This window comes from Tachysurus fulvidraco, chromosome 16, assembly GCF_022655615.1.
Source record: "Tachysurus fulvidraco isolate hzauxx_2018 chromosome 16, HZAU_PFXX_2.0, whole genome shotgun sequence".
NCBI classification, from domain to species: Eukaryota; Metazoa; Chordata; class Actinopteri; order Siluriformes; family Bagridae; genus Tachysurus; species Tachysurus fulvidraco.
In genome coordinates this window covers 15,169,518-15,313,696 of record NC_062533.1, presented here as the reverse complement: position 1 = coordinate 15,313,696, position 144,179 = coordinate 15,169,518, and the positions used below count along the sequence as shown (strand labels likewise).

Genomic DNA, 144,179 nt, shown 5'->3' with positions numbered 1-144,179 from the left:
CAGTCAGATATAGTAAGCCATACATTGGCTCATCATCTGTATTGATTATAAGGTTGTTGTTCTCAAAGACCACATGAGGTTGACAGCTTCTCTTTGGCTGACCAAAATCCTCATGAAGCGGAATCCAACCGGAGCTGGTACATGTCTAGATGCCTCAGGATCCTCACGTGGGTCCTCCTATGAGGTCCGAAGAATGGAATATAGAATTGAAATCAACCTATGATACATTTTCAATCAACGTAAACAATTGAATTATCTTATCTCCACAAATATGATCTAAAATGCATCGGGCCTTTCAGTGTGAGACCTGTGTTTTTCCCTCTGTTGATCAAGTTAAGTCAAGTCAAGAAGCTTTTATTGTCATTTCAACCATATATAGCTGTTGCAGTACACAGTGAAATGAGACAATGTTTCTCCGTTTCTCTAAGGGCTTAGTAAGTAAGTCCTAGCCACATACAGTAAAGTGCAACTGTGCAACCTGGTGCAAACAGTGCAGGACAAGACAAACAAGACAGACAAGACAGTGCAGGACAAAAGACAGTGCAGACAAAAAATCGCAAGACAATACAAAAAAGAAGTAAATACTGTATGTTCAACAATATTGTGTGTGCAGAAATACTAGAATGAACAGTTTCATAGCAGCAGGTCCCTTAGATACTGTAAAGGATTGTGCAAAACAAAACAAAAAAAAAAACACTGAAATGTTAGACAGTATGTGCAAAGAGCAAAAAAGCGTTCAAAAACAGCATGTAAACAGGTTGATGAGTCGGCAGAGTGAACATCAGTGGACTGAGCATGCAGCCCTGAGGGGCTCCAGTGTTCAGTGTGGTGGTGCTGGAGATGATGTTCTCGATCCGAACTGACTGATGTCTCCCAGTCAGGAAGTCCAGGATCCAGTTGCAAAGAGGGGTGTTTAGTCCCAGTAGGCTCAGTTTCCCAATCAGGTGCTGAGGGATGATTGTATTGAATGCTGAACTAAAGTCTATGAACAGCATTCGTACATAAGTGTCTTTATTGTCCAGGTGGGTGAAGGCTATATGAAGGGCTGTGTCAATGGCATCGTCCGTGGAGCGGTTTGGACAATACCCGAACTGTAGGAGGTCCTGTGATGGTGGTAACTGGGTCTTGATGTGACTCATGACAAGCTTCTCGAAGCAATTCATAACGATGGGTGTGAGAATGAGGCAGGACAATGTAGACTTCTTTGGGACGGGGACAATGGTGGTTGTCTTGAGGCACGTAGGAACAACGGCGCTGCTCAGGGAAATGTTGACGATGTCAGTGAAGATATCAACATCTGTGTTGATAACCTTACACAGAATTTTAGTGGTTGAAGATAAACACCTTTAAATTTGAGATGCTTTCAACAAGGGTTTGAGATCAACATTTACTTTGAAGATAGAATCCTTTGTGTGAATCAGAATTCCGAAACTGAATCGTAACTGACTCAAATGATTCGATCAAGTGCGTCACATATTCCAATATTCTACCAGATAAACAGAAAACATTTAATCAACGTGAATGTTTTTTATGTCACATGGCCGGAAATTAAAATGCAACGTTTCCCAATATTTAACTAATCTACTATTTAGGCATATTGCAGACTTTTAAATACGATTTCACAAAACATTGCTACAATCTCTACTTCTGCTTAGGTTCGTGATATAAAGCAAGTCAGACGTGAGTGTGTGTGAGTGCTGAAAGGAGAATGTGAGGCTTCGTGAGCATGTTAGAAATGAAGCTGTGTCTCCTCTGTGCTAATGAGGCTGAGAGCTGAGCCTTAGGAACACGTGGGGCCTTTGCCACATTGTCTTCTTCGTCTTCTTCTTTTTCTTCTTTCTCCTTCTTGTGGCTGTTGTAATCACTCTCGCCTTCCTCACTTGGCACTTTCACGTGGCAGTTATTTCGCTGCCTCCACCGCTTCCTTGTTAGAACAAATTATAATAAGGACTCTTCAGTCAAACCCTAGCAGGCGACTCGACCTCACAGCTTTTCCATTTTACTCCGTTTTACTGTGTCGAACAAGCCAGCAGCAGCAGGCGGGGCACGCAGTTTAATTTCGTGCTTCGACCATCAGGAAGCTGTGAATAAATCAGTGTGCAGTGCTCAAATAATTTCAGTAATTACAGCCATGAGAAAACACATTTCCAAACTCATTTTATATAGGAGCACACCGGGAGTTGGCATCATGCTGGGTTTATTTTTTTGTTTGTTTTATTTGTTTTTTTACGTATGATTTGCTAAAAACTTTGGCCTACATTTCCTAACGTCGGTTCTGCTGCTTCTGTTCTCGCAGGTGGCAAAAAGGAAGATGACGGCTTTCCCTGCTTGGCTTTTGAAATGTTCTTTTCCGTTTTCCTGCCTAGAACAATCCTGCATTAATTTTTTGATGCTTAATGGGTAAAAAAAATTGAAATTTAAGCTCTTACATATCCTATTCAGAATTTTTAATGAATGTGTAAAGAATGTAATATGATAACTGAGGCCATGATGGACATAGTGTCTTGTAATTTTGATGGACATAGTATTACAAAAAAAAAAAAAAAAGAAAAAAGAATATTATCCAAAACAAACCGGAAAGTGTCAATTAAATTTAACACAAATTTTACATAACCCGCATTAAGATAATCAAAATGCACATTTATCAACAAAGCATAAAACAAACAGAGACATACATGTATTTACCGACATCTTCTTCTTCTACTTTCGGCTTTTCCCGTTAGGGTCGTCACAGTGAATCATCAGTTTCCACCTAATCCTCAGCATCCTCTACTCTCGCACTGAATAACTTCATGTCCTTTTTTAACACATACAGAAACTCTTACCTGCAGCTCCATCTCCAACATCCTTCCACCAACATAACCATCTCCTTCCTCTGTAAATGTCCAAACCATGAGCTAGCCTCTCTGACCTTGTCCCCAAAACAGCCAACCTGAGCTGTCTCTCTGATGTGCTCCTTCCAAATCCTGTCCATCCTCGTCACTCCTAAATAGAACCTCATCCTCATCTCAGCTACCTCCATCTCTGCCTCATGTCTTTTCCTCACTGCTACAGTCTCTAACCCATACAGCATAGCTGCTAGCACTACTGTCTTCTACACCTTTCCTTTGAATATTTAACATTGTGACATACCTACTGTATAACAAAATAGTGACCGTATGTAGCAACCATGGCTAAAGAGGCTAAATTTCTGTCAACAAAATTAACTTTTTCTCATTAAAGTTTACTACTCATAAGCACACTAGTGATACAATGGTTAAGTTTATTTTTGACACAATTAATCTCAATTTACATAACCTTATTTTAACCTAAGAATAGAGAGCATTAAAACACATCTTACCAGCACGGTACCAAGCAGTGTTTAAACTTTTTAAATCCCCCTCCTACAGATTATATGAAACTATAATACAAAACAAACTTGACACATTCCAAAATAAATTTGACAATAGACAAAACAAATATTTCCAAAAATTAAAGCCAAAGATTTGAGAATATTCACTAAAACAAACAATAAAACTTGGCTTCGCACCACTTTTAAAAGTTTTTTTCTTCTACATTTTAAAAGAAGGCTATGGATTCAAATTTAAATTTGAAATAAATTCCCCACCACATAAATAAATGTAATGTAAATGCAGCAGACGAAGACGAAACACATCCGAAGACTTGCTGAATTTAAACGTGATGTAATTTTCACTCAGCTTGTGCATCCAATTGATTTTGCCTCACATTAAAATTACCCAAATGATGGATATGAAATAAAGTAATGTTCTGGTTTACTGACAGAGCAAGTTTCTTCCACTGCAGTTCAGTTCAGTGTAAAATCAATCAGAGATGAAGTTAAATTCAAATACACTTCAAAATGAATAATTTGTTATCCGTAGTTACTGCTTTGTGTATTAAAGTTATGACAAACTTTGACTAAAGGTTAAAAGCAATAATGTTAGTAGGCATTACTATAGGTATTATTATGTGAAAATATCAAAGCCCATATACAAAAATGCCTCAGATACTTATACAAGGAAATCTCATCTAAATAAATAAATAAATAAATAAATGTCATACATTCACATTTTTTATATACATTTTAGCTCCAAAACTTTTTTCTGTGAATTATATAAAATGTGTAGCTGCCATCAGCCAACAACTGAAAGATAAAGATATAATACTGTATGTCTATAATAAACAAGCAATGGTCACTGAATTACACATTATTAAACTGATTGACAGATGTGAAAGCTTTCACATTTAATAATAAGTATAAACCTTTTCTGGGAGCTTTTTATTTGCAGTGTGTTTAGTCCAAATCACACACATCTAATAATAATAGATTATACGGTCAAATGTTTGTGGACATCCAGTTCCTTGACTATTACACTAACCTCCACTCTTCTGTGAAGACTTTGTCCCACATATTGTGTTATGGTCAGGTGTAGAGCCCTGCACGGGAATGTTTTTATAAACCCGCACCCGCCCGCTCCCGCTGAATTTCTGACCAGGTCCGCCCGCGCCCGCAAGCTGCGTGTTCCCCTCCCTCCCGCACCCGCAATGTTTGTGTCCACTCCCACCCACTCCTGCAGATTTTTTCTTGAGAGCGTGTGAACATTTTGATTGTATACAAATGATCAGACCAATTATTAGTTTAGGCTAATGTCCAGAATAACAGAATTAAACATGATTGCATTTAAATAAGATAAATGAATCCTAATGCTAATACTAATCTTCTTCTCAACGTCATGTGTTGACTCCATTATTATTATTAGGCTACACGCCAAATCCCACCGGGTCCCGTGGATCTCCCGCTAAATTTTCTGACCTCCCACTCCCGCCCGGGGCAAAGATAAAACCGCCCGCTCCCGCGAGATTTGCGTTGGGTCCCATGGGTCCCGCGGGAGCCCAATCCCAGTGCAGCCCTCTAGTCAAGTGTCTACAAACCTTTCACCAAAAAGTGATCCACATTTATTGCACCAGTGTACTGTATGTGTGTAACGTACAAGGGCGGATCGAGGCCGGCATCCGTCCTGTATAGGTAATTAGACCCAAGTGCAGGGATTCCAGTGTAAGCACCTTTTAATTAAACAAAGCCTGAAACTACAGTACAACCTTACAATGAACATGAGACATAGACATAACTTGGCAATCTATAACTTGACATAACTTTGCACTATAACTTGGCAATCTAACTGTAATAACATGAATGACATGAAACATAGCTATCATGAAAGTGCCAATATAACAACATCTATAACAATGATAACAACAGCTACAAACACAAAGTCAATGAAATGAACATATATAAGGCATCTAAATAAAGTCCACAAGGATCAGATGCAATGGCGGGAAACATGAGACAGGTAGCACCGCCCACATACGGAAACACCTGCCAGACGCCCTCTGGTGGTCTGGTTTAGTGCTAACCAAGCTCCTTACAATGTGCCTATAACGGAGCAGTATTTAGTTTAATACTATGTAGTTTTAGAGAGATCCTCTGTGTATTGGGTTTATAAATAATAATAATCTGTCTAAATCCTATCCGAATCTAAACCCTTTAGGCCAGCACACTGGCGGACAAAATGAAAATCGACTTATGGGACATATTCAATCAGAATAAACAAATGAATTATTTTATCTATGCAAGTTTGACATGAAAAAGTAAGGACTCTTTTGGCTTTTAGTATGAGATGTGATATTTTTCCCAACACAGAATTTTAGTATTTAAAAATGAGGCCTACGTATTTTAGATTCTTATGAACAAGCACTTGGAACAGAGAAGAAATTAGCTTAATATCACCGTGTGTTTTTATCTATTCCATTAACCACCACTGTGGAGTGTGACCTGACAAAGACATTCAATGCTGAACAATGACACAACAAAACAGAATTTCCAGAAATTCAATTTTTTGGCCATTGGGAAAAAATAAATAATTAATGTGAATGATTGAAAAAAAAACAAACAAACATGTAGAAACTAAAAGAAATCAGAATAACTTCTTTTTTACTTCCAAAATTTACCAAAATACTTTGTGTATGAGCAATAACTGGGAATTTAGAGCTTTATGCTAAACATTTAAATGAGTTAAAACGTTGCTCCACAGCTGAATGATCAAATTCCTTTTCGATTTGCACGAATAAAATCCGATGTCATCAACAGGCCCTGGTTGTGCAATGTGAGAGCGGAGAATGTTCCTCCCACTGCTTCTCTGATATCCACACAGATCTGGAATGGACATGAGCAATGGAGGAGGAGGATTAATGGAGGTGGCTTATGCTCAGAGGGCTCCTCAATCCTCCCAGAACTAATGAGAGAAGCAAGGCCACTGATTAAGTGTGCCATCAGAGGTGGAGAATAAGACTGGTCATGGTATTGTTGATTGCATTAATCCTCTTTCTCCCACAGGGCTAGAATCTACTTGAAGTTGTTGCGAGAGAGTTCAACAAGTTCTCCAATGTTCTGAATGTCACCCTCTCATGTATGTTATTGGATTAATTTCAGTGAAAGGTTGAAATGTCCCACTATATTTACTAGATATCTCTAACAAATTTCCCAAATGAAGAAGCTTGACATGACGGTTGCAAGGAAAAACTCCCTGAGATGTTATGAGGAAGAAAACTTGAGAGGAATCAGACTCAGAGGTGAACCAAATAATGTAAATGTTAATAATGTCTTTTCTACGACAGTTTGGAGTTGAGTGGAATTAAACAACCAAGACCTCCTGGGGAACTATTGGGTCAGTGCCAATTTCCAGTTCATCACAGTCCCAACATTAATTCCTTCCTGCTGAAGTCTTCAAATGATCGAAGATCGAAGTGCAAAGCTGACTGACGCAACAGTAATTTAAAGACAACGTGACAGTCTCTGAGCGGCCCCGTCCACAGCAATCCCCAGCAGAGTGAACACCAGGAGATGAGACTCCAACCAGGGTCACATGTTAACATTTTAGTCGGTTGTTGTTAAAGAAGTATGGTTTAACTACAATGAATAACGTTTAATTCTGACATTCGTGATTCTGGCAGCTTCCCTGCACCAGACCTGTTGCATTATGGGTTACATGTGGGTCAGATACATCACTGGCAATAAATTCTTCTAGGCAAGTGCTACATGCAGGTGATTTTAATAATCTGAAGCAGTCACACAGAAATTCCTGCATAACCCAATTCTGAGTATGATGAAATTTTCATGAGTAAATATTACTGTAACTTTTGGACTTGCTGCCAACTCTAAAATACACAACAATTTATAAAGAGTTTCACCTTTAAAATTTAAAATGAGGTTCCCCTTAAGCTGTCTTCCTCGTATACTCCTAGGAAGTTTCTTCCTTGCCATCCTGGACATTCTGCATTAAAAGGTTAAGTGCAAATAAAGTTCATATTGACATTAAAAATAGCAATGTATAACAATAAATACCAGTATAACCAATGGAATTCGAATCATTGTTCTTCCTGTTTTTATTGTTTATACTCTCTGTCCATCTGTCACTGAAAGTCAAGAGTAAATGTTTATCTGGCCATACAGTTTATCTACACGTACATCCCTGTGCTTTATAAATCAGTATTGAAGTGATGAGTCTAACACCTGGGTGATGTCTCCTCTCTGAGACAGCCGCCTCTTTTTGTGCAGCTACACCATCGGAATAACAACACACATCCTTTCTACCTTCTTTTGCTGGCGGCCATGTACTAATGAATAGGTACACTACAGAAAAGTCTCAGATGAGATGAGTGTCACAAATAGAACCAGTGGAGTGTGACTCTAAACTCTTCTTCTTTATAGATGAATATCTGAGGCACAGAGTCACAAGGGGAAGCTGATAATTGTATGAAAATGAGGGGCGCATAGGTGTGGGTCTATCATAGCTAGAAATTGTCGTAGTAAAGTGGGACCCGATGATAAATTTTATGCAAGCATTGTCTGTAATGTCTGCAAATTTCAGCTGTTTGCTGAAGACTAAAGCAGAGGAAGGATAGATCGGTTCAAATGCTAACATTCTAGCAGCATACATGCAAAAGTTGCAAAGGGGAAAAAAAAATCAATCAAGCTCGGAGACATGGATCCAAAAGTGTAGTAATGGAAATTATTGTGCATTATTATATGGCTGCCTCTCTCGTTAAGCCTCTCCCATATTAAAATCCACAGAGTTCAGTGCATCCATCTATGTCAAAAAGCAAAGGGTTTAGTGCACGGCGACGTGCAGCATCCACCGCTGCACACGGTAACACAGAGAGCTAATAGAAACCGCTCAGTAATTAAATAAATTGGAGATTAGAACAAGTCTAGTGTGGAAGTGATATTACTGCAGCAATCCAGCCATGGAGGCAACATCATTGCTCCCTTAACACCATAACTGAATTATTCCTTTATAATGCAAATGACTTTTTGCATTATAAATGAATAATAACGCAACAACCCGGCTGAATGAATGCAGAACCATAAACAAGACTGAGAATAGAATTCCCAAAGCTTCTCTCAGGACGGAGATTGAGACAAAATCCAGTAAATTTCTGAGACGGGATTTTAAGAAGCTTTGAGATTTTGTTGCTCAAATGGAAGATTACAAGTCCCAGTAAAATGGATCAATTCATGTAGGATCACGAAACAATTTCATATCTAAATGCATCCTCACAGTGTGTAAAATGCTGTCTAATGAATGACTTCATTTGTGTAGTGTTGCAGTTGTTAGATTTTGGAAAAGAGATTGTTAAATCTGACTCAGGATTTTTGTACCTCTGGCTCGTTTGGATCGTTTCTCTCGGAGCCTGGCGTGTTTTCTCCCATGGGTTTGGTTTGTTTAGACATGGGCACGGCAGTTATGCTCGGCTCCTGACCAAAAACACCTCATTCCGGTGGTCTCGGGCCAATCCCAAATGAAATCTGGAGCGGTTCGCTTGTGGTGAGAAGGCAATCTGACTCAGTTGACCAATGAACCAACCTGTGTAGCAATACATGATGGAAATGACATTGCATAGAGTGCTACAGTATGTGGTGTGTTTGGTCAGCTAGTATCCCAGAACATGAATCACAGGTTATCGTGCCTTTTTGGTGATGAAGAATTCTGTGGATGAGTATGTCATAGCAATTCAAAGACAACGCATACCTCTTCATTTTAAACTGATGCATAACTGCCTTTTACCTGAAACATGAATTGAACCGTTGTCCTGATGAAACCTTGATTCCCGTACAAACGTATAAATTATAACATCTACAGCTGAAAAGAAAGCCACAGTAGACTCACAGATTCTGACTATCAATCTTGATGCATATGAAGTGCTCCATCCAATGAGAGGACGGTTTACTCACATGTGACTTATACAAAAACATTTTGGTACGAATGGAAATTTCTCTGTGTAAAAGGGAACGGAGAAAAAGAGAAAATGCCACAGATCTACAGGTCTGAGGTATTCCATGTGTAAATACCATGTGAGGAAAGAAGCCATCTAAACTAACGCAGTGAATGTTTTAAATCTAGTTAGCTAGGTTTGATTTCCTCACACAATCAATGTTATACTCAGGTCTTTGGTTAATTACAATATTGCGAATATAATACAAAATATATTCAGTTTAGTTTGTAATCAGAAAATGTCAAAAGTTTGCTTTTGGTTCTTTTTTCTTGATAAATCCATCTGTTTATGGTTTAAAAAGTTTGATCTATGAAAGAGAGTTATGAATATATTCTGTTTTTGTGTCTTATGCAAGTTGTCTTCACTTCAAAAACAAATTTAATGAACATTGCAGATACATTACAGATCATTCAGATTTATATCAAACACCGTTTATTTTAACACCTGCACACAAAAATCCCTCATTAACTGCTTCACAGAAACACTAACACTGCAGGTGTGCTGTCAGTTACGGTTATATCTGTAGCCGATAACGATTTCAGAGCGTTAGTGCAGATTCCGAGTGGGGAGTTTATTTGCTATACAAGTTTTAAAAGGCAGCCAAAAGAGTCAAAACAGTCAAATGGACAAACAATTAGTAGACAAAACAAGAGGAAGAGATAAAGGGCATCAGTCAGGAAACATAATTCAGAAAAAAAAACATAACTAAGTAAACGTCTCTTCACAGAAAACCTCATTTCAATTAGTGAAAAAACTCTCACCTGTCACTCCATCTCCAACAATGACGTATTTTTTTCTGTTTATGTGGTCAGACAAAGCCAGCATCAGCAGCACAGTGTCCAGCCATCACTATGCTCCTCCTTTCCCATGCTGTAAACATATAACATGAATAAATGATAAATGATAAACTATATATGACATTTTATTCAAGTTATGTAGCAACATTACACCATGGTCTGTTATTCATTGCATATTAGCTCAGATTAAGATTATATCAGACTAAGATTACAATAAATTAAACTAATATTAAACTGTATCAGACTAGTTTCTGGATTTCTATACTAATATGATATCTGTCATAAATTCACTCAATATACTCATTTAACTGACAGAATCTGGTCTAATCTTAGTCTAATCTAATCCAATGCAGTGAAATGCATTATAATTTATGGTCATTTTTTGTATGACTCTCTATTGTATATGGATTTAACTTACAGCATGCCTTGCATTTGTCCTTTGGATACTAGTAAATAATTGCTTTGGGTTTCATTAAATAGATTATAATTTTGACTTTCAGAAAAACATAACCTCACTTATATGCAAGTCAACTTCCATTTTATTAAATTAATTTAACTTTGCACTTTATCGTTAATAAGATTTTGGACAAATGTGTAGAAATGCACACCTTTCTTTAGGGGTTTATATACTGTATCTATCTGATCTATCTAATTCAATCCAAGCACAGCTTGTGCAGATCTATGAAGCCTGTGAGTTGGTTGCAATTTCATAGCTGGGTAAGTTTGTGATTGGGATGCTTGCTGTCAGCTCAGCTTGAGAGGCATGTTTCTTGAAGACTGCAGAGGATTGAGCAAGACTTGCTTGTCCCTTCATCATCTACCTCTTCATGTAAAGCCAGAAGGAAATAATTAACAACATCATACTGTACAGTGGTATGCGAAGGTTTGGGCAACCCGATAAAAAAAAAAAGTAAGTGGAAAATGAAAACATCTCCAAAAGGCAGTCTTTCAGTTCTTGTTTGAGGGATTTTTGCCTATACTTCTTCACAAAAGTCTTCCAGTTCTGTGAGATTCCTGGGCCGTCATGCACGCACTGCCCTTTTGAAGGTCTACTGAGGTAGTCCATTGTAGATTTTGAGGTGTATTTAGGATCATTGTCCATTTTTAGAAACCATTCTCTTTTAAACTTCAGCTTTTTTACAGATGGTGTTATGTTTGCTTATGTTTATGTTCCCTATGCCATTGGCTGCAATACAACTCCAAAACACGATCGCTCCACCTCCCATGCTTAGCAGTTAAATTTATATTCTTTGGTGTTTTGTTCATTGCAGCCAAAAAGTTCTATTTGTAACCTCAGTGGTCCACAGGACCTTTTTCCAAAATGCATCAGGTTTGTGTAAACATTCTTTTGCAAAATCCAGATGCTAAATTTTGTGGTAAGGACGCATAGAGGTATTCTTCTGATGACTCTTCCATGAAGGCCATATTTGTGCAGGTGTCACTGAACAGTTGAACAGTGTACTACAACTCCAGAGTCTGCCAAATCTTACTGGAGGTCTTTTGCAGTCAAATAGATGTTCTGACTTGCTTTTCTAGCAATCCTACGAGCAGTTCTCTCATACAATAGATATTTTTCTTGGTCTTCCAGACCTTATCTTGCCCTCCACTGTTCCTGTTAACTACCATTTCTTAATTAAATTCCAAACTGAGGGAATTGGTACCTGAAAACACTTTGCTATCTTCATATAGTCGTCTCCTGCTTTGTGGGCATCAATCATTTTCATTTTGAGAGTGTTAGTCAACTGCTTAGAGGAACCCATGGCTGCTGATTGTTGGGACAAGGTTAAAGGAGTCTGGGTATTTATAAAACTTTGAAATTTGCAATCACGTGGCCTTTCCTAATAATTACTGTGAACAAGCCATGACCCTAACAGGCTAATTAAGGTCTGATACCTTGGTCAAAGTTATCTGAAACTCTAAAATCATACAAAACAAACAATACACTGATATTGCTTAAAATATTGTAAAAGTATGTTTCATGTTTAACTTTATGCCTTTTGGAGATCATTTCATCTTTCACTTGATTAACTAGTCAAATAAACAAGAATTTGACCAGAGCTGTCCAAACTGTACAGTATATTTGAGAAGCCATGACCTGCTGGTGTATCACTCAGTACCACTAAAACTTATCACTACTGTTATCATGAGTGATTGTGATGTCTAGTTTAAGTGTTAAACAGTGAAAACATTATTTCCCTGCAGAACCCTAGAGCCTGGTGCTAAAGATAACTAACCTAGCCTTTACATCCCACAAGGCTCCCATAGTTCTGTTTGTATTGAGGCTCTTCATTATGGCCAGGCATGAATGTTTCTTCCCACAAGAGCACCTCTGAGACTGTAATGAAGCTGGATGCTGCATATTTATTACATTTAGCCTGCAACTTTCAATGACTCATATGTACAGAAATCATCCCTTAAGGGAATCACCAAAAGCAATGATTTTATTTCATTTTTAACGCTGTAAGTGTATTACCCACCGGTCGCACCTTATATCTCTGAAACTGGGAAGTGTGAGAAAAAAAAACTTAGTGAGTACATATAAAAAAAATACTATGACAACCACAAAAAAAAAAAAATCTTTAGTAGTTTGTTGTTCTTCAACTTTTTCTAGTTTTTGTTTCGATGGCAACCAGCTGAGAAGGTCAGTTCAGACTTCTCAAACCCTAACCAGAGATTCCAGCTTCTCTTAGGAAATCCCCCGGACTTTCCCAAGCCAAATGTGAGATATACAGGCTCCAGCAGGTCATGGACCAACCCTGGTCTCCAACCGAAAGTACATACCTGATACAGCTCTAGTGGAAATTTACTAGGGTATATCTTTGTTAAGTGTCTGTGTCAGGGATAAAAACAGACCCAATTCAGGATAGCTAAAATAAAAGGGTTTATTAACTAAAAAATAGGGACAAAGACACGACAACCAAAGACGTGACCAGACTTGACACAAGACAATGATTCTGCACCGCCATAGGCAATGCGGCACGGTTAAATATACAAGACAATTAACACATGAGGAACAGGTTTGCAGAGGTGGAGAATAGTAAACAAGGGTGGGGCAGACATGTGAACATAGAACATAAACAAAAGCACGTGGCCAAAGTCCGGGCTGGATCCTGACAGTCTGAACTACTTCAAGGAGCAGCAGCTGTAATTTTTCCAGGATTGTTAAGTCTCTCTTAACAATCCTGTCAAGCTCGTGTCAAGCTCCTCACCTTGTTTCAGAATAAGCCAGACTATATTTTAACCCTGAAGAGGATAAAGAATAGATATAGACTGACTGTTAATCACAGATCTTTGTCCAGAAATTGAGCTTCTGTTTGACCACTAAAGACCAATCATTAATCATAACCTGACCTGTTTGTCTATCTGACACTTTCCTTTTCCATCACTTACAGTGTGAATAAGGTCCCAAAATACTTAACTTTCTCAGCTGAGGGAAAGGATTCTCCCTTGACATAAAAGGCCAGGCAGGAAGGCAGTCTAAGTAATTTTTAAGCGGAGGATGGAAGAAAGGAGGTGCAGTACCATATTATCAACATAGCATCTGCTGGAGAAGCTAGGCCATCTGATCAATAAGTCCACTGATTTAGTGTATAGGAAGAATCGACCAAAGACCAAACCCGGGGTCTCTCTCATCATAATGGGTGAATGGGTTCATTGAATTTCAAAAACAGATTTTCTTTTGTATCTGGGGATAGAGTAGAGTTAGCCCAATGCTCGGCAAAGATGCAAGGCTTATCTCCCAGCCACCCATCAAAACATATCTGTAGGTGGATTGGTGATTCAAAATTGCACCACGGTGTGCATATGTGTTTGTGTGTGTGTGTGGGTGCTTGGTGCCCTGTGATGGACTAACACTCCATTCAGGGGTTAAACCCACCCAGTGTTCCTTGGATAATACACCTGATCCAATAACCTTGGTAGAATAAAGTGGTTACTGATTAAGATTCAATGCTATACAGGTACATTTACTGCTTTACACATCCCCCTAAATGCAAACTCATTACAAATCCTATGAGATGTGAGTGTGTGTTTATTAAAGGTTGTGGGTTAAGGATATGGAGAAAAGTGAAATTAGTTTTTTCCCCCAATAGCTCATATAGAACTATGCCTCTATAAAATGGAATGAAATGAAATGAAATGTACTCTTGCTCATTTTAACTGCTATGCATTTACCAGCCTATTTACCTAGTGGTTCTTTCTTGGCTTGGAAGAGCTAAGTGAACTTTTGAATAGACAGCTAAGAAGAGCAGATTTAAAAGCTCCAGTCCAAAGTGCTGACTAAAAGATACCCAGCCATTATTGATTACTGTCTGAAAAGGTCTGAAATCTCTATGTATTTATGGTATTCCCAAAAAGCTTTTTTCATGAAGCGTCGCTTATGATGCATTTCGATGTCAGTAACTGTGAATCTCAGATATCATTCTCCGCACAAGTCGCAGCAAAAGCTCAGGGTTATAAAAACGTTAAGAAATGTACTGCTAAGGTTAACTACCTAATGAAAAGATCACAAGCATCAAACATCCAAGGTTTTACAGTTATTTGTCTTTTCACTATAAAGTCTTCGGTGAAGTCTTTAAGGCTAAGAACTGGACTTGCCAAACTCTATAATCCACCAGAATGTGAGACTTGTGTGTAAACATGCAAGAACTATTTATGCTTTTGAAAATGTATGCCCTGTGTGATTCTCCTGAGCTGATGGGTTGTATCCAGTTTTTAGTGGGACTGGAGCTAGGCTAAATTAATATTTCATTTTATAGAATATGCTTCAAAGTGGGCAACCAGATCTGAGCGTTCTTCAGAGAGTTTCATTAAAGCAACTGGCTTCCCCAGTTCAGACTCATTAAACATTGGTTAGGAGGGGGAAAAAATATAAAAACAGCATATGCACTCTAATATATTGAGTTTAAACTTAAAGGGACATCATACAGTTTTATTTTCTATTTTTTTCCGAACACAAGATATTATTTTAAGCACATTATCTTTTACCCTACAAAATACTGGTTTCATGATTGGTTCATCAGAAATTGTGTGATGCCCTGGAAAAAATTATAGCTAAAGTTCCCTTCCTGTAATATAATAAGGTTGGAGATGTGGCCCACTCCTCCATGCAGAACTAAAGATGATCACATCAGGTTCCAATCCCATGAGTCAAGAACAGGAATCAGAGGCTACAGTAAACACAGGATTATGGACAATTATAAGTCATGTAAATTGATAAACATCAAATGTTTTTTGTTCTAATCTCAACCTGTACAGTTTCCTAGATGCTTTTCTGCTCACCATGGAAACAAAGAGCTGTTATTTCTGTTACCATGTAAGCCTGTAAGCTAGAGCCATTCTCATTTGACCTCTCTCATTTACATGGCATTACTGCCCAAAAAACTGACACTCACTGGATGATTGTTGGATTGATTAATTGATTGATTGATTGTCTCTGGTGTTCTTTATAAGTGACATGACATACGGCTAAGTACGGTGACCCATACGCAGAATTCGTTCTCTGCATTTAACCCATCCAAAGTGCACACACGGCAGTGAACACACACCGTGAACACACACGCGGAGAAGTGGGCAGCCATTTATGGTGCGGCGCCCGGGGAGCAGTTGGGGGGTTTTGGTGCCTTGCTCAAGGGCACCTCAGTCGTGGCCGGCCCGAGACTCGAACCCACAACCTTTGGGTTACGAATCAGACTCTCTAACCATTAGGCTACGACTGCCCCAGGAGATCATTTATTCACCTAAGTATTGTCTGTACCTCTTATCCGAGGTTTTGGGGAACCTCAGGCATATCTTAGAGGACTCAGGGTACAAGCCATTGCAGGTTGAAATCGTACAAAGATGCCATGCAGCCTATAAAGGATGTCTTTGTACTAGAAGAGGAAACCAGAGAACCATGCACTGCCACGATAGATAGATAGATAGATAGATAGATAGATAGATAGATAGATAGATAGATAGATAGATAGATAGATAGATAGATAGATACTTTATTGATCCCAAGGAAATTAAACAGGAAGAACTCTATAATTACAGCATTATTGTAGACAGACAGACAAACAGACAGACAGATAGATAGAGATAACTTCTCCTCACAAGGCAGCTTTTAAGTTAATCCAGCCTCTTCACTTTCCAGACTTTAAATCCATCCCTAGAGAATAAGTTTGTTAATCAGACATATGATAGCAGTGTGAGAGCTTCAGAGCTGCTTAATGGGAAACTCGGAGACCACAGCCAGCCCTGTAACTAATAGGGATTTACAGAAGGGTGCTCAAGGGCTCAGTATTTTTTTTATTTTTATTTTTTATTTTTTTGTGAATAACAGGATTATTGAAATGGAAACCACTTTATTCCTAGAACAGTTTTAGCTACCTCAATGTAACCAGTGGAAAAAACAAAACTAGTTTAGTTCCCATAAAACTATATTTTCTATAGCTGAGTCTGAAGAAAGTACAGAGGGAAATGCCTGTTTTAGTCAAGCATTATTAAAACATAACAGCTCTCACCATAATAGCCCCTTACTGTGCACTGCGTGAATTCCTACTTCAGTTGTGATGTTTGAGCAAATCAGCTTTATTCTGCTTAGGTGTGAAGGGATTTTGGACATTTCTCAGGATGATAAAAGCTTAACACAATATGATGAATTTCAATACCTGAAAGTATCTATATGCAATTTTAGTATAATCTCATTTTAAATTGAATTTACATTGTATAATTCTTTTGAGATTTTTGTTCCAAGATGGGGGTATGAGGGGAGTGGTCACTCAGGGGTTAGGACCTAGGATCAGAAGGTTGTGTGTTCAAATAGACCCATGAAAAAGGCCCTTAACCCCTTGATTGCTTAGTTGTATAAAGAAAATATATTGGTCTGGCGGTTGAAGGTTTGATTCTTGCCTCTCACCTCTGCCCCACAGTTTCCTCTGGGTGCTCAGGTTTCCAAGACATGTGCGGTAGGCTGATTGGCATCTCTAAATTATCAGTTGTGAATGTGTGTGTCTGTGTGTGATTTTGCCTCTCATTGGACTGGCACTCAGTCCAGGGTTGCCCTGTGCTACTAGTCCCCTGGGATAGACTTCAGGGGTTCCCCTTGACCCTGTGTAGGATAAGCAGTGCAGATAATGGATGTCTTGATGAATGGCGAGTTGAGTCTAACATGACTTATTACTATCTAATATGACTTACATCAGGGGGGCACGGTGGCTTAGTGGTTAGCACGTTTGCCTCACACTTCCAGGGTTGGGGGTTCGATTACTGCCTCCGCCTTGTGTGATTGGAGTTTGCATGTTCTCCCCATGCATCGTGGGTTTCCTCCTGGTACTCCGGTTTCCTCCCCAGTCCAAAGACATGCATGGTAGGTTGATTGGCATCTCTGGAAAATTGTCCGTAGTGTGTGTGTATGAGTGAATGAGAGTGTGTGTGTGTGCCCAGCGATGGGTTGGCACTCCGTCCAGGGTGTATCCTGCCTTGATGCCCGATGACGCCTGAGATAGCCACAGGCTCCCCGTGAAGTTCGGATAAGCGTTTGAAAATGAATGAATGAATGACTTACATCATTTTAATCCTCATAATACTCATCCTCATTGAGTGAGCCATTGTTCCTCATGGTCTAAATCATAACGAAAGAGATCACACCCATCATACCACAGTAGTGATTTGCTGTCTCTCTAACATTACAAGTGATGTGAATCCATGTCATTGAAAGTGCTAACCAGGCACCATCATGTTTATCTTCATGCATTCTCAAAAAAAAAAAAAAAAAATAGCCAATGAGACATAAGGCTGTGCTCTGAATAATGCATTTTCTGTTAAATTTAAACAGAGGAACAAAATCTCACCCACAACAAAATACACAATTTATATATGAAATGGATGGACATCTCATTCGCAAAACTTATAGCTTAATGATTTATGATTTTTGGGAAAGTTAGCCTCCAGCAAAACCCTGATCAATCTTCTCAGTTTGCCAATTAAATTTTAAAACCAACAAGAAGCTGGTGAAGAGGGTTTTTTTTTAACTGTATTAGAAGTAGCATAAGAAGAAAGAGTAGGGGTGCAATTATGAAGCATTTCAGGGATCGTAGATATATAATTAAGATTGGGACTAAGATTAACTTTAGAAAATGATAAATTGGCATTAAGGGGTTATATCAACTCCATACAAGAGAAGCTAATAAGAAAGTCGGGTTCTCGTATTTGCAGTTTTTCTGTGATCTATTATGCATAAAAAAGAAGCTTTATCTGTATTCCCATTACACGTCTTCACATGGTCTGGATAGGGAGTTTGGACTTTGATTTTATGCCTATAATCCCTCTTAGCACAATTTCTTTCTTTTGAGGAGTCTATCGAGGGTGTATAATCTCTCAGAATGTATGTCTGCATTCACTTCAGTTGAGTTTTTCAAATCGTACTGCCATAGAGAAGCATTTTAGTAAGTCAAGGCTTAGGCATCTCAAATTTAGAATGTCACAAGAAATTTTGTTAGCATTGTCCCAATGTGTAGCAAGCCAGAGTCATTACAAGAGCCCCAACTTGTGTACACAATAAACTGACTCACCACCTAGGAAGCTAAAGAGCTACTGTAATTGAAATGCACCCAAATTTTTCTAAACCTGAAACACTTCTCTTGTAGGCCATTTGTAAACTACTTACTGTAACTGAATGTCACAGGGCTAGAGAGCTTGAACGTTTTTTTTCTATTGTGTTTTATTTATTGCTTCAAATTCAAGACCTATGTGGCAAATTTAAAGTGTAGAGTAGTACTGCAAAACAAATCATAACAAAACCATGTACAGTCATCTCTGAAATAATCACTACTGGTTAAACATGAAAACGCAATTGTTGCTGCATTTGAAGCACAGTATGTATTCTATGGATCTGGACATTTAACATAGAAACGGTTTACTTCATTAAACTAAGCCCTAGAAACTTTGCTGATGCTGAGAATATATATCTGCTACCAAACATGTGTACTTTCTAGGCGAGCAAAGACGTATCCATAATGACGACTAAATGTTTTCTACCCAGTGTCATACGCAAGCCGTCATTGAAAAAGGAATGAAATTTATCTGGACTCTTTAATGAAAATATATTGACTTACAATGATTCGCTTATAAAGATGATGAACAGGATGGAACTCAATGCTGTTGTTAGTCTGGGGACTGAATAATAATAAAAAAAAAAACGTAAAGATCGATCATTTAAATGCATAAAACAATAAGATTACCCACAATTTCAGTCCGCAATAATCACCTACAGCTGAGGAACTGATCGCATTGGGCTGAAGCGGACCTGATGGTAATTTGCTGGAGGGGATTTTGAAGTCTCACTTGGCAAAAGCTGCGTAGCTCAGGTGCATACTTAGGCTCATTTAATTCTGCATTAGTGTCAACAAGATAAATGCAAGTCAATGAGAGATTTCTTCCACCCTAAGGCCACAAAAAGCATCAACAAACAAGCAGGTCTTTATATCCCCGAAGACTGAGAGACAAAATATCTGACATCCATACAAACCACATAACATATCTTAGATCATAAAGTAATTTCCAAGGCCTCAAGTTAAAGGCTCTATAAGTTTAAATAAGATAACTCTATCAGAGGCAAAACACACAAACAGTAAAAGAAACCGTCTGTAAGCTCTTAAATTCTTTAAACACTTTGGCCAAGCTTTTCCTGGCATCGTCTCATACAGATAAATCTCTGAGACATTAGTTTTTCAGTGTAAAGCATAGGGAAAACTAAAATGCCTTATCTTACCGTTGGTGTAGAATGAATTCAAACAAGTTTTAGTGATAAAAATCAGCTTGCCGCAATGACACGGAGTCGTTGAATCAGACACTCAAAATGAAAAAACATGCTTACAAGCTCCAAAAACACACAGGAGTGTGTGAGTGGTGGAGTATATTGAGAGTCCCATTAGTACAACGAGGAGCAGCTGATGTTGTTATGAGCTTGGAGATTGAGTGGGATAATATACAGACAGGAGTAGATCCAGATATGTGAGTCCTGTCTGTGGTTGATAAAGCTCTGAGTGTGACCTAGTTTGTAAACTTTTGGAAACAAGTTTTTTTATCACATGCACATTAAAGCACTTATGTTACTGTGCATTTTTGCTTATTTTTTTATACAACATAATATGATATGTTAGGTTTAGGGTTGGTTTTAAGATTTTGATGCTTACCTACAAGGCCTTACACGGGTTGCCTCCTTAATATCTGACTGAGCTTTTAATTCCTTATATTCCATCTCGCGACCTTCGTTCTTCTGAAACTGGTCTTTTAACTGTTTCTTTAACTCGTTTATGACCGATGGGAGATCGGGCTTTCTCTTCACTGGCTCCAAAACTTTGCAATTCTTTACCAACTGAGATAAAGCAAGCAAAATCTCTTGGCATTTTTAAATCTCAGCTCAAAACTCATTTTTTAGGGGAGCATTTAATTGACTAATTGTAATTTTACATAGTGCTTATTTTATAGTCTATTTTTGTTGCTTTAATTTTAATCTTTATATTATGTGGTGTATTTTTATTGTTTTATTTTGCTTTTGTAAAGCACCTTGAGATATACTTTTAAAGGTGCTATAGAAAATAAAGGTTATTATTATTATTATTATTATTATTATTATTATTATTATTATTATTATTATTATAAGCCCAGTATAGCTTGTTGAACACTCGATGTAGCTCAATGAACATTCGTAAGATTGTCATGTGATCACCACAATTCCAAGATGCTCCATCTATATTATTTTAACTTAATTTATGGCTATTTTGTACAGAAGTGCTGGGTGTAAAAAAAAACAACAACAACAAAACAACAAACCTATTTTTACAGCTAGCTACACTGCACACAGCAAACAGAAAAAGCAAGAAAAAAATAGGGTAAAAGGTCATGGGTCAGATGTATTGTGTACATGTCTTGGTGTTCTACATTATTCCTGTGTTTCGTTGTGAAAGGGAAACTAGAAAATTGTTTTTATTTTTGTGTTTGCTACAGTACGATTAGAGAACAATTAAATATCAGCATAAATCAAGGCTTTTACATACAAAATGCAATTATGCTGCACATATGAATTGGAAATCTCTCAATTGCCTGTAGATTGTATTGTAGTCTACATAAAACAGGAAAGGTTTTTGATTTTATTTGTTGTTTGCCATCTTCAAAGAAATAAAGCAGGCTTAATGGCAGCCGTGTTACGCAGTGTATGTAATTGGTGCTTTAGTGACTCAGGATGAGCACAATGTTTATCCACTTATATAAGTGAAATCTTGGCACCAACACACAGGTGCCTTTTGATTCCAGGTGCACTGTCATTATCGCCAAGTGGTTCGAGTGGCATCGTGTCCCAGATGGGCGTCCCTCGGTGGTGTATGCTGGCTCCCCCTATAGGCTTCTAAACTCCATACATCCAACCGACGTTTAGGACGACACATGCAGTACAACTAATCACTGGATTTTGTGGTTTTCAAATAGGACTTCAGATAGGTTAATTGAGTTTGTATCCTCACATTAAACTGTATTACAATTCAAAATTCTGAATAAATGTTTTTAAAAAAATCGATATAGTTGCAGATATAAAATGATGCATGTTTTACAATTATTTATTTTGCAGGATCTGGCAGATGCAGTTATTTAGATCAACTTGCATTTATCTCATTTACACAACTGGGCAGCTGACAGTTAATGGCTTTGCTCAAGGGCCCAGTAGAGGCAGCTTGATCGGGCTGGGATTTGAACTCATGACCTTCTGATCAGCCCAATGCCTTAAACACTGAGCTACCACTTCCCACAAGCTTATACAGAATCATTTTCTAGAAAAGCTGAATTAATAATAAATGGTGTACAAAGCTTCAACTGAATAAAAAATATGTTTTAAATAAGAATATCCATATCCTGTGGATATCACATTAAATTTCTGTTTTCAGTTACTGTTACCACTCCGTAGTTGATTATTATAATAACTACATATTTGAAAGTATTTTATTCCTTTATTTCAGCACAACAATTTAGTATTAAAAAAACACCTTATATATTTTAGACATTCATTCATTCACTCATTTTCTACCGCTTATCCGAACTTCTCGGGTCACGGGGAGCCTGTGCCTATCTCAGGCGTCATCAGGCATCAAGGCAGGATACACCCTGGACGGAGTGCCAACCCATCGCAGGGAACACACACTCATTCACTCACACACTCACACACTATGAACAATTTTCCAGAGATTATTTTAGACATTTATACTTATATATAAAGTGGACCATTTTTCCTGTGTCTGAAATCTTCACAAACTTCAAACACATGGGATGTTGTAGCCTAATGGTTAAGGTGTTGGACTACTGATTGGATGGAGTTCAAATCCCAGGCCCAACAAGTTACCACTGCTGGGCTCCTGAGAAAGGTCTTTAACCCTCAACTGCAACATCTATTGGAAATTTATAGCATTTGAAATAAAGTAAATTTGAGAAAAATCTGGTAACCATAAAGCAAACATCAGTCGACTTCACCAGGCCAGACCGTTATCTCTCCACAGGCTGAATTGATTGTGATATAAATCACACCAGCGTTGTTGTAAACAATGTATATAAAGCTCTACGCTTCATCGCCAATGACCTCCAGCACACACAAAAAAAAAAACGGTTCAAACATGCTGTCTACAGTACTGCCTTTAATCTGATGTCCATCATGAGCGATGAGTAAATCAACTGAAAGATATCCATCAAATGATGTGCAGCTTTTTGCACTTTCGTTCGCCGTCGCGGTTGCGATTTTGAGAAATAATATCTTTAAAACATTCTGATGTGCGAGTGTAAACATGATGTAAACAAATGTTCAGGCTAAACAGATACAACAAGGATCTGTGTGAGCTTTATTTTTATGGATTTTTTTTTATTTACACTCACCGTCCACTTTAATAGAAACGCCTGTACACCTGTTTAGTAATGCAGGTCCTTTTCCAGTATTCTGTACTTATTCTGTGCCCATGATTGCCTCAGATTCCTGAGCTTGGCTGACAGGAGTAAAACCTGATGTGGTGTTGTGCTCTTGTAGCTCATCCACCTCAAGGTTTTTAGGTTTTTCTTGTTCTGAGACATGTTTCTGCTCATCACGGTTGTAAAGAATGCTTGTACGAGTTACTATATCCTTTCTGTCAGCACGGTCTGTTTATTCTTCTCTGATCTCTTACTTCAACAAGGTGTTTCAGCCTGCCGACAGGATTGTCTTTTTCACACTAGTCTACTGTATATAAACCCAAACCATGCCATGATTAAAGTCAGACTTGCTCCCAATGTTTTTATCCATTCTAATGTTATAATGATGTAAACATTAACTGAAGCACTTGATCTGTATCTGCATGATTTTACACACTGTGCTGCTGCCATATGATTGGCTGATTGGATATCAACATAAATACTGTATGCAAGTGTATAAGTTTGGTGTGTGTATTCTTATTAATGTATTTTTTATTAGATTGAGTCTAGAGGTATACACAGGTACTGGGATCTAACAGTGAGGTTTTAACACATGTTGAATAACGTGAACATGCACACGAGTCGGTGAAGATGATCAGGATTCATTGATAAAGTTTATAAGTTCATCCTTTGTAACATCCCGGTCAGAATTGCAGTGATTTAAATAAGGCTACTGTTTTGTTTAGATTTTTAGAGACAGAACTAAAGGAATATCATTAGAAAGTATGTCAAACTGGCAGAGGTGGCTCAAGTGGTGAAGGCTTTACTGTAGGTTAATGATCGGGGGCTCCAGCACTGCCAAGCTGCCACTGTTGGGCCCTTGACCCTCTCTGTTCCAGGGGCCCTGTATTATGGCTGAATCTGTGCTCTGATCCCAACTTCCAAAGTTGGGATAAGCAAAGAAAGAATTTCACTGTGCCAAAATAAAGGCTTCTATTCTCACTCACTCACTCATTTTCTACCGCTTTATCCGAACTACCTCGGGTCACGGGGAGCCTGTGCCTATCTCAGGCGTCATCGGGCATCGAGGCAGGATACACCCTGGACGGAGTGCCAACCCATCACAGGGCACACACACACTCTCATTCACTCACGCATTCACACACTACGGACAATTTTCCAGAGATGCCAATCAACCTACCATGCATGTCTTTGGACTGGGGGAGGAAACCGGAGTACCCGGAGGAAACCCCCGAGGCACGGGGAGAACATGCAAACTCCACACACACAAGGCGGAGGCGGGAATCGAACCCCAACCCTGGAGGTGTGAGGCGAACGTGCTACCCACTAAGCCACCGTGCCTGCTTCTATTCTATCTATTAAAAAAAAAAAAAGAATTACGAACCAGAATGTTGATGCTGAGCTTGATGAACATTCAGAGACACAATTTACAGAACAGTGTTGATATCAATGCTGCATTTCTATCTCGGTTTAGTGTGTTTATTTGTTTCCAAAGACATAGTGGTTCATTATATATAAGGACTTTCAAGGTTTATATCCAAACAAGGAAAGATATTTGAAGATCCAGGTGCTAGCATTACAGACAGGCTTATTAAGGCTTGTATTGCAATCACGCAGCACAGACACTGCATCACTCTGTGATTATGACTTTCATCAGCAGTACTTGTAAACCAACTTAAAATAATTAACTGCCATTGAATATCCCCTACATCATGTTTGAATTCTATAGATTTGTCATATAATTAAGAAACATTGATACCTAAACCCTGTCTGAGCAAACAATCCAGAAAAATGACAGAGTTTACGGCGTGTATGTATGTGAGGTGAGCTTGTACTTCTATATTTACTTCCCACACTGAATACCCGCTCAGGATAAAGTGAGATTGGCCTGGAATTTTACCACCGATCGAGAGCGTGTCAATCACCGAGAAAGGCTGAAATTATAATCTACTCACTTGAGCTGCTCTGTAATTACTTATATTGTGTAAATGCAAATTTGCGCATTGAATGTCTTATTTAAATCAGCTAAATTGCAAAGCTCTTATCTGCACCCGCTTGCATAACCAGATATTCATTCTACACTCTTTTTTTTTGTGTGTGTAACGTTGTTTTAAATTAAAAGCATGCGGTCCGGCAATCAATACTGGCTCGGTGAGAAAATTGCTTTTCAGTACATCACTTGATTGCGATTATCACCTTCAAGAATCAGTGATCTATGATACGATGTCTACAGCACAGGAAAAAGAAAAAAAAAAGGTGGGATGTGCTCTCAAGGAATATGTGGAATTAGTATTCATTCATGTTCCTGTATTTTTTTTTAGTTTCAATAAAAAGCATTTGATATATAACAATTTTTTATTATTATTATTTTTTTTTTACAAGTTGCAGCCACACTGTAGCTTTACAGAGAAAGGATTATGGGAGTATGTCCATGATCAAGAAAAAAGTCTGTGTACAAACAGTGGAAAAACCGTGGACAATAAGAATAAATAAATAAATAAATAAATAAATAAATAAATAAATAAATAAATAAATAAATAAACAAACAAACAAACAAACAAATAAATAAATAAATAAATAAATAAAAAGTCCGTTTTATTTCAATTAAAAAATATATAATAAAAAAAAATATATTGGTTCATTTCCCTGGAGAAAGTATGTGGTAATCTGGGAAAACAAAAATTCTGTCAAATGGAAAAAAAAAGAAAAAAAAATACCGTAGATACTGTTTGGGTCAAATTCAACCCATTTGGACAGCAGTAACAATACACTACATCTCATTTTTGCCTGAAATGTAACGACGTTTCCTAAAGTGATTAAAAATATACATAATTGAATATATTTTAAAATGTTTTACTTTTGTACAGATGCTACAAATCTTTGGACATCTTCAGAGTTATTTGTCTGTAAAGATCATACATTAATGTCATTTTCTTTTTTCTAGATAACTCCAGACACTTGTTATAATACGTGTAATACATGCAATGAACGTGTATTACAGTGAAACCTATTTGCAATAAATGAGAAATAATTAAAATAAATGAAGGTTTTCTTTTGAATCAACCTTGTACATAAACGCGAGAGAAGGAAGAAAAATCGCAAGCAGCAAACAAAGTGGGAAATATATTTACATGAAAAATGAATGCAAAGGCAACAAAAATGCCATTTTTTAGTCTTTCAGTTAAAGAGAATTTATGTCAATTTAAATGCACACAAATGTTTGATTTGTGGAATGAAATGAATAACAGAATACAGAACATGGTAATGAATGAGAAAAAATCATCGGGTGTTATATACTAATATGCGCTGTTTTAATTATGTAATCATTTTAACCCTGAGCAAGCAGCAGCAGTGAGCAGGGGTGGTCTCAGCCCACCCAAATTTTTCTCTTGCCCACCCAATCAAAAAAGTTTTTATTTTATTTAATTTTATTTTAGCTAAAGGAAAAAATAACACAGAAAATGCCAGCATGAATTCTAAATTCTGATTGTGTGGAAAGCCTACAGCCAATGGGTAATGATCTCTCTGCAGAAAGCCCCACCCCGCAGCACAGACTAGTTTTTCACTGCTCGTCTCATGCTACTGTCAGTTCGACAAGCTTTAAGGCTCTAGCACCTTTCTCACTTTGTATTTGCTTTTATTTAACTATGATGTGTATCGTGTTTAAGCCTAAAGTAATACTAGTGCTATCACATAAGAGAATACAGCTAATTCCCGTTCACCCTCCACAAGCACTGCTCGTCCCCACGCCTCAAAAAGTTCCCTAAAGCAAACCCATATCTCAGCTGTTTAGGCCCCAGTTCAGGAAGGTTAGAGATTTGAATAACGACTTTGTAAATACTGGTTATGGGGTAGACTGGATTAAGGTGTTGGGGTCAACTACCACTGATTGCCCACTTATTATTTGTACCAGTCAACCCTTATGTGACTGGCTTGAACCGGCCCTGTTTTAAACACTCATTAAATCAAATCAAATCAAATCAAATTTTATTTGTCACATACACATACATACAGCATACGATATGCAGTGAAATGCTTTATGCAACTGTCTGGTATTAGAATAAAAAATATAAAAAAAAGTATAAAAAAGCAAAGAAATAAAATATGAATAAAATAATAAGAAAGTATAAACTGTATAAGAAAACTATATAAAAACTATATAAAAATATGAAATATATGGAGAATATGAAGAAATAATGTATATAAATATACATAACTGTGTATGGTTTTTAAAGATTGTCCTTAAAGTGTCCAGGTGCAGTGTATAAAGTGGCACTGTTCTATGCAAGTCCAGAGTTAAAGTGTCCGTAGAATGTCCAGGTGAAGTATGGTGTGTAAATAGTGTATGGAGTGTATAATGTGTATTCAGTGGCCCTGTGCTAAATCAATTGTTGAACACTTTTAAATATCCGTATTTTGTCGTAAAGCTTTATAAAGTCCGATTTTGTCGTATACGAGTTAACAGATGACGTGTCCTGTGAAGGCTCGCAATTTATTGATGGATTGTCACTCGAGATAAAATATACTTAATTACAAACTGCGGGCTTTGAACAGGAGGCGATGGTTTTCCGTGCCGTTTCCAGGCAGCCGGAAGGTTCGAGTGTGTGGTGGATTAAAGATTTTTGCATTTACTAATCCTTAGGATTGTTTAAGATTTGGTTGTAGATTCGTTCTGTAGACACTGAAGCATTGGGTCATGACACTGGAGTGGTTTTTTTCCCCCCAATTACAAAACCCAAGCCTGTGAATTTTAATACGTCTCCTTGATCGACTAAAAGTTTAATTTTTCAATTACACATGCTATCTTGACAACAAAGACATTTAAACTCGATACTAAATACATTTGGTAATATGTTGTACAAATGCCAAAGCACATTTTATGAATATTTATTTAAAATGACAATAGCGGGTGTGTAAACTGATTAATTTAACACCTGCTGTGTGATTTCTAGTGTGGTTTCAAGAACAGCAAATGTTTGCACCAATTAATTCCAGTTTGGAAGTTTAAAGAAATCAAATCATTATCTTATTAGTTTTACGAGATTGTTTTAGACATAATGACATAATGAAACCTTCTCAAATTAATGACTGGAAATTAAAATCAGTTAATGTGTGTGACCTGGCATTAAACCAACATAAGCCTGTTTACAATTTTACAGCATTTGGCAAACACCGGTATCTAGCGACTTACATTAATCAAGGGCCCGACAACTTACATTTGCTCAAGGGCCCGACAGTGATAGTTTGGTGGTTGTGATTTCAGAACCTTCTGATCGGTAGTCCAACACCTCACCCACTGTGCCAGCACGTCTTTATCGATTTGAATGCTTGAGAAAGTTAAAATGATTAGGAAGGATAACATTGCACAAAATTTCATGTTCTTATTGGAAGTTTACAAATGTTTATAACCCTCTTACTGTTTACTAATCTCTGTTTGCACCATGCCAATACTATCTGTACTCAGTGCTATATTTTGTGTCTGTCCTGTAGCGTATAGTATCGGTTGCAGTGACTTGCACAAGGCTCCATACTAAGCACTTTACTTTTTAGTCCTTAGTTCTGTGTGGTTTTATGTAGCACCATAGTCCTGGAGAGACGTTGCATTTCACTGTGTACTGTTTCAGCTACAGTATATAAGGTTCGAAATGGCAATAAAGGCTTCTTGACTTGACTTGACTTGACTTGATTTGACTTGACTTGACTTGACATGACTTGATGTTTAATTAAAATCTCAGTGTCAGGTTCTTGGTCATTAAAAACAGCTCATACGGCCTAGAAATTAATTAATAATTGCTTGAGTGGATTGTGATGATCACTTACAGGATAAAAAAAAGCCTGCAGTGCATTCTGGGAGTCAGAGAGCATTGATACACATGTAATGAAGTGAGCTGAAAATTGGGTCTGAACCAAAAGGCTACTCCGTCCTTCCAAGTCATCATTTATCCCTGACGTTTTATCAGATGGTGAAAACAGAGGGTATCCCAGCAACATAATGGGGTGTGTGTGTGTGTGTGTGTGTGTGTGTGTGTGTGTGTGTGTGTGTGTGTGTGTGTGTGTGTGTGTGTGTGTGTGTGTGTGTGTGTGTAGCTTTGAGAGCTTGTACTGCACTGATATAATAACTCATTGAAACTCTGATCACTCCGATGCTCTGGGCACATCATTAATTAACAGTAGTGACCTCCTGCCATGACACTAATCTTAATTCCCTGCATACTCATGTTTTCTGTTTTTAAATCACATGAACAGACTATTTAAATTTAGAATGCAATTAAGACCATGAAAAGAGCCATTACTTGCCAAACTGACCTCTCGGTGATTCCACCACTCTCCGTTTCTCTCTTTATTTTCTTTCTCAGTGCCGCTAAACTCGTAGCTCGTCTCTAGATCGCTGCCTCCACCCATTAACAAAAATCTACATGAGAATGAAAAATAAAACGGTGAAACCTGTGAAAGGATTGTTTGCATTTTTATTGGCACAATCATTATGTTCCATACTAGATTTGTACACCTCCATATAATTTCAGCAGGGTCTTACGACAAGGTGAGATTGCACGGTGGGCGGATTTTATTCAGGTTCATATGAATAAAGTTGTTAAAGAAGAACCGATTCTGTATTATGAATTTTTTAGATGAAAAGTTCATAAAGGGTTCATCAGGACAAAAAGCCCTGGATACGTAACTTATTCTTTCCACATCCTTGGTTCATGCTTAACATTTCATTGTGATGTATTTTATTGTCAACATTAAGACCAATGAGGAATACAGAATGATTATCAACCTGAAATGAGAACAGTAAAATATTAACAGACATTAGAACCAAAGTGTAAGAAGTAAGAAGAGCTTAGTCATAGGTCAGGGAATCAAGGACTTAATGCAACTTGATTAAATCCCTGTAAATATTCTAAATGTGCAGGGAGGAAATCAAGCAGCTAAAGAAAGTGAAAAAAAAAATGCTGGAAAAGTGTTGCTTCACAACCATTTAACTTATTGTGACTTATCTTCTTTAACATGACCTTATGAAATGAGAAATGAATTGGTGTGTGTGTGTGTGTGTGTGTGTGTGTGTGTCTGGGTGGTGAGATCTGTCCTTCACGAGAACCAACTATATGCAAATTACAGTTTCTTCCAGTAACTTTTCATTCATTCATTTTCTACCGCTTATCCGAACTTCTCGGGTCACGGGGAGCCTGTGCCTATCTCAGGTGTCATCGGGCATCAAGACAGGATACACACTGGACGGAGTGCCAACCCATCGCAGGGCACACACTCACTACGGACAATTTTCCAGAGATGCCAATCAACCTACCATGCATGTCTTTGGACCGAGGGAGGAAACCGGAGTACCCGGAGGAAACCCCCGAGGCCCTGGGAGAACATGCAAACTCCACACACACAAGGCAGGGGCGGGAATCGAACCCCCAACCCTGGAGGTGTGAGGCGAACCTGCTAACCACTAGGCCACTAGGCCACCGTGCCCTCCTTCATTAACTTTTCTTTCATCAATAATCATTTTTAAATTAAAACCAGACAAACTGTTTTAAATCTGTAGTGAAATCTGGCATTGAAACACATTGAGGAATATCACGATCATTTGTCATGGTGATGTAAAAAAAAAAAAAAAAAAAAAAAAAAAAATGCTGCAACACACCTGTAAGTGATGGTGGAGTTAAAGTAGCAGCATTGGGACATGAATGAAGTTGATCAATGATTTTTAGTCTTAAGGATGAAGATCATATCTTTGAGAATCATCACTGGTAAAAGGGTAAAAGATGCCCATGTTTATCACAAAGATCCGGAAAAAGGGAAAGTTACAGCAAGTCACCAAGCCATTGACCCAAACACTGAATTTATTAAAGGTTTAAACCTGAAGAGCTGAAACCTGTTAGTTTAGGGAATATTCTTCTTCTTCTTCTTCTTCTTCTTCTTCTTCTTCTTCTTCTTATTATTATTATTATTATTATTATTACTACTACTACTACCACTACTCAGGTCAAGCCTGAAATGTTGAAGTATGGTAGTTCTATGTATGGTGCAGTCTGATGGTGCACACTTTTGCAAACTTCTCCTAGTCCGTTAAAAAAATTCAGAAAAAAAGCAGAAGAAATTCAATACGTTTTTGATACACCAAAACTGTTCCTGTAAAGCACAGCAAGAAACATGATGATGAGCACAACGAAATAAATGGCAAAACCAGACTCAAAAAGGAAGCCATTCTCTTTTGGGTGAAACTGGAGGGTGTGTAAAGTTTCCGTATTTTAGAAACAATGTAAGCTTGTTGTCTTGTATCTCTAATTAAAAAGCTTCAACACTTGCTAAATAATATATGATTTCTTTCATACATGAAACACAGATAAATGCTGCTCGCATCTATCTATATTTTTAAATGAAAGTTGTTTAGAATTAACATTACATATGTTGAAATTTCCAGTATAAAGTACAGTTAAAGAAAATGAAAACACTCTTCTCCTCACTGTTCTCCTCACTGTTCTCCTCACTGTTCTCCTCACTGTTCTTCTCACTGTTCTCCTCACTGTTCTTCTCACTGTTCTCCTCACTGTTCTCCTCTCTGTTCTCCTCACTGTTCTCCTCACTGTTCTCCTCTCTGTTCTCCTCTCTGTTCTCCTCTCTGTTCTCCTCTCTGTTCTCCTCACTGTTCTCCTCTCTGTTCTCCTCTCTGTTCTCCTCTCTGTTCTCCTCACTGTTCTCCTCACTGTTCTCCTCTCTGTTCTCCTCTCTGTTCTCCTCACTGTTCTCCTCACTGTTCTCCTCTCTGTTCTCCTCTCTGTTCTCCTCTCTGTTCTCCTCACTGTTCTCCTCTCTGTTCTCCTCTCTGTTCTCCTCTCTGTTCTCCTCACTGTTCTCCTCACTGTTCTTCTCACTGTTCTCCTCTCTGTTCTCCTCGCTGTTCTTCTCGCTGTTCTCCTCTCTGTTCTTCACACTGTTCTCCTCACTGTTCTCCTCGCTGTTCTCCTCGCTGTTCTTCTCGCTGTTCTCCTCGCTGTTCTCCACAATGTTCTTCTCACTGTTCTCCTCACTGTTCTCCACAATGTTCTCCACACTGTTCTCCTCAATGTTCTCCTCTCTGTTCTCCTCGCTGTTCTCAATGCTGTTCTCCATGCTGTTCTCCACATTGTTCTCCTCACTGTTCTTCTCACTGTTCTCCACACTGTTCTCCTCGCTGTTCTTCTCGCTGTTCTCCTCACTGTTCTCCACACTGTTCTCCTCACTGTTCTCCTCACTGTTCTCCTCTCTGTTCTCCACACTGTTCTTCTCACTGTTCTCCTCACTGTTCTCCTCTCTGTTCTCCACACTGTTCTTCTCACTGTTCTCCTCACTGTTCTCCTCACTGTTCTCCTCTCTGTTCTCCTCACTGTTCTCCTCTCTGTTCTCCTCACTGTTCTCCTCTCTGTTCTCCTCTCTGTTCTCCTCACTGTTCTCCTCTCTGTTCTCCTCTCTGTTCTCCTCTCTGTTCTCCTCACTGTTCTCCTCACTGTTCTCCTCTCTGTTCTCCACACTGTTCTCCTCTCTGTTCTCCTCACTGTTCTCCTCACTGTTCTCCTCTCTGTTCTCCTCTCTGTTCTCCTCACTGTTCTCCTCACTGTTCTCCTCTCTGTTCTCCTCTCTGTTCTCCTCACTGTTCTCCTCACTGTTCTTCTCACTGTTCTCCTCTCTGTTCTTCACACTGTTCTCCTCTCTGTTCTCCTCGCTGTTCTTCTCGCTGTTCTCCTCTCTGTTCTTCACACTGTTCTCCTCACTGTTCTCCTCACTGTTCTCCTCGCTATTCTCCTCGCTGTTCTTCTCGCTGTTCTCCTCGCTGTTCTCCACAATGTTCTTCTCACTGTTCTCCTCACTGTTCTCCACAATGTTCTCCACACTGTTCTCCTCAATGTTCTCCTCTCTGTTCTCCTCGCTGTTCTCAATGCTGTTCTCCATGCTGTTCTCCACATTGTTCTCCTCACTGTTCTTCTCACTGTTCTCCACACTGTTCTCCTCGCTGTTCTTCTCGCTGTTCTCCTCACTGTTCTCCACACTGTTCTCCTCACTGTTCTCCTCACTGTTCTCCACACTGTTTTCCTTACTGTTCTTCTCACTGTTCTCCACACCGTTTTCCTTACTGTTCTTCTCACTGTTCTTCTCATTGTTATTCTCATTGTTATTCTCATGTTCTTCTCACTGTTCTCCACACTGTTTTCCTTACTGTTCTTCTCACTGTTCTCCACACTGTTTTCCTTACTGTTCTTCTCACTGTTCTTCTCATTGTTATTCTCATTGTTCTTCTCACTGTTCTCCTCATGTTCTTCTTACAGATCTCCACACTCTTCTCCTCATGTTCTCCACACTGTTCTCCTCACTGTTCTCCTCACTGCTTTTCCCACTTCTCACTGTTCTTCTCACCCCAAAATAAATGAAAATGAGTATAAATGTTATCATTTCTAATGTTGTATCTAAAAGCATTGCTTTAAATATACACAGTAAAATGCAAATGTTTCACTAAATCAATGCTGTTAACAGTTTTCTCAGACCAGTGTCAGCTTTATTAGAGTGCAGTCCAATAATGTGAGCAGGTGATTGCAGCCAGCAGGAAGTGTAGAACGTTTAGGAAGAGTAGGGACATTTTTTAATGATGAAGGCAAAGCAAACTATATCACAATACAAGTTGGTGCAACAGTATAAACAAGGCAAAGTCCTTGTCATGCATAGTCATGTTATGTCCATGTCAATTTTCAATGATGCAACATCGGGTACATTTTTAGTCCAGTGCATGTGGTAGAAGAATATATCTTGCCATATCAGTGCCTACGGTTTACTGTATAAACAACAGAAAGTGTCAACTATGTCAGCTCCAGTGACTGGAAATAAATGTGTTAATTGCATAATGCAGTTTTAGCCTAACACCAATTATTAAAAATTATATGAGGCATACATTATCATATGTAAATGCACTTAGATAGATAGATAGATAGATAGATAGATAGATAGATAGATAGATAGATAGATAGATAGATAGATAGATAGATAGATAGATAGATAGATAGATAGATAGATAGATACTTTATTGATCCCAAAGAAATTAAAAATGGAAGGACTCATTATAATCACAGCATTATTGTAAACAGACAGACAGACAGACAGCCTGAAAGACAGACAGACAGACAGACAGACAGATAGATAGATAGATAGATAGATAGATAGATAGATAGATAGATAGATAGATAGATAGATAGATAGATAGATAGATAGATAGATAGATAGATAGATAGATACTTTATTGATCCCAAAGAAATTAAAGAGCAAGGACTCATTATAATCACAGCATTATTGTAAACAGACGGACGGACGGACGGACGGACGGACGGACGGACGGACGGACGGACGGACGGACGGACGGACGGACGGACGGACGGACGGACGGACGGACGGACGGACGGACGGACGGACGGACGGACGGACGGACGGACGGACGGACGGACGGACGGACGGACGGACGGACGGACGGACGGACGGACGGACGGACGGACGGACGGACGGATAGATAGATAGATAGATAGATAGATAGATAGATAGATAGATTGATTAATCAGCTCTAATTTGTGAGCTAAAAATATGCACTTGTGGAAAGATCTCTCTCATTTCCAACACGAGTATAATGTGATTCAGGAATAAGGGAAATATTTCATCCCCATCATATTCTCTAGAAACGACACAAACACATCCTGTTTGTTTTTGTTCGCCTCACTTCTGTTCCCTCTCGGTCATTACTCACACCTGTTCCTTTTAATTAGTCTCATTAGGTCTTATTAGTGTGAAGACACACTGCTCTATTTGTCACTAGTGTGACTATAAATAATTACTTTTCTATAAATGTGCACTGTATGCTCCAAAAGTCCAATTGTGCAACCAGGAAATTTAATGTCTTGTTGAAAATATCATCTCTTCACCGATGGATACTTTAGAGCAAAACTGTTCATGGCAATTGCAGTCCAAAGCAATCTCTATGGTTTCTAAGTAATACTGTACCATACACAGCAATCCCATGTATCTCCAATTTGTTCATGTTAATCCATCCTCAGCAGAGGGGAAAAGACTCTAAGTGGAGTTGCTATGGATTGAGACAGTTGAATAACTGGAAAGAAGGACCTGTAGCACATCGACTACGACAGCTTAACAAAGAGCTTATTTGCTTGGCAGAAATTTCAGTGCCCTTCAATTCTTTTGTACTCTGATGGCAAACAGTTCCTTAATTTTGGTGAGTTTACAGCCATTGATCTTCTGTTCTTGTAGATGGAACCAGAATCTGAGGGAGGCAGAAAGCATAATTTCTATGATGGCTGAGTAAAATCAGAGATACATCGAGCTTCCTGAGTTGCCAACGAATATGCTTTGCTTGCTTGAGCACGGCGGTTATGCTGTTGGTCCAATTCAGTGTGTTGGTGAGAATCTGAAAGACTCTCCTAGACCCAATCTTTCCTACTCCAGCCTCCCTTTTGAATAAATTCTCTTATACTGAATATTTTCAAATGGTGGAAAACATACTGGATGCTACAAACCTCTAAAATTTCATACTCCACCCATAAATATCTACTCGTTTAAGAATGACATCATCAATGCATCAAAACTTATCATGCTGTGCCGCTCGTAGCAGGAAGAATGGCATTCTGGGTAATGTAGGAAACCAACACGGAATATTTATACATGATTATGCAATTAGTTTATTATTAGTTTTATGTAATATAGAGAGTTTGCCATAGTGCTAAATTTAAAAATTATTTAAAAAAAAAACCATTTACTATAAACCTATAATTTGCCTTAGAGCCAGGACTACTATCAGAGCTAAAGCCACGTCTAAAAAGCATATTTTGGTGTGTTTTAGTATTATCGAAAGCAGTCAGCGAAAGGAAGTTGTACATGTGAAGTATTTCACAGCAGAGGGACTTGTACAAGCACAGCTGACAGATATATAGCTGCATTATTAATGCACTCAGCTCTGTAAAGCAGGCTGGGAATGTTTCAGGTCATAAGTCCACTTCCAGCTGCCCTCCAGAATCTTCTACAGGAGTCATGTAGTAGTAGTGCTCGGTATACCACGCTTGGCTGGAGGTAGAATGAAACGGTCTCACCTCTGGGTGATGGTTTAAAACCCTGCTGTGATTGCTTTGCTTTAACACTGACCTCAGACCTTTGGGTCAGCAGAACAGGCGTGAAGCTAAATTGGCTGTCTGTGTGTATGCGGTACGTGTGATTGACGCTTCCAAGGAAGTCTGTTTATCATTGTTGTCATCATTCTCTATTAATACAGTGACTTCTCACAGTTATTATGAGCTCTGGGAAATGTGTTCGTTTTGAACCGACTGGGCTGCGTTCATGACAACGATAATGAGGATTAGGAGATTTTCCTGATGAAGCAGGCGCATCAGGCGCCTCCCCACTGCTTTCCATTAACGGTTAGACAAAAAGACTATAGATTAGTCTCTTAACAGAGTGAAACGAAGCGCCAAACCCTTGAGGTGTCGATTGAAGGATTCGCACGAGGATGTGTTGCGTGTTGGGTTTTAAACGGGAGCAGGATAATCACATGGTTTCAAATCATAGTTCTAGAAATAGAGAACATCATACGCACAAAACATATTAGGCCCAAGGAACAAGGTCTAAAGAAAACCTTTCTATGTTGGAAAGCTGAGAGTTACAAAGCACTGACACTGGAGACTCGTTTCAGAAACAATTATATGTTAGTTTTATGTTCCACGATTTTTAATTTCTAAATAAAATCTCTGCAGAGCTGTCCTGGAAAATGAACAGACCTTTTGACCAATCAGAATCAAGAATTCGGAAACTGCGACGAGAAAATCCAGAGTTGCCTGTCACTGAACATGTTTAACATCACATCCCAACAAAGGGCCTTTTTACACCCGGTCACTTCGTGTGTTGTCTCTGATCTGATAGCTCTCTGATTTGTTAAAACTGTTCCATTTACATTAGGCCACATAAATGCGTCTCTGCGAATCGGATATCGATCCGATCTTTCTACTCCCGCCCAAAATGCAAATATATTTTACCTCATTTCCGGGGTAGTTGAAATGAAACACGCTTTGGTGTATGCAGTTTTCAGAACGCGATCAAAAAGAAGACGAAAAAACTCGTTACGACGGTTATGCTACAAAAAACAGCATTTAATGTTTGCTGCATTTAAAGACCCAATGAGACACCTGGGTGAAAGATCACCTGCGAGTGACGTACTTCCGTTTGGGAGGAGTATAGCGCTGACGTATGTGGCTTGAACAACCACATGCATTTACACCTGTCCAGTTTCATCTGAAATGCATCCCAGACCTCCTCCTGAAGGGGTTTGAATGATCAGATTTATATCCATCTCAACGTTTCAGAGGGCATTTAGACCTGATCTTTTTACCATCGGATAGCTATTGGAAAAAGCCCCAAAAGGAGATTCACATCAAACATTTTCCATGCACGTAGCAGGTAGTAAATTCTTTAAAGTGCAAGTTCATAGAATGCACTTGGAGTCAGAGTATGTGCCAGTTCCTGCCCTCCTTCACAAATCCCAACTGCTTAATCACAGTGGAGGTGGGTGGCCAGTTTGAATGTTTTGAACTAGTTCAAACCCACATATGGTGGCACAAGGGACCCACTTGAGCCACCATATGTGAGTGATGAACATCTCCTGTGAGCATATGGCCTCACTCATTAGGAATTTATAAGACTCTGTAATGAGCTGAAGCCACTTTAGAAGAAAGAAGCAGGAGGTGTCGTGTTAGGCTTGCTCACACTCAAGTTCTTCATGCATTAAGATTCTTTGTGAGTGGCAGCGTCTAAAGTCTAATTGGCCTGTCTCGACCTGTGCCGTGCATGGTGATAATGCCGTGCATGTGCTCTGTAGGATAGCAATAAAACTCACCAATAAACTGCAGACATCTGCTGTGGACATCAGAGGTTCAGTGTGCAGAGGAATGGGTGACTTTCTGAGTCGTGGTGTCATATAACCGTCATGAAGCCTTAGACGGAGAAATACACATATGTCTGAGAAGGAAGGAGTAGCACTTACTAAAGAGTCACTGGGATAAATGTACTAAAACTACTACAACTACTAAAATTCTGTGTAAGGTTATCAACGGTAGGAAAACACGTCTAACACTGAAAGCAGCTAAATGTTTATTATACTGAGATTAATATTATACAAAAGTATAATTCAAGATTAATATTAGACTTCTATTTAAATGTGTTTGTATTTATCCCTCATGAACAAGCCTGAGGTGACTGAGGTGACTGTGGTGAGGAAAAACTCCCTTAGATGGAAGAAGAAGAAACCTTGAGAGGAACCAGACTCAAAAGTCAACCTCATCCACATTTGGATGACACTGGAGGGTGTGATTATAAACTGTTATAAACACCAGAGAGTGTAATTTGGAATAATGTCCTTTCTACAATCAGTCTGACAATTGTGTATTGATGTTGGTGATTGGCTGTTGTCCTTAACCCTTGTATGGTGTTCGTATTTTTGTTACTCAGCCAGTATTCGTAGGTCTGGTCGACCCGCTGCACTTTTGCACAATTCGACACAATCAAAAATTAGTTCGAACATGTAGTTAGTATCTTCTCTTTAAATGTCTGAAATATTCATGAAGCAGATGGAGCTGGTATAATCTCTAGATGCCTCAGGATCCTCATAGGGTTGACTTCTTCTCACTGAAGGTCTGAAATCTTCATGACACAGAAGACAACTGGAGCTGGTACAATCTCTAGATGCCTCGGGATGGGTAGAATAAGAGAAGCAAGTGGACAGGAATTAGCATAGCTGCTGTTCCTAATATTAACTAGATCATTTAAAATGATTTATAAATCACTCTCTATGCTATCACCCAGATGACGATGAGGTTCCATCTCTGAAGGTTTCCTTGACATTGCCGCTTGCTTGATCGTTAGAGATAAATATAAATGATTTTTTTTTTCACTTTGTGGCATTGTTAAAAGCACTATACAACTAAAATTGAATTGAAATAAATGGAAACATCTTACTTTAGAGTTGCTGCATTAGATAAAACAACAACAATAACCAACAATGTGGATAGACTAACTAATAGTTCATGATAAAAGCATGTGCTCTGTCGCTTCTGCACTTCAGAGTCTGTGCAGTTTGTACATCACTGGTAATGGATGCATCATAAGGTAGAACGAGAATTCAGCAGTTTTTTAAAGTACTACATTTTGGCATGCCGGCAACATTTTCTACAACCTCCCTTTACCTTTATAAAAGCGCTACGTCTTTTCCTATGCTTTACGAGATTGAATAAAAGAGAGAGAGAAATCTGAGAGATTTCTCAATATAGAACTGCTTTGTCTACAAGAGACATTAGAGCTGCACTTACCTCACATAATCCACTATCCAGTGTGTGCTTGATACCTTGGCAGGAAAACAGAACAGCAATCTCCTATTTCTTTGAATACGACAAGGCTATTCTTGGTGAATGACTGGAAGTTCAGCTTTGAGTGTCTCTGGTGTACAAAAGTGCTCCAGAACACTAGCTGTAGTACTATAGATGATATTTGACCTGCAAAATATTGGCAAGAAAAAATATGCTGGTATTCAGTTCCATTGTAATTGTTTAGAGACTTTATTTTAGTGCAGTTTGAAGAGTCATGCAAAAGACAGTCTTTATGATTACAGTAGCAAGTTTACGCTATATGGTTTATGAACAACTGACCATCACAAAGTCTGGATCATCCAGGATAAATACGGAACTACTCCTCTACAAGCTGTCTCGATAAAATACTTGTTAGAAAATTTTCGGCATTGAGTAGTCATTTACGGTTGAGCAGCTTTTCTGGTTGACCTGATGCTCCAAAGCTATGGCTAGGCTTATAATAATACAGCTACCTGTCTTTTTTTGCTTAAAGGTGGGGTGCACAATGTTTGAGAAATGCTTCAGAAAACTGAGTCGAGTCGAGCCGACTAACAAAACAAACGTGTAGCCAATGAGCAGAAAGGGGCGTGTCTTGTCAATATGTGGCAGAGAAAGTGTTCAGTGCACATGTCTGACATTAGGCGAAAGTGATTGAAACATTGACATGGCGGATACCTGCCGTTACCTCTGCCTCAGGTTCTAGGTGTTGAACGCCGTCTCCCGCGTGAAACGGAGATCAACCTTTCACGGTACAAGACACAGTACTACAAAAACACATTTGTATTACTCATTAATTATTATTCATTTACTGATAAAAATATCTCCTCAGCCAGCTGCCCCAGCAGGTTCCACCATAATAGTTGCCTGGGTTGTTTATGTATGTGTGGGGCGGAGCTATCAAAACAGGGGTGACACCCATTTAGGTTAGGCGCGTGTTTGTTTTGGTGATTTCAAATATCAACATTGGCTTTCAAACATCGTGCACCTCACCTTTAAAGTGCCTGCATTTGCCCTTCACTTCATCGTCTTGCAGCAGCCACCATTTGCTTGTGTGTTAACGCTGACATAAAGCCATTTAGCATTTTTCATGGACTCGAGTCAGCAGTGCATTCTTCATCCATATTTCATAGATCAATTTAATTTAATTTATTTGAATTGCGCTTTTAACAATTCGCATTGCCTCAAAGCAGCTTTACAGAAGTATAGAAATGGAATAAAAATTTTAATGTTTAAAATTAAGTTACTATTTATCTCTTACATGTATCCCTAACGATCAAGCCTGAGGTGATGGTGGTGAGGAAAAACTCCCTGAAATGATATGAGGAAGAAACCTTGAAAGGAACCAGACTCAGAAGGGAAAATGGATCCTTATTTGGGGGATAATGGACAGTAAATTATATAAATATAAGTAATGTTCTTTCTACAACGGTTTGTAGCTGTGTAGAATTAAGCAACCAAGAGCTCCTGAAGAAATAGCTCAATTTCTCACCCCATCCACAGCAATCCCATGAGTCATGGGCTGTCTATGCAGAGTGCACACCAGGCGACGAGGCTAGAACCAGGGGTAGGGCGTCAGGATTGGTGAAGTAGGTCCGAAAGATGAAGCAGTCTTCATCAGTGAGGATTCTTTGGAGGCCTTTCCAGTACTGATCATCTATTTCCTTACATTTGGGTGCAAACCACAGATGGGATGTTTGCATATTGGAATATCATTGTCATGTTTGTCAAAACAGCTGGTGTGCCACATGGCACCCTTCCTTTAAGTTCAGGCCCCTGGCACAATGTTATGCCACAGCTATGTTAGGATGCGCTCTGATTCTATTGCATTAGGGATGTTAACCAGTTGGGAGAAGGTTTGGAGTTATTTTGCCTACCACAACATTACATCTTACAATATATTATACATCTGGAAATGTTTTTATAATCTGTGCCCCTGAAAGTATTTACCCTCCAATAATTATTTTGCTCTATGTTTGTGTTGCACCATCAAATTTAAGAGGGGGATTTTGTTCTACTCCTTCTCTAGTGACTCTACAGAAATAAAATGTTCTTTCAGTAGAAGTGACTTTCTTGTATCTAGCCTTCCACTGAAGCCAGTTGAGTGAAGAGCTGATGATATTGTTCTCTTATTTCAGCCAGTGAGCTGAGTACTGTAACACCGTCAGTGTTACGTAGCAGGCTCTTAAACAATTCTCTGACAATCGTCCTTCTGGCTAGAAGACTCGGCTCCATGGCTCGATCGAAGAAGGTTCAAAGCTCTGCTGATGGTTTAATAACTAACTATCCATCTTTTTAAATTTCATCTCAAAGCTTCATGGGTGGTTCCTTGATTCTTATGACAGCAGGATTGATCTGAATAAGTATATTTATTTATTAAAACTAGACACTGGTGTACACTGCTTAAGATATTAGCATGAGTGATTTAGCTACTTTTTGCTGAAAGAATAATGTCATTTTTAGACCTTAGATGTATGGATATTTTTAGAATTATGCAGAGATTTGAATATTTTATTTCAATTTCAAAGCGAGCAGAAAAAAAATCCCATTGTAATCTAGTTAAATTTGACATGAAGAATAATCGCTGTGGGGGTGAATACTTTCTGGAAGAACTTGATCTTCCTGCAAAGATCATGCTGGGTAAGGAGTCAGTCGAACACAAAACCAACCTGTCTAAAGATATCAGAAACCTTGCTAGATAAGTGTGATTTCTTCACGTAGTGACATCATGTCACACTTTGATCAAGTTCCCGGATAGCTACGTGCCATAGCGAAACAGTCGAAAGCCTAACGAATTCAGTTTGTAATCACATAGCACCTGTCAAAATGTCTTTTTTTCCTGCTTTCACTTTTAAATCCAGAATTTAAAGAGACACGTATTTCTGTTCAGGAAAGCCTACAGTTTCCAGAACTATATATAGTACAAAAAATGTCAAAATTTCAGCATGTGAAAGATTTTCCTAGGAAACATACGTGTCATGGTTAATGAGTTGGGGAGAAAAGCCGGGTGCTTTTCCTCTGAATAATGTTCTCTGCCTCTAAATTCAGTCTCTGCACATGTCCCAGCATCCTCGGTTCCAGAAAGAATGAAGTTCTCCCCTCTTATTAAAAGATCTTTCATCCTTGATCTGGTTTCAAAGCATGACCTTCACTTCTTTGAGTTATTTCTTTTTCTAGGACATTATTCTTATAATTTCTTTAAAATTCTGTACCATTCTTACTCAAATCTTCCATAACATTAAACATACCTTAATACCACAAATCGTTGTGGTACAGTATATGAGGAATAAATCACATTGCCATGGCAACAGGAACTCCTCTTTAGATCAGGCTGCTTCACAGCACTTCCTTATTGATTAAATGTAAAGACATACCTCAAAAGTATTATTCGTTTCTTATCACATAGAAAGAGTACGGAATTGGATCGGTGATGTGGAATAAATCACACATCGTTCTCATGAATGGCTGAAAGTAGCAGATGGAAAAGCAAGGTTAGCAAGGTAGTTGTGACTGGATCTCAGAGAGCTGGGATTCTTGTGATAGACTGTCAACTTTTTTTTTTTTTTTTGTGTGTGTGTGTGTGTGTGTGTGTTAATCTTTACAAGTTGCCTTGTATGAATAGTTCCTAGAGGCTGTCATAAGGTATACAAGCAACGCGTGGTGATACCTTCACGGTTCTATAAAAAAAAAGAAAACAAGGCTTTTGATCCATCCAGAGTCTCGATCGAATGGAGACACACAAACAGAGAGAGATCAGAATTAGCGGGTAATCATCGTCATTAGCACTAATTAGCCGCCGTAATTATCTTTTGCCATTGAGGTCTGTTAGACGGCCCATCAAGCGATTAAAGGAAAAAACTTGGAACTCGGTGCCAATTTTCTGAACACAAAAACAAACAATTCTCCAGGATGATGTTAGTCCTTAATCAGAAGTAAACAGCATTAGAGTGAACAGATACGAATCAATAGACCGGTTTTGACTGGACCGTACCCAGACCGTACCCAGATTTACGCTATATCATTAAACAACACCACTTTAACTTCCAAGTGTACGAACTAGTTCATGGCTCAGGAGTGGCTGTTACTCCGACATAAACTCTGAAGCAGATTCATTAAAGATAAAAGAGGGTTCATGGATGTGCTTGGCTCCATATTCAAATAGTGATGGAAGTGTGGAGCTTATTTCCTGAGATGTTGAGAGCACTTATCAAGTGGATTGTCTTCGGAAACGAAGGATAACAATCTGCCGTTGTCCCTTTTCGCGTGCGCTCGGCCGCATGCTGATGCTGGGATTAGAACGGCTCGAATGGCAGTTCTCATCATTTCCGTTTTAGAGGAAGTGTGTGCTAAATATGCAAAGTGGTTAGAGGCAGTAAGGAAGGTCAAACATTGGGAGTACAAGTTTTTTCTAATAATGAAGGACATTAAAATGAAATGAAAACATTTACAGAACGTTCAGAACAGGAAATTCGCGACTGAATAATCATTTTGTTTGTACAATGCCTATTTTTGTTACCTGAGATTAATAAGAAATGTGAAAGCAAACGTCAAATGTCTCAATGCTATAAAAGGCATTTCGTTTTCTTCTTCATTACAGGAGAATTTTTTTTTTTTATAATTTTGCGCTTGACAGTTTATTAGGTACACCTAACAGTACTGTGATCAAATTATAAATCTTACCGAGAAGTGCAGCATAGTGTATGACATGATTAGACTATAATTGAGTAAGATGTAGTGAAGTCCTATTTAAAAAAAAATTAAATTAGGAACGAATCACTCACTGCTGTAAGTTTTTGAACCCTTGGATTGTGAGACCGGCAAGACGAGTGTCCTGTATGAACACATTTGTATTGATGATGGTTATTACTTTGTTGCTGCTAACTGTACAGAACAGAGTAGCTTTACATTTATGGCATTAAGTCAGTTTTAGTAAGTGTTAGTATAAGTATTTCAGGAAGAGGACCTTCTTTAGACCTCGTTTGAAGACAGACTGACTCGGTTGTTCAGACATCTGGGGAAAGATCATTCCAGTACCTAGATGCCAGAGAAGAGTCATGCTTCATGCCTTCCTTGTACACAGTGAGACGGTGGGCCCAGTCGAGCAGTGTTCTAGGATTGGAGGAAGTGTTGTGTAGATTAAGGGATGATAAGTGTGTTGAGGTAAATGGGTGCTGGTCTGTTTTTGGGCTTTGTAGGCAAGCATCAGTATTTTTAATCTGATGCAGTTTGATACCCTTGATTTCCTCAAAAAGAGACAGGAAGAAATCGAACAACAAGAAAAATAACACAGCAGGACACGAAGGAGGAAAAACCACAGAGGCATAAACAGCTCACATGGAGACAAGAAATGAAAAGTGAACAAAACACACAGCCAGGAAATATTTCAATGCTAGTTTTTTTTTTTAAAGATAAAGTTCACAACCTGTATGGGCCATGTTACAAAACTCCAAACTGCAAACAAAACCAAACACACATCCAAAGAGACAATAAATAAATAATAAAAAAAAAGCCATTAAATTGAACCTAATCCAGTTTCCCACCCAAAGTCACCGCCAGTTCTGCTTATTCCACTAATTGCCCGAATATGGAGTGCAACATTTATTCCTCCTGTCAGACAAACACAGTTGGTTTAACACTATGTGCTCTTTAACAAGCTGTTCCTCATGTCTATGAGCACCATGGACCTGTATCTGCGTTCTAGGCTCTCCATGTACTCCAGGTAATCCCCCACTCTGAAGCCTTCGATGGGATCTTCCTGCACAGGGAACAGAAGCAAACCTGTTGTCAGGATGTGTGGATTAGAACAGCACTGAGAGCTTTACACCTAGCACAGAGGAGGCTTTAAATAAGCTTTACTATGGTAGCATGAAAGTAAACAATAAGAATATTTTTTTTAATAAATGAATCCTGCATATACAGTATGTCACAATTTTCTGTGCACACGCTAATACAATTCGAGCAACCGAAAAGCTTTGGATTAAACACGAAACTTTGGAGATTATGATGTTTTCCCTGAAATGGTAACAATTTCCATGTTTAAGTAATACTAAACTAAAGCTTAAAGCACAGTAGTATCTTCATGCACATTCTGCTGTGTATAAGCTAATTTGTTGAAATGCGGGAATTAAATGACACAAAAGAAATGAAATGAAAACCTTTAAATTACAAAACACTACAAAGTATACGAATGAAAGAAAGGATAAATAACCCCTTACGGCTTTGGCATGTTGAATAAAATAGCTGTGAGTTAAGCAATTTTTTTGGCCACAGTTGTAGACTGTGGTTTGTTTGGCAATGACACACAAATTAGACTAATTACAGCAGGACTCAGCAAAATGTGAGCGAGTAATGAGGCTCGACTGGCTCAGAGCGAGTGATAAAGATTTTGTAGACGATGCCTAAAATGAAATAGCTTACATTATAATAAAACGGTTGATTTCATTTTAAACATAGCAAGCAAACAATGCTTCAGCAGATACACACAAGCTCGATTAAAGCACATTTTATTTCTGATATACCTACTGTATTTATATACTTTAAATCTTTTTGAATGTGGTAACAGTGCTACATACACTAAATATATTTCGATCACAGCGCTTTAAATTCTGAACGCTTAAAGGTGAGGTGCACGATGTTTGAAAGCCAAAGTAATTGTATGTATTTAACTCTGTAGTCAGGACAGGGAAAGTCTCCAGGACAGACAATGACAAGCTGTGTTATTTATGCATTTAATTAATTATATAATAACCTCAAAAGAGATTGGTCAAGGGTCAACAATTTCTAGCGATAACATAAGCAATAACAGGAACAAAACTGCTTGTGATGTTTGCCTATAGCGCATTAACTCACTGCATTCAGAAACAGTGCTAACGTTCCATGTCTTGCAGTTTATTTATCAAATCATTTGGACAGTTAGTTATGACCCCACAGTAACTAGAAAATATTGCAAATCGAACCATGATTTGAATACCCAGGAGTCTTAAAGAATGGTGACCGGTATGAGATAGTAGTGTCATTTGTTAATAATTTAAATTATTAATTTATTATTTAATTTCTTTATTACAGTACATTTGGCTAATGCAATCTAATAGAATGTTTGTTCAGTAAATAATCCTATCTGCTATAAAAACGTTAACAATGTTGGTAATGCGACAACAAAATGACATCGCTAAAGCTACGTATCATACACAAATTAAAGTATCGTATCGTAACGTAACGTATTGTACTCACCGAAATTCTGTCCAAATTTCTGTCCTAATGTACTTGAACTGCATTAGGTTTTTGATGGTTACGAAGTTTGGTTTTGACGACAAAGGAGCAGAAAACAGAATAACTGTTTGCTCTAACAACTGTCTCTGTCGTCTGCTAGTGAGAGTGATGCTAGGCATTTCACAAGGCGGCATGGTGGAAGCCCAACATATCCAAACACATACGCTGCTTTCCGTACACATACTGCTATCGTCCATCGTGAGATCGAAAATTTATAAGTCAAACTATGGTAACTCAGAGCTGCTGTACCTTTACTGCTATTGCACAGTTTACACTTATACATTTAATTTCACTCCGTGGCACATCTCCGATTTTCTCATCTACTATTCTACCACCGAACTGTGTAGTTCTAACACCGAACACATGTGTAGTAAATTCTGCTTTTTATTTTAATTCTATATGTACTAATAAGTAATTCTATCTTTATCTTATACAAAATACATTGTGTAGCCTTGTGCGTGTGACAAAACTTGGTTTCATCTTTCACTTTGGACTTTGCTAAAATCCTGTGATGTTATAAAGCCTAACACACACACACACACACACACACACACACACACACACACACACACACACACACACACACACACACACACACATGCTGTAATAAAGACATTGAGATACTAACATACTAAAATACTAACACATAAAATCATTTCAATAATAAATTATACATACATGTCCTGAAGTGTTTTGTTCCCCTTATACCCACACCTACAATTTAGATAATATTTTTTCTCCATTTATAGTTACTTTGAATATTTTAATCACAGCCTTTTCCCCCTTTATTTAAACACAAATAAAAGCTATTACAAATCCTTGTGCATGTATTTACTATAGAAACAATAATGTATTTGAATAAGTGCGATAATTATTGAAGATTATTCAAACCTATCAAACCTGGCTGAGGTATACTGACTAAACTAATGAAAGTGATGCCACCACAGACACTAAGAGTATTAAAAGGAAAGGTTAATAGTGCTGCGAGTAAGTTTTTTTTTTGATGAATAAACAGAGAAAATGGCTTGGGGAGCTCACAGAAAGAGCTTGCATTGGATTTAATTTGAATTTCAACATTTCAGGCCTAATCGCCAAGCGAAGACATTAAAGCCGTTATTAATAATAAAAAAGCCACAAGTAAAAAAAAAGTCTTAAAGTATTAGACCAGTACAGAGCTCTGAACTTCTTACAAATGCTATGCTAGGGTTTTCAAAATGCTGAACGCATCACACAGGGATGGGGATTTATTTTAGGGACTTTACTGAATTTACAAAGAATGGGCTTTATTTGCGTTTCATCTGAGTTTCCCCGAATAATTTTGTGTCCTTCTAATGCGTTCGGGCTCAGAGATGAGACATTTGTAAACATTTCTACATTTCCATGTACACACGTCCTGAATTTCTGAATGTGTCCTTTTGTGACTTTTTTTTTGTTTCTGGGTAAATGCTGAGATTTTTGAAGCATGATTTTGGTAAATCATCATGGTTTTAATGATGATTTCTTCATCGTGGGGTCTGTGGATAAGAGAATCTTTATCAGGAGAATGTTGAACGACTTACTTCTTTGTAGGAAAAAGGGTCAGTGACTGTTATTAAAGTTCAAACACTACTGATTATGTGAATACTCAAGCAGGGAATGTTCTTTTTATTCTGAGTTGGTTTATGCGTGTACATTTGTTTATCTCATTTAAACAGCAGAGCAATTAAGGGCTACACTCAGGGGCCCAGGTGTAGCAGCTTGGTGGACAGGGGATTCAAGCTCCCGACCTTTTACTCAGTAGGCAACACATTAACCACTGCACTACCACTTCCCATGTACATGTATACATGTATATAAGTGGATTTTCTTGGCTTCACACTCAGATGAATAAACTCACCTTTGTGTCATTCATTCATGCAAAATCCTGACTAATCCTTTGCCATGTCAGTTTGCATTTCACCATCTGCTGTTGATTATTTTCCAAGAACGACATGCTCCACTATTGTGTATAAAGTGCTCATGCTCTTAAAAACATGATTTTAAAATGTTTAATTCTGCTTTAATGGCAGATTCTGCTATTTTCACTTGAAACTTTCTCAGTAAAATCAGAACCTGTTAGTATAAAAAGTGCTGAAGATTGACCTTGAGGAAGAGCTGCAGGTCCTGGGTCTGGGTATGCTGCAGGATTTCCTGTTGGAGGTGCTTCAGCACGGCGATGCACGTGTACACTTGGTAATCGACACCCATGATGATGCACGTGGCAACGTAATGGCAGATTTCGGGCCAGTCCAAGTAGTTCCAGAAACACTGAGTCAGCCACTGCATACACATCTTCATAAATGAGAGAGAAAGAGAAATAGTGTTTGCATGTGTTTCTCAGAAAAAGAGAGTTAGAAACAGAGAGAGAGAGACAGAGAGAGAGACAGGTCAATACAGCGCACAATGACGGCATGAATTTTTAATACTGAATCAATACCGAATGTCTACCGGAGGCAGGTTCAAAGAGAGTTCTAAACTTTAGCATAGAGCCTGATGGCATTGCTGTAATTAGGAGCAAAACAATTCACCACACTTGGGATATAGAACATTAGACCACAACACTGCTGAATGCTTGGGTTTCTATGGTAACAACTTACACAGTGACTTTTACAGTGAATGTTCCACATAAACAAAATAAAGAAAATAGCATTTTTCTGAATAGACATCCCTGATTATCAATTTCGGACATCAGAACGTTTTTTAAGAGAGCTTTTGTGTGACAAGATACACCTCTTTCTCTCTCGTACTCTCTTTCTTTCTCTCTCTCATTTTGTTTCATTTTGGTCCTGCTATTAAAGAGCGTTCGGCAACTTTAGGTCGGTAACGATACAGACAATCCACTTTGTCTCTCGGTCATAGACCATATATTATTTCCTTATTCTGCAGTATTTCAAAAAGCAAGGTCAAGTCAAGTCAATATGAATAATTCCCATCCCATCCATTTACACAGTAAATACTGCAACTATAAATTTCAGCATAAGTCCCGAGTACACCGAAAAGAATAACTAGACTGCAATAATGCAGTCTGAAATCAAAATCTAATCTGCCTCTTGGACTGATGTTATGTATCAGACTGGTTATTTAAGCTTCTCCAGCTGGCTGAATCTCCTGACTGTGTGTACATCCCTCTTTGGCTGTTTACCGGCTTTGAGGAATCTGGAATCTCAAGCAGCGTGAGCGAGCACAGCTGCCCTCCACTGATAGAGGTGATACTCAATTTCAAGTCACTTTCTTTCCTGATATTCGCTTTTATTTTGGCTCAGAGCTGGCTCGCTTGCTGCTCGAAAGCTTGTCACTCAGCCCAGGGCGTTTTAATATGTATATTCGGTCGTCCGTACATTAAAATGCACTTCATGCTTGGTACATCATATGTAACTTCATCGTTTTTAATTCGGCATGTAATCTGCAGCGGTAGCAGAAGTGCGGTGTGTAAAAACAACGTGGACGTGTCCTGACTGAAGCACGTGCAGACTCAGACTCAGACAGACTGCAGAGGCATAAAGCACACGATTTCCTCTCTGATGGCAGAAATCAAGTCAGCCTTTAAAAGACACCTGAGATGAATAGGAGAAAAATCAATGGCAAACTTTTTTTTTTTTTTTTTACGATTTAAAATCTTCATGCTCTGGAATAAAGTCTAGAGGGATTGTAAAAGTTTTCAATGTGAGACAAGGTTCAAGGTTGATCAATAAACATGAAAAAAAAAAAAACAGATGATGCTGTCAGAGCTGGTTCTCCCCTAATGTCTTCGATAACATCATGGATTGCATGGTTAATTATTATTTAGCTGATCGTGTTCCGGGCTTCACTGTGATGGACATGAGCGCTTCAGGAACTGATATTGTTAATAAAGTCAAAATTAAGCTAATAAAGAAGTGAGCACTACTGACAGCAAGTGTTGTGGGTAAAGTAAGTGGGAAAGTGAGAACAAGACAGTTAGTGAGATCAGGCACTGATATTAAGGTGAGGGGGTCTGGGGTGCAGTCGGTGTTCCAGTTCATCCCAAAGAGTCAGGACATTGGAGATCTTCCACTCCAACCTTGACCAACTTTGTATTCATGCAGATGCATTGTGCAGAAGGCATTATCATGCTGGAACAGTGAATGGGCCTCTTAGTTCCAGTAAAGGGAAATTGTTATTCTTATAGATGTGATGGTCAGGTGTCCAAAAACCTTTCATCTTATACTGTAGAATAAATGGAATTGATGTCACTGAAGATGAAGTTAAATAGTTTTATTGTGGCAGTTTATTTCTTTATTGTGCAAGTGTGTAAACATTTATAATATTTGCTGAAGTTATTTCTTACATTCTGCCAGTAACAGGTCTGCTCGGACTCCAACCAATCAGAAAGTTTGTTCTGAACGACTTCTGCCAAATTGCACAGATTGCAATTTTAATCTTATTAGATTCCCTTATTTATGATTTCCCAATAATGTCAAACCATGTTAGATGTTGGATTATTAGATGTTCAGTTAACATGAAGATGGAACCTACATAAGAGACCGCCTGGGTATACCAGGTGCTATAAGCTTTTTCTGGGGGCAGAGGTGGCTCAAGCAGTTAAGGCTCTGGGTTTTTGAACAGGGTTCAAGCCCCAGCAGTGCCAAACTGCCACTGTTTGGCCCTTGAGCACGGCCCCTTGCCCTCACTGCTCCAGCTACAGCATCATGACTGACCCTGTACTCCAACTTCTAACATTGGGATATGCGAAGAACGAATATCACTGTGCTGTAATGTATATGTGACAAATTCAATTCAATTTTATTTTTACAGTGATTTTAACCATGAACATTGTTTTAAAGTAGCTTAACAGAACCTAAGAAATATAGTACAAAAAGTTTGTATTTATCCCCAATGATCAAGCCTGATTTGACTGTGGTGAGGAAAAACTACCTTAGATGGTGGTATGTGGTTTCCTAGTGGTTAAGGTGTTGGGCTACCAATCGGAAGGATGTGAGCTCAATCCAAGGTCCACCAAGCTGCCACTGTTTGGCCCCTGAGCAAGGCCCTTAACCCTCAATTGCTCAGTTCTATAAAAATGAGATAATGTAACTCACTCTGGATAAGGGTGTCTGCTAAATGCTGTAAATGTAGCTGGAAGAGGAAGGAACCTTGAGAGGAACCTCCTCCTCAATTGGGTACTTCATTCTATTTAATAAATAACTGAAATAAATGTGTCTAATTCTGGCATAAGGATGTTGGGATGAAAAAGATCCATACTGTTGGTAAAATAATTGTATGTTTTCATGAAAGCAGACATGTCAATGTATGGTATAGCAAAAAATAAATAAAAAAGGAGCCCGAACTAGATTTTTGGTATCGCAGAAAATTTCTAGATTTTAGAAAATTTTAAAATGAAGTTCTCATGCTCTTGACAAATTCTACCATTGGCTGGTAGTCTGTGCTCTCTATGGATACCAAACATGATAATGCTGCAATGTGCAAATTGGCATTGAGAAATCCTACACAGCAGAAAACAAGCTCTGTTTCAACGTCATATTTAGATGGTTGCTAAGGTACTGTGGAATCTGTTCAGATTGTGGTGTATTTCGAAGGTTCCTTCACGGATTTTCAAAGTGAAATATGTCAACACTGAATACTGAATTAGATCCCGGTTCTCGAGGCATATCATGGGCTAAATCGGATTCTCCAACAGTTATAGAACACAGAAAGCATAGATGAGTAATTAAGTGAAGTGTGCTGGTAATGTGACTTAACCCCGAGGGCCACTGGATGGTGCTACAGAGGTCAGAGTGAGAGGTGGGGTAGGTTCTCTCTACCTGTGAAGGGGTGAAGCCGGACATCCTGAATGCAGAGAAGACCAGAGGCACTTCGGCTTTTAGCAGCATCTCCACGTAATGAGCGGTGCAGGAGTAGAGAGGGGGAACGCCCGACTGGGCCATCTCTGTCGGCATGTGCACCTGAGGAAATGTGCTGGTTAATCAGAGGGTTTGAATATTACATCTGTGTCAGTATCAGTGTGGATAAGGATGTGCAGCACCATATAAATTCAGCTCGCTGTGTACATCCAAGTATATCATCAAGAACTGTTTATTCTGCATCTCTATCTGTCAGTCTATCTGTCAGGATAATTGGGTGTTACTGTAGCTTGTCTGTCTGTCAGTCGCTCTGTGTGTCTTAGTGTCTGGTTGGCTGGCTGGGTATCTGTCTGTCTGTCTCTGACTGTCAGTCTGAGTGTCTGTCTGTCTGGGCATGTGTGTCTGTCAGTCGGGCTGTCTGTCTGAGTCAATATGTTTGTTGGAGTGTTTCTCGGTCTGGATGTCTGTCTGTCTCTCTGTCTATCAGTCTGTCCTGTTTAGTTATTTCTGGGTGTATGTCTGTCAGTCTGTCTGTGTGTCTGAGTATCTGTTTGTCTGTCTGTCTCTGGCTGTAAGTCCGAGTGTCTGTCCGTCTGGGTGTCTTTGTCTCTTTCACTGTCTGACTGGGTGTCTGTCTGTCTGTATGTTTGTCTCAGTGTCTCTCTGTTAGGGTGTCGGTCTTTCTCAATGTCTGTCAGTCAGTCTAATTGTCTGTCTGTCTGCCTTTCAGTCTTTTTTCTGGGTGTCTGTCTGTATGTCTGGCTGGGTATCTTGTCTGTCTGTCTCACTGTCTGTCTCACTGTCTAAGTGTCTGTCTGTCTGTCAGTATGTTTGTCTGAGTGTCTCTCTGTCAGGGTGTCGGTCTTTCTCAATGTCTGTCAGTCAGTCTAATTGTCTGTCTGTCTGTCTGCCTTTCAGTCTTTTTTCTGGGTGTCTGTCTGTATGTCTGGCTGGGTATCTTGTCTGTCTATCTCTCTGTCTGTCTCTCTCTCTCAAAGACAAACTGGCAGTCAGTTTGTCTGTCTGTTTGGGTGTCTGTCTGGCAGTCAGTTTGTCTGTCCGTTTGAGTGTCTGTGTATAATTAGAGTGATTTCAGCTAAAGAACTGAATGTGAAAATGAGTTACTGATGCTTGTATACGAGTTAATAAGCAGAGCGTTACTCCTGTGGCTGTGCAGGAGTGAGGTATGAGCAGAACCATTTTTCATGCAGCGTTTTGAGGGAAGCCTACGCATTTCATTATCATTGCCTCGCGCTGCTGTCAGTGAAGTCTGGGTGGGGGGTGTGGGGGGAGACACTGTGTGGAGGATTGTGTTCCTGTTTAGAGATTCGCATCGTGGCCTGAACTCTGTGCATTTTCTCTTCATTCCTTCTGTCAGTGGTTTGCACACGTGCTGATTTGCATGCACTCTCATGCCGGTGGCACAGCAGTCTATGGTTACAATCAGGTATACAGACTCCACTTGGTGGAGCTTTGCTGATCAACACACACGCTGAGATGCTATTCGCTGAGTCGAGCACAGAGAGAAAAAGAACTTTCTTGTGTGTGTGTGCGTGTGTGTGTGAGAGAGAGAGACAGACAGACAGAGAGAGAGAGAGTGAGAGAGAGAGAGAGAGAGAGAGAGAGAGAGAGAGAGAGAGAGAGAGAGAGAGAGAGAAAGAGAGAATGTGAAAATCAGAAATATGACAAACTATGACCACAGGACTGGCTCTAGAATTGTCAAATCTTATTGATTTACATTAATGCTTGTTTTCTAATGTTTTAGAATCTGTATGGTTAAAAAAATGTATGCCGGTACTGTATAACAAATCTAAAAAAAAATAAACAAAATCTAACAAAAACAACCAAAAACAACCAAAATGAACAACACAAAGCACAGCTGTCTGTCCATCTGTCTGTCTGTCTCTCTCTCTGACTGTAAGACTGTCTGGGTCAGACTGTCTGGTTTTGTGAGTGTCTTTCAATATGTGTATTTTTGTGTCTGTTTGTCTGTCTGCGTATAATTAATCTGATAATGCTCAAAAAAAAAAAAAAAAACCATGAGTAATTATTGATATTGTGAATTTTTCTACAGTGAGTCTTTATTTAATTTTTTTCTGAAGGAGTCAGCGGTATACCAGTCAGAGGTAAAGCTGTTACTTTGTACGTGGGGAAAATGTGGCTGGAAAATGAATGACCATATGCATAGCCAATAGACCACCATTTTTAGTCACTAAAATGTGACAACAGTAAAGAACTTGTACTAAGAGTGTTCCCCAACTTATAAATAATAACTATACACATATACGGTTTGACGTCATACTTTAATACATGAAGAAATTAAGAATTGTTGGCAAATAGCAATGCAATAAGATGAATAAACCACTTCAGGATGTGCTGTTATTGGAAAACAAGCATTTCGGCATAGTAGCAGCAATTCTGCTGTATGTCTGGTTGCGTCCTTGATTCTTTTTCTAGAACAGCACACCCCTGAGTGGGTTATACCTTACGAATCACACCACAAGAGGGACACAGCAGATCACAACTGAAAAAGTTCATTCGGGGTTGAACTTTTCATAATTACTCCATTTCAGATTTCCCCAAGCAGATGGAAAAAGAACAAAACACAAGGATTGAGAAAAAGCGTAGCTACTCCGAGAGGAAGAGGATATGAAACACGAAAAGAGCATGACTGATGGGGAAGTGAAAGGAGACAGACAGATTAACGCTGTCGCTCATGTTAGCCGTGTTAGCATGGAGGTGCCGGTCACAGTGGACTCACAGATCTGTAGATTCGAGGTGGCCAGAGAAAGGCTGAAGTCAGCAACCGGGAGAACCGCAGTAGCAGGTTGAGAGAGCGGCCCACATCTCCAGCCATCAGTAGAAAAATGGTGGAGGAGAGCCAGTCATGTCCAGGGTAACTACCTTGCAGATAACCTTAAGCAGCAAGGGTCAAGGAAGTGACATCACTACTCCTTATTCCTGCATAAAGACTTATTCCTTCTCCAAATTTTTGAAACATGCAAAAGACCAGATCTACTGGTCATAAATTTATGATGTTTCTTATTACAATAAACAATTAACTGAAGTTTTTTTTGTTTTGTTTAGTTTTTTTAAAGGTTGCTTCTCTAACAATTTCCCATGAGGCAACAGCTCCACCCTCGATATCTATGGTGTCCTGTAGATCTTACCAAGTGTCCTTATCAAGTGTCTTGATGCCACCTGTTGATGTTGGCTTTCAACAGGCCTCTGATTAGTTGGAATAAAAACCTGCATTTAGATAAGACTGGATATCTCTGAGCTGTAAGATGGGACAGTAGGTACATCCAAACACAAACAAACATATTGGACATATTGGAATATGTTTTCCTTATGAACTTAATACAATTTTGTTAAGACCAAATTTGTTTCTTTTTTCTTATCTTTTTTGTTTCCAATCTCAGAGAAAATAGGAGGTTTGCATCAAGAAGGTCATTTGGCGTAAAAAAAATACTAAGCCAAATAAAATACGAGGACCATGTGATCCGCAGTTGCGAGCCATCGTACTAGGCCCTGATCCTTATTCTTTTTCTGTAAAAAAAAAAATAAAAAAATCTATACCATCAATTATGAACATACTGCAAAAAGCAATTTAGGGGTCCAAGCACTGCATGATAGACTGTGAAAGGTCAAAGTTATGAAGCCATGTTTGTCAGCTCTCACCTTCGGAACCAGCGACTGATTACTTCTTCACTTGTATCTCACTTTCTGCAGCTTTCAAACTTCCTACATGACACCCTAAAAGTTTATGCCAGTTGTTTAGCCTCACTTCTACTATACTGTACATTTTTACCCAAGCTGCTGTACTCACAAAGACTGTCCTGTGCTCATCCCACAACAATCCTCTCAAACTTCACATCCAGTAAACACACTTAGTTGTGTTTAGTAGTGTTCATAATCCCTTTGTCGCCCAGAAGAGGATGTGTTTACTTTCTCATGCCTTCTCAGGGAGTTTGTCACTCGTGGTTTGCTCAATAGCGGACCGATTTCCTCATCCTGCAAACCTGCTTTGTGACCATGTCTGGTCTTAAAACTGCTAAACACACTGAATTGAATATTTCCGTTTGGTTATTTTCAATCTGACAAACCATTGCTGAGATACAGAGACACATCTCGCCTGCTATCAGCTTTAAAAATCCAACCGTAACACCGTCGGATTCGAGTGTGATCGTGATTGGACTTCATTTGTCAGAGCAACTGTGCAAAAAAATCTTGATTTTGTGTTACATGGTTTACAATGTTTCCCTATTTCAAATGTGCTGATGCCTTGACCAAATGTGCATGAAGAAAAACTCGAACAACTTACAAATCCATATCCGATGGCATCTTGCATCAATCTATAGTTTATAGTTTTAGATGCTCGTGCTGTACTCAACATCTGGTTAAGTTTAACATCTGGACTCAAGATCAAGGAAGACTGAAAAAACAAAAACAAACAAACAAACAGGAGGCTGGAGTCCTACACCTCTACTGCATGATAAACACATCCATAAACTCTAGCATTTATATTACATAGACTGCATGGCATAAATGATTCCCAGAATGCCTTTTCAAAGACAAATGGTAGGCATATAAAAGCTTGCCATATTGCAACATATCGCTGTAGGCGACAAAACTCAGCGCTGCAGGCGTCTCTTCAGCTTCTATATGGAAGGTCAGAAATCACCCACTCAGCATAGCATTTCAGTCGGCAGGCAAAAAGCATCTCTTATCTGGTTACCATAGTGACAGCGGAGTTCAGCATACTGTAGCTATACCGCTTATCCGCCGTGAACTGCGTAGTTATTTTAAACATGTAGGCTACACGTATAACAGTATATAATAAATATTTCACCATAAATGAATATGAGTTATTTGAAGGAATAAATGAGCCTGAAGAACAAGATATGGCTTCATTATGGCAAGACTGCTGAAATTTAACATGAAATGATGGAGAAACAAGTTTTATTATGGACTACGGTTTTACCCACAAGAGTACACTGGCAAGAAATGGCAAGAAAATTCATTTTTTGACAAATAGAATGGACTGGTACCACAGAAAATATTGGATGTACGAATGGAATTAATATTTTGTCGCTTCGATATGTTACAAAATTCTTTGGGCGTGAGCTAAGATTAACAGGCTTAGAACAAATAATAATACCTTGTGCCTGCTGATGGATAATTTAGTGCTACTATAAGTCCTGGGTTAAAAGTATCCAACATAGTGCCCAAATTGTTGACTTTGTGTAGCTAGTGAGCAGTGTTGTGCTAGTTACTAAGAAATAGTAACTAGTTACAGTTACTAGTTACTTCATTCAAAAAGTAACTCAATTACTTTGTTGATAACTTACACATTACTTACTAAACGCATTACTGTTAAAAGTAACTTATTAGTTACTTTTTAAAGAAATAATGAGCATATTTCCACTGTGAGAAACTCGTCTTGCTCTCGCCTTGACTCGCCATTACTGCCGCACATACCTGATTAAACGGAAACACGCCCACAGTGAGGCGTCTTCGTGTTTACAGGTTGGCATGCACCGATCCTACAATGCGTTGCTGCTGTAAACAGGTTACACTTTAGGCTACACTTCAGCTAAAATTAATTCATTTAAAAAAGTAACAGACAAACGCACCATATGGTAACGGTAATGGACTTACTTTATTTAAAAAGTAATGCGTTAGAGTATTAGTTACTGTCAAATGTACCTGCTTTACAGTAACGCGTTACAGCCCAACACTGCCAGCGGAGGTTATCCCTCCCTGGACCATTAGTGGACTCACACTATTGGACAGTTTTTTCCGGATTTGTCACCTTATTTTATTTTGCTGTCCTTGTTTCCTGGATCACTGTGTTTATGTTTGCATCTGTGGGGAGATTTTGGTTATTGTTTGCCTATAGTTTGTGTTCTCCTAGCCTTGCCTAGCTATAGTGCTGTTCCCTAACCCTTAGTTTGTTTGGTTTTCCCTGTGTGTTTCCATAATGTTTGTTTGATAGGAAGACAAAAAGCCTGAAGCAAAGAATGAGGACAGAAAAAAATCCCCATTTATTCCCCATAGCATATTTTTCTGACCAATCCTGGATAGCAAAACATGCATTGTAAGATATTTATATTTAGCTGACTGAAAACTTGAATGGACGTGACTTAAAAGCAAGCAGACAAGAGGACTAGAGAAAGGACTTCCTGTTTGTTATGTAAATATCTGGTACGGCTCGGAGAGGATCTTCACACCTAATCTGTGGTGGTATTTCTGCTCTCCACAATCACTGCAACACCCACACAGACAAGATGATATGCTTTAAAAAAGCTCGCCATTCGATAAATCCTTCACATGGATTCGACTAGGCAGTTAAACTTAGACTAGGGAGTTTTTTCTCAAATTCTTTCACTGTACCAAATTATCAGTTCCATACACATAACTCTGTCAGTGAAATAATATAATAAACTCTTTATAGCAGGGTTTGTCCTTTCAAGCATCTGCTCTAAACTTTTTACAGTAGCATAGTCTGTTTTTTTTTTTAAATAATATTCAGAACACACTGAGGTTTAGGAAGGTTATAAAACAGATATAACAGAAAGCGGGACTAAAGCCTGACCAGAAAGGATACGGAGATCAGACTGGATTGGGATGCGCTGCTGAGACAGAAACTCTTGACAGTGTTTGATGAGAAGACAGAGATCCTGCTCTGAATCCTCTCTCACTACCTTCAGCAGTAAGCCATACCTACAGAGACACACACATGAAAGTTGTGTGACAAAAAGGTTTGCAGATTTGCAGTGATACTAATATATGGTTAATCGTGCTGTCATAACAGAAGTACAAAGGTGACATGAAGAGTCATGTTTCTGGAAAAAACAAACATATTTTCAAAAATTTTCAATTCAACGAAGGACATGGGATGAAACGGAGATACAGTAACCACCCTAAAGTTCATGTTTTTTACCTTGTATTCAATAGCAATTTGCTCAAAATTCATTTTTATTGTATTTATTTATTTTTAGCATATTATAATTTTCTTATCCATTTATTTTTACATTAAATGTAGTGGAATGTCTTGTGATCATAGTAGATATAAACTGGAAAATAATAATAATAATAAAAAAAAATATATATATTTTTTTAAATAATTTGACTAATTAAGTTTAATTACGCTGCCAGATCTCTACAGAAAGGCAGCGGATTCCAGCAGAAGTCTGCTATAATGAATGTGTGATTATCTCATTGCTCATTGTTGAAGCTCACAGGAAGAAAACAGGAAGATTTTCCCCTTGCGGCTGAAACACCAACCTGAGAGCCGAGCTGATGCCCAGCTGTTCCACGGGCGTCAGATTGCGAGCCTTTATGTCGTGATCCACAACTATAAAAGACAAAGTAAAGACAAATTACTGCACGTTTACGGTGCTATCGACGCCAGCCATGCAGGCTGCTTACAATAGCAGAGGCGGTAACAATGCTCGTCTGACAGGACGGTCCTCATCGCTTTGTGCGGCGAAGAATCGTACAGTCGTCTGGGCGCCGTCCATTCATCAGGGCTAAGCATGCGCTTAATTGGTTAAATGCCCTTGGTGCGAGGGAAATGAGCCCCCCGATGTGATTATGAAACCACTCCTCTGTCCTCATTAATATTAGAACAATGGCAGGAGTGTAATGATGACATAACACAGATGGATGTGTCTATCTTGGTGCAGTCAGTCTTAAACAGGCAGTGGCCCAGATAACAGCAGAGCATGACTTAAAGTGCCACTAAGTGAATTTTCACAGTTATGGCTTAATGCGTACTACCGATAAGAAAAGCTAATACAAATTAACAGCAGAGTTAAAAAGGCGTGCATGAAAATACAACATAATATTATAGACAGCCTGTACTCTGAAAGCGTCAGCTATATATGGTTGAAATGACAATAACAGCTTCTTGACTTGACTTGTATAAAGTCCTATGAATACACCCATAAGGTTATAAAGCATTACACACAGTGCTATAATTAAACATGAAAAGCTATTACAGCTCATTAATCATTAATAAAAAAAATGTTTATAACTCTGTTGATGAAATTTTAACAGAGGTTGCTTTGCTTAGTCGTACCTAATAATCTTACCGATATAATTCAGTTATTAGTTATTTCGATATAAAAATCATTTTTTCATATGCTAACAAATTCTACAATTGCTTATTAATGTATCATAGCATTTTGGAGAAAGTGACTCAATAGCTGCTTAATAGAAAGAGGAAGTCTTTGTAAGACTTTCCTATGAATTAGTCATACAGTATTTGTCACATTTTGAGCCAAAGCAAACCACCTTGTCATCTTTATTGAATCGTTTTCACTGATACGTTTTTAATTGATATAGTATGTAAGGAATAAAGAACGACTGAAGCACTACAGTCCATTTATACACTACTAAGAAAATCTATGGTGGAGCACTAACGTAAAGTGGAGCCTGTAACTGACTGGTGATTTCATTTCAGTACTGACCTTTGTATTCTGCAGGTGGGAAGAAGCAGTGAGGTGGAGAGGAGGAGAGGTGCAGCACTGCCCTCTCCAGAAGGTCGGCTAACACTGTGGGAAACAACCATATTCAAAACACGATTATACGTCTATAAAAATCTAATAATGCTTCAGAAAGCTTGTATAATGTGCTTATGGATTATAAATAGGCTTGATAGAAAGTGTGACCATAAGAATAATTAAAGAATAAATTTATTAAAGAAGAAGAAGAAGAAGAAGAAGAAGAAGAAGAAGAAGAAGAAGAAGAAGAAAATGAAACCATTTTACTTTTATCCCCCAAACAGTCAAGACAATTGAACTATTTCACAATACAGGAGCTAGAGCAAATATAGATCTAAACATCATCTGAAATCTCAGGCTGTAATGGTGAATCATGTCCCAATGGGCTGCATGTTATTTAGAAACAAGACAGGACCGAGGAGACATCCCTGTAGAACACCTTGCAAATAGAATTTGTTGTTTTTGTGCTGTCTCTTTTAAGCCAGATTCTGACTGTGCTATTTAAGCTGTGTTTTTAAGATTATTACTTGTCACTCTGTATGAGATGATTCCAGTAAAATATCCGGCATGTTCTAGAACAGCCTGTGAAATAATGTGTGTCAGGTTATATGATGAAGATCTTTGATCAATAATGAAAATTCTGCCTACTTCCACAATCGACGTGATCTGGGCTTAAAAGTAAGCCTGGGGTAATAAGTATGTTTTATTTGCATTTAGCTATTACCATTATATCATATTGTAAGTAGGCAAACAGTGTCATATGCAGAAAAGCTAACAGTTACAAAACAAGGCTAGAATGAGTTACGGACAATTCTTTGTGCCTTGGCGTTGTGAGCATGCAGTTTATATGTCTACGACTCCGGAAGTGATCGGTGCGAAACGGAAGTGCTCAATACTCGGGTGAACGCTCCCTCTGGTGGCTCGGATGGGGTGCAGTGATGGAAGTTGTAACACTCTTACACTGAGACTTCTATTAGGAACTTTATGGCCACAGCTATCTTTGTTATTCTCTAATGTTATACTTTCTCCCCTCTGTCAATCACAGAGACACTAGCAAATTAAGCTAATGTATGAGTATGTGGAAGTGCTTTCCTTCAAGTGGAAGTGCTTTTCCTTCAGCTTTAGTGTCTTGGAGGAAGCACGTGTTAGCATGTGTTAGCTGTCATGTGAAAGGGAAGCAATGGCTGGCAGATGATTCAATTCAGTTCATTCAAATTTATTTTAACAATGGACATTGTCTCAAAGCAGCTTTATAGAACATAAGAAACATAGCAAAAAAAGTTTAATATTATATTAAGATTACAAACGTTTGAATAAATAGTTCAAGATAAAAAGTGGCAAGACCAAATAAAGGAAACCATTTCTGTTGGCATGGCACATTATGCATTCTAAGACCACAGATCCCAACTTTTCATATTGTGTGATTTTTGTCTCAGATTTTTGTCCAAAACCGGGCTGTAAATCGCAGACAGTATTAAGTTACTGCTGTCAACAAATGTGACTGACCTGTACACCTGCAGCATGCTTAAACATCTATCTTCAGCGTGTAAATGTCAGTGCTTACCACTTCCTGTCAGAACACTAGATTTGGTGGTAATGGCTTTGCACAGATGTCTCCTGCAGTTGTCCATCCAGTTTTCATCTCTCTCACCATCTTTGGAGGAAGTCAGGAAAGCGCTCACCTCAGAGTCTGGATTTGATACACAGATTTTTTTCACGAATTTATGGATTTCGTATTATTTCACGGCTTTTAAAATCAGTCCTTAGGCTTACGAAGGAGGCTACACTCAATCAACTGAACGTGACCTTTGATAAGACAAGAAATGCCATGCTCTTTGACTTACAAATATTTTGCCTGACAAAACTGAATAAATCGGGGTCATTACACTCAGGAGCTGACCTGCTTCATGAGTCTTTGCCTGTGTAATGTTGAGACAGTTTTAAATTGGAAATACAGATGCGTTGACATGACAGCAGATAAGAGATAAAGCTAGACATGGCAATTTTTTAGTAGTCATATTACAGAGATGCTTCACTGATCCACGTTCGGAAATGATTTTAAGATAGATGTTCCTGTGTCATGTTTTCCTTTTCAAAAAGAACAGTGTCATTAATAAATGAATGCGACTCCATACATGGAGTTAACCTGGTGTAGAGCCAACAACCTTTCTCTGAATGTGGACAAAACTAAAGAGATGGTTGATGGTTGTAGAGCACAGACCGAACACTCTCCGCTGAACATCGACGGATCACCTGTAGAGATCATCAAGAGCACCAAATTTCTTGGTGTTCATCTAGCGGAGAACCTCACCTGGTCACTCAACACCAGTGCCATCACCAAGAAAGCCCAGCAGCGTCTCTACTTCCTCCGAAGGCTGAGAAAGGCACATCTCCCTCCCCCCATCCTGACCATGTTCTACAGAGGGACCATTGAGAGCAACCTGAGCAGCTGCATCACTGTCTGGTTTGGAAACTGTACGATCTCGGCAGCGGATAGTGAGGACAGCGGAGAAGATCATTGGGGTCTCTCTTCCCTCTATCATGGACACTTACACCACACGCTGCATCCGCAAAGCCAACAGCATCGTCAATGACCCCACACACCCCTCACACACACTCTTCACCCTCCTGCCGTCTGGAAAAAGGTACCGAAGCATTCGGGCCCTCACGACCAGACTGCGTAACAGTTTCTTCCCACAAGCCATCAGACTTCTCAATAACTGAACTGTACTATACTGGGAACAACATACACACACAACATCTGTATGGACTGCATAGACCCTCACATAACACACACACTGTTTTGCACACTTTTCTGCTGTTTTTGTACATACTGTCCAACATTTCAGGTGTTTTTGCACATATTGTACAATATCTCAGCCATTACGCACATACTATACAATATTTCAGTCATTTGCTGTTTTTTGCACAACTCTATATATTATCCAAAGGACCTGCTGCTAAGAAACTGTGTTCATTCTAATGTTACTGCACAAAATATTGTTTGAACATTCAGTATTTACATACAGTATTTACACTGGTCGGTCGGCGCTGTTTCTGTTTACTGTTTATGGTCTTTTGTGTATTGCATTTTTTGTACTTTTTGTATTGTCTTGTAACTTTATGTCTGTACTGTTTTTTGTCCTGCACTGTCTTGTTTGTCTTGTCCTGCATTGTTTGCACCAGGTTGCACAGTTGCACTTTATGTGGCTAAGACTACTTACATGTCCTTAGCCCTGTCTTTGTTTTATGTAGCACCTTGATCTTGGAGAAACGTTGTCTAATTTCACTGTGTACTGCAACAGCTATATATGGTTGAAATGACAATAAAAGCTTCTTGACTTGACATCGGTAGCAACCACACGGCTGGTGTTATCCCTGTAAATGCAATTAAATAAAGCCCTGTGTAGAATTAAAAGCGGCAACTCAGCAATTATGTCTGAGCTAGTGATTAGGTTGAGGCCCCATTTGAATCCCAGGACTGAGAATTAAGTCCTCGGGTGCTTGTGAGGTGAATTGTAATCGCAATAAATACTCTGACAAGCCTTGTCCTTCCTAACTGACTCTGCCACCTTTGCTGAACTTTGCATGCTGTTTACTATGTGGTGGAGCTGAGCAGCATTGCTCTGGCGGGGGGAGGAGCTACAAGTAAAACAAATATCAGATTAAACAAATGAATGTTGGAGTAAACTAATCCAAGTGACTAGACAATGACAGAAAAATAAAATGAGATGGAAATTAAAGGCAGGGTCTCCGAATTTTGGAAGCCAATGTTGACATATAAAATCACCACAACAAACACGCCCCTAACCCAAACGGATCCCACCCCTGTATCGATAGCTCCACCCACACATACATACGTAACCCAGGCAAATAATGGAAAGAAATGTGTCTTTATCATAGCTGAAGGGAAGAACAATACGATTGTAGATAAACAAACAAGCAAAAATGACACACAAGCATAATGATGTAAAGGACAAAGGCATATATTAGTTCTGTGTAACAAAGCAAAACCAACGTTACTCACCTATCGAGAAGGAAAAAAGCGCCTTGGCGTCTTAAGTAAAGTTGGCCACATATTCACAGATCGGAGTTTCCCGAGTCAATAACTCCTGAGCTAAACACTGTTACTACACAAAACGCGGTTGTAGCTGCCTCTCTACATTACTACGATAGAAAACAGGTGTTATTTGTGTAGTAACAGCGTTTAGCTCAGGAGTTATTGACTCGGGAAACTCCGACCTGTGAATATGTGACCAACTTCCTGCTCCTTCAGTTCTCTCCAGCGCTGGAAAGCTGATCCTATATTAACACGTCCTACTTCTTGCCTTATCGTAAGCCTTTCTTCACTTTCTTTCTTTGTTTTTATCCTCCATGTTAATGTTAAAACCATTTTCTGCTAATGTCACACATGCGCACTGTACACTCTCTCTGCCGCATACTGACAAGCCCCGCCACTTTCTGCTCATTGGCTACACGTTTGTTTTGATTTTTGTTTTGATTTTTGTTCATTATTCGGCCCGACTCAGTTTTCTGAAGCATTTCTAAAAAAAATCGGAGACCATGCCTTTAAGTTGAGTTCCTTTGATACCATTTAAGAAACTAGTAGCTTCTTACCTTGTTTAGTCCATGAGGTCTTTGGTATTTCGAGGGTGTAACATGTGGGCACAGGGAAAGATGAAAATATTGGCCATGGGTATGGATCATTCCCCTAAAAGGAAGATGAACAATATTAATTAATGAATTGCTTTTATCATCACTGTAAATGAACTAGAAGCAAAAGTATTGGAACGATCATAGACAAAATTAGGAAACAAAGCGAATAAATAAGAAACCATTTATAGGAAATAAAGCAAAGATTAAAGGTGACAATCTTCAACCGTATGTTTTAATTTCCAAATGAGGAAAAAGGAGCACTCTAACCTTCTGCAGTGCTCTGGGAGGAAGTCTCCTTTCAGACGGGCCACCTATTATATTCATTCGAACCAGGAGATGGTTTCTCTCCACAGACAGGCCATCGATGATAAACTCACTAAGTAAAAAAAAAAAAAAACACCAACCAAACATTGTCTTTAAAAATGGTTTAACACAGTAATAATTTTGGGCTCTGGTTGGTAGCAGATGGTAAGTAACTGTAAGTGAATAGGAAATAATGCCTTCAATTGGACATAATCCATTAACAGGTGTAAAGAAGCCTATCATGGAATTTATAGGAAACTTCTAGTTCAAATTCTTCCACTTCCAAAAACCCTCAAAACACAGGAATTCTGCTGTGACAGTGACATGTATCACTGTGAGAAACTTTTGTCCATTTTTATACAACATATAAGCTAGCCAGTTTCCTGTTAGAACTCGTTTCGTGTGATAAATCAGTCATGGGATTTGCATTACACTATAGCGTCCCTTATTCATTAGCTACAATGACCCCATAGCTAAATAAGCAACAATCAAATATTCAAATGCCTTCAAGTGTGTCTCTGCTGATGGACTACTGCAATGAAAAAAGAATATTGTGTAAATTACATTTTTGACTAAATTACTTAGTTGTTTAAAAATAGCTTAGTTGTTATAAAGTACATAGCTGTTTATACACTTATTTCTAAATCAAACAAAGGTATACACACTATGTAAAAAAAAAAAATCCTTGGAAACCTGCTGCTACAGGACAATAATCAACAATGGGGTGGTGTGACTTGGTTCAACACGAAGCACCGTTACTGTTACCACACAAAAGTTTGTTATTAATTCCTAATAACAACGTGTCATATTTATTCCTTTTATACCACATTATTTGCCACTGATTAAAAGAATGATATCATTTTTTATCTGTTACATTTAATGGTTTAAAGCAAGTTAGTTCCAGTAATCACTGTAAGCCAGTTAAGGTTATAGCTGCTATAAATATTGCGGTTATAAACTCGCTTTTATTAGTGCCCTTGAATCTAAAGGACAAATTCCTCTGTCATGAAGCCTCTTCTGTGTAGGAAAAGAAACTTTAATTTGACATTATTATTATTATTATTATTATTATTATTATTATTATTATTATTATTATTATTAGTAGTAGTAGTAGTAGTAGTAGTATTAATAGTGGCATTATCATCATCATTATTATTATTATTATTATTATTATTATTATTATTATTATTATTATTATTAACTTCACAAATATTTAAAAAAAAAGAGTGGTGAGCAAATGAAGGTGTACATCTGTGATAAGAAGTAATAACAGGAATGAACTTATCAGACAAACATTCCTCATCATTAAATACAGTGTAGCTATAAACTGGTAAATATTGTCTTGTTCATGAAGAATGAACAGATTGTAGTAGTTGGCAAAATTCTTTGGTATAAAGAAAACTAATCAATACTAATCAACTTCAGCATGGTAACAGTAAATTCACGTTATATCAGACTGCGTCGTCCCACCCTGTCTTTGATTGTTTTCATATAATATACTGTTTACTAGTGAGTCAGATAGTGAGGAGGACTTAAATGTGTAAGGCATGTTGCACATACTTTTCCCCAGTCGGGGACTCGAAGACGTTGTCCTTCTGACTCTGAAGCAGAACATCTGAGAGTTTAAACTGAGACTCCAGGAGCAAAAGGGAGTCCAGGTTACAGCACATAGCACTTAGGAGTCTAAAGGAGGTAAAGATGGAGTGTTTGATTAGATGAAATCAAATGGGGGGGGGAGAAAAAACAAAAACATATTTGTCTCTAGGGTCATACTGCTGCAAAAGTTGCATAGAAACAAAACTACTGTTGTGGTTTAGAGACAAAGTACTACTTACGACCGTGTTTTGTTCATCAAACTGAAATACATAAATAAATCAGTGAAATGATAAAAGCCTGGACTTCTGGCATTGAGAATGTTTTATGTGAGTGGAGAGTATTAGAGCAGATCTGAATAAGTGTGTGTAGGTGGGTGCAGGGTGCGGGGGTGAGCTGGTGTAGTTGTGATGAGACTCTGATTTTTCTCTCTAATGGATACTAACGATGGCACTGAAGCTTGTGTCGAGATGCGTCTCCAGAGTACACTAACCTTTTCACAGAAAGTAAGGCTAAATCAGCATCCTGGCTTTTGCACCAGATGTTGGAAAGATTTTGCAAGCTATAGCATAACACTTGAATCGATCAGCCATAACATTATAACCACTGACAGGAAATGTGAATAATTGGGCAGTGAATAACATGAATATATAAGGCTGCAAGTGAAGAGTGAGTTCTTGAAGTTGATGAGTTGGCAGCAGAAACATTGGGCAAGAGTACAGATCTGATAGGTGTAAGGATTGTGATGGCTAGATAGGTGATAGGTGTAAGGATTGTGATGGCTAGATAGGTGATAGGTGTAAGGATTGTGATGGCTAGATAGGTGATAGGTGTAAGGATTGTAATGGCTAGATAGGTGATAGGTGTAAGGATTGTGATGGCTACTGGGTCAAAGCATCCCCAAAACAGCATTTCTTAGAGTGTTAGCAGTACACTGTGGTTAGTACCTACTAAAGTGGTACAAGGAGGAACAACCGGTGAACCAGGCAACACATTACCACATAATGCACATTGCCAAGCTTGGAGAATAAAGCCTAGTCTGTCTGGTCTGATTTCCACAGAAGAGCCATTGTAGCACCCCTTGGGTCCTGGCACTAGATGGTGGATTGACATTTACCACCTACCTAAAAAATGTTGCCTAATATATCCCACCTCTTGACAGATCAATGTTATTCACTTCCTCTCTCAGTGGTTTTAATGGATTAGCTGAAACACACACAAATCATGTACATATACATAATGCATATGTATATGTCTGTGTGTTTGAAACATATTCAAACCTTCAAAAAAATACAAGCTGATTTACTAATGTAGCTCACAGAGGATTGCTCTTCTCTTTAATATTAATATGAGTAAATCTGCATGTGTTCATGGTTTTATTTTGAGTATTTGCCTCGTTGAATATGCATTGTACCTAAAAGAGCAAAATAAAAAGTGCAAATAGATTGTTTTATTACCCGCTATGTGAATTACTGCAGCTTACTGAAGTCCCTAAAGGTACAATAATCTAATAAGCCTGAAAAAGATGTACTGTATTCAATTTGCAGAAGAACATTCTTGCAACATGAAAAACTTTTTAATTAATAATAACTGAATATAAGTGTGTTAAAGTGGCTTTATATTCGATACGATCCACAATTTCACACTTATAATGACAACATCCTTTAAACAGATTGTGAGCCTAGCTTAACAGAACATACACATTTATTTACATGTATTATTTACGCGTTTACATTACGACTATATTTTGTAGTTATTGACCTGTAGACTTACAGGCAAATTATCTATCAAGAACATATACACACTCAAAAACTCTGCATGTGATGCAATTATTCTTTGTAAAGCATCCGGATCTCTTTTATATGCAAATGACTGTGTGTTATTTGGGTTCTTAGTAAATCAGGACATTATAAAGGAGTCAGATTTCATTTTTCTTTAGCTTGACACACCTGTGAAAAACCCTTCGGTCAATTCGACTGAACACTGCCTAAATGTAATTTCATGCTAAATTGAAAGCTATTTGCAGGTGTACATTTTGAAGGCAATCGTATAAACTGCATAATCACATACGTTATCTGGTTTATTTCATAGCCCTTGTCATCAATATACTAAAAATCCTCTGGGTCTTACTGGAGCTGAAGATAAGAAACTCAGCAGACAACCTTTTTTTACATTCACTCCTTTCAGAGGAATGTTATGTTGATGTGTGGGAAGGAAAGTATATCGGTGTGAGATGATGAATATCTGAGAGGCGGATTTAGACCTGACACCTCCAGTGTAACGACACATGCAGTCACTGAGTCAGACGTGACGGGTGGGATCCAACCCTGTGAGCCCTTTACCAGCCTACAGCTTCCTTACTGTATGCTACTTTATTCATTCTACATATTCTAATCATTTGGATTATTTTAAAGATAAGTGAGGGCATTCAGGCATTATTTCAGCTGGATCATAATACGACAAGACAAAGCAATGATACCGTGCAGCTCTGCACACAAAAGTAGGGAATAGAAATAGAGAGACTAGGACACATTCTGTCATGGTCAACACTTATTCTCAGGTGTCAAGCACATCTCCCACATGAGCTGAACACTTCTATAAAGGAAGCTCGACACTCCTTCCAGGTTGCCTACCCCGATATTTGGGTCCTAAACATTCCTTCCAGTGATGCTAGTTCCTTTCATCTGGGGTACCTCGTGCACTTAAAGCTATATTCCCCTTCTGAATTTGTTAATCCTGCAGAATCTGAGATACCATTCACTGCTCCTGCTGCACACTCCTTCTTAGATGGGTAACAAAATGTATTCTCAAGAAGCAAAACACTTTCTTCAGGTAAACACTGGTCATTCTGTGATGTGAACACTCCTTCTCAAGGGGTTTACCTTCATTCTGGGTAAGACAAACCTTCCTTTAGAGGAAGCATAGAAATTCTTTCTGTGGCGGCTTAACCCCCAAATTATTCAGGGGAAACTAAACCCTCCTCTTTGGGAGGCTTAACCCTGCCGTCTGGGTTAGCCAAAAATCATTATCGAGAAGATAAACCCTCCTTCTAGAGAAGTTTATCCCACCATCTGGGTTACCCAACAATCATTCAGGGGAAGCTAAAACCCCTCCTTGAGTACCCAACAGTCTTTCTGAGAAAACTTACCCCCCTTCTGTAACACTCATTTACTGAGGAAAGTTCTTGGGTGCCTAACAGTTCTTGGTGGGGTTACACACCCACCAGCACAACACCTTTGGGATGGCAAATACTACTATTCCAATTGAACACTCCTTTTATGAAGAACTAAGTAATCCTTCTGGGAGGCTAAACAATTGTACTGGGGTAGTTAAATTCATCTTTAGGTTTGGCTAACACTCCTTTCAGGGAAGGCTAGTAACTTCTATTTGGCTAAGAATTCCAATCAGTCAGCAAAAAAAAAATCTGTTGAAGCTCAATACCCAGTTTAGGATTGTTAACAGCCCTTCTTGAATGGCTAAGTACTCTTCTGTGGAGGCTGACCACTTTCTCGGGTGGTTGAACACTTCCTCTGGGATGTACAAACACTCCTTCTTAGGTGGTTAAACATTTAACCTGTGCTGGCAAACTCACCTTTTTAGATGGCTAAAACTCTTGGGATTTATTTGGGAGGCTAACTCAAAAGTACCTAAACCCTACTTCTGGGGGACTCACAATTATTTCTGGGGAGGTTTAACATTCCACGTATGGAGGATTAATTCTCCAACTGGGGAGAACTCACAGAGTACTACTTCAGGGAGGCTAAGCACGTCTTCTGGAGAGATTTACCACCCCCTTACAAGAATAATAACAGTCCTTCTGGGGGAGAAAACACCTCATGAGAGTGCTATCCTGTGCCATGATTAGTTGTGCAAAATCCCGCAGTTGGAAATCACACGGTCCTTGTATGAATTTAATACGAACAACAGGACTTGAAAGGTTTAGCAAATGAGGAAGGCCAGATTGCACGTGAAGCAATAATGTTTTAAAAAGCACAAAAGAAAACAATAGCACATCACATCGCATGCATGCCCACACCATTCATTAAACATCTCAGCCAGCGAAGGAACCTCGATCTCAGAACATAACACCCTTGCTGTCAAATTAACACTCTGCAGAAGTGCCATGTGCCTCCCTGTAGGAGGCAGTTAGGGAGAAGAGTGTGCATGAATAAGGGCCATGAGGATTCCACCTGCTGAGATGGAGTTGGTTGAGAACCCTGTGCCCAGCAGCTGAGTTTAATAGGGGTATATCACTTTCAGGAAATGTCTAGGGGTAGGCAACATGCAGTACCTCAAAATTGTTTGAGTCTGTAGACACCCATGGGCACAGTTTAAGAAACAAATGACAATGGTGGTATATCCACCTCCTGGTAAAAAAAAACATTAATACACTCTTTATTGATATAAATAAGTTCTGCTCCGGCTATTATTACATCTGTAGTCAAAGATGAATGAGTTTTACTTACAGCACATACTCGAAGGGAATAGGATTTCCAACTTTCCTTGGTCAGTTTTACATCCTTTCCAATACTAATCTTCCTAATGTGAAATCCCGTTATCTGACATAATCATAGCATGGCAAACACAGAGAGCCAAATCAGGCCTCATCGATCTAAAGAGCAAGAGAATAAATGGAGCGAAAAGGGCTAATCAGATAATGTTGCACTAAATGGTGCTGCCTTTCCCTTGTACTCTCTCATTCCATTCAGAAGGAGAAAGAGAGAGAAAGAGAGGGATAGAGTCAGAGAGGAGAAGCTGAGAGAGAACTATTGATCGTACCTAAGGCCAAATGTGTGTGACTGCTCGTAGTTGAACAGGGAGTGGATTTTGGCATCGGAGTTAATAACGACGAGGCGGTCCATCACGTCCTGAGGGAGAGAGAAGAGAAAGGCAGTTGAGGATAATGATGCTGGAATTCAGGGATGCATAACTCATCTCTGGGCAAAGCCTGCCCTCTTATGGCAAGATGTCAAGCTGCAGGAGTGTACAGTATTTCGATTCTCCTAATGCTAATTAGCTGGCAATTAGCGTAAGCACAAATACTGGTTTACGATAAGCCTTTGTCTATTATATGTAATTGTGACACACTGTAATTAAATGTAAACATGCAATCGAAAATAACCTAAAATCTGTGAATATCAAAGAAACCCATCATCTACAGAATGCAGTGGTGTTATGTATTCTGCCATTTCTGTTTTAATTGCTGGTGATTAATTTCACAATCACAGTGGCTGCTTCACTTTTGATGTTGTTTCAGATCTGCTCATTTCACTGTCACGATTTAACCTCAATGGGAAGGTTATACTTCCTGCCTGATCAGGAGCAATAATTTTGCGTTTAAACTCAATTTAGAGTTTAGAGACCTTGGGCTTATTTTGCCATTTGGCTTCTGAAATTAATGTTTAGTACACCATGAAATAAAGTTGCAGTTGAATTATTAGTGCAATATACTGTATGTGTAAATACAGTGGCGTGAAAAAGTGTTGGCCCCCTTCCTGCAAGGTATTGAAAAAGCTTGATTGCAGTTCTTGCTGCTAAGGGTGGCTTAACCTAGTTATTTGGTTTAGGGGCAGACACTTTTTCACACAGGTCCATGTGGGTTTGGATTTAGTTTTCCCTTAACAATAAAAACCTTCATTTAAAAACTGCAGGTTGTGTTTACTTATGTTATCTTCGACTAATATTTAAATTTGACTGATGATCTGAAACATTAAAGTGTGACAAACGTGCAAAAAAATAAAATAAATAAAAAAAGCAGAAAGGGGGCCAATACTTTTTCACACCACTGTATCTATACATGACCACAGCAAGACTAGTGTGTGAGCAAATCAGTGAATAAAATATCTGCTGGTTATAACATTATTCTGTTGTGAAAAAGGTGTTAATTCCTATTCTATTTTCTGACTTTTATGACACATTGCTGATTTGCACACCACATGTCAATACCTCATCCAACTGCTGCTGTTACACAAGTGTATATTTTTGCACAATGTACTGTATAATATACAGACTGTATACTGCTCTGCGTTATATTGTGTATTTGTCCTGTAGTGTAGTCTTTTGTCTCGCACTGTTTGCGCTGCGTTACACACGATGCACTTTATATAGCTAGGACAACTTACTTTAAGTTGTTAACTCTGTGTTGTTTTATGTAGCACCATGGTCCTGGAGAAACGTTGTTTGCATCATCTATAAATGCTTATGGTTGGAAAGACAATAAAAGCTTCTTGACTCTCTTGATTTAACATTTATGTAAGGAGTCTGTAGTGTCAGTATTTGGTGGTCCTTTAAGTTTTATTGTCAGGGTGGAGCCCTAAAGCCCCAAAGAAGGCCTGAGTGTCAGAATGAGAGCAGTCTATCTTGTGCACTAATCACTAATTGTTGCTGTGTGTGCGTGTATGTGTGTGTGTGTGTGTGTGTGTGTGTGTGTGTGTGTGTGTGCACGAGAGAGAGAGAGAGAGAGAGAGAGAGAGAGAGACACTGAGACACTCACAATGATGGAGGTGGGCATTTCTCTCAGGCTGTACTCTGTCTTGTTGGCCAGTACCTCATGTCCCAGCAGTTCCAACACAGCATGAGGAGAAGACAGCAGGTTCACCAATGTTAGGAAGGACTACAAAACATACACACACACACAAACACACTTCTGAAAAGAACAGCTGGATTTTCCAAAGACCCATTTAACTTGTGCTGCTTACATCCTGATGCGCTGCTGGGACGAGTCATTAATATTTAAACAAATAAGAACGGTAAGAATCTTTGAACCATGCATGTTTAAAATATAGACTCTCTCTCTTCTCTCTCTCTCTCTCTCTCTCTCTCTCTCTCTCTCTCTCTCTCTCTCTCTCTCTCTCTCTCTCTCTCTCTCTCACACACACACACAGGTCTCTTCCTACACATTCAGTTCATCAAGATACTTCGGTTGTTTCGTAGCTTGCATGGAGAAAAGTCTGCATCCAAATCAGCACATCGCTATCCCATCACAATCGGTACACCTGATTAAGACTCTGTTACCGAGCAGTTCAGACATGGACCAGGCATAAAAACTGCCATCACTCATATAGCTGATTTAATAAACAACTGCTTTAATTCACAGAGTTCAAATAAAAAATACACACCCGACCATTACTTCCATATATGGTTCTTCCCTAAATTGTCGGCACAAAGTGTGATCGTATTGAATGTCTTCGTATTGTGTAGCATTATAGTTTCCCTACACTGGAAGAAAGAAGAGTGGAGCTTATAATAAGAGCAAATGGGAATGAAATTTCGAAAGGGATGTCCAAACAGTGTATCTAGATTAACACAGAGAAAAAACAGAGAGAAAGATAGACAGACAGGTCTTACTTTGAGGCAGCTCCTGTCAATAGGCTCCATTGCGATAGATTTGGGATGGACGACTCTCACGTCCTCTCTGCCACACTCGAGTGCTGACCACAGCTCCACCACTATGGCCTGGATAAAACCTGTGACGTCCAGGTACAGATTAGCAACTACGCTAGCTAGGAGACTGCATGGAAACTAGTAACACACTCATCTGGTACTATAAATTGGTATCACACCCAACAATGCCCTCCAACTCTCACTAGTCTCTCTTTTTTCCACTCTCTTCTTAATAAAAACACACAGCTTGTCATGTTTCAGAGAAACTCCTTTGCCCTGAAGGCAGAAAACGCAGTCACTGGAGACTCCTGGAGACTCACACTTTTTTATTAGTCATAACTAGGTTTGGATTTTGTACAGCATCCACATACTAGTCTCAGTAAATAAACTGTTACTATAGAAACGATACCGTATTCAAACCTTATGGTAGCCTATTAAAAATATTTGCTGACGTAAAGTCAAATAAACACAATTTTGTTTTGTTTATTCTAACAAATAAAAAAAATTGTATTGTTTTTTTAACCGTAATCCAAATATTCCATCGCTTAATGAGAGTCCAGATTCCTCTATAATTTATTTATTTTTATTCGATTCTTATTTCTGTCGGGTTCCTCTGATTCACGCTCATATGTTCTAGAAGTTCTAGCATATAGAAAGTACAAAAAAATAAATAAATAAAAAAAGAGACTGCTTTATCATATGATTAACTTTTTCACCCTTAATGCAAATACTTAATAAAATAAAAAAATTCTGAGGGAAAAAAATAATTTGTTCATTCATTTCTTTAGAGAATACGTCGAACAGGTCGAGGGTGTGAATGAACCTAGAAATCTTTGTAGACTTTGAGCAACTCACCAGAGCAGCGTAGAGCAACAATGCCCGGGGCGGTAGCTGCGACCTGGGTCACCATCACCCCATAGCCAAACTTCTCACACCTACTCACCTGATGGAGAAAAAGAACGAGAGATAATATAAGAACTGAAAGAGATAAAGGCTGTTTTGGCTTTAGGCTATTGCTTTGCCTAATGTGAACGCTGAGTAAAGGAACGTGGGAGAAAATATTTACTGAGCATAAATAAAACTTTCATACAATTGAAAAGTTGGTCTCGGGGTAACTTATCATATTTCACATGACTTCTCACTTTGTTGTGAAACAATATGCTGGTAAAAAGGAGTAATATCTGTTCTGCATGATTTCCAGACAGTGGGGCATTATGGAGTCTGGAAATAAAAAGGCTTGCAGGAGATGTAACTGTGATAAAAGCTGGAACTCTGTGTGTGATACTGATATATGATGATATCTGTTGTGTTATTCTGCATAGCTATAACAATGTAAAGTGTGAAGCCTAAAAAAAATTATACTTCTACTAAAATCCACTAAAATATGAAATATATGCAAGATATTCAAACCAGGTTGAATTAAAGATAAAGGAAACAAAGCATAAAATGAATACAAATAAAGCATCTAAATGACATTTATTCATCTCCATTGTCCTTTTTTTATCCTGGTGAGCAACTGAGGAACACTGAGTTCATCATGTTTTGGGACAATGGGAAGAAATTGGAGAACCTGGAGTTAAGTCATGTGAACAAAAGGGTTTAAACAGTCAGTGACCTGAGCTCAGGGTCAGACCCAGGACTGGAGGACCCAGAAGAACCCAGAGGAAACCCCCAAAACAGTAAGAAAATATTTAAACTTCACACACAGAGCAGAGAATGGAATCAAACCCCCAACTCTAGAGGTGTGAGGGTAACGAGTAAATGATTAGAGTATAAAGAGAGTATAAAGCTAGAAAGCTCTGTAAAATTTCTAAATGCAAAATCAATCAGACTCTGAAATTTGTAAGATATTTTCTGCAGATTTGCTGTGCCCTCTTTCATGAGTACGGTTATCGTACATATATAAATATAAATATAAAAGTAAATATATGTGTGTCTTTACTCTCACTCACTCATTTTCTACAGCTTATCCGAACTACTTTGGGTCACGGGGAGCCTGTGCCTCTCAGGCGTCATCGGGCATCGAGGCAGGATACACCCTGGACAGTGTGCCAACCCATCGCAGGGCACACACTCTCATTCACTCACACACTACAGACAATTTTTCCAGAGATGCCAATCAACCTACCATGCATGTCTTTGGCCCGGGGAGGAAACCGGAGGAAACCCCTGAGGCACGGGGAGTACATGCAAACTCCACACAAACAAGGTGGAGGTGGGAATCGAGCCCCGACCCTGAAGGTGTGAGGCGAACGTGCTAACCACTAAGCCACCGTGCCCCCCCCCCCCCCCCCGTGTGTCTTTAATTTCTTCAATTATTCAGTATGACAACTGAAGTAAAATAAATTAAAAAAAAAAAAGTAAATCCTTTGTTATCATAGTATATGATTCCGTACTGTACCTGGAGCTTTTTGGTGAACCTGGTGAACATGTAGGCAACACACTCATGAGTGGCTCCAGTTTGTTGAAGAAGCATCAGGCCTTTTGGTGTGGCTGCAAAGTTCAGCAGGTTGTCCAAGAGCATCTCCTCCCAAGCCATTCTGCAGTTTCATGATAGATATTAAACCATAGGTACAGAATATCTATTGTGAGCTAATTTTATGTGTGTTTATTTTAATCATTAGAAAACCTGAATAAAAATCCTACAAATACAATGAAAAAATGAATACACTGAGAAAAAATGTGGAGAATATGCCACCCTGGAGGTAGATTGTTTTTCTATAACAGCAAATCCAATAGTGTTTTATTCCACTTATACTACAGAAATCTGCCAATAGTCAGGCATCAAGTCATTAAAGATTTGGATGTTTGCAAAAAAATTATGAAGTAAATAATGAAGTAGCCATGCTGAATTCAGTTGCTCATCTTGGATTTATGTGTCATTGTTGTTTTAAGACAAAAAAAAGCTTGTAATATTAGAGAGATTAAAGACACCCCCCCCCTTCCATGGTCAGAAAATGTCAAGCTACTGTAGCTTTTTACCTCTGTTTATGCAGAGCATTCAGACAAGTACTATACTATAAAAACAATACCATTTCAGAGGTATATTATAACAAAAACTGTAATTTGCTGTTATAGTAAATTAAGCAACGCATCCTGACCAATCAGAATCCAGCATTCAACATTAAGCTCAAACTGATTCATATTTTTCTTTTCCCACGTTACAGAGATCTGAGTACAAATTTAAAAACTGTTGGATCAGAAAGACAGGAAGATGAAAAGACAAAATCTCACATGATGGGGATTTCCTGGGAAGCTGATGGTGCTAGAGCTCCTGGAACAGGAGTGGGAATTCGTTCTGACTTTAAACTCGCCTGTAGGGAAAAGGCTTCAGAATGAGACTGAACCCCCAAAAGACACCTTGATCTCACACGGAAAATACGAGTAATTCTTCATGCTATTCCAAATGCCTCAAAAGATCTTCCTGAGAACGGAGTGAATTTCACACAGGAGGATATTTCAGTCCCTGCGGCCATAAGCATAAAGACAGCTCTATACATTCCGTCTATTTTACTAGACACTGAAGCGAAAAACATTTCCGTGTCATTTTTCCGTCATTGTTTCCCTAAAGTAAATATGCCAAAGAATTTTATTGACTGCAAACAAATATTTTATTTTATGTTTTCCCAGACTATCATACGTTTTATTTACCTTATCCTTTATCTATGTACATAAAAGACACGCTGAATTAGCTTTGCTGTATGTATTATGTTATACAAATAAACTTGTCTTGAAAGGTAAAGAACAAAAGTAAATAAATCAGTTCACATGATAAGACCCTAAGACACTGGAGGTGTGAGCACTTATGACGTTACCTTTCTCCATGCCTGGGCTATGCATTCATGTAGGCTGTAGGGTCTGAGCACCTGTAGCCCTTCGCACGTGTTGTACATCTGACGGCACACGAAAATAAAGGCCCCCTTCACGGCGGCCGAGTTCTGCAGCTCCTCGCACGCTCGTAGCTCTTTAGCTAGCAGTGCCTGAGTGAACTGCACAATCACGTGCGCTGCTGAAATACTGATACCAAACAGAAAAAGTGACAAATACTCAAAACAACATCCCTATACAGCTCTTCACTTAAATCTTGGTTGACACTGATTATTTGTTTACACAGAGTTGGGGATTTAGGAGAAAAAAAAATTCTATTTTATTGATGCTGTCTCTGAGTGGCTTGAGTGTGGACGTGACAACGGACATCGTAAACTAAATTATGTTTCCTTACCCTTCACCCTCAGCAGAGACAATCTTCCTCTCATACAGGAAAAGCGCTAAGCCGCGTTCGGTGGTGGCGATTCTTGCGAGCGTGTCTGCTATATGGGTCAGGCTGCTTTCTGGAGAGTTTAATTTGGCCTGTGAAGGGAAAAATACATTGGAAAAAAGGCTTTTGGCAAATTGTGAAATGCATGCAGAATGACAGTTTGAGGCTAGAAGCAAATCTTTTGTGTGTGTTGTGCTGCGTCTCTGATTTAATATTCAGAATAGTTCTACTGTTGAGTCCGGCAGGAATAACTGAAGCTACAAAGCTGAGATCATATCTAGTAGTTATCAATCATGGATGAGATGCTACTGTGAAACAGAGAAAAGTTACTGTGTGAGACTATAGCTTAATTTGACACTATCTGTGGGCTGACTGGGATCTATTACTGTGGAACTGTAAGTTAATATAAGACTGTTAGTTACTCTCAGTCTATAAGTTACTGTAAGAATGGAGGTTACTGTGAGGTCGTGGGTTACTGTGAGGTTGTAGGTTACTGTGAGGTTTTAAGTTACTATGAGGCTTCTAGGTTACTGTGAGGTTGTAGGTTACTATGAGGCTTCTAGGTTACTGTGAGGCTGTAGGTTACTGTGAGGCTGTATTTTACTGTGAGGCTGTAGGTTACTGTGAGGCTGTAGGTTACTGTGAGGCTGTAGGTTACTGTGAGGTTGTAGGTTACTGTGAGGCTGTAGGTTACTGTGAGGCTGTAGGTTACTGTGAGGTTGTAGGTTACTGTGAGGTTGTAGGTTACTGTGAGTTTGTAGGTTACTGTGAGGCTGTAGGTTACTGTAAGGTTGTAGGTTACTGTGAGGTTGTAGGTTACTGTGAGGCTGTAGGTTACTGTGAGGTTGTAGTTTACTGTGAGGCTGTAGGTTACTGTGAGGCTGTAGGTTACTGTGAGGTTGTAGTTTACTGTGAGGCTGTAGGTTACTGTGAGGTTGTAGGTTACTGTGACGCTGTAGGTTACTGTGAGGTTGTAGGTTACTGTGAGGCTGTAGGTTACTGTGAGACTGTAGGTTACTGTGAGGTTGTAGGTTACTGTGAGGTTGTAGGTTACTGTGAGGTTGTAGGTTACTGTGAGGCTGTAGGTTACTGTGAGACTGTAGGTTACTGTGAGGTTGTAGGTTAATGTGAGGTTGTAAGTTACTGTGAGGCTTCTAGGTTACTGTGAGGTTGTAGTTGTAGGTTACTGTGAAGCTTATGGGTTGCTATGAGGCTGTAAGTTAATATATGGCTCTAAGTTACAGTTAATGTTGCACAGTATTACTATCAAAACTAGAAATAAAAATAAATAAAAAAGAAGCATGTTCAAAAAAATGCCTAACCCGCAGTCTACCATTACTATAATATTTATTTGTTAATATTTATTTGTTAAAAATATTAGGGCTATTTTCCCATTTTAACCCACAAAACTCAAAAGTGAATATCATCAGCTAACGTACTGTATGCCAGTTGATGTTGTATGACATCAATTATAATGTCTACTTCATGCTAACCTGTTTTCCTTTAAGCAGAGCGAGGATTGGGACCAGCAGGGTCTCGACGACGGGGATCTGGTAGATACACTCCACAGCGCATTCAGTGCGTTCACACAAGGTCCTCAGGACCTCCATCACCAGAGTAGTGGGGGAGAGCGAGTCTGCACGGCATTGCACAACACATCACGTACGTCAGTGTGTTTACAGCTGTGCAGACTAAGCACTGGGAAGTGTGCAGTAACATAATGAAGTAGTCATGCTGAATTCAGTTACTCTTTTCCCTTCTAGCTACCGTCTGAGCCAATATATGGATGGAGCTATAAATGTTCCATTGACTGATCAAACACAGTCATCACAGCATTTAATCAGAACCTCTGGCTGAAACTTTTTTCTACATGAGCGCTTGGTATAGAAAAAGTCGATCCCAAGTTCTTCAAGTAAAGTAGAAATAGCCTAAGGTAATCTTTTATGTATTTAGCCACAAAATGCTGTCTATCACTGTTACGTCAATTAAACACACACACACACACACACACACACACACACACACACACACACACACACACACACACACACACACACACACACACACACACACACAAAATGCTTTCTTCAAAATAGGCCAATGGCTCCTTAGTCACTGTATATGCTAACATAATAATTCTACACACTCTAACTAGCACACTTTTCTCTTCTCTCTATCGTGCATTCATGAAGTATTAAAGTATTCGCACCCCGGCTCAGTTGGGGTCACTCTCAGCCACAGACTTGGGGCGCTTAATCAGGACAAAGATAATCCTGGATTCAGGTTAGTTTCCAAACTGGGCCATGCTACAGTGTCCAGCGAAAAAGTGCTAAGAGAGGCTAAGGCCCCCTTGGAGACTAAAAATCAATGCAGCTTTAATCAAGCTAGCAAAGGTGTTATTGATTCAGCTCATTAAAGATTAGCACCAGGTAGGGTCAATGAATCATTGCTTAACGACAAGCACTGATTAATTCAGAAGAGGTCGGTAAGTAATACCGATGAATTTGAACAGACATAAAATGGCCATAAAAACCACTGAGTCAAATTGAGGAAGGTGCGTGTCAAACAAGGAAGGAGACTTAAAGAGTCATTTTATTACTTACAATGGACTATAAAAATATTTCTTCACATGGATAATAATTTCTGGGGCTAATAATAAACTGATATACTTATCTCCACACACAGACACACACACGCCCAAGAGTTAATTTAAAACTGTTTAAGACGTGAGACAGTTAGACACACCTGCGTGATTCAAATCGGAGCGATGTGTGTTTGGGTGCTGATACATGATGTTAATCAGTATCACCACCAAGTCACTCAGAGTCACCGGATCTGCAACAGATAAAAAGATAATCATCGTTTCTGACTAAACCTTATTACAGCATGCACAGATTTCTATCCTGCAGGGATATCGCATAAGACAAATATAATACGATAGACAATCTATAGATAAAAGGTATGAGGAAATTTTGGTCCTGAATGCCATAATGTCTACATACAGATTTAGTCATCCGTCTGAGATCTGGGATTTGATCTTCTGACACTATTCTTATGCACATGTTACCTGACAGCTTTATTTATTGTTGTACATATATTTACATATTTATCTGCACTTCGCACATCTTTCTACTATTTGCACTTCTGGTAGATGCTAAACAGCATTTCGTTGTTATGCACCTGTACTATGCATTGACAATAAAGTGGCCTCTTCGTGCTTCGCCGTACCATACTGACCTCTTCTCTTTCTCACTTTAACGGGAAAAAGGCTTCTCCCATTGGTGTACATCAGAAGCCTTCCGAGCACACAGAGCGAGTGAACAAAGTGAGTGTACTCCAGCTCCTTAGCGGTGTAACAGCTCCTCTGAGCAGAGCCTGAAGACACAGGACACAGAACAGCATGGCTCATTAAATTCACTTCTGACTTTTCATTAATCTCCTCTCCTACAGCAGCACAGCTGTGTCAGTAGTTCCAACTGCAAGATAAGTCACAAACATCAGTGCACTCTTTCAAGGACAAGGTGGTGTGAATCAGAGGTACTGTCCTGGTTTGTGCCTTTTATAACACTGCAATTTGCTAAACCAAACAAGATAATATTTATTAACAATGAGACAGACAGTTTTTTTTTGTTGTTGTTTTTTTTTACTGATTTATGCTATATTTACGCAGGTGGCTCGAATCCATGCGATTGTATGCGATATGTATCAGATACGTGGTAATGAAACATCTGTCTGAACAGGCAGATCGGGATTCATGTTACTTTTACATCAATCAAGCTCGACGTCCGTCATAATTTTGCTCTACCGTTAAGGAAATATGGATATTAACAGTGACGGAGGATTTTAGAGGAGGCATATAGAGCAAATGACATCAAATATTTGGGGTGAAAAAAATCTCCAAAAAAATGGCTGAAGAGAAGCTGGCTGTCAAAAATAATGTTAAATAAACATCTCACAAATAATTTACTGTATCGACAATTACACAACGTCTGCCTTATAATGTCCTGAGAAAGTTACTACAAAAGTATAATGTGGTCAAAGGTACATGGACACCTGACCAAACACACCCACAACTTACATTGTTGTGGCTTAACACTCATAGTTTTCTAATGGAAAACCTTCCCTGATGAAGGCAGAGATTATTTAACCGCAAAGAGGGAGTAAATACGTCATGTGTCAACATACTTTTGGCCAACCTGTAAAGTGTATTAGAACAAGAACAATAATATAACCCTGTGACTTGACACGTGATTCATATAGAAAATGAATCATATGATTCTATGGATCTATATGATTAATAAAGCAAATGAATTAAGACCTTGAATCAAATGAATGAATCAAAACTATAAACCATTGTAACATGTTTAGCTTTCAGTGGCACTTTAAATGGGCTTTTTAAATAGACCTTGTGACTGTGTGGCTGAAACGCACTTTCTGGGTCATGCAGTTCTAAACCAAGGCCAAGTTTTCATCATGCAGCAGCTGCAGAGTCAGTGTAAGCAGTGTTTCTGCAATCAACACAACTCTCACAGCTTAGAGATATCAAATAAGTAGATACGTCTCTCTCACACAAAAAGGATAGCGAAACGGCTTTCTGAAGGAATCTATCATTTGCGTTCACACTTGTGTGTGTTTACAAGAAAAAGAATTTAAAGTAGAAGTTAAAAAAATAATAATAATAATTTGTGGAAAAATACAAACTACAGTCTGTGGAGCAGTCATCTGAACTCACATGGCCTCTGTGTTATCTATGGTACATGATAGAGTGGCGCTGAGTCATGGAGGAACACGCCAGAACTACACGTACAAGCCAGACTGCTTGCTCAGCACAAGGCAGAAGGCAGATAAAGATGGTGATGTACGAGGTGAAGATAAGAAAACGTTCGCTATAAACATTCTATTACTATAGTGTGAAACTAGCTAGGAAGAGCCTGGTGCTAATTAGCGCTCCAAAATCATGATGCTAATGACACATGGGTTTTGGGAGGCAGAAAGAAATTGCACTAAAAATGACTAAAACTGCAAAATTTACTGTCACATTGAATAATTGTCAGTGACAATTTTCTATTTCTTCAATTTCTACACTTGTTTTATGTACTACTCCAGCCTTCAGAGAGTATGTTTGTGCTTAAATAGCACATTTAGACATGTACAGTACTTCAGTTTTCTACACACCCCACATCACAGAGAATGTGTCTAATTACACAGGAAAGAGTGAACAAACAATTTAGTATTCATACCCATTGAACATTTCCACATTTTGTTCAATTCAATTCAAGTTTATTTGTATAGCGCTTTTTACAATTGACATTGTCTTAAAGCAGCTTTACAAGAACATAAACATTTTATGTTTATGTTCTTGTAAAGCTGCTTTAAGACAATGTCAATTTTCAAGTTTTGTCATTTTACAACCACAAAAAAAGTATATATATATATATATATATATATATATAAGTGGAATGAAAATGATAAATGGTGTCCAAAATATTTTACAAATAAATATCTGAAAAGTGTTGTGCATTTTTGTTGAGTCAAAACGTTGTAGAACCACCTTCTGCTGCAGTCTGCTAGTTTTTGGTGTATGTCTCTACCAGCGGTGCACATCTAGAAAATGAAATTTTTGCCCACTCTTCTTTGCAAATTAGCTCAAGCTCAGTCCGATTGGATGGAGAGTGTCTGTGAACAGCAAATTTCAAGTCTCGCCACAGATTCCCAATTGGATTTGGGTCTGATCCATTCTAACAAATGAATGTGCTTTGATCTATACCATTCCTTTGTAGCTCTGGCTGTATATTTATGGTCACTGTCCTGCTGGAAGATGAACCTCCAGCCCAGTCTCAAGTCTTTTGTGGACTCTATCAGGTTTTCATCTAAGATTGCCCTGTATTTGACTCCATCAATCTTCCCATCGATTCTGACCAGCTTCCCTGTCCCTGATGAAAAGCATCCCCACAACACGATGCTGCCACCACCAAGTTTAATGGTTACCTTTACTCTGTTAGTACTAGAGGCTGTTGAACCTAGATAAATTGGTTCACGCTCAATGTCTTTTTTTTCTGGCGCTTCATTTTCTCTCAACTTCAAAACCAAAAATATTGTGTTCACTTCTAAGTTACACAGACCACCAAAAGTGCATTATGTACGCTATATTCAAGTATTTATAAAGAAAACACATTAATAAGGTTCAAAGTCTGAACTAGCAGCTATCACATTCGTACATTTTTAGCTACGGATGATTACTCTTTCGGTTCTTCCAGAAACCTTTCTAGAATCCATGCACATACCAATTCGTTGATGCTCCATGGCATGTGTGATATCCAATGTTCCCTCTTTGATGGCATCGCAGGACTCCAAGTAATAAATGCACTGCTGAAGAGCTGTAACGATCTGAAAAGAAAAATAGAAGTAAGTTCCCTTTCCCAGCAAAATACTCTGAATCGGTTTGGGCTTCTAAGGCACTTGAAAAGTCTGTGATAATAGAAAAAAATTTGTTTTATTCATTCAGTTTAGTTATTTCACATTTGAGCTAGCATGATGTCATAGTAAGTAGCTACATACTGGTGTAAATCAAACAGAAACATGAAACGGATACTGCTGTACTAAATGCGCTTGGTGAACATCATCTCATGGTTGTGGGGATTTGTGTTCATTCAGCTATAAGAGCATTTTTGAGATCAGACACTGCATTGTGGTGTAAGGAGGTCCGGGGTTGAGTATGCGTTCTGGTTCATCCCAAAGTTGGGATGGTTGGGTTAAGTCAGAGTCAGGGTTCAGGACGCTTTAGTACTTCCACCTCAACCTTGGTCAAACTGTGTCTAAATTGAGCTTGCTTTGTGCACAGGAGCATCGTCATGCTGGAACACTGTTTGGGCTTCGTAGTTTCAGTGAAGAGAAACTATAATGCTACAGCGTATGAAGACATACTATACAAGTGTGGGATTTCAGTTTGGGGAAAGAACCGCATATGGATGTGATGACTACAGTATATAGTGTATCTGTCTACATATTCTGTGCGAGTTGAACTCATTTGAACGAACATACTTGAATGCACTAGGGAGTGCTAATGTTTTGCAGAGACTTATATAAAGGATCCCTCATACGTTGTATGGATATATTGAGACTTTCAATGGGGAGATGTTTGAAGAGCATTTACAGAAGGAGCCTCTCGTGTGTCGGTGCTTTGTAACACTCCGAGGTAAAGATATAACGTTAAGTTTTCCAACACAGGAAAGTCTTCAGAAAAGAAAGTCTACATTTTCTCATCATAAGCAATATCAAGTCACATCACAGGCTGGTGAGGGAACGAATTCCTTACATTAACTATTAATCAAATAATAATCACAATAATTTAATAATGCTGTGCTATATAAGGAATAAATTACTTCAAGACATGCTGCTAGAGAGGAATATGCTTTGTTTTGAACCGCATCACTGCTTCTTTGTTGATTTTTGTCATATATAAGCACATATAATTTTCATACATCACACATTTTCATACATTTCACACGTAATATTTCATTCCACATTTAAAACATTAAGCAACGTTAAAAAAAAGGGGGAAAAAAACCAGAAAAATCCAACAAAAAAAAAATCACAAAAATATTTTTTTAATGTGAAATAAAAATAAAATAGAAGCAATCATAAATAAAGTATATATGCAAATATATGTCTGATACAAATACTAACTGCATGAATAAATGTTAATATAAATCACTACAAAGTATTTATTAGCTCTTATTAGACACTCTCATACTCACCACTGATTTGTATTTCCGCTCAAGAAGCTTCAAGACCACCGTCCTGCTGTAGTAGCCATGCTGGAATGAAAGGTAATCAGTTACAGCACGAGTTCAGGTCTCTCAACTGAACAAAATGTTTAACGCTTATGCTCTGTTCTTTACTTAGTAATGGACATTTGATTGACTTTGGTGATATTTTCAGATTTAGATTTTACAGTAGATTTGCGGTAGCCTAGTGGTTATGGTGTTGGGCTACCAATTCGGAAGGTTGTGAGTTCGATTCCTACGTCCACCAAGCTGCCACTTCTGGGCCCCTGAGCAAGGCCCTTAACCCTCAATTGCTCAGTTGTATAAGATGAAATGTAAATCGCTCTGGATAAGGGTGTCTGCTAAATGATGTAAATGTAATACAGTAATAATAAATGTCATGGTAAGACTACAGGTAGCATTGCTGCTCGGAGCTCCAGGGTTCCTGATTCTGTCCTGAGCTCAGGTTGCTGCCTAGGGTTAGTAGTTTTCTTTTTACATTCCTCCCACAGAGGTTTACAAGTTAAAATTATTTGTGTGTATGTGCGTAAGATGCCCTGTGATGAGCTGTGGGTCCATCTGTGGTGTATGACCATATCGCACCTTGATGGGTGACCAAGAAAAAGTGAATATGAATAAACGAACAAACGAACGAGTAAAATTCATAATGGCTAATATATTAAAATTAAGGGCAGCATTAAGAGTGATAGCTTAGTGGTTAAGGCGTTGGATTACTGATCGGAAGGTCACGATTTTGAATCCCAGGTCCACCATGCTGCCAATGCTGGGCTCCTGAGCAAGGCCCTTAACCCTCAATGGCTCAGCTGTATACATTTAAATAAAAATGTAAGTCACTCTGGATAAGGATGTCCTGTTAAATGCCATGAATGTAAATGGGAATATAAAAAGGGCACCAGGAGCAGTGGTGGCCCAAGTGGTTAAGGCTTGGTTATATATATCAAGCCCCAGTACTACCAAGCTTCCACTGTTGGGCCCTCAAGCAAGGCCCTTAACCCTCACTGCTCCAGAGGTGCTGAATCATGGCTGACCCTGTGCTCAAAAGTTTGGATATGTGAAGAAAGAATTTCACTATGCTGTTTTTGGACCTTATTCCTCTCAAGGTTTCTTCCTTTACCAATTTAAGGGAGTTTTTCCTTGCCACTTCTGCCTGAGTCACCTCAGACTTGCTCATAGGGGAATAAATACATACACATTGTGAACTATATACAACTAATAATAATCTAGAATTTTTTATTCTGTTAATTCTTTTTCTTTTATTATTCGTTATTTCTTTTATTAATCCTATGTTTACCCTCTGCTCTGTGTTTATGTTCTGTAAAGCTGCTTTAAGACAATGTCTATTGTAAAAAGCGCTATACAAATAAACTTGAATTGAATTGAATAAAGTAGATGTGACAAAATAAAGGCTTCTTCTTCATTTTAAAAGCAGAACTACTAAAATGCACATGTTTGAAACTCCTGCTGATGTCATTTGAATTATATCACGTACACGGAAACAATATATTGTTTCATGAGAATGATTCATTTTTAAGGTTACACTTCTAGTTAAAGTGAAAAAAGGGTCATTTTAACCTAAGATTAAACACGAGCGTTATATTTGACGGGTGCTCAATTCTCACCATCCACCTCTTGAACCAATTGGCTTTGATATCCAGCAGAGACAGGAAGTGGACGGGTTCTAGGATTTTCTCCGAGCTGTGAGTGGACATGCCGTGTTCAGGATGAAGAGACAGAAGAGCGAATGTGCTCTCTATTATTTCTTCCATGTACCTACAGGGGAAAAAAAAAATTATATATATATATATATATATATATATATATATATATATATATATATATATATATATATATATATATATATTTGAGAAATTCCCAGCAGCTGTGTTAGTGTGTCAGGTGCAACAGCTCACTTTTCAGGATGCCGGATCCAAAACGTGGTCACTTCTTTCTGAAAGTCGTTCATTAAACGCATCTGGGTAAAGAAGAGGATAAAAAAGGGGAATTAAATGCCACAGTCAAGTTGTGAAATAAACTAGAATCTGGTCTTTATCTAGTTCTAAATCTATATACAAATAGGACAGAAGGAGCCACACACTTGCTTAAAGAGCCGAGTGATATCCGGCCTGTTCACATCCACGTGTGCTGACTCAGAGGGGAAACTCAGCTTGTGATACAGGAAGTCGGTTTCCAGACTTTTCACTACGATATTAAGCAGATATCAGGACAGGAACCACACGTGTGCAGATGTTCATTAAAAGAACGAATGCTAAAAAAAAATCTACGCAGAATTCACACATCCGTTACCCAAGCTGGTATAGATTTCCCTCGTCACGTTCAGAGGAGACGTAGAAAACGTTTTCGCGAAGAAGCGTAACACTTTATCCTGCGCAAAAACACCACAATAAGTATGTTAATAAAAGCTGAATAAGAAGGAATAAGACGGAATCGTACTATGTGGGTCAGAACTGTAAAAAAGTGTGAATAGTTTTTTTTTAGGAAGGCGATAAAACAAAAGTCAAACGAAAGGCGAAAGGATCCACAGACAGGTGATTTCACCAAATATGAGTATGGGAAAAAACACATAAAAAACTTGCTGAGGATGCAAAATGAGCTAACATTAACGTTCAGCTTTACTAGGGCTGTAGCTCATTGTGGAAACTGCCCCTGAGGTGGCAAAATGAATTAGGGGAAAAAAATAAAATAAAAAATCGGAATGTTCATTGCATGAGTGCGTATTGCAGTTTAAAAGCTGCTGTGAAATGGTGGAGGCAATAAATCGTAGAGCCGTGAAAGAACTCAGCACTGAAACAAAATACAACATACGATATAGACGTATACGCTATACCACGGTTCGGACTGAATATATATTTCTAATCATCCTAAAGAAATTTTGTAAAGAGTTATAGGTGAAATTTGTTAAGGTTGAGTGTGATTTTTTTTTTCTTTCTTTTCCCTTAAAACAGGTCATTTCTGCTTGAAATTTTAGAAATAATCTTTGATTCATCTCTGGTCACTGTAATAAATCCACATGTGTAATCTCATAGCATTTATATCTTTATTCTTCTTCTAAAATTTACATTAATTTATTTAATCTTCATTCACACAGCTGAGCTTGCTCAGAGGCCCAGCAGTGGAAGACTGGTGGACCTGGGACTCAATCTCACAACCTTCTGGTCAATAGTCCACTACCCTGACCACTAAGCTACCACATTCTGCCATTATTATGAAAATAATAATAATAATTTAAGAAAATGTCTCATGTCGACAAATAAACCACACATTAATATGGTGGAGTTAATGGCATTCATTTCTTGAAGAAGAATTCAAATTTGTAAATAAACTTCTTTCCTGTAATATGTAGAAATTCACACTGGTTTATTTCTATTGTGTAGATCATAACCATGTTTCTTCAGGATTAGTTCACAGGTAGACTATCTATGCTACCAAACCAGCAGGCACGTCGTTAAAGTGTATACAGGCTCAGGAAAGTCATGAAAAACACCTGGTGAAGGTGGGACACTAAATCATTGTCTGTGGTTGTTGCTGTGTTTATGGTTGTTATTTAGTTTTATTGTGGAATGTGAGTGAAAGAAAAAAGAAGGATTCTCACACTGAGGTCGGGATCTGGATCGGCAAGGGCAGCTGAGAGGTTTCGCCGTAGACCCGTCCAGCTCTCGCAGCTCAGTACGTCAGAAGGAGGAGCACAACAGAGCAGCTGCAAGGCTTCCCAGCGTACCTACACACACACACACACACACACACACACACACACACACACACACACACACACACACACAAAGAACTACAGAACCTACTACAGAACTGCATTACAATCAAAGATTTGAACAGAAAATAAAAAAAAAACTTATGAAAGATGTACATAGAAGGAAGTTTATATACCTCTCTTGGTCTGCTTGGGTCGAGCTTGTCAGAAATGACCTGGAGCTGCTCCTGCTTGATGAAGCCATAGCTCTGTGCAACACATAAAACACATCCATTATAGATTGCTTTAACTGAGCAAAGATTGAGAACAAGTTGATTATCTTCCTATAACAGTATTTCCCATCACAGGTACGGTGGCAGCTCGTTGGTTAAGATGTTAGACCACTTATCAGAAGCATGTCAGTTCAAATCCCTGTAGTGCTGTGCTGCAACTCCTGGGCCCCTGAGCAAGGCCCTTAACATGAGATACATGTAAGTTGTGTCTGCTGAATGCTTTTAATGTATATTCCAAATCTTTTACCCAACAGCTAACTAACAGTCAATTGGTTATTACTATAGAACATTTTTTGTATTACTGTTGCTTTAAATAGGATCGATGTTATGGAAATGAATCAACTGACCAATCAGTTTAAAGAATTCAACAGATTACAAAGTTTATTTTTGTATATTTGTATTTTCTCTTTAATCTTTTCAAGAAAAATGTAATATTTGATATAATGATTAAAATGCCAAATTAGGAGGGCAGATTTTAATTGGAAAAAAAATTGGAATTTTGTCACCAGGAACCACGGAGGAAAAACTGCTCTACTAGTTACCTGATTAAACGAGGAGTCGCTGTCGGAGCAGTTGTCTGTGTAGTGGCTGCTCGACTGTTCTCGCTGGGTTGTGCCGTGGGTCTCCTCCTTCTTCAGCTGATCCTCTTCGAATTTGTTCAGCAGCGACTCCACGATCACCGTCATGGTCTGCTTTAAGGTCTGCGTCATCTGCTTATATCTATCACACATCATCATGGTGTCGTCCATCTAAAACCATTGACAGAAAGCAGCTCGAAGTAGAGACAGAAGTACAGGAGATACATACTGTTCAGATTCTCTGGTTCTCCTAGTCACGGCGTGGACCAGTGTGTCCTGCCCGGCCCCGACGCCATGCCCGTCCCCCTTGGAGCAGTTCTCGGTTTCCTCCTCGATAACGGCCCCCAAGCTGCTCTCCACATACTGACGCAGATACTTAACGAACTCATAACTAAAACGTAAAGATGGAAACATGATTCAACTTGCTGTTTGCGCCTTCAAAGGTTCATCCAAAAAAAAATTAAAAAATAGCACCTTACTTGTGGAAGTTCTTGTCAGTCTCCTCCAGGTGAAGCAGGATCTCCTCGGCGCATTCCACAGACGGTGCGTTGGCGATTCGTTCTCGAACGCTCTTCAAAAGCTGTCTGAGCAGCGACTCGAGCTCGGCCTCGTCCTCCGAGGAAAAAAACTGTGACATCGCTCTGCAGGAGGTGTGATGCACTGCTCTTTCAGGGGTTCCTGTGCAAAAATAGATGTATGATCTTTCCATCACACAAAAATTTAGACCTTTGAAATCACAACACATTGTTGCTGTGGGAATTAACTACTACTACTACTACTACCAAAACAAATAAAATACTAAACAGTTACCATGATGGTGCAATAATAACCACACGCCCGAGTATTACAGCCATGGTTACCTTTGTATCCCTTAACAAAAGAAGCAGTATTATAGTTAATTACACAACAAGCCCTTTCCAGCTGCTCAGTTTATGAACCTGGTATCTGTATTGTATAATCTACTGATAATAATGTGTGTGTTTGTGATTACTTGGATCGAAATCAGATCAAAACCAGCAATATCTGGAGAAAGCATGAAACTGTAATCAAAGAATTATGTGGACACCCTAAGGGGCTGTCGCAGTATCCCTGGAGGCGTGGGTTAGAATGCCACTTCTGACAGAGCTGCCTTGTCTTGTATTTGTGACTTGCATCTCCTAATATAATATGACAAAAGAATTATGAGGTTTTAGGGCAGTGGTGGCTCAAGCAGTTCAGCTGCCACTGTTGAGCCCTTGATCAAGGCCCTTAACCCTCTCTGCTCCAGTGGTGCTATATCATGTCTCAACCTGTGCTCTGACACCAACCTCCAAGGTTAGGATATGTGAAGAAAGACTCTCACTGTGCAGTAATGTAGATGTGACAAAATAAAGACGACTTTTTCTAAAAGTAGAAATACTAAAATAGACATGTGATGGAAGGTGTGTGAACAAGACCAAATGATTTTTTTTAAAATAAGTCTGTAATTCTATCCTATTCAAACACTCATCTCCAAACTGTTGTTACAAAGATTGTCCTTGTTTGCTGTAGCTTTACAATTTCCCTTCAGCAATGCGACAATGCACCTGTGTACAAAGCATCACCATGCAAACACGGGGTGTTCAGGTAGGAATGGTAGAACATTGAGTTAGAACATTGAGTAGAACATTGAGCATCCAGCATAGAGCCTTTTGGATGAACTGGAACACTGACTGTGTCAAGTCTTCTTATTAAACTTTAATACACAACGTGATTGGGCAAATCCCCACAGTCATGCTTCAAAATGTCTATGAAGAAAAGTAAGGGTTATTATAACAGCAAAGTGGAAACTAACCCCATGTCCCATAGTTTTGGAATGGGCACATATGGGTGTGATTGCCAGGTGATTTCATACTGATTCATAGGACATACAGTAGATGCACATACACATGGTCTCTATAATTACCCACATTCAGCTGCTTGCTTTGTAAGCAATACGTCTGGGATACAAGGCAATGTCTAAATGTCAGGTGTGTGTTAAAGTTATGAGTTATGAGTGTTGATACTGTTACCAGCCTGAAGTTTATTATTTTCCTGTTAGAGCACATCCTGTAGTGTTTTATTCCTCTTAGACCTCAGCAATGTGGCAATTATTTGGGATGTGGTAGCTCGGTGGAATACTGATTGAAAGGTCATAGGATCAAGTCACTGCTGGGCCCCTGAGCAAGGCCCTTAATGCTCAGTTGTATAAAAATGTAAGTCGCTCTGGATAAAGTAGTCTGCTAAATGCATTTAATAGTAATCTGGTATTATGTGAAGTGTCCACTATACAAAACCATGTGTATGAGCTGTTACTATAGTAACAGTAACAGTAGCGCAGTAACATTGACCTGTCTGTCATGTTTATAGCCGGAACTACTTTCCGAGCCGTGCTTTTGTATGCAAAACTAACGCACACTTTCTGACCAATCAGATTCAAGGGCTCAACCGTAAGCGTGCTGATTTATGACATAAGAATAACGCGCATTAATATAAACACTGTGATTTAACCGGAACTATTTTCAGAGCTGCAGCTCTACACATTCTGTCCAGTTATAACTGCTTATTCATCCGCGTCGTGATATATACTGTATTGTGGGACTTAATTTATGAATTATATATTAAATGGTCCAAACAAATACATTTGCATATAATATAACAACAAGACATTAATAATTGTAGCTGTATTTTTAGCTCACTCAGCTGGCTAGCCAAGATAAATTAGCATAACCCTTGCTAGCTATCTAACAGCACATAGTAGTTACCTGTTTAAAAATAAAAATAAAAACTCATCCCATTTTCGAGAAGGTTCCTTTAGTCGCCATTGTAGAAGAAAAAAATTACACCCGGCTCAAATGGTGAACAAGTCACAAGCTTCAATAGGATTCACGGCGAAATCCCAAATGGCAACCTAAAGTACATTAGGCGCACTACATAGTGCGTATAAAACACTATGCTTGCACCTGAACGTAGGTCACATATCTAGGGAGTAGTGAGCGATTTGTAACACAACCCGAAAACCTGCGTTTCTATGGAGACAGCAAGCTAAAAGCGCTAGCTAACGTATGAACGCCGGAAGCAGACTTTACTAAGAAATAAATAGCGTGTATAGTTATTTTTTTATCTATAATAGACACAAATATAAAGCTGTGTGGTTGTGTTTGGAATAAATAACAAGGCCAAACAGTGGATGTAGTTAAAACGTTTGATAAAATAAGCGAACTATCTCTTTAAGACTGTCACGTGCTTCGGTAAGAGGATTCTTCTTCCGGGTTTTATGTTTTTGTTAGGCATCAGTGAGGGATTTAATCATGGCTGCAGTGGACACTTTTCCATTGCTATATCGAGAAGTCTCAAGATCGTGCAGTTGTTACGTAGAAACGCTTGCATTGGTGGGTGCACTCTATACAGCAAGTAAAGCTGTTACACTGATGAAGGACTGCTGTAGTCTGATAAAGCTTCACTTCATCCCACGTCTTGTTTACCCTGGAGATCTCGTGCACAGATATGGAAAATGGGCCATTATCAGTGGTAAGTTGGTGAACCTCCTGATCCAGTGTCAGGAACCTGTATGTACCTCCTGATCCAGTGTCAGGAACCTGTATGTACCTCCTGATCCAGTGTCAGGAACCTGTATGTACCTCCTGATCCAGTGTCAGGAACCTGTATGTACCTCCTGATCCAGTGTCAGGAACCTGTATGTACCTCCTGATCCAGTGTCAGGAACCTGTATGTACCTCCTGATCCAGTGTCAGGAACCTGTATGTACCTCCTGATCCAGTGTCAGGAACCTGTATGTACCTCCTGATCCAGTGTCAGGAACCTGTATGTACCTCCTGATCCAGTGTCAGGAACCTGTATGTACCTCCTGATCCAGTGTCAGGAACCTGTATGTACCTCCTGATCCAGTGTCAGGAACCTGTATGTACCTCCTGATCCAGTGTCAGGAACCTGTATGTACCTCCTGATCCAGTGTCAGGAACCTGTATGTACCTCCTGATCCAGTGTCAGGAACCTGTATGTACCTCCTGATCCAGTGTCAGGAACCTGTATGTACCTCCTGATCCAGTGTCAGGAACCTGTATGTACCTCCTGATCCAGTGTCAGGAACCTGTATGTACCTCCTGATCCAGTGTCAGGAACCTGTATGTACCTCCTGATCCAGTGTCAGGAACCTGTATGTACCTCCTGATCCAGTGTCAGGAACCTGTATGTACCTCCTGATCCAGTGTCAGGAACCTGTATGTACCTCCTGATCCAGTGTCAGGAACCTGTATGTACCTCCTGATCCAGTGTCAGGAACCTGTATGTACCTCCTGATCCAGTGTCAGGAACCTGTATGTACCTCCTGATCCAGTGTCAGGAACCTGTATGTACCTCCTGATCCAGTGTCAGGAACCTGTACGGTACCTCCTGATCCAGTGTCAGGAACCTGTATGTACCTCCTGATCCAGTGTCAGGAACCTGTACGGTACCTCCTGATCCAGTGTCAGGAACCTGTACGGTACCTCCTGATCCAGTGTCAGGAACCTGTACTGTACCTCCTGATCCAGTGTCAGGAACCTGTATGTACCTCCTGATCCAGTGTCAGGAACCTGTATGTACCTCCTGATCCAGTGTCAGGAACCTGTATGTACCTCCTGATCCAGTGTCAGGAACCTGTATGTACCTCCTGATCCAGTGTCAGGAACCTGTATGTACCTCCTGATCCAGTGTCAGGAACCTGTATGTACCTCCTGATCCAGTGTCAGGAACCTGTATGTACCTCCTGATCCAGTGTCAGGAACCTGTATGGTACCTCCTGATCCAGTGTCAGGAACCTGTATGGTACCTCCTGATCCAGTGTCAGGAACCTGTATGGTACCTCTTGATCCAGTGTCAGGAACCTGTATGGTACCTCCTGATCCAGTGTCAGGAACCTGTATGGTACCTCCTGATCCAGTGTCAGGAACCTGTATGGTACCTCCTGATCCAGTGTCAGGAACCTGTATGGTACCTCCTGATCCAGTGTCAGGAACCTGTACTGTACCTCCTGATCCAGGGTCAGGAACCTGTACTGTACCTCCTGATCCAGGGTCAGGAACCTGTACTGTACCTCCTGATCCAGGGTCAGGAACCTGTACTGTACCTCACCTAAATTCTTTCCATCCCTTTCATACAGGTGCATCAGAGGTGATACCTAAAGCGTATGCTGAGGAGCTGGCCAGACATGGTGTATGCATCATCTTCATTACCACAGACAGCACCGGTCTAAATGACACCGCCAGGACCATCTCTGATACGCATGGAGTAGAGGCTGTCCTAGTGGAGGCAGATTTCAGCCACGGTGCCTTGACTTGCAAGCTCATTAAAGACGTAATCAAGGACAAAGAAATCGGGTTTGTCATAAACTGCCTGAATTCGTCGCTGGAAACCTCCAGAGACTTCCATGACATATCTGAGAGCGAGTTGTGGCAGTTTGTAAACAACAGCATATCTTCTGCATCGCTGATCACCCGCCTGGCTCTACCCGGCATGGCCGAGAGGCACAGAGGTGTAGTTGTTAACATTTCATCAGGAATGTGTTTCAGACCCTGTGCACGGAAGGCTGCTTTCTCTGCAACGACAGTCAGTGATCATTAATTAACACGCACATTTTAATGTTTATAAGTGGAACAGTACTCATAGCATTAGCATGTAGCTCATTTCCCTAACCCTAGAGTCTCAAATTTTCCCTCAGGCTTTCTTTGACCACTTCAGTCGTGCTCTGCATTATGAATACGGCCATCGTGGAGTGTTTGTGCAGAGTTTGCGTCCAGGCTCTGTGGCCTCCGGAGGAGGCGGAAGTATCATCACTGGTTGGTTGTTTCCGCAGCCACATGTTTACGCCAGACATGCTTTGTCCACTCTGGGCATCTCACACAGAACCACAGGATACTGGCCTCACACACTACAGGTACGATACACATGCTCTGATTTGAAATGTCCAATGTATTCCCAATGATCACAAACGATGATGACTTGTGTTTTTGTTGTGTTCCTTAAAGCTTGGACTTTTACGGTGTGTGCCAGAGTGGATGTGGGTCCTGAGAGAGAGAGTGATGTGTTGGACCACCTAAAAGCTCAGACTATAAATGTATCGCGTTGCAATGTTTAACAGCATATAAATACAGGACGTGACTAGCTTTCAGTACATTGTCTATAAGTGCGATACACTTATATTGTGCAACGTTTTGTGAAGACCTTTTCCATGATCACTGTTGTGTTATAAACAACAGGAAGAGTAACTAATATTCTATATACATCAGTGTCTCTGGTGTTTTGTGTGTACTGGATATAGAAAATAAATGGATTTATTTATACATTATTGTAATAGCTATCTATGTATTTTACATGCTTGTGTTCAGAAATTCTCAATAAATTGTTACTAAACATATGTGAAAACATACCTGGCAATAAAGCTCTTTCTGATTCTGATTCTAAACTTTATATTCCAGTATGACCTTTTTTTGTCAATCTACATATTGCATTATATGAAATGTAAGACATGGGGATGAAGAAACCTTTGTTTTGTCACCTATGCATTATAGCACAGTAAAATTTCTTCACATTTCCCAACTTTGGATGTCAAAGCACAGGGGCAGCTAGGATACAGCACCCCTGGAGCAGAGAGGGTTAAGGGCCTGGCTAAAGGGCCCAACAGTTGCCACTTGGCTTGAACCCTGATCCTCTGATCAACAACCCAGAGCCTTTAAAACTACAAGACAGTTGAACTACTAACGATTTTTATTTACTTCTTATTCATTTATAGTTACATTTAAAACAAGAGTCTTTATTCCTCATAGCAATGTGTTAACAGGAACAATTTTTTTTTCTCCATGTATAGTTATGTTCAATGTTGCACAGAAAACCAAGTTCCAAGTTTGTCATCACTTATGATATATCAGCCATAAAAAATACCCCATTCCCTTCATATTTCTAGTGAAGTTAATTTTACAAATAAGTCCTAAAGTGTTTTATTCCACTTATGCAACAGCAATTTGCCAAATAACTTCATTAGTTTTTATTGATTAATTATTTTATTATTAATTTTATTAATTAACCCTTTCTGCCCCAGGGTGCTGTATCATATATTTATATTATATTACATTTATAGAGTATTTAATTGTAGAAACCTTCAAGATTCCCATCAGGATGATATCTCCATGATTACCAGAGCGTCTTATAAGAGTGTTTTGGTTCAGATAGAGACGCCTGAGGTAGAAAAAAAAAGTCTGACAGTCTTTGCTTGGGTTTTTGCATCTGTCCAGCCTTCGAGACACCCGTGCCTTCTCTCCCTTCTCTCTCGGTCGGTAAGTGGGATACAATTTCAAAAAAAAACAAATAAGAGCATTCAAACATGAAATGTAGCTGTTTTAGATTCTGCCAAATGTTAATGAATAGTTTTATGGATTGTAAATGTCATTTATTTTTATTTTTCTGGCTGTTTGGTGTCAGTGATCTGCATAGTGATGGCATTTAACAAACACTTGTAGTCTCCAAGCTTGTCTTTTTGCATGTACAAATAAGAATATTTGGGGTCTAAAGTCCCTCCTAGAGAGTCTTATATTTTATGATGTACATTTTACATGTTCTAATAATAATATGTGCAAGAGTGATTAACTTACTGTCTTTTTATAATCGGTTTTAATAATACAGGGTATTTACCTGTTTTATAAAAAATCCTGTCATTGTTAAACAATTTTGTAGGATTATTTAATAATAAATCTGTGTAATGTTATTTATCTCAGTCTGTTGTATTGTACACGGAGCCCTGAAAGTTTCCATACATACATACATACATACATACATACATACATACATACATACATACATACATACATATTGTACAGGAAATTAAATTTTTTAGCTTTACTGAAATAATTACACGCATTTTTATGTTCAATTTTTACGTTTAGTTGTTGATGAAAAATCTGCAAAGATATTTTGCTAAACAAATATATTTCTCAGATTTATTAAAACTTTTGAGCTTTACATTCAGGGAAATTCCGATAAAAGCTGCTTTTTGATCTCATTGTAAAAGCTTGGTCATGTCTTAGGTAGAAAAAAAGGAATCAATAGCTGAATTAAGTACCTTTTCGAAGCAACACACCTCCTCATTTGAGACCCAGATTAGTTCTGGGTACTTAAACAAGGTCAAAGCCTTGGTTCCCACCAGACTCCAGAAGTTATCATCAAAGACCTTGCTTGCAGCTTATCAACAAGCACAACATCTCATTTGTTCTGATAAGGCTATGTAAGATAGTCCGGTCGTTTGCAGTGAAACCCTAAATTAGTGCTATGGATCTTATGTTTTACGGTGTTAGTTCAAGAATTGTAAAGATGTTCAGCAAATACATGTTAATGACATGATAATTCAGGAATAACGCACGACACGGCCGGACGCTATAGAACAATAATCAACGATGAGATAATTTTTCAGTTGCAGCATTTGATGAGCTCTTTTATAAGTGATAATGATAAATGATTTAAAAATGCTTCATGTTTGGAAATTGCTGTAGCATAAGATATATGTATATATCTTATGCTACAGCAATTTCCAAGCACGAAGCATTTTTAAACCATTTATTAATTAATTAATATTATATATTAATATGACATGCTAAATCAGGAATAATGCACAACACGGCTGCACACTATAGATTTTATACTACAGCAATTTCTAAGCACAAAGCATATTTAAATCATTTATTTACGAATTAAGGAACAATGCATCATATTATTTTTTTTATCCCTTTATTGTATCCCTACATTTAATCCGGGACGTTAGCAAGCTAATGTTAAAAGCTATATTTTGAGGTTTGTATAATAACTCTAAAAAGTTATAAACAGTATAAACAGCCTCTAAACCACTTCTAAAACAATTGCATTAAACTTCCCAACTGTAATAAGATTTATGAAATGGAGACTCCTTCTATAAAAAGACTCTCTTTATTTCTATATATACATGCCTTCAGCATGTCAATAATGATATGTAAGTAAATAACATCTAAAAATAATGACAATTATAATCAGTTGTAGATTATCATGGAGCGTTACTACAGTATAGATACCAGTGATGATACTACTACATTTATAGCATTTAATAAAAGTTTATGTTTTGCAGAGACCATTGTCAGAGCTGCTGTAGTAGAAAATTAACCAATCTTCTGACCAATAAGAGTCAACAATTCAGGTGGTATAATAATAAATACATGATGTAAGGTCATGACATGCTTTACAACAACAGTCCACCTTTAAATAGGACAAACATTTTAAGGAACCTTCAATCTAATAAAAATAGATCTCACACTCTTACTAAAGGTTCTTACAGTAAATGTTTTTTCCTCAAGGTCTATGGTTCTCTGAAGAACCTTTAACACCCATGGGACATTTCCACTGCACACAAGGTTATTTGTAATGGAAATAAAGCTTCTTTCTGGCACTAAGAAAAAAGGCTAGAATCAAAGTTCTTTAGGGAACCAACAACGGTTCTTGTATGGCATCACTGTGAAAACTCATTTTTGGTTCTTCCTCCTTCCACCTTTATGTTTAAGAATGTACGATAGTTGAAGGTTTTTTAGTCACATCCAACAGGAGCGGTGTCTTATTAGTCACATCGTTTGTGCACATGGATGAATATAACTTTGACCTTGCTTTTTGAGATTTGTTTCTAAGCAGAACACATGACTGAGGAAGAAGTTTAAAGCTCAGACACTTTTGACCGGCCTTCAAAATCACAAGATATGAATTGCATAGAAACCTGTAGGAATTTTTGAAAGAGCAGGTGTAAGTTCATACATTATCCTGGTCACTGTCGTGTTGGTATAGATGCTAATAGGTTCATTTTCTGAGAAATAAAATGAACTAAGTTCAGCAGAAAATGTCAGGGGAAGGATCAAATACAGACATGAAGTGTGGGAGTGTAGCACAAACATCGTGTCTAGGGGAAGCATGACTATTTATTATGAAAGAAATGACAAATGTGTTGACCTCTGCTGAGTCACTTGTTCCACTTGCCGGGAACAATTTTTTTTTCTCCGTTTATAGTTATGTTACTACTAGTACTAAGCTACTACTGTTATACCACCAATCATTCTTTCCATGTTGATGTTTTCTACCACTTCTTCTTCTTCTTCTTCTTCTTCTTCTTCTTCTTCTTCTTCTTCTTCTTCTTCTTCTTCTTCAGGTGACCCACATAACTGAAGATGGGTGACTGGGACCTCCTCGGCCGGCTGTTGGACAAGGTGCAGAAACACTCGACTGTAGTTGGGAAGATCTGGCTGACTGTGCTGTTTGTCTTCAGGATACTCGTTCTTGGAGCCGGTGCTGAGAAAGTGTGGGGTGACGAGCAGTCTGATTTCATCTGTAACACACAGCAACCCGGCTGCGAAAATGTCTGCTACGACCACGCGTTCCCAATTTCTCACATTCGCTTCTGGGTGCTGCAGATCATCTCGGTGTCTGCTCCCACGCTGGTCTACTTGGGACATGTCCTGCACATTATAAACGAAGAGAAGAGCATAAGAGAAGCTATGAAGAAGGCTCAGAATGATCAGGTTAACATTTTTCAGAAGAAAGGCCTCAAACTCCCCAAATACAGCAACGACAAAGGGAAAGTCAGTATCCACGGTCGTCTGCTGAGAAGCTACATTTTGAATTTGTTTTGCAAGATCTTGCTGGAGGTCGGATTCATTTTAGGACAGTATTACCTTTACGGATTTACGCTTCATGCTCAATATGTATGTAGTCGTTTTCCGTGTCCTCACAAAGTCGACTGTTTTCTGTCAAGGCCAACAGAGAAAAACATCTTCATTTGGTTTATGTTAGCGGTGTCTTGCGTGTCGTTGCTGCTGAACCTCATTGAGGTCTTCTACCTGTGTGTCAAGAAGGTCAACGAGTGCCTGAACCGCAAACGCGACTACAACGTAACATCTGTCACCCCGGTTTTGACCAAAAAGACGTTCGAAAACAAAGACCACATGATCCAGAACTGGATGAAACGTGAGCTTCATCTTCAGAAAAGGGAAGCTGCCAATGAAGTGGGCAAGCACTGTATTTTGGAAGACCACAACACTAATGACGTAGAAGAGGTTCATATCTGAGCTTTGTAAACAGAACCTTTCTCAAGGCCAGTTGACACAAATTTCCATGAGACTGAGCACCTGTTTCTTCCATGATAGATAATAAACTATGCAGCCAAAAATATTTGGACGCCTGTCCATCACAGCCATACAACATGTGCTTGTTGAACATCCCATTCCAAACCCAAGGGCATTAATAAAAGTATTAGTTCCTTCCTTTGAGCTACAACACCATCCTCAATTCTGAGAAGGCTTTCCACTAGATATTAAAGTGTGGCTATGGGAAGTTGTATTCATTCATTCACACTAGAATTATAAAGTCACGCACTGTTCGGGGTGTCGCTAGAGCCATTTTACTGGCACACGAGCTTCAGTAAAACTTTACAGTGCCCCATAAATAATGAATTTGAGGTAGATTACAGTACATATGTTTGAAAATAGTATTTCCTGTTCATTAAACATTAGTATTTACATCCTTTGAATTATTCCATAAATAAAGGCTTACTGTAGCATCAGCTAAAGCAAAAATATCCCACACATCCTTTTCAATTGTATGATTATCCCCCCACCCCACCTCCCAGCCCTTGCTGTGCTCCTCCTCCCTTCACTTTTCCCTGGTAAAACCTCATAATACTACATTGTAGCTGAGGGCCTAGAAGGAATTTCTACCATGCTAACAGTGTTCATGAGAAGTATGTAAATTTGCATTTAGAGTAGAGGTCTATAATCTTGTCACATATAGAGTAAATTACAGCAAAGTGAAATCCTTTGGAAGTTGGGCTTAGAGTGCATGATAGAGCACCCCTGGATCAGTGAGGGGTAAGGACCTTGCTCAAGGGCCTAACAGTAGCAGTTTGGCAGTACTGGGGCTTGAACCCTGATCCTCCAATCAACAACCCAGCCCCTTAACTGCTTGAGCAACCACTGCCCTTCATTTAGTTGAATGAAAGTATCTTGTTTATTAGCTTGGTACCTGCTAAAAATACTAAAACACTAATAATACCTTTGTCAAATTTTAAGGGGCCTGTGCTACCAGTACCAGATCACCAGTGCTACCAGTATTGATCAAACTCTAGAAAACTCTGGCACTGGTGTTCAGTGGGGTTGAGTCAGAGCTCTGTACAACCAATCTAACGTTCTTCCACCTCTCACCTCTAAACCATGGAGATGCTTTGTGCACAGGTGCATTGTCATGCTGGAATAGATCTGTGCTGCTTAGTACCAGTGAAGGAAAACTGTAAAAACATACAAAGCCATTCTCTACAATTGTGTGCTTCAAAAAGTCCAACACATGGGTGTGATGTTTAGATGTCCACATATTACTACATATTATATCAACTATTCCTGTTACTATTAGATATTCAATTCTGGTTTATTAAAGAGTTATTATATATTTTATTATATAACGTGTCATTTCTATAGCAACAACACATTCACCGGATCTTGTATGGTGGAAGCTTTACATCATCTATGCGTAAAAAAAGCATGTTCATATTCAACAAAACGTACTGTATATAGTCTTTGCGGATGCATCCTGTTAGGAGATGTTTACTGTATTTTATTAAATATTTATGAAAGGAGTCTCTAATGTCAGTTTCAGCCTCTTTAGTGTTTTCCCTCCAATCAAGAGAAAGAAAACAGGAGTCTAATAAGAGAACGGGTGTTTATAATGTATCTGCTTAAACATAGCCGAAAACAGAATAACACTAACATGGATGGGTCATGAATGTTTCACAGCATTACACGTGACTATAAAGGAATAAAAACGATGATGTTGCACATACTGTATACAACAGATTAAACTTTTAACTAGATGCTGTAACTAATTACACACCCCCAAGTGCTTTCTTTCATATATACAGTACTGTGCAAAAGTTTTAGGCAGGTGTGAAAAAATGCTGTAAACAAAGAATGCTTTCAGAAATATAAATAATGAGTGTTTATTTCTGTCAATTTACAAAATGCAAAGTGAGCAAACAAAAGAAAAATCTAAATCAAATCAATATTCAGTGTTACTACCTTTTGCCTTCAAACCAGCATGAAGTGATGGCACGACCCCCACAGAGCCCTGACCTCGACATCATCCAGTATGTCTGGGATTACATGAAGAGACAGAAGGATGTGAGAAAGCCAACATCCACCGAAGATCTCTGGTAAGTTCTCCAAAATGTTTGGAACAGCCTACCATCCGAGTTCCTTCACAAACCGTGTGTAAGTGTACCTAGAAGAATTGATGCCGTTTTGAAGGCAAAGGCTGGTCACAGCAAATATTGATTAGATTTAGATTTCTCTTTTGTGCATTCACTGCATTTTGTTTAATTATGAAAATAAATGTTTAACACTTCCATTTTTGAAAGCATTCTTCCTGTGCAGCAGTTTTTTCACACCTGCCTAAAACTTTTACACACTACTGCATATTACAAAACTCTAGTATCTTTTGGACATAATATATATATATATATATATATATATATATATACGATTTTGCTTTGAAATGTTTTCCCCTGTGAGACTTGGAATAATATATATTTTTTCAAATATATGATGTCCCAAATTTAACAGTAGTGTAGAACAGATGAGTGTAAAGAGCATGGTCCACAATCTGTCAATCATTAATACACCAGTCTATGAGCCATGTGCGGGGCATTTGCTGATCTTCAGACTACGTGACGGACAGATTTAAAAAAATTATTACACAACCGTTGCCAATCGCTTGAAGACAAAAACTCAAGGTCCAACCACGGTGAGCCATTATTTGGGCTTTGGAATTTTAATCTGCTAGTATCTTCTGTGAAGGTGAGTGAGAAATATAATATTCTAAATGTATTATACTGTACATACAACTTACTGATGAAAATGTTGCCCTTAAATCTAAGACACAGGAAAATTAATCTATTTCGGGGTTACAAATAATGATACATCTGCTCTGTAATATTTCATTTATTTCATTTTACTGTGCTCAGTTTAATTTAGTATAAATTTTAATATATGAATATAATTATATAGCAGGTTGATGTCAGTTGTTTCTGCTGGAGCTTATAGTGATATTTATCGATGTGAACACACATTAATATCTGATAAGACTATTAAAGGTATTAAATTTGATTATTACACTATTAATAATTTGGTCAAATTTGAATTTTATCGTCTAATAATCAGTGTCAAGTGGCAGTACATGCTGTCAGATAATAAAAGAAGGACAGGGATAAATAATATTTAAATTTAAACTGTACAGGTATACTGAATTTTGGGATTTGAATACCACCATGAAGATTGTATCTATAATAAATTATTAATACATTTATATCACATTATACTGTTATCATTAGTGTATAATAGAAATAGAAACTAAATGTATATCATGCCACTTATTTCATATCTCTTTGGTAACAGTTACATAACGTGTTACAAATGCATACATTTATAAACATATTAAAAACGTTGCTTTAAACCGTGAAGACTTTTTACATATATTTGGGCATTAGAGAAAGTGTTATTTTCCAAAAAGTATTTTTATTTTATGCAAAAAAAAAAAAAAAGGCTATAGATACAAAAGAGATTCTTAGGTTTTTTTCCCATCTTCTTCTATGCAGGAAAGTAAAGGAAATGGGAGACTGGGGATTTCTATCCACGTTACTGGACAAGGTGCAGTCGCATTCCACAGTCATCGGTAAGATCTGGATGAGCGTCTTGTTTATATTCAGGATCCTGGTTCTGGGTGCTGGAGCTGAGAGTGTATGGGGAGACGAGCAGTCCAGCCTTGTGTGCAATACATTACAACCTGGTTGTGAGAACGTCTGCTATGACTGGAAGTTCCCCATCTCTCACATCCGCTTCTGGGTCATGCAGATCATCTTCGTGTCCACGCCGACGTTACTGTACCTTGGCCATGCCATCCATGTTCTCCACCAGGAGAACAAGCTGAGGGAGAGAATTAAGCAAGAACATGAGGGCCAAAACCTAAAAGAACCTAAATACACAGATGAACAGGGTCACGTGACAATCAAGGGCAACCTGTTGGGCAGCTACCTTACTCAGCTCTTCTTCAAGATCATCTTAGAGCTCGCTTTCATCGTGGGTCAGTACTACCTATACGGCTTCATCATGGTCCCAGAGTTCGCTTGCTCGATAAGTCCGTGTCCTCACACCGTCGAGTGCTTCATGTCACGTCCGACTGAAAAGACCATCTTCATAATCTTCATGCTGGTGGTAGCGTGTGTGTCCTTACTTCTCAACGTGATCGAGGTCTTTTACCTGCTGTACCGCAGACTGAGATGCCGCTCGGGGAAGAGGCGCATGAGGAATACCACTTCTGCTGAAAATCCCGCCAGCTTGTCTTGGTCTGGAGCTAAAGATCCTCTAAAGCAAAACAAGATGAACCTGGAGATTGAGAGTAATAGCAGGAGCATGAGTGGTGCCAAAGAGGACAAAAAGCTATTAGAGGATCAGTAGATTTAGTACTTCTCTAAATTCTGTCATCATTTGACCAATACACTATACGCCATAAATAACACTATACTATAGGTACATATGTTCAAAAAACACACTTTCAAGCAAATACCATTGGTTTCTGTGTGAAATATTATTACTAGGTTGGCCCTAAAACAAAGCCACATCCTGGTGTTTCATTATTTAAGTCTTATTCTATATGTATGCTGTTGCTACATAATAATGTATGACCATTTTTTTGTATTTTATCTACAATAAAACATTTTGATTTAGCATTCTTTTGAATTTCTGGACTTTACAAAGATCTCTGATATTGTAAACAATTCATAGTTTGTATCATATGTACAGTATATTTGATATCACATAAATAAAGCACAGAGTATTATTTTAAGCTATATATATATATATATATATATATATATATATATATATATATATATATATATATATATATATACATAGCTTAAATAATACTGTATATATATATATATATATATAATAATACATATATATATATATATATTATGTATTATTATATATATATATATGTTAAAAAATGATGAGTTCAGGATTTATAATATGACTCTATTGTGTCTTTGCCAGTCAATGATATTTAGACCTAAAGCGAGTGATGATTAGACATCCTTTATACCTAAAGCAAGCAATGCGGAGGTGCTTTAGTCTATCCAGGTCTCCTCAACTATACTGATCTGATTAAACAAATCACCTACCAAAGCTTCAACTTTCCGTCTATCATATATCATTTCAGACTCATTTCCTGGGTGATTGTAAATTCCAGGTGAACAGAATCCTGGGTTATCATTTTTTTCCATTTCATACTGCTCACACATCAAGTTAAGTCAAGTCAAGAAGCTTTTATTGTCATTTCAACCATATATAGCTGAGACAATGTTTCTCCAGGATCATGGTGCTACATAAAACATTGACAAAGCTAAGGACTTAGTAAGTTAGTCCTAGCCACATAAAGTGCGTCTGTGCAACCTTGTACAAACAGTGCAGGACAAAAGACAATACACAAAAACAGCACAGATAATAATATTTTTTTATTTTATTTTATTCTGCAGTTGATCAGGTTTTTGTTAATATCAATCTTCCATTAATTGATCAGTCAGGTCCTTAAATACATGATTATTTCTGTCTGCCTTCTCTTCGTCTCTTTAAACACTTAACCGGGGGTTAACAAATAATCTCAGCTCTTTACCATAACCTCACTTTCCACCCCTTACATTCCTAAACCCGGCTTCACCTTCTTATTTGCTCCATCAATAACCCTGATTGGATAAGTACAGCTCCAGACTGCTTTAAATAGAGGCTCGTCTCATACGTTTGCATCTAAATATAAAGATTCTGCACCTGAGCAGGTTTTGTTACAGCTTTGTGAAAGATAATAATATTTTTTTCTTTTATTTTGTTGTGCACTTGATCAGGTGTTTGTTAATATCAATCTTCTACTAATTTTTCATCCAGTTCCTTAAATACGTGATTATTTTTGTCTGCCTTCTCTCTCTCTCTCTCTCTCTCTCTCTCTCTCTCTCTCTCTCTCTCTCTCTCTCTCTCTCTCTCTCTCTCTCTCTCTCAATCTACCTATCTCTGAGCCCCTCCCTATTTCAGTGGATCAATGACATCAAGCCAGTCAGGATTAAGAGGCGTAACTTCTTGCTTCTCAGGTCCAAATCTCTTAGCGTTTGTGTATCTTGTCCTTGACAGCCTGTTTGTGTGGCATTAAGGAAGCAGTTGTATTTATTTGAATTTTGATTTTTTTTTTTTGTTAGAGATAAGAAGAATATAATCAGGGTGTTTCAACGTGACAGAAAGACAACAGTAACTAAATAAGCACTCTGTCTAATTATGGTGAGCAGAAAAGCATTGCAGAATTGACAATATTCTGAATTTCTTTAGTTAATCCAAGCTAATTTACATTAGTGCTAAAAATGTCATCAGTAAGTGAAAATATTTTTGAATATAGTCACATCGATATTATAATATATTATAACCCATAAAATCAGATATTATAATATCTGATACTATTTGATGTTTTTTTTTTGTTTATTGTGTGTGTGTGTTCATGTATTTGTCTGATGTTTGTTTTATTGCTGGCGTCTCGTGTTTCTAATGTACATTATAGCTAATACTTACAGTAGTACTTTTATTAAATGTATTGTAGCTTTATTGTTATTTCAATATATACTTTTATTTACTTTTATCTTTCTTAGGGTGACTAATACCATCTGTCTAGGGACTACAGGTGAAAAATAGCCATCTGGCTAACTCTGGCATATTGACAGAAATGTTTATTAATATGCATTGTCCCTGTAATAAATAAATAAATAAATAAATAAATAAATAAATAAATAAATAAAATTACAATATACAGAAACCAAAAGAAACCTCATGAGCTGTCGATAAAATAAGGAAACTTTAAAAGCATGTTTAATAACCTATTAGATATATGAAATAAATTTAATGAACATATTCACTATTTTGTAATATCATGTTATTACAAATTAGTAAAGTATTAGTTAGTAAAAATTACTAATAGTTTATTAACGCTTTATTAATAGTTTGTTATGTTTCTTAATTATCCTTCAAAGTGAGTTTTCACTTCTGCATTGAATCTGAACATCAGTGTCTGCTTACCTTCACTCAAAAAATACCTACCTAAATAAATAAATAGATAAATAAATAAATAGATAAATAAATAAATAATAAAAAAGAAATATACATTGCTAGGTTTAATACGGTTTAAAAAACATCCCAAAAATGCAGCATTATGAATTATAATTAGGCTACATTATGAATGCTAAAAAATATTTTTTTTTAGCCTAAAAGTTACTTATTAGACTAAATAAATCTTTTGATTATGTGTCATTCGAATACATTGTGATTGATATTTAAATGTAAACATTTTTGGAATCCAGAAACAGATCGGATTTACCGACGTCCCACTAAAGAACACGTCCCGGGTTTAATGATTGATCGTTTACCGCACCAAATGACTGTCACAATCTTCAGCATGCGAGTAAATGATCATCTGTAGAACTGAAGAGCGACGTGACAGGAGTTCGATAACACCGTAAATTAAAGGTCAGGTTTAAACGCCCATCCTGTTGGTTTTTTTTTCTTTATCCATTCATTCACCACTCTTGCATGTAGCATATCCCAAGGTAGGTAAACAGCTTAATTTTTCATAAAACACTGATCTTTCATGTGTATCTAAGCCATATGGATATTTTCTCAACTATAAACTATAAATGTTTAAGATTTAAAGTGTTGAATCTGTAAATGACTTAATTATTATATTCATTATTTTTTTATGTTTCTTTTTAATTGGTTACAAAATGCTACTAAGTGCCATTTTTTTGTAATAAATATCTTGTATTATTAATTCATTAATTAAGTTAACATGCACTATTTTGTAATTTTTCGATTTTTTAATTTTGTAATTTTTAGTATATAAAGGATTATATACTGTTTTAAACCATAAAATTGTGTAAAGGCCTATTTCAGCAGATTGTTTGTGCTCTCCTTTGCCAGGTTGAAACTGAACCTTGGACTTTTGAGTTTTGTCCTGACCACAAACGCAGTGCGAGGGTGAAATTTTCCTTTCTTCAACCAGAAAAGTCTGAGAATGGGTGAATGGGGATTTCTGTCCAAGCTTCTGGATAAGGTGCAGTCGCACTCCACTGTCATCGGGAAGATATGGATGACGGTGCTCTTCGTCTTCAGAATCATGGTGATCGGTGCTGGCGTGGACAAAGTGTGGGGGGACGAGCAGAGTAAAATGGTGTGCAATACCAAACAACCTGGTTGTACCAATGTGTGCTATGATCACGCGTTTCCCATTTCCCATATCCGCTTCTGGACCATGCAGATCATCTTCGTGTCCACTCCGACGCTCATGTACCTCGGCCACGTCATGCACATCCTCCACAAGGAAAAGAAGCTCGGGAATTATCTCCAGAAAAAAACCAATGGTGAGGAAAACAAGCAGCCCAAATCCAATGACAAGATAAAGGTGGAAATTAAAGGTAACTTATTGGCTAGCTACCTGACCAGCGTGATCTTCAAGATCTTGCTTGAGGCAGCATTTATAGTAGGGCAGTACTATCTGTACGGTTTCGTGATGGTCCCTAAAATTGTATGCACTCGATACCCGTGTCCCTACACTGTAGAGTGCTTCATGTCTCGTCCCACCGAGAAAACCATCTTCATCATCTTCATGCTGGCTGTCTCCTGCGTGTCTTTGCTGCTGAACGTTATAGAGATGTTCTACCTGATCTGCTGCAGAAGACGTAATAAATCGAGAATAAGCTCGTAAGGAAAGCGTCTTATTCTAAACGGACAAAATGCCAAGAAGAAGAAAAAGAATAAGAAATCTATTTAAAAATTCATTTCGTCTAGCCATCCACTGATTTTTATTTGCTTATATTTCTAGAAAATTGTTCTGATTTTAGTTTAAGAATTTGTTTACTTCACTGTGCACATTTATTTTTGCTTTTCAGACTTTGCAGACATGTTTGTTTTATAGTAAAGAATCCTTACATTTGAAATAAGTGTTTTTTTTTGTATAAAATGCATATTAAGTATTATCTGTTTCATTCAGCATTATTTGACTTCACCAACATGGTTCTGTAAGGAATCTATAGAGATTTAACAGTTCCATATTTATCATTTTATCCTTTAATATACTCTATTTGTATGTAATCCTGGAACAAACCCTCTGAAAGACTGTTTTATATATATAACTTTTTTTTTCATGTACCATTGAATGAAACAATAAAAGGATAAGACTGTGGCATTCATTGAAAATGAATTTCTTATTGGAATTAAGCATGACGTAGATGTGATTTTTCTTGACTTTTTCTTCATTCTACACAATTTATACAGGTCTCCTATGGGTTGAATGTCAGTGAACCACTGAAGCCAATGAGACAGTTAGTGTGGTGATGGGGAGCTGAATCAGGTTGATGTGATGGAGGATTTTGTGATAGCTGTGTAGATTTGGAGCTTGTGACAGTTTATAGATGTTATGACAGGATGTTAAACCTTTAATTATTTCTTTAAGAAGACATGTACATGTAAATATAAACGTCTGATGATACAATCCCTGGTTGTGGTTATGACGGCAGAGTAAATAATTAAATCCGACAGTGATGAAGTCGTTCTTGTACTGTACCTACGAATTAAAACATCAAAACTGTTGCTTTAAATAAGACTAAAAAAGCTTAATATATCGCAAATTTGCCATAGGCCATTTGCCAGAGAAAATGCTGCTTATTTGGAACAAACAGTGACCTCATATTTGACTCATAATGAACTCATGCCAGGACAAAACAGAGGAAATTAAGAGAAAGAAAATTCTGAAGCAACAGATGGGAAACTAAATATCTAGAATAACACTCAAGTGACAGACCTCAGTTACTGAAAATGCATATTAGACCAAGAAAGACAGACAAACAGGCAGGCAGGCAGACAGACAAGCAGAGAGACAGGCAGAGAAACAGACAGGCAGACAAACAGACAGACAGACTTTTCTTTCTTTTTTAAATCACCGTTAGTGCATCTAACAGGAGGACCCTAATATGAGAGCTGTACTTTGATCAATTGTGGTTGTCTGGCGCCTCCTAGTGTTAGAAACCATCAATAATGCCAATGAATTAAGCTCAGAAAAAGAACATCCAGCTAACAAAATATGCTTTTAAATTTAAAATTTATATCATGAATATATATATATATATATATATATATATATATATCTATCTATATATATATATATAGTTTATATATATATATATATTCACACACACACACACACACACACACACACACACACACACACACACACACACACACACACACACACACACAGAGAAATGCAGCAACTTGTATTTCTTTAAATCTTTCATTTAATTGGTAAATTAATAAATGTTTTGAATTACATAATACATTTTAAATTAAAATTTAGTGTACTATGATATTGATAGAAGGTGTGTAAAAAAATCAAGAAAACAATGATTAATAAAATATCAGTTGGAGTGAATGTGATAAAAAAAGTAAAAAATGAATGTAATAACAAAATTAGGATTTATTCACGAGTCACGAGTCAACTCTTTCATTTGACTCTTTCAAGTGAATTTTGGAGCTACTACAGGCAAGAGACATTTCTTTTGTTTTTGTACATGTAGGTAATAATGTTATTCATGCAGTGTAATACAATCAAACATACTTCCATAGAAACCTCTTTTCAAAATGTGAGCTGGTTCATTAGGCATGTTTTTGACTCTCAGCTGAGTGCATGACTCTCAGTGCTGCATGTTAAAAACCTACTTCATGCAGTCAAGTATAGTCGAGAAGAATAATCGCTTACATAAATAGATTTATATAGTCAAAAGTGTCAATTCTTATAGGTGACCTTAAACAAATGATTCCCTGAATCACTTAATAACAAACAAAAAAAAGAATAAAAAGAGAATCTCCATCACATACTTATGTACTCAGGTGTATTAGAGGAGACTATTCGATTATTTAAATATATCCTGTGAAATTCAATTCAACTCCTGTTTCGATAATAAGTAGTTTTTCGATTCATATTTGTGACCTGAGACAAATGACTCACTGAATCACTAAAAAGAATCAGAATTCAATAATCACTAAGAATAAGGGACATAAATGTCAAAATGATTAGTCTTGCACCATATTTTGTTATGTTGTTGTCCTTTAAGGCATGACAGTATGACATATTTAGAGTTCTGTACCTATTCAGTACAATAATTATTATAATTGTCTTGGTGTAGTCACACCATTTATTCTCCGAGTAGTGCATTATAACTCATTTCCTTTTCATTTCAAAAATGTGTCTCTTTAGTATCATATTTATGTTCAGGTTGCTTTTTACACATAGAAGCCCGACAGATCAGATAAAAAATCTCTGCTATATTCAATAACAATGACACACACGCTACGACCAGCATGAACAAGATGAAGATGGTCTTCTCGGTTGGACGTGATATGAAGCACTCGATGGCATGAGGACACGGAGCCTTGTTACATATTACCTTGGGTTGGATCACAAAGCCATAAATGAAGTACTGAGCCACGATGAAGCCTGCTTCAAAAAAAATGGTCATTAATAGACAAGAAACATAGATGCGCAGGAGATTCCCTTTGTATTGAAGCTTTCCTCTGGCATCTGTGTATTTGGGGAGTTTGGTTCCTTCATTCTGAGCACACTTCTGCCTCAGTTTGTCCTCTTTATGGATCACATGCAGGGCATAGCCCAGGTAGACCAGCGTCGGTAAGGTCACGAAGATGATCTGGAGAACCCAGAAGCGACTGTGAGAGATCGGAAACTCATTATCGTAGCACACGTTCTTGCAGCCTGGCGTATTTGTGTTGCACACCATGTTGGACTGCTCGTCCCCCCAGACTTTATCGACTCCTCCAAGCACCATGATCCGAAAGATTAAAAGCACCGTCAACCAAACTTTACCGATGTTTGTGGAGTGCGATTGCACTTTGTCGAGTAGCTTGGAGAGAAAACCCCAGTCGCCCATGGTTTTTCAGCTGAAGACAGAGGAAGGAACAGTTAAGCAGTAGAAAGGGAAATGAGAAAAAAAAAAAAAAAAAACACATGAAGTGTTCAGTTCAATTCAAATTTCATTTATTTCTACAGAACTTAAAAATAGATGTTTTACATCTTTTACAGTCTAATACAGATGCAGAATTAGATCAAGCTATATGTTTATCTAAATTATCTTATACTTCCAAATGTATGTACAGATAGATATAAGAAATCTGGAGAATCAAAATTAATATTAAAATATTCTTTCTACCAATATAATAAAGAACAAACCTAATTTAGTTGTCAAGGTTGAAGAAATTCTGAAATGTTTATTCTGGTTGTTTTTACCTGAAGAAGTTTAGGCAGCACACCACAAATTTCCAAAGTACGAAGATGATCTGACATCAAATTTCCTTTAGATCGGAGTGTCAGCACAGTCAGTGACCGCCCACAAGCATCACGCCTAAGAGAATCATTATTTCACAATACACACACACACACACACACACACACACACACACACACACACACACACACACACACACACACACACACTTCTCTATCTATCATCTAAAAACCATATAAGGACTGTGCATTTATATCATTATTAATGCAACCAGTTAATGCTTTGTGCACCTAAATCTACCTCTAAACTTATCCTCTTCTCTCTCTCTCTCTCTCTCTCTCTCTCTCTCTCTCTCTCTCTCTCTCTCTCTCTCTCTCTCTCTCTCTCTCTCTCTATCTCTCTTATGATAAATAATTTTTAGGAAGGCAAACATCATATATTTCTATCCATGTTGAGACATTTTCATTAGGTTGAAAGGTTGTAGATTTTACCAATGCCAGGTTCAAATGGTTGGCATTATCATATCCTTTCAGCTACAGTATTTAGGTGTGGCTGTTCTCTTGTGTTACTGTCCTGTACAGTATGTCATATGCCCTTGTCCATGGTGCTGATGTTTGTCTGGCAGTCCAGGTGTAAAGATAAGCTTTGTGCAAGATCAGCACCACAGCACAAAAATCACTAAAGAGAAAGTGAGGATCTCATGGCAATACTGTACACCATACACATGGGATGTAGTAGCCCAGTGGTTAAGATATTGGACGATTGATCAGAAGGTTGTGAGTTTAAATCCCATCTCTACAAAGCTACCACTGCTGGGCCCCTGAGCCCTTCAAGTGCTCAGTTGTATAAAAAAAAAAATAAATATAAGGATGTCTGCCAAATGCCATAAATGTAATGAAAGTATATCAGCATAGCACACACACAAGAGCCAGAAAATTTGTTTCAGAGTTTCATAAGAAACTCAGAAAGATTACAGTCTGTAATTTTTTTTGTTTGTTTTGATAACCTTCCTTCTGTCTTTCCTGATATTAGAAATCAAGGCTTTAAGAAAATGTATGTTAATGTTCTCTTGGACTGTTCAGGCTACACAACAGCTATCTCACATACGCCACAAACCAGTCAAAGCAAAGAAAATGCTTTGTTTTAAGTATTGTGCAACATCCATTAAACTGCTTCTCCTTTTTCTTTAGAAATGTGTTAAGTGTCAGAAGAACTAATACGTGCTTCACAATCATATCTCTTACAGTGTCAGTAAATTGAGCAGACATGTAATGGCGAAATGAACAGGCAGTGTAGGAGTAAGATTTGGACCATAGCTTGACCTCAAAAACAGGCTGTGTCAAAAGCAGATCTGATTTAATCATTCAGATCGACTCCAGGTCAGCAAACTTCAGTTAAGGCAAAGGGTCAATGGCCCTTCAACTAGCCATTCAGTAAAATTCATGGACACCATGAATTAAACCTGATTTCATGTGTAAAAAAAGGGAATTGAGGAGTATGCAAACTAAGGTCAAGTGAATAACACTGATTATTATCTCTTCATCACAGTGCCTGTTATTGGGTGGGATATATTAGGCAGTAAGTGAGCATTTTCTTCTCAAAGTTGAGGTGTTAGAAGTAGGAAATATGGGCAAGCCAAGGATTTGAGCGAGTTTGACAAGGGCCAAATTATGATGGCTAGACAACTGGATCAGAGCATCTTCAAAACTGCAGCTCTTCAGGGGTGTTCCCAGTTCGCAGTGGTCAGTAACTATCAAATGTGGTCCAAGGAAGAATAATGGTGAGCCTGATTGACATATATGGTTAATGATGGTGGTGAATAATAACGTCATCTTTAAACACACACAGCAAATTTCTGTTGTTGAATATTCTGGAGTTAGACATGGGAGATTATGGGAGATTGTTTTCTAACTTAAACTCTAAGGCCATGTAATATTTTGTGTTCGTGTAACATATAAAACTGCAGACTAGGTTTATTTGTTAATGTCCGAACAAGCAGATAGGAGATCATGGCGAATCCTGGGTATTGCTGATTAGACCAGTTGATGGAAAGGATGTTTTTGTGACATAAGGTTTTAGCCTTGATGGAAGATTGTGTCCATGGTGAGCGTTTGATTAGTGATTATTAAGTATTACATTTCTGGTTTCAATGCACACATTTCAAGTGTGTATTAATATCTTATGCAGTCAGTCGCTCTGAAACAAAAACAATAAATAAATATCCCTTATGAGAAAAGTGTATGCCTTAGAAACAGTACACAGAAGACTGTAGTGTGTAATCGGAAAAAAGAGTTCATGGAAGTGAAATTTGATGACTGCTGCCTTTAGTGTGTCTCATGTCTCATTTGCTCCTATCTAGTGCTACAGTAATAATCGTATGTGGTGACAACGGTATGTGTTATAATTTGGGTGTGTACCTTTATTTTGCAATTTAATGATGAAAGAAATGATTAAAAGCTAGTCGAGAAATGAGCAAAAGACATGTGAGCATGTCCAGCTGACCAATGACACAGATGATGAGGAGATGTTTTGGTTGTCAGACATTAACAAACAAAGACATAGGAGAAATGAAAGTAGGATCGAGCGTCTAGCTAAATCAGGAACACACACTCATAGAACACACATTTGAAGATCACACACTTGACGCAACACTGCTCCCGGTGAGTTTTATTTTTTTTTTTCACGTTACAGCATCGTTTAATGTGCTGAGTTTTACAAATCCTTAGAATTATCCATAGAAGTTAAGTTTAATATGGACACAATGAGGACACAATTCTATAATAAGTACAAAGATTATAACATCAATATGATCATTAATAGTTCTTTAAACTTTAAGCATATATGCACTCAACTGTTTTTTTTATTTAATAATTTTCATTTTTAATTTGAGTGAATTAACAATTTCTGATGAGAATAAGATTTCTTTCTTTCTTTCTTTCTTTCTTTCTTTCTTTCTTTCTTTCTTTCTTTCTTTCTTTCTTTCTTTCTCTTATTTAATTCTAAACACATTTTGAGTGTCTATGCTTCTTCTCATCATTTTTCTACATTAATTATTAGCATTATACATAATTTCCCAAATCCTTGATAACCCAAATGAACTTCTGCATGAATTATAATCCTGTCTCGATATTTTTCTTTAAAGTGCCACAAAAAAACATACCATTTATGGTAAAATGTGAACCAAGGAAACATGAGTATATGAGCTACCTTACACACACCGTTATTCTCCACTTTTAGCTGAAATCTCATAGTTTTGACTAATTATGTTTGTATGAAAATTCATTCGGGTGATAGAATATGTAGAAAGATCCATTTTTGATGTTTAAAAAAAATCTGTTTCTAACTCGGAAGTGTCATGACGTGCATTTATTTAGTAAGAGGAATAGAAACTGCATAAATATGCAATTCCTGCAGTGTCCCTCAAAAGATTATTTTTTAAGAAAGTTTAGAAAGTTCTTAACAGAGATACTTTAGGACCAGGATTAAACTACTAGGTGGAAATATCCATACCCTTATGGGTGGGAAGAGACTTTGTAGTTACTCTTAAAGTTACTAGATCCAGAGCTTTTTAGGCTTTAACTCCAAATTGCTTCATAACATACCGTTTAACTGAAGAAGGCGGAATGCACACAACTCAGTACTACAACATACTACACTGTCTATCACTAATAAGACAAGGCTGACCCCTAGAGTCTAATATGATGAGTAGCTACATAGTACTATTCAAATTTTGCCACGTTTGAGGAATTTATGCAGGCAAGACTCAAGCTGCATGAAATGTTTATTAACATGAATTTGTTTGCGCTGTGGAAATGTTTTTCTTGCTTGATAAATTCTTCATTTTGGACCTACTTTCGGACAACTAAATCTACACAGATGCAGGGATAGTCCTGGATGGCCAAGTTTCAAGGCTGCATGGTTTATTCTAGAAAACTTAGTTATTAGTGGGTGAAAAATTTATCTGAATTGATGTAGAGAAATCAGAAATCACTTTGCTAGCTTTTTTACACATTAGTCTAAAAGTCACAATCAATTTATAATCCGGACTTTCACTCGTTGTATTATTAATATGTTAATAAAATGATCTGATTGTTACAGCTCTAATTAAAACTCATTTTTTAAAATAATTCACCAAATTTAGGACCCACTTAAAAAGATCATATTAACTCATAAAGACTGTAATTGTGTTCAATGTGATGCTTTAATTTTCCTATGATTTCTATGATTTTTGGGAAAGAATTCAGTCTGATTTCATTCAATGTAATTAAATTTTTTATTTTTCCTTCTGAAAAAATAGCTACAATAGCTACCATGCAGTATATTGCTAGTATGATATAGGTACTGGTGGACAATTCGCATATAGTAAGTAAGAAGGTAGATAGTAAGAAGTTGTAGAATAAAATAATACTTGGTTCATTTCTTCTACAATATAATATAAATATTTCCTGTTCTTCTAGAGTAAATCTGATCATCAGTATCAATTACAATGGGAGACTGGGGATTTCTGTCCACATTACTGGACAAGGCGCAGTCCCACTCTACTGTCATTGGCAAGATCTGGATGAGCGTCCTCTTCATCTTCAGGATCCTTGTTCTGGGCGCAGGAGTTGAGAATGTATGGGGAGACGAGCAATCTGATTTAGTTTGCAACACTAATACACCGGGTTGTGAGAACATCTGCTACGACTGGATGTTCCCCATCTCTCAGGTCCGCTTTTGGGTCATGCAAATCATCTTCGTGTCCACTCCAACCCTGCTGTACCTAGGACACGCTGTCCACGTCATCCACCAGGAGAACAAGCTTAGAGAGCTGTGCAAAACCAAACACTCAGTCATGACACCAAAATACACAACCGAAAGCGGCAAAGTCCGAATCAAGGGCAGGTTGCTGTGGAGCTACTTTACTCAGCTGTTTTTTAAAATTATTCTAGAAGTAGCTTTCATCACTGGCCAGTATTACCTGTATGGAATTATAATGATACCTAGATTCATATGTAATGACATCGTCTGCCGCATGCCCACAGAGTGCTTCATGTCCAGACCCACAGAGAAGACCATCTTTAACATCTTCATGCTTGTGGTTGCATGTGTTTCCCTGGCCTTAAACGTACTAGAAGTGTGCTATTTGCTTTGCTGTGGGGTAAGACGACGGCCAAAATATGAAGGAGCGGTGCGCTACCATACACGACCCAATCTGCCACAATTGGCTGAAATTAGCCAGGAAGCTGCAGAGTGCATTAAGCAAAACGGTTTGAACGGAGACTTGGAGAAGCGCTGGGCATAGAGGAGACATACAGCTGCTGAAGAAATACATCTGAAAAATGACATACATACACTCTATAAAACCCATTTTAGATTTATTCTGAAACTCAGCATTGGGTTTGATTGACTATGGCAGCATGGCTTGTTTAAATATAACAAGATATGGGAAAGATTTTAACCATAGTGTGATGGGTTGATTTGTTTAACTAAAAGTTTGGGCAGAAACAATAGTTTTTATAGTTTTTACAATGTTTTTATTTTTAATCAGCACAAAAGTAGCTTCACACAGCACTTTTTATTTATTTACTACAAAAGCAGTCTGATTGAAGTTCAACACAGTAACTTAGTGTCTATTTTAAAATTGTAGAATAAGCTACGAGCTTAAAAAACACAAGACTAACATTAATCTAACTTCCGTACTAGCCGGTAATACCTCTTTGATCCTTTTATAAATAGCTAGATGCAATGTAGCGGTAAACTTGTTAAATTAATTTAACTGCAAATTAACATATTAAATCTGTGTCATTTTCACCTTGAATAACATTAGAATGCTTTTTTTTGCCAGTAGTGTAACATGCCATGCAGACAAGCAGTGTTAAAAGTGTTATTGCTTTCGTAACATATCCACTTTATAAGTTAACTTACATTTCTTGCAGTCGCAGTTCATTTCTTTTACTTGCAGTTTTTTTTCACAACAATGGAAAATTCCAGAATTTTGATAATGAATGGCACAAATGTTTTTTCCTTTCAGTTCTGCAAGTCTAAACCACAAGTTAAACCTAGCAAAACAACCCATCACTTTTTAGAGTGTAACATATGAATATAATTTTTTTTAATTTAGTTTAATACATTATCGTGAATTCGCAATTCTGTACATCATGACTGCACAGTTAAGCTGACTGTACTAAGTGTATAAATGACTACATAATCTTCCAGTCATTTATAAATTCATAGACTATATAATACTTTCTGTGCATGATTGTCCTTGTATTTAAGTAATGCTAAAGCCTTTTTATGTGTAGTATAATAAATTCAGTTTACATAAAAAACTATGCCTTGTCTTGTGTAATAAATCAGTGTCAGGAGTTTATTGGATAGAAACAGAATAAAAAAATGTGAAGTATAAAGTTTAAAATCAAGTTAGTATTTATCTCTACTATTTATTTAACATATATCCATTATGATCAAATTGGAAGAAATGGTGGTGAGGAAAAACTCCCTGAGATGATATAAGGAAGAAAACCTTGAGAGGAACCAGACTCAGACATGAACCTCATCCTCATTTGGGTGACACTGAACAGGAAATAATATAAATGTAATGTAAGCAATTTACAGGATTTTTTTTTACAGGTTTTTAAGGTATATCGCAAAGATCCAGAGAGAGAAAAGTGGAGTATGGATTATTTAAAGGTATACAAAGGAAAAAGAAAAAGAAAAAGAAAAAGAGGATATGTTCCAATGCCTGGATTTTTAACTGTTTAAAATGAGTTGTGTGCCGAATCAAAGCATGGTGTCGACTCTCAACTGGCTGGGAAATTCATTTAATGGGAGTCAAGATCATATGGCAAGTGTAACAGCCTCTCACTTTAATTTTTTCAAGCTGGTAATAAAAAAACTCTTAAAAGTGAGGAAATTTTGACAAGCGACTCACTTTTTCCGCCGTTTATCTAGCAAGTTTTTTAAATAGTTTGTTTGCTGGAGTTTTTTCCGTATAAATACAATGGATTCAAAAAGTTTTCAGACTTCATTGTTGTTACTGTATGTAGAAATAACTGATTAGTCATTTTATCCATTATTTACATTTACAGCATTTGGCAGACTCTCTTACCCAGAGTGACGTTCAAATGTGCTTTTAAGTCTCTATCATTTTTTTTTTTTAAATACACACATACAACAAATAGGGGATAAAGTGCTAGTTCAAGTATTTCATGAAGAAGTAAGTCTTCATCTGTCGTTTGAAGATATCCAGTAACTCAGCTGTTCCTGACATCTAGATGTTCATTCCACCACCTCGGTGCCAGAACAGAGAAGAGTCTTGATGTGTACCTGCTTCTTACCCTGAGAGATGGTGGGACCAGTTAAGCCAGGGTTTCTCAACCTTTTGCAAGCTGGGCCCTCCTCAAAGCAGGTTAATTGGAGTTGGGGCCTCCCTCACATCAGAAAGCTTTGAAGGTATGATGAAGCATATCTGCAGCTTTTTTGTAGCTGGTGGTGCGTCTAGAGACTAGACTGGAGTGAATGGAGAGCTATGTCGTGAGTCAATTTAAATGCAGTGATTTATTTTTGTGTGAGAAAAAGTGAAGAAACATTTTCCATTTACACCCCGCTCTGTAAACCAGGGAGGGAATGGCGGCGGCCATGCGCATTTAAAGCCTGGACGCCGAGGGGTGTGTCTCTCCTCTCTGCTCTGACTGCAGCACGAGGCTACTGAGAGACTGACCGCTTATGAGTGCTTTTGTACGGGAGAGGGGCTCACGGCAGCACCCGCTGCTCGTTGAGCACAGTAGGCCTAACTGCAGAGTGATTTGTGCTTTCGAGTCTCCAAACACCACAAAAGTCTCCAAAAAATCCAGTAAAAGTCACTGGATTTGTCGCTTTTGACAAAAAGCGGGGAACAGAGAAGAATACTGGTCACTAACTTGAGAAGTAACAGTCACCGGTTCAGAAACTATTTCAGGTAAAATTCTCAGTTTCCAAATATACATGATGTAATGGGACATGAATTACCTCCATACCAATACCTTGAATTAAGACATCACTACCTGCATAAGAGGCTTCAGAAAACGGTAGAGTACTTTCTAACACACATGTCTGTGCCAAACTAGTATCTCTCAGTACTCTTACAGACTGTTTTACATAACCAGTACCTAATGAGACATAACCTAAACATACAAAGGATCTAACCATTGTCTCAATGAGGCAGTGACTCTCAGAGATGCTTTTTGAAACCGCTACTGCATTAACCTTTTTAATCTCCGCGCGCTGCTTAGTTTGCTTCCGCTTGATCACGGGGCAGTTGGCAATGACATGACCCAGCTCATGACAACAGAAACAGGTATGAGACCCAGATGAGGGATCAGCCATGGTTTTTATATGGAAAAAAACTCTTTACAACAAACTATTTAAAAAACTCTGAGCTTACTAGATAAACGGCAGAGAAAGTGAGTCGCTTGTCAAAATTTCCTCACTTTTTTATTACCAGCTGTGAAAATTAAAGCTATGTTTTTTCCACTAGTGGCAGCAGTGGTTCATGACATAGTCTCGAACAAAATCACGGTGAGAGGCTGTTACGCTTGCCTTATGATCTTGGCTCCCATTAAATGAATTTCCCAGCCAGTTGAGAGTTGACACCATGCTTTGATTCAGCACACAACTCATTTTAACAGTCCAGGCATTGAAACTTTTTCTTAACCTTTGTACACCTTCAAATAATCCATACTCCACTTTTCTCTCTCTGGATCGTTGCGATATACCTTAAAAACCTGTAAGAAAGTCCTGTAAATTGCTTACATTACATTTATATTATTTCCTGTTCAGTGTCACCCAAATGAGGATGAGGTTCACGTCTGAGTCTGGTTCCTCTCAAGATTTCTTCCTCATATCATCTCAGAGTTTTTCCTCACCACCGTCACTTCCGACTTGATCATAACGGATATATGTTAAATAAAGAGATAAATACTAACTTAATTTTAAACTTTATACTTCACATTTTTTTATTCTTCTTTATACTTCACATTATTTCTGTTTCTACCCAATAAATTCCTGACACTGTCTGATTTATAACACAAGACAAGGCATAGCTTTTATTTAAACTGAATTTATTATGCTACACATAAAATGGCTTTAGCATTACTTAAATACAAGGAAAATCATGCACAGAGAGCATTATAGAGTCTATGAATTTATAAATGACTGGAAGATTATGAGTATAGTCAGCTTAACTGTGCAATCATGATGTACAGAATCGCTAATTCACGATGATGTATTAAACTACATAAAAAAAATTATATTCCTATGGTACACTCTAAAAACTGAAAGGAAAAAAAACATTTGTGCCATTCATTATCACAATTCTGTAATTTTCCACTGTTGCAAAATAATCTGCAAGTAAAAGAAATGAACTGCGACTGCAAGAAATGTAAGTTAACTCATAAAGTGGCTACACAGCAAAAACATCAGTGTTATTTCAACTCCCATAGTGTTAAATTTAACACTTTCCCAGAATTTATATAATTGATACCAGTTCAGAGTTAAATTAACACTTTGGATAGTGTTAATATTTTAACTCCATAATAGTGTTAAAAATGTAACACTCAGAGTGTGGTTTCTTAACACGTTTAAGAGTATTTTTTTTTACACTAAACATGTGTTATTCCTTTTCACTGTGGGTGTTAATTCCTAACATTCACAGTGTTATTTTATGACAATTTAAAGTGTATTTTTAACTCTATATCGTGTTACTCCCTTACTCTTAAAGTGTTAACTTAGATCATTCAGTGTTATTAACACTTTACAGAGTATTCATGACAGTTGTGTTACATTCAATGTTCTGAAAATGCTTTTTCACTACAAGAAAAAGAGAAACATATGAAGAATTCAACTTTTATAATAAAGACAAAAATATCCAAGCACCATACAACTTGAACTCCATGCACATTTACAGAGAAAATAATGGTACAATATAAAGGCTGTCATCTCTACCATAAGCACTTTGTAAGTCAAAAGGCTCGTAAATTTGAAACATTTGAGCATGTTCATGTCATTCAAAAGTTTTGCCCGCAACTCACAAACTCTTGGAGACTCATCTGTTGTGGTAACATCAATGTTGTATGTATGGATGGATGTATGTATGGTTGTTGTATGTATGGATGGATGTATGTATGGTTGTTGTATGTATGGATGGATGTATGTATGGTTGTTGTATGTATGGATGAATGGATGTATGGTTGTTTACCCACTCTTTCCTGTACATATTCATTGATGCTGCAGCATGAATAAAAAAAGAAAAAAATATTATAAATCTGTACACCTTCAAGTGAATCTGGTACCTGCTGGTCCATGTTAATGTAATAGACTTTGTAAACTGCCCCTGTGATTTGAGATTTGCTTCACTGCAAAAAACATTCCTCCCAAATAATTGGGACATACTGGTCAGTAATACCCATTCATTTGAAAGTAACTAGACTTGCTACGATAGTCGGTGTTACCGGTGTTCAGCCGCAACACCGGTTACGTGCACTTTTTGACACACGTTTTGATTTTGTATAGTAATAAAAATCATTTAGTTCGGTTAGAACTTACACTACAATTAAAAACTGTACATGTCTGCTCCATGCAGTGTGAGGCATAATGAGGCATAATAGTGTACCTTATGAAAGTGCACCGTTTTGTCCACTGCATCACTTGGACATATTTTGGTCCTCTTCCGTCCAGCTGTGGATGACAAGAGATAGAGAAGCAGCATAGAAGCGATGTCACTGTCCCAGTCTATCAGGAGGAAAAACAAGGCATTTGGAAATCCTCTATCAGGAGGAAAAACAAGGCATCTGTACGTCTTTGTGGGTCATGTACTTGGTCCTGACGGTGTTGAAACATTATCTTCATCTTCTGAAATACACTTGCTTCATCAGGAGAGTGAACAAGAAATGAAATGCAGGCATCTCCATCAAGCTTCTGAGGCAGTGTGGTCGCTGATCTTCGGCGCTTTGGTCCTTGTGCTTGATGCACTGAGGCTTCCTCGACTGGCCGTTTTCCTGAAGTCCTGGAAATGGTTTTGAGGCACCACACTAAATATCCAGTGCCCTTTTCCCCATCATAGAAACTCTCCTGTTCCATTTAAATGAATAAAGACAAATACTCACAAAATGATCTTACATAAAGTGCAGATGCAGCATTGTGAAACAAAAGAACAATTAATTATTTAATAGATTTTCTTTTTTCAAATTAATGTGCTATCATCGATTTTATTGTTGAATTTTGAAATCTTTTCACTTTTATAAGCAACTGTAGTTATTTTATAATGAAAACTACGATGCCAAAGCCCCTTTCTGTAAATCTGGTGCTGTTTTCTTAATATGGTTGTAAAACGTACATAGCCCTTTGGAGAAAAAGGATCCTTCAGTGAGGGAAAGAGAGTAATAATTCCCAGGGCATACTTCTTCTGCTGACGGGAAGGATTCCTACTATAGGGTGAAGAAAGTCAATCTTACTGATTACAGGATTACAGCCTTTTTTTAATATTCCTTTTTAATAAAAACCTTTTTAAATCTTACCTATATATATAATCTTACCTATCGCTCAGTAATATCACTCGCCAATATGTTGACAAGCTGTCTCCGAGTGCGGTGCATTAGTGAATTTCCTGACTTGTACTCTTCAAGAATATCCTCTCCTCCAGGCTTCTTAAGCAAGGCCTTTTCTACCATCTAACAGGAAAAGGAAAAATAAGTTTTAGTGCTCAATTCTTTCTATTAGATAAAATCTTTAGAAAAAACATACCACAACATGTCTGTATAGACTAAGGGTGAAAGTTCAGATGAATGTCAAAAAACAGCAGCGTTATGAAAGGTAAAATTCTAGGAAGGGGCAAATTAATGACATTTTCTTTCATAAAAAAGTGAATTTGGAACCAAATGCTTCTATTAGTGATAATCTCAGTTTAGCATGACACCTTATAATTGATGGTAAATCAAAATGATAAGTCGTTTTTGGCTCTCAATAACCTCCTTTGCTGCCTCTGACATGGAAGCTTCTGTTGCAGAACTGCATGTGTCTTCTTTGCTGGATATATTTCTGCATGAAGCACTCTGTGGGCATGCGGCAGAGGATTTCAATACACATGAATAGGTATTATTATAATTCCATACAGGTAATACTGGCCAGTGATGAAAGCTTCCAGAATAATTTTAAAAAACAGCTGAGTAAAGTAGCTCCACAGCAACCTGCCACTGATTCGGACTTTGCCGCCTTTGGTTATGTATTTTGGTGTCATGACTGAGTGGTTGGTTTTGCGCAGCTCTCTAAGCTTCCTGGTGGATGATGTGGACAGCGTGTCCTAGGTACAGCAGGGTTGGAGTGAACACGAAGATGATTTGCATGACCCAAAAGCGGACCTGGGAGATGGGGAACATCCAGTCGTAGCAGATGTTTGCACAACCCAGTGTATGAGTGTTGCAAACTAAATCAGATTGCTCGTCTCCCCATACATTCTCAACTCCTGCGCCCAGAACAAGGATCCTGAAGATGAAGAGGACGCTCATCCAGATCTTGCCAATGACAGTAGAGTGGGACTGCACCTTGTCCAGTAACGTGAAAGCAGAAATACAGAAATCCCCTTTTTACCATTGTAATTGATACTGATGATCAGACTTACTCTAGAAGAAGAGGAAATATTCTTATTATATTTAAGAAGAAATGAACCAAGTATTATTTTATTTCACAACTTCTTACTATATACCTTCTTACTTACTATATGTGGATTGTCCACCAGTACCTATATCATACTAGCAATATACTGCATGGTAGCTATTTTTTCAGAAGGAAAATTAAAAGCTGTAATTAAATTGAATGAAATCAGACTGAATAATTTCCCAAAAATCATAGAAATCGTAGGAAAATTAAAGCATCACATTGACCACAATTAAAGACTATCAGTTAATATAATCTTTTTAAGTGGGTCCTAAATTTGGTGAATTCTTTTTAAAAATGAGTTCTAATTAGAGCTGTAACGATCAGATCATTTTATTGACATTAAAATGCAACCTATTTACAGATTTAATAATATTTGGGCAAGTCGTGGCCTAATGGCTAGAGAGTCTGACTCGTAATCCTAAGGTTGCGGGTTCGAGTCTCGGGCCGGCCACGACTGAGGTGCCCTTGAGCAAGGCACCGAACCCCCCAACTGCTCCCCGGGCGCCGCAGCATAAATGGCTGCCCACTACTCTGGGTGTGTGTTCACGGTGTGTGTGTTCACTGCTGTGTGTGCACTTTGGATGGGTTAAATGCAGAAAACGAATTCTGAGTATGGGTCACCTTACTTAGCCGTATGTCACATCACTTTCACTATTTACAGCCGACAACACTGGCGTCTCTTCAAGGTGGTCCAAGGCCAAAATAATAAACAAAAATTTCTAATAGTTAAATACCTATCCTTACCTAAAGCAAAGAAAAAAAAATACAGGGGAACTTCCCTAACTCCCTACCAAAACACACAGGAGAAAAAGGAAGACACTCCCAAAGAAAAAAGGCAGACACCCCTACTGCCAGTGAAACAATGAACAATTTTACCGTGACGTCAATAAGTCAATACCAGAAGTCCTACACCTAAAAACTTCATTAATTAGTTTTAACCTTTCTCTTTCATATTTTTTTTACATTTTTACATTTTCTTAAAACATGTTCTATGGTTTCTGGCATCCACTCCCACATGAGCAGGAACCCACAAAAATGTTATCAATCTTACTTTGCTGATTCTTAATAAACTTGCAAGTATCTCATATATAAAGTCTTGTCTTGATGATTTTAGTCCACTTGCAAGACTCGATAATGCTGCATAAGAATCAGAACAGATTACAACTAAGCTTGGTTTTACTTCCTCTATCCACTGGAGGGCTACCACCATAGCAATTAATTTTGTTGCATAGACAGATACATGATCAGTTATTCTTTTTTTTAATACTAGTTTGAAATTGTGGAATATATACTGCAGCAGCAGTTCTACCAGAGATAGGGTCTTTCGAACCATCTGTGTATATGTGTAACCATGATGAATAACTCTGGTCTACATACTGTTGTGCAATGATGTTCGTAGGGGTATCTTCCTCATTCTTCATTTTAACTTGTATTTGAAAATCTACATTAGGCATTGGAAAAAACCATGGTGGGATTTTGGATACTATCACAGTTGGACTTACATCACAGTCAGCAATACCAACTACTTCTGCTTCTTTTTAGCAATCCATCCAAAGCTTTTAATATTTTTATTTCCATGCTCCCAGCATTCTTCAATCACCCCTTTTACTGGATGAGACTCTTTATGTCCTTTCAAATTCACCCAATAGTTCATTCTCATTTTATACCTACGAAGGTGTAAAGGAGCTTCCCCTACCTCCACCTGCATAGCTGCAATGGGAGATGTTTTAAAAGCCCCACAACATATTCTTAAAGCTTGATTCTGCATTGTTTCAATCTTTTTCAGAATAGATTCAGATGCCAATCCAAAAATAATACCTCTATAACCTAAACTTGGTCTGATTAAGGAACAGTAAATTATTTTCAAGGATAATCTACAAGCTCCCCATTCTACCCCGGATAAACATCTTAAAATGTTTACTCCTTTTTTACATTTATTAATCAACTTTTTAGCATGAGTAGCAAACGTCAATCTAGATTCTATCCACACACCAAGATATTTAACTACCAGGCCTTGCTCCAGTTCCTGATTGTATAACTTTAACTTAACTTCTGGTACTTTTTCCCTTTTGTAAAACATATAACTTGGGTTTTAGCCACTGATAATCTAAAACTCCAATTATTTGCCCATACCTCCACTTTATCTACAGCCTTTTGTAGTCCTTGAGTCACACATGCAATATTACGTCCTCTTTTCCATATTGCCCCATCATCTGCAAATAATGCTTTTCCAATGTCACTCGTAATATTGCAAAAAAATATCATTAATCATAATATTAAAAAATACTAGGCTGCATACACTTCCTTGGGGAATTCCATTATCTATCTTGTAAGTCTTTGAATACGCTCTCGGTGTGCCGCTCGTGACGAGGGCCGTAATAAACACCACAGCAATCACCTTCCTCCAATTCCCATGCATTTAAGTTTGATGAAAAGTCCTTCTTTCCAAAGCATATCATATGCCTTCTCGATATCAAATAAAACCCCTACCAATACTTCTTAATTTGCTTGAGCTTTTCTAATATCTGCTACTAAACTTAAAACAGCATCCATAGTATTCCGAAATGCTCTAAATCCACTATGATCCACTCCCCCTAGTGCCATCTTCAATTCATACATAGTAAATTCTGCATCCATAGCCTCACAAGAAGGACTTCTTTTCATCATTAAATCTGGATATTTATTTTTGTTCTGAATTCTACTCTATTTAACATCCTCCGATACATTATTATCACTATGGACTTTAACAAAAACTTTAGCTAACATTTCAGCTTTTTCATTATCTGTCACTGCTATACTTCCTTCATCATTTTTTAAAACAGGTAAAGTTTGGTTTCTATAAATTTCTCCCATTTTCCTAATTGATCCCCAGACTTCACTTACATCAATATCCTCTCCTAAAGTTGTACACCAATCACCAAGCTTCTCTTACTATTCTTCTTACTTCAGCTTGAGCTTTCTTATACTTAATAAAATCTTCAAATAATTTAGACGTTTTATTTTTTCGAAATGCTTTATTCCTATTCCTTTATGCCTAAGCCTTTATTCTTATTTTAGTGTGGTCTGTTTCAATTTATATTGACTTGGTCTTTTCCTTTTTTTCTGAGGTTAGGCTTCGCCCCACACACCTGCGGCCATTCATAATCGACGTGCAGGGTGGAGACAAAAGAGGAGAGTAACGTGCGAAGAGGTGGCTGAGTTTGCACTTGTGATCGCGAAGGGAAGCTTTATTGAAGCAGTGAAGCTTTCAACCCAATTGTATCAGACAAAGGTTCATTACTCGAAGCTTTTCAAATCAGAGCTCGATGAGGACCTCTGCTGGTGAAAGCGCTATCACAGAAAGTTCCACAACCAAACAACGTATTAATTTTAGAAGCAAAAATTAATGAATTGACAAATTAAGGATAGATTAATAAATAAATGTATCAATATAGTAAATACATGACCAAAGCATGTTCCATTGCATACGCATGGTAGCTCTAAACAAAAATGTAATAAAGATAACTTTTTGTATGGTGAATGTGGACATTCTGACTGTTTTTAGAAAAAAATCAATTTCATGAATGTTGAAGTTACATAAGTGCAGACACACTTTGACACGAATATAAATCTGCCTTACAGACTTCTGTACTGAGGCTAGATGGATGCTTTGTACTTTATTCATTCATTCATTCATTTTCTATTGCTTACCTACTAACTACTTGGGTCACGGGGAGCCTGTCATGGGGCATCAAGGCAGGATACACTCTGGACGGAGTGCCAACCCATCGCAAGGCACACACACACTCTCATTCACTCATGCAATCACACACTACGGACAATTTTCCAGAGATCTGTGTGCTTTATGTCATGTTTTATTAACAATCAGCAGTCAGCAATCAGGTGTCCAAAGAAATGCATACATAGTGATTTGAAATAAATGTTGCTATAAACTTGGGGGAATTAATTGTAGTGATTTATGAGCAACTTGTGGTTAGATTTTTATTTAGGAACAAGATTTTCTCCACAGTGCTGGGCCTGAGCTTGTTTCTCTTCTTGCTGACCACTTTACCAGCCTTAGAAAATACCCGTTCACAGGGCACAGAAGAGGCAGGAGAACACAAAAAGCCCAGGGCCAGCATGTATAAATGGGGGTAAATGTGCTTGTGCCAATACTGAAGTGGATTTTCAGAGCGGGGGATGTTGGGTTCACTGAGATAGTGCTGAACCTCAATGGTTGCATTGGCAGTGGCACTCTTCACCTTTCTTGTTTCCATCACCCGTTGATCACAGTCCTGTCCCTGAAAAGTGGAAAAATTCACAAGATTTTATATGTGCAGTAAAATACAATGGGGCCAGTATAGACTTTGAGTCCTACCTGAGGTGCCTGCAGCTACTGTAAAGGTTTCCCCATGCTCTGGTATGGGGTCAGATGCTATTTCCCTTACCTTTGTTAGTCATGAGGTCCAGTTCCTGGGTTGCTGTGAGGTGAACTTCACGAGCTGCACTGGTGAATGAGGAATACCATGGCCGATAGTTTTCAGGCTTATCATCAAATAGGTAAAGTCCTGAACTAACAAGGTCTCCTCTGGCTAAATACTGTGCCAGAGACTCTACCTGATGTGGAGTGCTAGATGGAGGGATGTATTGAGGGACATAAGGCTTAACAGGTACATTCATGATGGGGCTGGTCCTCCCAACTTCGGACTTAATCACACCTTCAGACAGATTAGATAGGTTTGTTGCAGGTAAGTGCATACCGTCAGCTTTTTGAGACTTTGGCTTATGTTTGATAGATTGAGCATGTGAGGTATCTTTCGCAGCTAAACTCAATGTTACAAAGCTGTTATTTGAGCCAGCTTGAAATGGAGGAGTCTGAGAATGATCCTTGACTCTTAGTTTTCTCCCTTTTCCGATTCACAACTTTTCCACCATTCATTCCCTCCTGCACTCATCTTCCATTTCCGGATTACTACCAGAGCTACCGTCATTTCCTGCCATCAGTGCTCCGGTCACAGTCCAGTGTTGCCAAAACGCCTAACACCCCCTCCTCCTCCTTCTTCTTCTGCTGCTGCTGCTGCTTCCTCTTTATATAGTCGATTAGTTATGATGTCATCAACATGGGGGCAGGCTAGGGCAGGCTGGAAACTCTGGCCTGGAATCAACCTGCACACAGACATGTACAAGAATACAATATACTACACCCTTTTCACGAGTTGTAACCCCCCCTCCCACCTAAGTGTAAACCTAATACTAGTTCACAATCAACAAAAGAAAAAAAACAACAAATTGCAACATCAACCCCGTGATAATGCATCAGCCAACACATTCTGGCTGCCCTTTTTATGCTCAATCACTAAATTAAAACCTTGCATGATCAGGGACCAGCGCATTAGCCTCTGGTTCGAATTACACATTCGATTTAAGAACACCAGTGGGTTGTGGTCAGCAAAGACTTGTATCAGCGTGGGGCTATCATTAAGATAAATTTCAAAATGTTGAATCACTAACAATAATGCAAGTGTTTCTTTTTCAACTGTAGTTAAGCTGGTGTTTTAGAAACTTCTTTGAAAAATAACAAACTGGAAGTTCCATCCCAAAATCATCATCTTGCAGGAGCACTGATCCTGCACCTGAGCCACTAGCATCAACTTCCAACTTAAAAGGTTTTTTCAAGTCTGAAGCAGACAGAACTGGTGGGCTAGTCAGGAAAAGTTTAACAGACTCAAAGACAGACTGACATTCTGGAGTCCACTTGAACAACACATCCTTACATAGTAAGTTAGTCAAGGGTAAAACCACATCAGAGAAGATTTTACAAAAACATCGGTAGTAACCAGCTATACCTAAAAACCGACGTAGCTCACGCCTTGTCTTAGGAGCTGGGAACATACATATAGCCTGAACTTTGGCACTTAATGCTTGACCTCCCCTTGTCCTACCTGCTTACCTAAATAGGAGACAACTCCTTTACCAAACTCACATTTATCCAAGTTCAGAACTAAGGACGCGTTTGAGAGGCGAGTAAAAACGAGTTCTAAGTGGTTAAGATGTTGCTTCCAAGTATCTGAAAAGACAACCACCTCATCCAAGTATGCTGCACAGTTCGGAACATCCCCCAACACTCTATTCATCAGCCTCTGGAAGGTTGCTGGGGCATTATGGAGGCCAAACTCCATAACAGTTTACTGGAGGAAATTATCAGGTGTAGCAGAGGCAGAGATCTCAGCTGCACGAGGGGTAAGAGGAACTTGCCAATAACCCTTAAGAAGGTCTGTTGCGTTTCATTACGTAATTGTGTATGTTTTGGGATATCTTTGTAGTGTTTTCTTCTCTCTTGATTTTTCTCTCTTTTTTCTCTCTGCTAAGCAGCGCTTCAAATCATCCACAGCTGATACCAATTAGCAGCAGCATGGCTTACCTGCGATACAGCGTGCCACAGATATAAAACAGCAGAGACACAGCTAACAGAGAGTTTTTCCTTATCCACTATCCCAGCACCATGGTTGTTGTATTTGCTATTAAGCAATTGGTGAAATGTAAACATAAAGTGTGGTTACAAAGACATACTTTTAATGTGTGAGTCTGGTGCTCTCTCCTGATGCCTTGGTTGTTTAGGCTTAATTATTCAGACATTTGTATATAATTTATATTCATTGGCTTTTGTTGAGCCCTGAACAATAAACTCAATTTAAGAATATTTTATTTTGGTTCTGTGTTCTTTCAAATCATGGTGTGAAATAGAGGGGATTTGTGTGAATCTTTATGAGTGTTGTTGACTGTAAAAATTATTTATATCTGTAAATACACTTAACTAGAAATCCTACTTTGTGTTGTTTCTTTTGGTATTTATAAAGGTATCCAATCACTGACTCCCGAGCTATAACTCTGTGCAGCCCAACCCTAGACTGGGTTGGAACACTTGTTGCATTTTAAATTAATATGTCAATAAAATGGTCTGATCGTTACAGCTCTAATTAGAACTCATTTTTAAAAAGAATTCACCAAATTTAGGACCCACTTAATAATATTATATTAACTGATAAAGACTGTTATTGTGCTCATTATGATGCTTTCATTTTCCTATGATTTTTGGGAAAGAATTCAGTCTGATTCCATTCAATTTAATGAATTTTTTAAAATTTTCCTTCTGAAAAAATAGCTACAATAGCTACCATGCAGTATATTGCTAGTATGCAGAGGTGGCAAAAGTACACACATCCTTTACTCAAATAGAAGTACAGATACTCATTTTTTAAAAGACTCCAGTAAAAGTAGAAATAGTGACTACACTCTTTTACTTAAGTTAAAGTAAAGAAGTATGGGCTCTGACATGTACTTAAGTAAAAAGACGCCGATACTACTACCTTTTTAGTGTCATGCTGGTAACTGGACATCATGTTTTTATATATATAATAATATATAATGTGTGTGTATATGTATATATGATTTTGGAGTGTGCTGATGGATATTTGTGTTCATCAGCCACAAGAGTGTTACGAAAGGCACTGATGTAGGGTGGAGTCAGCGTTCACATTCATCCCAAAGGTGTTCAGTAGGGATGAGATCAGAAAACAACCACATATAGCAGGAAAGGTCAGGTGACCCAATACTTTTGGAAATATAATGTATACCAAATGTATCACCAAGGCCATATCCCAAACTGTAGGGAGATTCCAGCTCTGTCCTTGAAAACAACTCAAAATTATTGTGATGTTTTACAAATAACAAAATTAATGTTAATTAAATTAAGCACTTCGTCTTTTTTGGGTTGACACCAGGGGCGGTTCTAGGATTTCATCTTTAGGGGGCTTAGCCCTCAGTGAGAATTTAAAACAAGAAGAGTTCTATATTATATATTATATGACTACTCTGGTAATAAGAATAGTGAAATTTCACCACTTTTGGTTGCGTCTTTGCATCTTTCCGGCAATTAACGTTATAGATAAACACCTCCAGCTCTGACTTCGCGTGCACGCTGCACGTACCTGTGCTTTTCCATTCAAACAAAGCAGACAGCTGAAGACGCACTTTTGAAAGACTACAACACACACGCGTGTAAAAGCAAATTTAAAAAAAAAAATCGCTCTTGGCTCAAACTGATAAATAATTTTCTTTCCCATCGACAACAAGTCCTGCATTTTAACGTCATTTTTATTGTTTATTTATGAAAGTAAAAATTATAGTTATAGGGTGGCTGAGATTACAGACAGGGGGCTGAAGACACCCTAAAAAAAGTCTAGACCCGCCCCTGGTTGACACAATTCGCAACGCATTCGCCAGGAATTCTTTTTGACGCAGATTATTTCAAACATCTCCCTCATATATCGCCATGTGTGTTCAGGAATGTCCTCGTTGTTAATTATTTTAACATCGGTGACTCCCTCTGAATTAACATTAGCCATTCCTTTTGTAGGCGTGCTGCTCATTGTTAGCTCCGCTATCCTTAGTCTATGTCTGATAGCCAGTAAATAATACAGTACACCAGTCACATGGTGAAAAAGCCGCACAATGATAGGATGAAAGGCTGGAAACAGCGCTCAATGAGAAGAAATAATACTAAAAGTAACGAGTCCATTTTGAAAATGTAAGAAGTAAAAAGTACAGATATTTGTGTAAAAATGTAATGAGTAAAAGTGAAAAGTTGTCCGAAAAATAAATAGTGGAGTAAAGTACTGATACCAGAAAAATGTACTTAAGTACAGTAACGTAGTATTTTTACTCCGTTTCTTCCCACCTCTGCTAGTATGATATAGGTACTTGTGGACAATCCACATATAGTAATCAAGAAAGTATATAGTAAGAAGAAGTTGTAAAATAAAATAATGCTTGGTTCATTTCTTCTTAGAATATGAATATTTCCTCTTCTTCTAGAGTAAATCTGATCATCAGTATCAATTACAATGGTAAACTGGGGATTTCTGTCCACTTTACTGGACAAGTCCCACTCTACTGTCATTGGCAAGATCTGGATGAGCATCCTCTTATCTTCAGGATCCTCATTCTGGCTGCAGGAGTTGAGAATGTATGGGGAGACGAGCAATCTGATTTTGTTTGCAACACTAATACACCGGGTTGTGCGAACATCTGCTATGACTGGATGTTCCCAATCTCCCAAGTCTGCTTTTAGGTCATGCAAATCATCTTCGTGTCCACTCCAACCCTGCTGTACCTAGGACATGCTGTTCACATCATCCACAAGGCGAACAAGCTTAGACAGCTGCACAAAACCAACCACTCGGTCATGACACCAAAATACATTGTATTAACCTATAATGTATCAAGTTGTGGAGCTACTTGACTCAGCTGTTTTTTAAAACTATTCTAGAAGTAGCTTTCATCACTGGGCAGTATTAACCGTATGGAATTACAATGATACCTAGATTCATGTGTATTGCCATCCTCTGCCGCATGCCCACAGAGTGCTTCGTGTCCAGACCCACAGAGAAGACCCTCTTTAACATCTTGATGCTTGTGGTTGCATGTGTTTCTCTGGCCTTAAATGTACTAGAAGTGTGCTATTTGCTACCATACACAACCCAATCTGCCCCAATTGGCTGAAATTAGCCAGGAAGCTGCAGAGAGCATTAAGCAAAACGGTTTGAACGGAGATTTGGAGAAGCGCTGTTCATAGAGGAGACATAGAGCTGCTGAAGAAATACATCTGAAAAATGACATACATACACTCTATAAAACCCATTTTAGATGTATTTGGAAACTCGGCATTGGGTGTGATGTACTATGGCAGCATGGCTTGTTTAAATATAACAAGATATGGGAAAGATGTTAACCACGGTGTGATGGGTTTATTTGTTTAACCCAACGTTTGGGCAGAAACTGACTAGATGGCTAGTTTTTATAGTTACAGTGTTTTTAATTTTTAGCAGAAGCAGCATGTAGCAGCGTATTTGGAGCTCTTGCTTCTTCCAAGCTTTTAGCCATCCTTGAATTTTGGTTTTGTGTTATGCCATACGGAAGCGGGGGCCACTGAACCTGCATTAACGACGACAGTGTGGGCTCGCTGATAGCCTTAGCCACCGTGTAGGCACGTATGGTTGTGTTGTGTTGCAGTTAGATTGTAGCGTCTATGGTCATATAAAGCGGTGTTTGAACTGTTTGAGCATCGCATTTGTTTGCTTTTATTTAGTATTTTTTCATTTCCGATTTATCTTGAGTTAATATTCTAACTACTTACCTTTGATATCTTTATTTATTTGCTCTCCAGCTGCCCGCTGCTAGCCGGTTAGCATCACTAGCGTGTTAGCCCGGTTCCACTAGTACACATTACACTCTGACTCCCTACCTTTTACAAAGGGCGAACACATCCGCAATACATCTTAAACCTAGAATAATCGATCAATATATGTTTTGATATCCATCCATCCATCCATCTTCTACCGCTTATCCAGGGCCGGGTCGCGGGGGCAGCAGTCTAAGCAGGGATGCCCAGACTTCCCTCTCCCCAGACACTTCCAACTCTTTCGGGGGAATACCGAGGCGTTCCCAGGCCAGCCGAGAAACATAGTCCCTCCAGTGTGTCCTAGGTCTTCCCCGGGGCCTCCTCCCGGTTGGACATGCCCGGAACACCTCCCCAGGGAGGCGTCCAGGAGGCATCCGAAACAGATGCCAGACTCCTCTCTATGTGGAAGAGCAGCGGCTCTACTCTGAGCTCCTCCTGAGTGTTCGAGCTCCTCACCCTATCTCTAAGGGAGCGCCCGGCCACCCTGCGGAGGAAACTCATTTCGGGCCGCCTGTATCTGGGATGACCATAGGTGAGGGTAGGAACGTAGATCGACTGGTAAATAGAGAGCTTCGGCTCAGCTCTTTCTTCACCACAACAGATTGGTATATCGACCGCATCACTGCAGAAGATACACCAATCCGCCTGTCGATCTCCCGCTCCATCCTTCCCTCACTCGTAAACGAGACCCCAAGATACTTAAACTTCTCCACTTGAGGCAGGAGCTCTCCACCAACCTGAAGGGGGCAAGCCACCCTTTTCTGACTGAGAACCATGCCCTCGGACTTGGAGGTGCTGATTCTCATCCCCGCCGCTTCACACTCGGCTGCAAACCGTCCCAGTGCACACTGAAGGTCCTGGTTTGAGGAAGCCAGCAGGACAACATCATCTGCAAAAAGCAGAGACGAAATCCTGTGGTCCCCAAACCGGACTCCCTCCGGCCCCATACTGCACCTAGAAATCCTGTCCATATAAGTAATGAACAGGACCGGTGACAAAGGGCAGCCCTGCCGGAGTCCAACATGCACCGGGAACAAGTCTGACTTACTGCCGGCAATGCGAACCAAACTCCTTCTCTGGTCATATAGGGACCGGACAGCCCTTAACAGAGGGCCCCGGACCCCATACTTCCAGAGCACCCTCCACAGGTCACCATGAGAGACACAGTCGAAAGCCTTCTCCAGATCCACAAAACACATGTGAACTGGTTGGGCAAACTCCCATGAACCCTCCAGCAACATGGCGAGGGTATAGAGATGGTCCAGTGTTCCACGACCGGGACGCAACCCGCATTGTTCCTCCTGAATCCGAGGTTCGACTATCGACTGAATTCTCCTCTCCAGTACCCTGGCATAGACTTTTCCAGGGAGGCTGAGGAGTGTGATCCCCCTATAGTTGGAACACACCCTCTAGTCCACCTTCTTAAACAGAAGGACCACCACCCCAGTCTGCCAGTCCAGAGGCACTGTCCCCAACCTCCACGCGATGTTGCAGAGGCGTGTCAACCAAGACAGCCCCACAACATCCAGAGACTTGAGATACTCAGGGTGGATCTCATCCACCCCCGGGGCCTTGCCACTGAGGAGCTTCTCAACTACCTCAGTGACCTCAGCTTGGGGAATCGACGAGTCCACAACTGAGCCCCCGCCCTCTGTTTCCTCAGTGGAAGACATGTTGGTGGGGTTGAGGAGAACCTCGAAGTATTCCTACCACTGTCCGAGGATGTCCTCAGTCGAAGTCAGCAGATTCCCACTCCAGGGCACTGCTTCCCCCTCCTGAGGCACCGGACGGTTTGCCAGAATTTCTTCGAGGCCAACCGATAGTCCTTCTCCATGGCCTCACCGAACTCCTCCCAGACCCGAGTTTTTACCTCCGTAACCACCAGGGCTGAAGCTCGCTTGGCCCTTCGGTACCTATCAGCTGCCTCCGGAGTCCCCCGAGCCAACCAGGCTCAATAGGACTCCTTCTTCAGCTTGACGGCTTCCCTTACTTCCGGGGTCCACCATCGGGTTCGGGGATTGCCACCATGACAGGCACCAGAGACCTTACGGCCACAGCTCAGAGCAGCCGCGTCGACAATGGAGGTGGAGAACATGGTCCACTCGGACTCAGTGTCTCCAACCTCCCTCAGGATCTGGTTGAAGCTCTGCCGGAGGTGGGAGTTGAAGATCTCTCTGACTCTGTCAAACGTTCCCAGCAGACCCTGACAGTATGTTTGGGTCTGCCAAGTCTGTCCAACTTCCTCCCCCACCATTGGATCCAACTCACCACCAGGTGGTGTTCAGTTGACAGCTCCGCACCTCTCTTTACCCGAGTGTCCAAGACATACGGCCGGAGGTCAGATGAAACAACCACAAAGTCGATCATCGACTTCCGACCTAGGGTGGCCTGGTGCCATGTGTACTGATGGACACACTTATGCTTGAACATGGTGTTTGTTATGGACAAACTGTGACTAGCACAGAAGTCCAATAACAGAACACCACTCGGGTTCAGGTCGGGGGGGCCGTTCCTCCCAATCACGCCCCTCCAGGTGTCACTGTCACTGCCCACGTGAGCGTTGAAGTCCCCCAGTAGAACGAAGGAGTCCCCGGTCGGAGCACTTTCCAGCACCCCTTCCAGACACGCCAAGAAGGTCGGGTACTCTACACTGCCATTTGGCCCGTAAGCACAAATAAGCGTGAGAGACCTATCCCCGACCCGAAGGTGCATTCAAACGACCCTCTCGTTCACCGGGGTGAACTCCAACTATGAGCAAGCCCAAACCAGCCCGCTGCCTCTCACCATGCGCAACTCCAGAGTAGTAGAGAGTCCAGCCTCTCTCAAGGAGTTGGATTCCAGAGCCCAAGCTGTGTGTGGAGGTTAGCCCAACTATATCTAGTCGGTATCTCTCAACCTCCCGCACCAGTTCAGGCTCCTTCCCCACCAGCGAGGTGACATTCCATGTCCCTAGTGCCAGATTCCGTGTCTGGGGATTGGGTCGCCAAGGCCCCCGCCTTCGACTGCCATGATCTCTGTTGTACTTGCTCTATAACATCATGTCAGTTATGCCTCTGCCTTTGAGTGCAGGTGAGGACACGTTCGAGCTGCACTCGGTGGAACTGGAGCTGGAGGCCATCCGTGACCTACAGGTGAAGCAGGCCGAGCTGCGGGAGCGGAAAGCCGCGCTGGAAGCTCCCCGGTCGGTCGCTCACCTGTCTCAGGTAAACTCCCGACATGTAATTACTACTCCCTGCACCTCCACTCCGTGTGTTTTTCTATCCAGGCCCAAAGCACCCAGGAAATGGCCTGGCCAGGTGCTGTTCACTCCGGCACCAGGCCACCGCGGATCCTGGGTGCAGCTGCAGAGTACGTGCACTGGGCCCCGATCGAGGACCTCTCCCCCTCCACCACCGCCGGTCTTCGAGACCCCCTCTCGGAACCGCTTCGCCCCCCTTCGCGAGACGGACCGCGACATCATCGGAGACTCCATCATCCGCCAGGTCCATGCTACTGTGTCGAAATGTAAGGCTCTGCTTACCTGGTGCTCGTGTTCTCGATGTTGCTGCGCAGGTACCTACAGTAGGGTCGTGAGCAGAAACGTCGGAGCTGTGGTTCTTCATGCCGGCTCGAACGACACCAGCCTGAGGCAGTCAGAGATCCTAAAGAGGGACTTCAACACCCCGGTGGAGACGGTTCGCACCACAGCGCCCACAACAAGCATCATTGTGTCCGGACCGCTTCCAACATATCAGTGAGGAATTGAAAGGTTCAGTAGACTTTTCACTTTAAATGAATGGCTTCAGTCATGGTGTCAGGCTCAGAATCTACTCTTTATTGATAACTGGAATGTTTTCTGGAAGTGTCCTTGGCTGTTCCGTGCTGACGGCCTGCACCCCAGCAGAGTTGGAGCAGAGATCCTCTCAGAGCACATCTCCATGGTGCTACACACCTTCTGACTGATAAACTATGCTTTAAATTTTAATTTCAATAGCCATGCTTCACCTCAACACATTGACACAAATGCACACATAGCTCACCCTATAGAAACTGTGTCTGTTCCCCAAGCAGTGAGATCAAAAATAAATACTTGAGAAGTTCTCAAAATAATCTTACTGTAATTAGACCAGAAAAATGCTAAAGAAACAAACAAAAACAGTTCCTAAAGTTAGGGCTTCTGAACATTAGATCGCTTGCACCCAAAGCACATATTGTAAATGAAATCATCTCTGAAAATAGCCTTACTGCACTCTCCCTTACCGAAACTTCACACCTTCCGTTTATGTCTAAAATACTTGAAAAGGTTGTGTCTGTTCAACTGAACTCCTTCGTACAGGAAAACAATATCCTTGAAAAGTTTCAGTCAGGTTTCAGGCATGGCATAGAAACTTGTGAAAGTCACAAACGACTTGTTCTTAGCTTCGGACCAAGACTGTATGTCACTATTATTTCTACTTGACCTTAGTGCTGCATTCGACACTATAGATCACAACATTCTCCTAGATCACTTACAAAATTCAACAGGAATTCATGGACAGGCTTTAAGTTGGTTTAGATCCTACCTGTCTGACCGATACCATTTTGTTGAATTAAATGGTGAATCCTGAGACATTTACAGATGCACCAGCTCCAGTTGTACTCTATGATACCAAGAGGAGATCTGAACTCCATGTGATCTTTACACCAATTCAACATTTTCTTCCTTACCAGTTTAAGGGAGTTTTTCCTTGCCACTGCTGCCTGAGTCACCTCAGACATGCTCATTGGGGTTAAATGCATATACATACATACATACATACATACATACATACATACATACATACATACATACATACATACACATTGTCCACTATATATATCTTGAATTTACTACTGTAAATTAGTAGTAAAATAGAATTTACTACTGTATATTAATTCTCTATATTTTTCCTTATGTTTACCTTCTGTTCTATGTTTATGTTCTGTAAAGCTGCTTTGAGACAAAGCCGATTGTAAAAAGTGCTATACAAATAAACTTGAATTGAATTGAATTGCATCAGCACAAAAGTAGCTTCATGCAGCACTTTTTATTTATTTACTACAAAAGCAGTCTAATTCGAGTTAAATACAGTAATTTAGTGTCTATTTTAAAATCGTAGAATAAGCTACGAGCTTAAAAAACACAAGACTAACATTAATCTAACTTCAGTACTAGCCGGTAATACCTCTGTGATCCTTTTATAAATATCTAGATGCAATATAGCGGTAAACTTGTTAACTTAATATTAACATATTAAATCTGTGTCGTTTATTACCGCAAAGCCAAATTCTGACATTTTCACCTCGAATAACATTAGAATCCTTTTTTTGCCAGTAGTGTAACATGCCATGCAGACAAGCAGTGTTAAAAGCGTTATTGCTTTCGTAACATAGCCAATTTATAAGTTAACTTACATTTCTTGCAGTCATTTCTTTTACTTGCAGATTTTTTTTGCAACGGTGAAAAATTCCAGAATTGTGATAATGAATTGGGGGCACGGTGGCTTAGTGGTTAGCACGTTCGCCTCACACCCCCGTTTTGTGTGTGTGTAGTTTGCAAGTTCTCCCCATGCCTCGGGGGTTTCCTCCGGGTACTCCGGTTTCCTCCCCTGGTCAAAAGACATGCATGGTAGGTTGATTGGCATCTCTGGAAAATTGTCCGTAGTGTGTGAGTGAATGAGTGAATGAGAGTGTGTGTGCTCTGCGATGGGTTGGCACTCCGTCCAGGGTGTATCCTGCCTCGATGCCCGATGACGCCTGAGGAGCACAGGCTCCTCGTGACCCGAGAAGTTTGGAAAAGCGGTAGAAAATTAATGAATGAATGATAATGAATGGCACAGTTAAGCTGACTGTACTCATACTCTTCCAGTCATTTATAAATTCATAGACTTTATAATACTGTGTGCATGATTTTCCTTGTATTTAAGTAATGCTAAAGCCTTTTAATGTGTAGTATAATAAATTCAGTTTAAATAAAAGCTATGCCTTGTCTTGTGTAATAAATCAGACAGTGTCAGGAGTTTATTGTGAAGTCTTTTAATTGCAAACAAAGTCAAATAACAATACAGAATCCCATTTTAGTTTTACATGAAAAAAAGGAGTAAAGTAAAAGTATTACAACAACAACAACAACAACAATAACAACAATAATAGAAAGAAAGTAAAAAAGAAAAAGAAAA

General features: G+C 38.8%; 8 protein-coding genes, 2 long non-coding RNA genes and 2 pseudogenes across 15 annotated transcripts; 6 read left to right on the top strand and 6 right to left on the bottom strand.

Moving 5' to 3' along the window:
- Positions 1-4,801: 4,801 nt before the first annotated feature.
- Positions 4,802-20,076, bottom strand: LOC113648324. The gene is made up of 3 exons (XR_003441882.2): positions 19,882-20,076; positions 10,095-10,203; positions 4,802-6,214 (listed from the first exon to the last, which is right to left on the bottom strand). It is a non-coding gene; the product is annotated as an uncharacterized LOC113648324 (long non-coding RNA).
- Positions 20,077-30,755: 10,679 nt separating this feature from the next.
- LOC125139071 (ring-infected erythrocyte surface antigen-like) lies at positions 30,756-33,383 on the bottom strand. The gene is made up of 4 exons (XM_047801959.1): positions 33,360-33,383; positions 32,736-33,185; positions 31,934-32,417; positions 30,756-30,805 (listed from the first exon to the last, which is right to left on the bottom strand). Exons 1-4 carry the CDS (start codon positions 33,381-33,383, stop codon positions 30,756-30,758), a joined length of 1,008 nt encoding a protein of 335 aa, XP_047657915.1.
- Positions 33,384-44,835: 11,452 nt separating this feature from the next.
- On the bottom strand, positions 44,836-94,571 carry tbc1d32 (TBC1 domain family, member 32). Of its 3 annotated transcripts, XM_027155384.2 has the most exons (34): positions 94,399-94,571; positions 92,116-92,314; positions 91,866-92,027; positions 91,601-91,778; positions 90,963-91,034; positions 90,673-90,798; positions 89,367-89,445; positions 89,158-89,261; positions 88,973-89,034; positions 88,682-88,832; positions 87,033-87,092; positions 85,560-85,662; positions 82,513-82,650; positions 82,021-82,110; positions 80,769-80,911; positions 79,240-79,367; positions 78,833-79,034; positions 78,252-78,331; positions 77,419-77,557; positions 75,873-75,960; positions 74,982-75,100; positions 74,128-74,247; positions 72,414-72,502; positions 67,602-67,724; positions 66,006-66,114; positions 65,700-65,793; positions 62,647-62,772; positions 61,050-61,133; positions 59,863-59,932; positions 59,183-59,298; positions 55,334-55,488; positions 52,534-52,674; positions 48,857-49,045; positions 44,840-45,221 (listed from the first exon to the last, which is right to left on the bottom strand). In XM_027155384.2, the coding sequence occupies exons 2-34, from the start codon at positions 92,271-92,273 to the stop codon at positions 45,102-45,104; spliced, it is 3,918 nt and encodes a 1,305-aa protein (XP_027011185.2). In that variant the 5' UTR covers positions 92,274-92,314; positions 94,399-94,571; the 3' UTR covers positions 44,840-45,101. The 3 variants fall into 3 exon arrangements, with proteins under 3 accessions (XP_027011186.2, XP_047657582.1, XP_027011185.2); XM_027155385.2 differs by lacking the exon at positions 52,534-52,674 and having other exon boundaries at positions 44,836-45,221; XM_047801626.1 differs by lacking the exon at positions 62,647-62,772 and having other exon boundaries at positions 44,838-45,221.
- An 88-nt stretch (positions 94,572-94,659) lies between these two features.
- hsdl1 (hydroxysteroid dehydrogenase like 1) lies at positions 94,660-98,101 on the top strand. Its single transcript, XM_027155386.2, has 4 exons — positions 94,660-95,164; positions 96,795-97,240; positions 97,353-97,568; positions 97,660-98,101. Exons 1-4 carry the CDS (start codon positions 94,945-94,947, stop codon positions 97,729-97,731), a joined length of 954 nt encoding a protein of 317 aa, XP_027011187.2. The 5' UTR covers positions 94,660-94,944; the 3' UTR covers positions 97,732-98,101.
- Positions 98,102-98,234: 133 nt separating this feature from the next.
- gja11 (gap junction protein, alpha 11) lies at positions 98,235-103,893 on the top strand. Of its 2 annotated transcripts, none has more exons than XM_027155388.2 (2): positions 98,235-98,960; positions 101,841-103,893. In XM_027155388.2, the coding sequence occupies exon 2, from the start codon at positions 101,860-101,862 to the stop codon at positions 102,754-102,756; it is 897 nt and encodes a 298-aa protein (XP_027011189.1). In that variant the 5' UTR covers positions 98,235-98,960; positions 101,841-101,859; the 3' UTR covers positions 102,757-103,893. The 2 variants fall into 2 exon arrangements, with proteins under 2 accessions (XP_027011189.1, XP_027011188.1); XM_027155387.2 differs by having other exon boundaries at positions 98,235-98,964.
- Positions 103,894-105,374: 1,481 nt separating this feature from the next.
- On the top strand, positions 105,375-107,457 carry gja13.1 (gap junction protein alpha 13.1). Its single transcript, XM_027155328.2, has 2 exons — positions 105,375-105,531; positions 106,329-107,457. Exon 2 carries the CDS (start codon positions 106,342-106,344, stop codon positions 107,185-107,187), a length of 846 nt encoding a protein of 281 aa, XP_027011129.2. The 5' UTR covers positions 105,375-105,531; positions 106,329-106,341; the 3' UTR covers positions 107,188-107,457.
- A 2,706-nt stretch (positions 107,458-110,163) lies between these two features.
- gja12.1 (gap junction protein, alpha 12.1) lies at positions 110,164-112,003 on the top strand. The gene is made up of 2 exons (XM_027155470.2): positions 110,164-110,369; positions 110,740-112,003. Exon 2 carries the CDS (start codon positions 110,834-110,836, stop codon positions 111,521-111,523), a length of 690 nt encoding a protein of 229 aa, XP_027011271.2. The 5' UTR covers positions 110,164-110,369; positions 110,740-110,833; the 3' UTR covers positions 111,524-112,003.
- A 1,090-nt stretch (positions 112,004-113,093) lies between these two features.
- On the bottom strand, positions 113,094-115,217 carry gja12.2 (gap junction protein alpha 12.2). 3 transcript variants are annotated; one of them, XM_027155468.2, is made up of 2 exons: positions 115,115-115,217; positions 113,094-114,768 (listed from the first exon to the last, which is right to left on the bottom strand). In XM_027155468.2, the coding sequence occupies exon 2, from the start codon at positions 114,756-114,758 to the stop codon at positions 114,051-114,053; it is 708 nt and encodes a 235-aa protein (XP_027011269.1). In that variant the 5' UTR covers positions 114,759-114,768; positions 115,115-115,217; the 3' UTR covers positions 113,094-114,050. The 3 variants fall into 3 exon arrangements, with proteins under 3 accessions (XP_027011269.1, XP_027011270.1, XP_047657663.1); XM_027155469.2 differs by having other exon boundaries at positions 115,058-115,196; XM_047801707.1 differs by having other exon boundaries at positions 113,094-114,775; positions 115,122-115,169.
- A 2,362-nt stretch (positions 115,218-117,579) lies between these two features.
- Positions 117,580-126,645, top strand: LOC113648323 (gap junction Cx32.2 protein-like). The gene is made up of 2 exons (XM_027155465.2): positions 117,580-117,772; positions 119,570-126,645. Exon 2 carries the CDS (start codon positions 119,599-119,601, stop codon positions 120,394-120,396), a length of 798 nt encoding a protein of 265 aa, XP_027011266.1. The 5' UTR covers positions 117,580-117,772; positions 119,570-119,598; the 3' UTR covers positions 120,397-126,645.
- Positions 126,646-127,196: 551 nt separating this feature from the next.
- Positions 127,197-127,893, bottom strand: LOC113648281 (annotated as a pseudogene).
- A 3,925-nt stretch (positions 127,894-131,818) lies between these two features.
- Positions 131,819-134,114, bottom strand: LOC113648246. The gene is made up of 3 exons (XR_003441863.2): positions 133,847-134,114; positions 132,212-132,929; positions 131,819-132,064 (listed from the first exon to the last, which is right to left on the bottom strand). It is a non-coding gene; the product is annotated as an uncharacterized LOC113648246 (long non-coding RNA).
- A 2,552-nt stretch (positions 134,115-136,666) lies between these two features.
- On the top strand, positions 136,667-137,324 carry LOC113648280 (annotated as a pseudogene).
- The last annotated feature ends 6,855 nt before the right edge of the window (positions 137,325-144,179 follow it).

Coding starts and splice junctions, on each gene's coding strand:
- gja13.1 (XM_027155328.2), top strand. CDS start 106,342: ATGGGAGACTGGGGATTTCTATCCACGTTACTGGACAAGGTGCAGTCG.
- LOC113648323 (XM_027155465.2), top strand. CDS start 119,599: ATGGGAGACTGGGGATTTCTGTCCACATTACTGGACAAGGCGCAGTCC.
- tbc1d32 (XM_027155384.2), bottom strand. CDS start 92,273: ATGTCACAGTTTTTTTCCTCGGAGGACGAGGCCGAGCTCGAGTCGCTG. Junction 91,035..91,600: donor GCGACTCCTCGTTTAATCAG/GTAACTAGTAGA, acceptor TGTGTTGCACAG/AGCTATGGCTTCATCAAGCA. Junction 61,134..62,646: donor TAGTGTTCTGACAGGAAGTG/GTAAGCACTGAC, acceptor TGTTTCCCACAG/TGTTAGCCGACCTTCTGGAG.
- gja12.1 (XM_027155470.2), top strand. CDS start 110,834: ATGGGTGAATGGGGATTTCTGTCCAAGCTTCTGGATAAGGTGCAGTCG.
- LOC125139071 (XM_047801959.1), bottom strand. CDS start 33,383: ATGAGGAGAAGAGTGTGGAGATCT. Junction 33,186..33,359: donor GGAGAAGAGTGTGGAGATCT/GTAAGAAGAACA, acceptor AACAATGAGAAG/AACAGTGAGAAGAACAGTAA. Junction 30,806..31,933: donor GGAGAACAGAGAGGAGAACA/GTGAGAAGAACA, acceptor CCCTTTTACCAG/TGATGATTCTCAAAGATATG.
- hsdl1 (XM_027155386.2), top strand. CDS start 94,945: ATGGCTGCAGTGGACACTTTTCCATTGCTATATCGAGAAGTCTCAAGA. Junction 95,165..96,794: donor AAAATGGGCCATTATCAGTG/GTAAGTTGGTGA, acceptor CCTTTCATACAG/GTGCATCAGAGGTGATACCT. Junction 97,569..97,659: donor ACTGGCCTCACACACTACAG/GTACGATACACA, acceptor TGTTCCTTAAAG/CTTGGACTTTTACGGTGTGT.
- gja12.2 (XM_027155468.2), bottom strand. CDS start 114,758: ATGGGCGACTGGGGTTTTCTCTCCAAGCTACTCGACAAAGTGCAATCG.
- gja11 (XM_027155388.2), top strand. CDS start 101,860: ATGGGTGACTGGGACCTCCTCGGCCGGCTGTTGGACAAGGTGCAGAAA.